Source organism: Cibotium barometz, chromosome 56 (assembly GCF_041138505.1).
Source record: "Cibotium barometz isolate CiBa-2024 chromosome 56, ASM4113850v1, whole genome shotgun sequence".
Lineage (NCBI taxonomy): Eukaryota > Viridiplantae > Streptophyta > Polypodiopsida > Cyatheales > Cibotiaceae > Cibotium > Cibotium barometz.
The window spans coordinates 10,131,309-10,269,003 of NC_141101.1; the positions used below are offsets into that span (position 1 = coordinate 10,131,309).

The 137,695-nt window shown below is 42.2% G+C and overlaps 2 protein-coding genes across 25 annotated transcripts; one reads left to right on the forward strand and one right to left on the reverse strand.

Annotated features, from left to right (window-relative positions):
- Positions 1-13,396: 13,396 nt before the first annotated feature.
- On the reverse strand, positions 13,397-29,525 carry LOC147606873 (uncharacterized). 23 transcript variants are annotated; one of them, XR_015264827.1, is made up of 20 exons: positions 29,398-29,447; positions 29,223-29,323; positions 28,935-29,037; positions 28,686-28,833; positions 28,450-28,567; positions 27,105-27,191; positions 26,900-27,027; positions 26,702-26,788; positions 25,848-26,042; positions 25,640-25,709; positions 25,357-25,520; positions 16,944-17,108; positions 16,787-16,858; positions 15,935-16,682; positions 15,771-15,850; positions 15,398-15,655; positions 14,451-15,311; positions 14,215-14,319; positions 13,848-14,096; positions 13,397-13,759 (listed from the first exon to the last, which is right to left on the reverse strand). XR_015264827.1 is itself a non-coding variant. In XM_086791048.1 (20 exons), the coding sequence occupies exons 4-20, from the start codon at positions 28,806-28,808 to the stop codon at positions 13,703-13,705; spliced, it is 3,480 nt and encodes a 1,159-aa protein (XP_086647174.1). In that variant the 5' UTR covers positions 28,809-28,833; positions 28,935-29,037; positions 29,223-29,323; positions 29,398-29,447; the 3' UTR covers positions 13,397-13,702. The 23 variants fall into 23 exon arrangements, 14 of the variants coding, with proteins under 14 accessions (XP_086647174.1, XP_086647171.1, XP_086647172.1 ...); XM_086791048.1 differs by having other exon boundaries at positions 13,848-14,015; positions 26,900-27,021; XM_086791045.1 differs by having other exon boundaries at positions 13,848-14,015.
- Positions 29,526-63,555: 34,030 nt separating this feature from the next.
- LOC147606874 (tocopherol cyclase, chloroplastic-like) lies at positions 63,556-121,466 on the forward strand. 2 transcript variants are annotated; one of them, XM_086791009.1, is made up of 10 exons: positions 63,556-63,710; positions 63,968-64,212; positions 70,316-70,395; positions 70,564-70,640; positions 75,957-76,126; positions 76,307-76,404; positions 77,417-77,521; positions 77,615-77,731; positions 77,879-78,025; positions 121,144-121,466. In XM_086791009.1, exons 1-10 carry the CDS (start codon positions 63,556-63,558, stop codon positions 121,318-121,320), a joined length of 1,371 nt encoding a protein of 456 aa, XP_086647135.1. In that variant the 3' UTR covers positions 121,321-121,466. The 2 variants fall into 2 exon arrangements, with proteins under 2 accessions (XP_086647135.1, XP_086647136.1); XM_086791010.1 differs by lacking the exon at positions 70,316-70,395 and having other exon boundaries at positions 70,559-70,640.
- Positions 121,467-137,695: the final 16,229 nt, after the last annotated feature.

A 137,695-nucleotide genomic window follows, 5' to 3' on the forward strand; every position in this document is an offset into this window, starting at 1 on the left:
TACATCGTGCCATCTCCATAAGTGACCTGTTTTTTCTCTCAACAACACCATTTTGCTGAGGGGTATACGGCACTGTACATTGGTGTTTTATCCCACTAGCCAGAAATGCATCAAACTCTTTAGACATGTACTCTCCCCCTCGATCAGAACGGAGGGTGCCCACATTACAATTGGATACATTTTCAACCATAAGCAAAAATTGTTTGAAGCACAAAAACACTTCGGACTTTGCCTTTAGTGGATATACCCATGCATGCCTTGAGTAATCATCAATGAAAGTCACGAAGTACAAGTGTTTACCAAATGATGGAGTTTGCATAGGCCCACATACATCACTATGTACAAGTTGCAATTTGCGAGTGGCCCGCACAGAACCATCCTTTGGAAACGCAGAACACTGCATTTTGCCCAAAATACAGCCTTCACAAACATGTTTCAATGGTGCCTCAAGAGGGGGCAATGAAGCAACCATATCAAATTTCTGCAAACGCAGCAAACTAGCAAAGTTTAGATGACCAAAACGAGCATGCCATAGTTTTGCATCTGAAACTGCCTTTTCATCAGAAACTGCATTTGCTGAATCTTCCACACACTTGTCATAAGAATTGAGCCTATACAGCCCACGAAACAAGGTGCCAGATACAATAATCATATCACCAGAAGTCAAATCATGAACAGTACATCTGTCATCCACAAATTTGACTACAAGTCCAAGTCTAGCAAGTGCAGAGACAGACAATAGATTCTTCTTTATCCCTGGCACATACAAAGCATCTGAAAGTGTGAAAGCGCTGCCATTTGCAGCAGTAAGCATAATTTTACCAATGCCCTTCACTGGGTAAGAAGCATTATTGGCACATGTGACAGTATTCCCATTAGGGACAACCTCAAGACAAGTGAACATATCACGATGCGAGGTAATGTGCTTTGTAGCACCACTGTCAAAATACCATACATGAGAGTCAACAGAAACTGCCAAACATGCATCATGTAGTACAGATGGGTCATACTGGCAATACACGCTAAACGCCCATTCTGTATCCTGCACAACATTTGCAGAATCTGCATTTGTAGAAGCATCCGCTATTGTGGCTGCATTTGACTCTTTCTTCTTTGCCTCTTTAGCCTTTAGCTTAGGGCAATTCTTAATGACATGATCATTTGCCTTACAATAGTTGCACCTGGTCTTTTTCTTGCCTTTATCAAGAGCCTTCTCAGACTTATTGTTGCTACCTGTGGAAGGAGAAGAAGTTGCGGACCTACTAATAGGAGAAGAAACAGTGGAAGGGGCTGCCTTACCACTTCTTCTCTGCTGCTGGGCAGCAATAAATGCTTGATCAACTACACGCTGCCTGGCCCTGTTTTGCCTGGACTGCGCTTCTTGCAAGAGCTTGTTGACTAAAGTATCATACTTGACAGCATCAGGTCTGTCCTCAGCAAGAAGTCTCCACGTGGAAGCAAAAGTCTGATATGTCTCAGGTAAAGCATCAAGAACAGTCTGCACAAGAGAATGATCAGGAATAATCTCACCTGCAGAAATCAACTGTTCTTTGAGATCTTTAATTTCAGCAAGAAAAACATTCATGTCATCATCTTCCTGCATAATCTTTAATTCTAGCTCTTTACGCAGGTAAGAGATTTTTGCCTCGTTACGACCTGCATACAAACCAGCTAGAATATCCCAAGCCTGTTTTGTTGTTTTAGCTGAACGAATATGTGGGGTGATGTTACGTTTGACAGAAAGTGCAATCAAGGCATGAGCCTGTGCATCTTTACCATCCCAACGCGCTTGTTCAACAGTGGGTAAAACAGCAGCAAACAGTAGAGCTGCTAGAACCTGCAACATCCTCAACAGATCCTACATCCACAGAACCTGGACGTACATCCATACCCTGCACAATGTTCCACACTCCTTTTGCAACCAAAACATGCTGCATCATGTATGCCCAAAATGGGTAGTTACTGTCTCCATCCAGTTTGTCTTCAGCAGACAACATGCGAAATACATCATTGCTGTTATCAGCCATGGCCCACTGACTGAAATTGATGCAAAAGCTACCTGTAATGAAGCAAAGACTGAACAGAAAACAACTTGTGCTATGTAGCACGGTCCACAATAGAATACGTATGCCTATTTTGCAGAAAACTGCACTGTCGAAATTTTTACAAAAAATGAAACACCTATGCAGAACTTGAAATGCAAAAACGGAGCCCGAAACGACCTCAGATGCAATTTCTGAGAACGCAAAGCCCTTCGGGCAGATTTGCAGAGTATAGGGACTTGCAAGCGCTCGTGAAAGCTCACCTCAATCGGAGAACGTGAGTCGGAGGGTACTGGCAGTGTAGCCCTCGAAGCCGATGCCTGCTCTGATACCAATTGTTGGAATTAGGGTTGCAGGAAAGCACACCAAGCTTGGAGAAAAAGAAGCAAGAATGCACACAACACGAAGTGTATTTGATTGTGTCAATGTACAAAAGATAAGTTAGCCCTAGTATGATGGGCGTATATACAAGCCGGGGAAAAAAATCCTCCTAAAGAGGGAAAAAGTGCCCCGACGGTCCTAAGTGTGTTTTCACACATCACTGTCTATGTATATGGCAACAAGCTGTCCTAGCACTTCACTCAGGGGACCTCTTTGTCAGCCCTCGCCCATTGTACTAGAAGCGCACCATTTTAACCATACCGAGGCTGGTCAAGACCTTGGCAGGCTTTGTCGACGGGAGACATTCTTCGATGACTCCCATGCAACATAACTCTCCTTAGATTAAACCATAAGCCAAATGCTTCCTCCAGCATTCAGGCATAAGACAATCCTTTTTCAAAAACAGAGTTTCTATGCAAGTAAGAATTTCTAGTTGAGTTTGATTCCACAAGACCTTTTTCTCAGAATCCTGACTTTCTTAATGAAAATCACAATTCTATTATCTCGGTAACCAACCCATCAATTATAATAAATTTCTTACTTATTTCTCGATGATTCCAGGTCTAAGGAAAACTTCTCTAAATCACCGGTAATCCATTTTTCATAGTACTGAAGAAATGGGAATGGTCACAAGGTTCTCCTTAATTTCTGATTCGAAAGATATTTTATAAAGATAATTCTTTGTTTTTTTTAATAAATTAACTGTGATTTTCATTCGTTAAGGGAAAATCCAAAATTATGAGAATTCATTCTTTCTTGGACATAATAGAATTATAAATAATTCTATTCGTGAATAATGGAATTTTATAAAGATAATTCTTTTTCCAATGATCCATTTGTGAATATGCATACATCATTTTATTAAATTATTCTAAATTATTCTTTTCTCCAATTGAAAATCGGCATCAACATGCCCTAAATTTCTATGTAGAATTATGGAGAAACCTTCTCTTTCAACACCGAAATTACTTTAGGCATTTTTCTAATTAAAGTACGATGAAAATTCCTCTAAAACAATATCCATGTATATGAATATACCTTTAATATTTAAAATGTTTGCACATAGAATATCGTGAAAATTCTTCTTTTTGTATCTAAATTTTTATGCATGTACAAATGTAAAGATAAATATAAAAAATTCCTCTTCTCTATATAAACAATTATGCATAAATACTATAAAAGTTATTTTTATAAATGTAACAAAAACCATTCTTTTAGCATAAAAATGTTTATGCCTAGAATATGATGGGAATTCCTCTTTTTGTATTAACAAAATTATGCATAAAATTAAATTCATTTTTCTAAAAATTTTGCCATAGTTTTGCTGCATTTTTTAAGAATTCTCAAAATTCTACTTTTAAATAAATACCCATAATTATGAAATGTGGTGGGAATTCCTCTTTTAATCTAAAAAGTTTTATTATGCATATATAGCATAATTATAAACATAATTATAAGCATCATTATAATTAAACCTCTTGATTAATCTTAAAAATATCCAACTATCATTTCTATATGAAAATACTTACAAAAATATTAGCATAACTCTTTTTCAATCTTAAAATGAATTAATATGATTTTTCTTAATCATAAACAAGTTTAAAAGAATTAATTATCATTTTTATATAGATTAAAATCATAAAAATACTTAATCTTCTTCTCTAGCCTGTCAAGCCTAGAGTTTTGATTAAGATGATGAGATTAGCACTAAGATCCATCCTTCTAACAAGGATCCATCCAAAAAGATGATTAATCTTTCAAAAAGATGATTAATCTTCTAAAAAGAGAGATTTACTAATCAAAAACATTAAAGTTAAGCATAAAAGATTAGCATTAATCCAATTAGATATTATGAATCACTAAAAAGCTTGATTTCAAGAAAAAATCATTGATTAAAAAGCTTCCCAAGCATTAGAGAGGTTGGGAAGAAGCTAACCATTGAGAAAGATAGAAAAAACACCATGGATTAAGGCTTACCCTTGGTTTTTGGCTTGATTCTTTTAAAAAGAAGTGAAGCCCACAAGGAAACTTGGCCACAAGATGGGGAGGGTAATCTCCCTGGGAGGGTAGATTTGTGAAGCTCCAAAGCTTCCCAAAGTAGAGGCAAAACAGAGGGATAATAAAATTACACTACTAAAATGAAGATAATATTGGCGTGTAAATATACAAAGATGAAAATACAAAGGAATGAGGGTCTATTTAAAGATGAGGGAGGCCACCAACCAAGTCCAATTGGGATCTAGGGGCTTCCAGCTTCAATTTGATCCATTTTGGACAAGTTTTGGACCAGTTTGGCTCACTTTTTGATCCAATTTGAAGGAGGAAAGAGGAGAGATAAAATATCCCAATTTTTTTGAATTAAAAATGAGAAGTAATCATTTAATTTAGTAACCTCCTTCATGAGCCCCCTCCCTCCTTACTGAGGTGTCAAAATTCATTTTTTTTACTAAATAAACCCAGTACTTGTTGGTCAACTCTTCATCTTATGTGAGCATTTACTCATTTTTGGGGGATTTTCTTTTATTCTTTGCATTTTTCTTATTGAAACACTTAGATTAATCCTATTGGCCCTTTAGAACCTTATTTGGACCTTAATCAAAAAAATTTGAAAATATGGACCCTCCTTAGGCTAAGGTCTCCAATACACATATTCAATTAATTTCTAATGTACATTAGAAAATTCTTTTTGAACTTCTGTTTGAGGGGAATTTATCTTAAATATAAGGAGAAACTTTGTATCCAAAAATATCTTAAAATTGAATTATCTCTCTCTAGAATATTTTCTCTCTCTAGGCCAAAAGCAAAGGAAAATACTATTTTCTTGCATTCTGAAATAGGGGATGATTACAGGGAACTGAGAGGAGAGCTTATACATCTTATAGGGCTGAGGAGGAACCTTACATCCTCTCCCATTTGAAAAATGTGAGATGTTCTCATCTCGCAAATACAAAGGGGCTACGGTAGTCATTGTGGCTCGAAGGATTTGGCATTGTTATTGAGAACGTGGGATAGAGGCAGTGTGGATCAAATGGGTGGTGGGGTCAAAGATGAGGCCATGAAAGGTTCCTTCTAATTTGGGGAAGGTCCAAAAAATGGGTTGTACCATGGGCTAGGCTTGCGCCCACCACCATGGTCCCCCTACCCAAAGATTACCTAGAGGATTGTCGGTGATGAGGCTCAATGTAAGTTTGTGAAAGAATAGTGCCTATGTGTCTATTATATACAAAGCCCATGTATATATTATTGCAAGTGACGTGCATGGACATTGGGAAAAAGATGGGCCCATGTAGAAACTTCTTTTGGTGAACCTACTTTCTTCAACACATTTCATTCTGCTTTCTTTGTCTCTTACACATGGTCTAAGATAGGGCATTGGTTGTTGCCATGTAATGAGGCTGGACGAAAAAGGGGTGTAAAAAAGAATTGGGTTGTCCATGAGAATGGAAGACTTTAGTCCGACAGGTACATTGGTTAAACCCTAAACTATGGGTGGCTTGCCAGACATGGTTTTAAGGATCAAGGTACTTTGTGAGCCTCTTTTTGAAACATTGGTGGCTATTTGACCCACTTGCTTGAAGCATGGCAATGTTGATGGAGGGAAGCATTATAGAGCTTCCAATGTTGTTTTGACCTTTTGGGCATATTTACCTTACTTGATTAGTACAGATGTAGCACAGATGTAGGCAAGTTTTGTGCCTTAGAGGGATATGTAGAGCGTGATTGATTGAAGCACTACTTTGTATTAAAGATCCAACATCTCCATAGACCATGCCCGTTTGATCGGGCAAGATGTGGGATTATTTGGTGGGTATCTTCATTAAGTCCAATCATGACATGCACGGATCAAAGGCTAGTAGCCCTTATGAGTGTGCACACATTGGAATTATAATTCATGGATATAAAGAGGGCTAGACCAAGCAAGGAGACTCAATAAAGAAGACAAGACAAGACAATTGGATCAAAGGATGGGTGTCCACCACCACAGATGGACCACAAGGTAGAAAGGAAGGTAGAAAGAACTATCTATGTATAAGCTCCTAAGTGCCAATGGGGCGAAAGGATGTAAGTGAACACCAAAAATGTGCAAGGGTCTCGTTATAAGTGGAAGATGATTTGGGTTTGGTCATGGGGTTTTTCTATGGGACTTTTATAGGTGGTTTAATAATTGGACTATTATAGAGGGTTTAATAATTAGATTATCCAAGCAATATACTTGCAACAAGTAAAACTTGTTGTACCCAACTCTACCCTCCATGGGGAGCCAAAATAAGCAATAAAAAGAGGGTGAGAAGTGTTTTACTTTCACTTACCGGTTGTTGGGAAGAACGTGGACATTTGTGATACATTGATCGTCACTTGTCAAAATGGAAATAGCGGTCGGATGCATTCTTCTTCTTGATGGTGGGGCCTTGTTACTGAGTTTGGTATACTTGTGGTTTCTTGCAATCTTACCAGCTTTGAAGTTGGTGTACCAGCATCATGGTCCAGAGGGCTTATAACTTTACTGTGGCTACAAATGATGTGCAATATGTTGAAAATGATGGCGAGAATGTATGCATAAATGCTAAGCATGCCAATGAAGGCAATGCACATGCCAATGTGGATAATGCTAAGCATGCAAATAAAGATAACATACATGCTAATGCAAGTGTATAAAATGCAAATGGTGGTCCTTCCATTACCAATAATATGCAAACGGTCATGTTGATGATGAGATCTATGATGGAGGCTCAACTTCCCTTATTGAGAAGTATATGCTCACATTGTGATGATGGATAAGCTTAAGAGGGAAGCTTTCTTTTGGGATGCTACAGCCCATAAGAGCTTTGAAGAGCTAAAACGTATACTTACCACCACCCCTATTTTGGTATCATGGACTTTTCCAAGCCTTTTACTATAAGGGAAGATGAATGTGGAAGAGTTATTGGTGTGGTGTAGTATCAAAATCATGGGTTTATTGCATTTAAAAGCCACAAACTTAATTGGAGATATGTGTGTATGATCAAGAGAGTATTGCTATCTTGCATGAAATCAATAAGTGTTATCATTATCTCTATGGAAACAAGCTTTATGTGAGAAGTGATCATAGGGTGCTCAAGTACTTCTTGTCTCAACCCAATCTCCCCCTCCATCGAATAAGATGGTTCGCAACCCTTCAAAATTATGACTTTAAGATCACTAACACAAAGAAAGGACATGGTAGGCCTATTCAATTTCAAGGATGTGAGCATATCCATTGGCACCTATTATGCAAGTTTATAATGATTTGTTTGTGGATATTCAAGAGGAGTACATGCTGGATGAAGAGGCATCACATATGATACATAAACTACAGCATGGTATGCACACCCACACACACACACCCATGTGTGTGTGTGTGTGTGTGTGTGCACGCGTGCGCACACGTACACACACACAAACATACATATGCTATGATAGGAAGAAAAAGAATGCATAAAGTTGTGGATTTTTTGTTTCTAGCTCATGGTGTGGGGGTATGTTGACCCACACATCTAGTTGAGGAATCCCAAGCTGGAGTCAAAGCATATCATTCCAAAAGGACACTAGAGCAACACACACCTTCTACAACCATCTCTATGGTAAGTTCTTTAATTTCAATCTCCAAACTTTCATGCAGAAAGGGGGTTTGTAAAAGAACGCATAACACTTGCCTTTGAAAATTAGCCAAGCCCTATAGTGTCCTTTTAATGACACCTTCAACAAGGATCGTGCTAATCTGAACAATGTATGTGCCATTGGTCTTCTTGAGTAGAACTTGTGATTAAAGAGAAGATTAGGCTTTGCCTTTCAAAGCACATGTGATTAAAAAGAAGCTTTGTCTCTTTGCACCAAGTTTACATGTTCATCACTAAAATATGTGGCTTTTTTGCAAGATTGATGGCCAGTATATGCATGAATGCACATAAATGATAACCTCTATGGAGATTACTATAAGCAAGAAACTTGTCAAGCAATGGCCAGATCAGAGCGGCCAGCACATTAACCCCTCTCATCAGGTCTATCGTGGTCCGTTGCAACATTCACATTCTCTGCTTCATTATTTCCTATTAAAATTAGAACATCCACATAAAGTATCCAAATTATAATGTTACCTCCTCCTATCTTTACGAAGAGTGAAGGATCTGCATAATTGTTGTTGATGAAGCTAATATTTCTCAAATAATTTGAGAATCGTACTCAAGGTGCTTACTTTAGTCCATATAAAGCTTTCTTTAACTTGTGCACATGTGTTGGATGATGTAGGTCTTCATACCCTTGAGGTTGTTCCATGTAAACTCCTTCCTTTAAGTAACCATCAAGAAAGGCATTTTTCACATCCATTTGATGAAATATCCAACCTTGATTTTCTCTTAAAGCGATGATGGTTCTCACCGTTGCCATGTTTGAAACGGGTGAGAAATTTTCTTCATAGTCTGCTCCACAAGTTTGTGTATATCCTTTGGCAATAAGTCTTGCCTTGAACCTGTTTATGCTTCCATCCGAGTTGTACTTGATTCTATAAACCCATTTACATCCAATGACCTTAGGTACATGTCATCTTTGTATGGTGTGAGATGCCAAGTTTGATTCTCTTGAAAAGCATAAATTTCTTCATCCATAGCGACTTTCCACTCATGGCTTGGTACAGCATCCTCAAACCTTTTGGTTCTGCCAATTCTATCACTTTTGTCATATAAGCATAATGTTTAACGATAAAAGAGACGGGTTAATTTTTGAACTAGATGTCTTACCCTTGTGGATCTTCGAGGTTAAATTTCTTCATCTTCACTTCATTGATTGAGTGGAGGAATCACGTACTCGTGCTCGGCTCACTAGTGATGGTGCGAAGGCATCCTTTCCATGGAGACATCTTCTCCTCTTTTGCTTCTTTGTGTAAAGGTTAAACTTCACTTGGCTCATATATGACGACGTTCTCTTCGTGCTTGTTATACCATCCATGCATCTCATCAAAGTCAACATTTCTAGTCAACATCTCTACTAACATACATCTTTTTGTTTGTAGAATCATAGCATTTGTAGACATCTTTTGTTAATCAATTCCAATGAACACACATCTCAAATCTTTTGGCTCGAGCTTTGTTCGTATCTCATCTGGCATATGTGGATAACATAAGCATCCAAAGATTTTCAAGTTTGCCACATTAGACTTTTGTCCTGTGAACTTCTCTTCTAGAGTTTGCCACATTAGACTTTTGTCCTAAGAACTTCTCTTCAAGGTGCTCGATCCCTCCCAGCCCATCAACACAGAAATATAGATATTCAATTCATAGACCGAGGCAAGGACGGCAGGCCAGCATCTCTCCTCCTCTTGCCATGTGGGCTCTCTTTGCCTACCATTTGGCATGTTCTCGGTAAGATATGTAAGAAAGAAGAAGATAAAGATGTAAGAGAGGAGGTAGGTGTGTTAATGGGTATGTAAGAAGAGTAGTGGACTTTTAATAAGGGAATGGGGGAAATTAAGGGGATGCAGAAGGGGTCCATTTCAAGTGTGTGAAGAAGGGGGGAAAAGCATGTGAATTAATACCTTGGGGAGGTGGGAGGGACGTGGCAGGGTGGCGGGGGGTCAAAGGTTAGGGTTTGAAAAATTAAAAGATAAGGCGGACATTTTTGTTTGCTCTACAGACTGCAGCGTTTCTCCCTCATCGCCTCCCCTTCATTTGCAGATGGAGGCCTTCTCCCTCGTTGATGCGTAGCAAACAACAGCCCCCATGCTTAGCATTGCCTGTGCTGTAGAGCCACCACACAACACCACCTCGATGCCACCGTCTGCTTGCTTGGTGCTGAGTCGCCTTTTTAGCATTGGTGCTATGGGAGACCGCTCTGCCTTGCTTAGTTAAGCCACAACCTGCTCTGCTGAGCTCTTCTCTTCTTGTAGCACTGACATGGACACCACTACCTTTGCTTGGCCATGACGACTGCTTGTGTACCCATCACACAGCTTCATCTTCACACTCCTCCTCTCCGTTGGGTTCCGTCATTTCTCTTGTGACTAAGTCCCTACACGCCACCACACCTGCCTTTCTTGTTGGTGCCGTCTTGCTTATTGTGCCCACCACCTTTCTTTAATGCTAAAGCCCACCTTTCTTTGATGCTACAAAGCTAGATGATGGCAATTTGAAATTTTGAATCACGTGATACGTTTTCTGTAAGATATTAAAGAAGACTAGTTGGGATTTTGAGGCTTCCAAAATCAAATTCTATCCAAACCTCCTCCTTTTCCCGAACCTCCAAATTCTTGCCATGTGGTAGCTTTGTGAAACTCTTCCTTAAGATAATATAGAGATGTTTGGATCAATTGATGTTAAAGATCGATTAATCAAAAAAATTGCATAATTCGTCTAGCATGTTCCATCTCTACAATGTGCCGATTCTTCCTTTCTACCACTCCATTCCTTAAAGGAGTGCATCTTGGCGTCGATTGTCTTTTGATATTTCATTTCTTTTAAGTATTTGTTAAATTTCCATGACATATACTCTCCTCCACTACTGTCACTTCTCGAGATTTTGATCTTGAGATCCCTTTACTTTTCTACTTCTTTGAATTGTTAAAACTTATCAAAAGCTTCGCTTTTAGCTTTCAAAACATATATCCAAACCTTTCTTGAATGACTAGTCATCAATGAAGATTATGTCAAATCTTACTCCTCCAATGCTTTCTGTTTGTGTTGGACCCCATAGATCCGTGTTTATAAGCTCCAAAAGCTTTTGATGAATATATCATTCTTTGTCGAAAGGCTTTCTTGATGACTTTACATTTTCACATAATCCAGATAATGATTGTCCTTTGAGAGTTGGCAATCCCTTTACCAAACCTTTGTGAGCTATCTCCTTCAATCGAGAGATACTTATGTGACCAAGTCTCTTGTGCCAAAGCTCAACCTCTAACATAGATGAGCATCTTGTATATGCACGTCTCTAACATAGGCATATTAACATCCTTCCAACTTTTTCCTCCTGCTAAGACCTTGAGTGTGTCATAATCTTGCACAACACACCCATCTGGATTCATTATTACTTGCATATACAATTTGTCCAACTAACACCAAGTTCTTTATAATGGTTGGAACATAAAGAACATTGCTTAAATGTTGAACTACTCCTTCCGGAATCTCCACAAAGGTATACTCCCAATGTGAGTAGCCGGAAGTGATGTATCATCTCCAATGAACACGCTCGTTAGATGTGTATCATCTCCAGTGGATACACTCATCTTCCTAGTGACTTCTTGTTTTGATGCAGTCATGTGATTTGTACATGCGAAATCTATGTACCATTTGTCTATACACTACCACTTACTGATGACGCATAGCAAACAAGTTATGTTTGTGTTCTTCTTTTTCTCCCTCCTGTTGAGGCATAATTCCCTTGTTTCAAAGTACCATTCCTAATGTTTCTTTGCTTCGAGACATTACAAAGAACTCGGTGTCAGTTGGATAGATTGTCGAGCAAAATATGCAAGTAATAATAAAACCTTGTGTGTGTTACAATATTGCACAACACACCCATCTGTATTCATTGTTGCTTGCATATTTTGCTCTACAATCTATCCAGCTGACACCAAGTTCTTTGTAATGCATGGAACATAAAGAACATTGCTTAAAACCACCAACACGAGACAACCAAAAGCACCGAGCATGGCGACCGAGACTCGAACTTGGGCTAGCAACGCAATCACCAACACCACCATGAGATAGCCAAGATCTCTTGCATAACTCGCGTGTCCACAAAAGCTTCACACAAGGCTAAGTCTTGCACAACGCACCCATTTGCATTCATTGTTGCTTGCATATTTCTATCCAACTAGCATCAAATTCTTTGTAATGCCTGGAACATAAAGAACAAGTGCTTAAAGCCACCAATACAAGGCAACCAAAAGCACCAAGCGTGGGAGCCGAAACTCGAACCTGACCTAACAACGCAATCACCCACAACACCATGAGACAGCCAAGATCTCTCCCGCAACTCGTGTGTCCACAAAAGCTTCACACAAGGCTATATTCGCCTTGTGGAAGATCACGAATACCCTTTTTGTATGGCATCGTTGTGGCCACGATTTGCTGATTATGCGCTTGCTTGCTAGTCGGCTCATTGCTCCCTCGACGCATCATGCCGCCGTTTTGATTGCTTCGAAGGACACATTTTCAATGCTTTATTTAAAGCTTTTACAAAAAAGCTTTAATGCTTTTAAAGCTTTTTCTTTGTCTGTGCCTCTTGATTGCTTTTTCCAGGTTTTTAAAAAGCTTTTGCTTTTTCCACACCTCCAAGTCAGCTCCCATGGCAGCAAATGGCTTGACCAAGCTCTAATACCAATGATAAAACTCGATAAGACTCTTGAAGCCAAAAGCCAAAAAAACTCTGACTTGTCTATTATGTTTGGGTCTATGCCCTTATATACAATCACATAAAAAACAACTTTCTTTTCCTCAAAAAAACACAGTGTGCTTTATATTAAACACAACTAACAAAAAACTAATTAACTTACGACTTTTATTCACATGCTATATACAATGTCTTCCACTTGAGCTTGTCTATTTTCAACAGAGTTTACACCATTCCATAATGCTCATCAAAAGAAAAACAAGTGCATAACTTACTAGGGGTGCATGTATCGCCATTTAGTTGCCCATCCAAAGAAAAACAAGTGCATAACTTACTAGGGGTGTGCATAACACCATTGAGTTGCCCCTTAGGAATTTAAAGATAAAGCTTATCTTGTTGATTGTTGTCGGACATATGAGATGCCAGCAGATGGGAAGACACTAACAGAGTAGCCAATTGGTGGGTGCTGAATGAAGCGAATTCATCTAGATGGAGCAGTCAGTCGAACTAGAGGCATGTATGTGAGCCATGTGTGGAGCAACAGCAACGGAAGATAGATTTGATGGGCCCACCCTGGGATGAGGGGGGCAGGGACACCACACACACACACACAAACCATTTGCACTCCAGTATAAGTTCATGGATATTTTATATAAAAAAATCTTGGTGCAACAGCACTCAGCCTCGGCCTAGAGTATATTCCCATCAAAGAACTGAAGCAGAGAATCAAGGTGGTTTGGAGAAACTATTGCCAGGAAATCATCAGTTCTACAGAGTTGAGACCCCAAGTTTAACAAATGAATATCTCATTTCTATCAACATAAAAGTGAGTATATGGCATGAAGCATATGTTTCTGTTTAGTCATAGACGCATGCCTCTGGACTACGTTGCAGCTACCAACAAGCCATTCAGATACCATCGAAGTGATGGCAAGGAATCAATAGTCTCCCGGATTCTGAGATGTAAGATCCCTTAATAACAGAGCCATATAATCCTGCAACAACACAATTGCCATCAGACACTGAATCATAATGATACATACTTGAAATACACGAAAGTTCCGACACATCTTAGAAGCTTACATCAACAAGACAACCATCCTGGCACAAATGATCTGCCAAGAAAGATGTGTTTGTTTCATGATTGTAATTGGATGCCATCAGCATGCTTGCTGTTTCCACTATGACTCTAAGAATCTCGTCAGGTGAGCTACCCTGCTCAAGCTTCACAACAGCCCTCTCCACATCAATCTGATCCAAACGACCAGAACAATTTCAGCCTTCCAGCATCTAGCACATCTTTGATTGTGATGCCCACCAATATCATTGTTTCTGGTCAGGCCAAAGAATATATTCATAACCATCAAATCTAGAAGTACATGCAATTGTCAATGGACTTAATAGCCCACTTGTGAAACTACATCATAGGGTAGCTTTCTAGCCTTGTTACCTTTTGACGCTTAGCAAAAGGTGCGCTTTCTGGCCTCTCGGAAGAAGTTGACTCCTGCTGCTCTTCTCTAAGTTGACTTGTTATCTGTGATAAGTCCTCCTGCAGCTGTTTTATACAGTCTTAAGCTCCCAAAAATAGATGTGGGGAGTATAATTTGGCATGCAGTGGGAAAGCCCACAAGATGATGTGATAAATAAGTTGCAAGCAGGAAAATCAGACACAGCCAGACACGTTACCTGATAAGCATTCACATCTGCAGTCCCTCTAGCTCCATCATTGACATCCGATCTTGCATTTGGGTTTAAGTCCAAAGAAGCCTGTTCAGGTCTACCACCAAGGGTTCCACCAAAGACTTGAGCAACCACAGGCATCATCTGCTGGAATATAGCAGAAAGGTTTAAGCCATTTGAAGGATCCAATCCATGAGGAGACTGCATGTCTTGGAGCTCATTCGTCTCTGTGCTACCCCTTACTACACCATTCTCCCTGTTTCTTGCACCAATGCCCTGCAATAGACTCGAAGCTTGCTCTGAGCTAGGCGTAGCACTCACTCTACCAAGTGCTTGACTAACTATGGGCATCATCTGCCGCAAAAGTCCTGAAAAATCAAGACTGCCTTGAGAGCTTGGACCTTGAACCATTGCGTCTTCATGATCAAGTGTTTCTTCACCCACATGTTCCACGACCTGCTGCACAGCATTCCTCATGAAAGGATTCTGCATGACTTGACCCATAAGGCTCCCCAATGCCCCTGCAGGGAAACCCAAACCTTGGTCGATCTCTCTTGCTCTTGCTGAAGAGTTCCCTCCTGAATGTGCCATGAACTGAGAAACCAAATTTCCAACGTCGAGATTGCTTCCACCACCACTTGGCAAGGGGCCTTGATTGAGTAGCTGAAGAACTGGTGAGATTTGATCGGGGACCGTTCCACTGGAATCTGGAATCCATGAAGATCCTTGTGCATCGCTCTGCCCTCCAGCTGGTGGAGGAACTAAACCTTCTCGCTCACGATCTGAAAGGACTTGGTGCTGAACAGCCAGTCCAGAGGTGCTTGCAGCCTGGGGACTTTGAAGTTGCCTAGCTGATCTTTTAGGGGTCTGCATACAGTTAACCAACTGTCACCATCACTTCTTGTAAGATGACAAAAAAGCACACTTGTAGAATCAAAAGAAACCATGCTTACCCGAGGTGGCAATGGCTGCAAGCCTCTGAGACCAAGGCCACCAGGGATATTTGCTATATTCCGGTCTTTAGGTTGTATTTTATCATCTGTGCTTCCCGCCTCTGCACTGTTTTCTCCATTGTGCAAATCTGTGACCTGATCTTTGCCCTTAATACTGTTGCTTTTGTCCACCTCTGCTTGATCCGATGCCTTCCTTTCAATCTCTTGTACCTGCTCCAGACTTGAGTCTATAGGTGACTCACCAGCATCATTCGGCACCTGAGACCATAACATTAAGAATGCAATTAGCAAAATGACACTTGGATTTGGACTTCCAATGAATCCACCGACATCACCAAAATTGGTACAATTCACATAAGACAGGCCTACCAACCTGCTGCCCATCTGCAGGACCATTAGCACTAGCATCAATGATCATATTGCTTGTTTCTCCCAGAAAGTTTGACTGAGACACTGCAGACCAGATTTCAATTGCTCGTAATAAAGAACAAAGATAGAACAAAAGGCGTACTTAAAGAAAACCAGATTTCAGTTTACCTGCCCTATTATTTAGTGATGGCTGCTGTTGTGGATTCAATGAGGCAGCTTCTTCAGTGGTTGGTGTGAATAAAGAACGTAGGGCTTCTTCATTGCTTACAAGTCTAGATCCACCCTGCCCACCATCAGGCACCCAAGCCTGCACCTGGACTTGTGCTCGTACTGTTGGTACAATAGAATTTAGCATGGCGGCAGATGGCAGCACAACAGAGGGGCCTGGTGGAATCCCATGTACCACAGCAGCTGGTGAACCACCTACCTGCTGTGAATTCAGCTGTTGAAATCTTGCAAGAAGTGGATAGAGGAGACCAGAGGGTGCTCCAGTAATATCAGCTGGAGGCCTGCTATGTAGAGATGATGGCACGGCTGCAACTACAGTTCTCATAGGCACTACTCTAATTCCAGGTTGCTCGCCCAAAGCTGATGAGCTGCTGGCTTGCATTGACATTGGTATGGCATGCGCCGAGGAGCCAATGTTTCCAGCAATAGAGGTGGATGCTAGTCCACTGCCCAAGCCCACTGTAGTGACAGCAGGGGAAACTTGAGAAAGAAAGTTACTGGATACACCACCTTGAACTGGTACTGGAACTTGGAATGGAGGTCCAGAAATTGTGCCTGCATCATTTGCATGAATGTGAATAGTGATGTTGCGGGGCACCTCACTGGGACCAGTTCCCACTGCTCCTACATTTTGGTGTGTCCCAGTACTCAAAGTACCAAAGCCAACACCTGGCTGGAAAGGAAGTGGCTGCAACAGCAGAGCAACCAACCAAAGGTTCACAGTTCATTCGTGATAAATGCAAGATGAAATCTTGAAACAGCAGTGTGTATTGACAGAACACATTCTCATACCTGAACCATCATAGGATTGGGTCCCGCAGGGGAGATGAACACCGCAGGACCAGCATTTACCACAGACTCCATCTGCAGCCCAATAGATTTCCAATGTTCTACAATAAAAAATCTACCAGCAATGCCCACCCATAAGCTTGACTCTTAGAATACGTACAGGAGATGTCCCCATCCTCAGAGTTAAAGTTGCTCGACCAAGCTCTAACAGTAAAGCACCCAAGTGTTGCAAGAGGACTCCATCCCGCAGTGCTGACGACTGAAGCTCTCCTCGCACAGCAGCATCAGCTAGATTTGTTTCATTCTCAAGTTGAGAAGATAACCTCTGTTATTCACAACATGAAGGATGTTAACATTGTTAGCATGTTATGCTGCATAACCCAAATCAACTAGGAGAGATTATTCACTGAGGTTAGCAACATACTCCATCAGCGCTAATTGATACAGAGTTCTACACCCACTATTGGGCACTGATGACGTTAGTGGGGATGTCGTAGTATCTAGTCCATACTATGCATAATGGAGTTGATAGTTATATAGTCTTGTGGGTTGACTACCATGAGTATATAACATGCACATTCCTAAAAGGTGAATTTGGGCATGTTCTTGGATTCATCTAGGTACATAATTCAGCCGTATTAGTGGACATGCAGATTTCACATTGTGAATTTTTCGTCCAAGTTGCGGCCAATTGATATTGTGCTTATTCTTTCTATCTTTAGCGGTGCATTTGCCCTATCAACTACTTATTTGCTGTACTAATTCTTTCTATTTGCTACTTCCCTTAGTGTTAGGCTTCATTATGGCTGAGTTTGCCCTGCATCTCTGGAGGTTTGACAGAAATTCAGTACGAAGGCCTGTGTGTGAATATACGCTCTTATGTGTGCGTGTGTGTGTGTGTGTGTGTGTGTGTGTGTGTGTGTGTGTGGAGTGCGTGTGTGAGAGCATATCTTGATATAGAGTTCTACACCCACTATTGGGCATTGATGACGTTAGTGGGGATGTTGTAGTATCTAGTCCATACTATGCATAATGGAGTTGATAGTTATATAGTCTTGTGGGTTGACTACCATGAGTATACAACATGCACGTTCCTAAAAGGTGAATTTGGGCATGTTCCTGGATTTATCTAGGTATATGTATTTAAATCTTAGGAAAGTTAAGAAAGGAAGTATCCCTGATTACGCAGGGAGTTTGCACGTATGCATTGTGTGTGCTCATTGTTTGCTAGCCGTGGGCAAAACCCAGAAATCTTGGCTGTCCCAACCGAGCCACGAGCTGAACTAACTAGCAAGACGTACCGACCGATCTCTACCCTATGACGTCCCATACCGTCACGGAGCTACTCTGGCGGCCCCGAGACTGCTGTCGGACTCAGCTGCAAGAAGCAGGTGCATGTCTGCACTAGATCCAGGCTCTTGACCATAGATCTCTCACAAGGACTCGCGAGACTCTATGAACAAATTACTAACCTTGGCCACCCTTTTATAGGCTCTTGGCCAATCACCGGGCGTTCACACTTGAGCGCATGCCTGTCCATATTTGGGTGCCTGTCCATCAATCTATCCCTAGCCCAGCTCGCCAATCAGCCTGCCTAGCTCTAAGCTTCCCCAAGCTTCGAAGCTAGTCTTGTGTGCGTGTAGCACATGGTAGATACACTCTGTGTTTCACCATTTGGCCACCCGAATGGTTCACTCTTGCTTTCACACTATGTACATATTGGATTGGTGTCCATGGCTTATGGAATGTGCCTATGCATGTGATTGACACGTGTCATGCTCTATAGTTGGATATGATATTCCGCTGGGACTTGACGTTATCATGCCCGAAATATCTGGAGGACTTGGCTTTCCGCTGGGACTTGTGCCTTTGTGTACATGCCCGGAAACGCCTGGAGGATTGGCTTTCCACTGGGTCTGGTATCGCATATACTTGCCTGGAAACACCTGGTCTTATATGGTTTCATGAACGGAAATTGCTCATGCCAATGCTGCATTGCATAGCATCTTTATGTGCTTGCCTGCAAATGAAATTGCATACTGTTTTCATGCCTGCATGACCTATGTGTAGTTCCGGGCTAGGAGACGCCTGCCCGTGAACCGTGCGTGTGAAACTGTCTGCTGACATGGTTGTGTGGCATGTGAACAGGTGGTAAGTATTACCCAATCTAGGCTCAAATAGCCCTTAGGACTTAGCCAATATTTATAAGTGAGTGCGTTCCCACTTCATTAAAGTTTGGGCGTCCAAAAGTCACTTATAAATTATGACCACTTTCAAGTTCACACTAACTGAAGTCCCGAGGCAAACAAGACTCAATGTCCAGGACCTGATCTTCCTTTTTACTCATAAATGGGCATCTCCCCATGTCCTCTCACCTGATTGGACCCCAATTCACTTACTTATTAAGAGAAAATTCGTGTTTTCTCTTCATGAGGATTTTTGGGGGCTGAAAACTCTGTTTTTCCACCATTTCTCTCCATTTCCAAGCTCTCCATAGCCATGCCCAACTTGCTAGGGTGTTTTCCAAGCTTCCAAGAGTGTTTTCAAGTGCTAATCACTCTCCTACTCACTCCCAATGGACTGAAATTCAGCAAAACAGCTCTCATTTTTGCTGTAATTTCTGGTCTTTTGGCTGAAAACCCTAATTTCAGCCTTCCTTTCTCAAGTTGAACCATAGGGGAAGCTTTCCCAGGGTTCCCTTCATCCTCTTGAAGACTTTTGTCGCGAAGGATTGCAGCAAATCGAAGATATCAACACTTCTAAAGCTTCCAACGCAAAGACTTCCGCTTGCAACAACTTCTATGAAGACTGGTAAGCTAATTGGACAATGTGTTGTCATTACTTATTCAGTAGAAGGGCAGGACTCCTTGTTTAGCCGCCCTGTGTAGTATTTCTCTTGTCCTATGTGCTCTTGAAGATGTTGCTACCTTGCTTGGTAGAACATAGAGCCAATGGTAGAGAATATGGGCACTGAAGTCGGGCCGGGCATCAAGGCAGCTCCTTGGTGATCTACATCGACATACCATTGTTTTCTAAATGCTGAATTTCATATACATTAGCATGGAGGATTTGGCAATGGATGCCCTTGAAGCTATGTATTGAATTTCTCCAATAGTAATACAATTTACTCAAGGGAGGGGTCGGCCGTTCCGGCTCATTGTGTGTCTCTTGTCAATTCAGCAATTTACTTCTTGTATATGAGCAAGTGTCCTTTAAATCTTAGTGTATTTAAGTGTATTGATTAGCATTGTGTTCAACCAAGTTAAATTGGTATCAGAGCATACGGTTCTCTTTCACTTCTATCGTGAGAGACGATCACCGTGAACGCTAGCTATCTCTACACTTAGAACATTATGGACAACCATACAATGAATGTTGGAGATGCTAATACAAGAGGCAGGGACAATGAAATGCATGCCTCCAATGCTTTCCAGGATGAGCAAACTCATGTGGTGCACAATAGGGAACATGAATATGTGGGACAGCCGTCCCGTGGCAAAGAGAAGATGCAAGAAGAAGAGTCCATAGTCTTGAGGGCTGAACTTACTTGTATGCAGGCTCTTCTCCATGCACAACAAGAAGAATTGAATCTCTATCGCCGCGAGGATCCATTGGTACATGACCGTTTGAACGCCAAGAAAGCTGAATCTTATATGGATCATGCAATGGCAATGATTGCTCAAGAGTTGCACATGCAACCGAGGGATGCAGCACGTGCATACTTGGCTCGTACCGAGGATGCCTATGCAGAAAAGGCAACCATCCCACATGTCTTGGAATCCCCACAAGTCATGCTATGGGAGAGGAACAATCAGTGACTTCACGCCATGCAGGAATATCTCATGTAGCCCGTGAAGGATACAATGTTTATGGCAGTGGTCAATGTGTATGTCAAATGCCATTGCCGGCTGAAAATGTACATGCACAACACATGCAACATGGGCTGCAATTTTCTGTTGGTGCAGGTATTCCGCGTATCTCTCATGCCACTCATGCCTTCGAGTGTGCTCGTGAGTGAGAAGCTATGGCTGAAAATGTATCAATGCATGTTGAGGGGCCAGCCATGCCTCATGCTTACAGGGCACATGTATCTATGCCTTATGCATCACCTTTTGGTCCAAAAATGATGCCAGTTCCAGGGGCTGTCCCAATGGACAAACATGGGGGAAAACATGTTGAGATGCACACACGTGCATCAAAGTCTCGTGACTTCAAAGCCGGAGACAAATCTGTGAAGTTTGACACATATCATGGGGAATATGATGCATCAAAGGCACTTGCTTTTATTGCCCAGTTTGATATTGCTTTCAGTGATGAGGATTTCACTCAGAAATCCATGATCCGGCATGTAAGCATGTTCATGAAAGGCACTGCGGCCCATTGGTGGCTCACGGAGAAGCTCTCACCGAATCCCGTTAGATCATGGGAAGAGTTCAAGGAGAGGTTTTATGCTCGATTCTTGCCTCCCAATGCACTGAATGAGATAACAATGAAGTGGATGAAACCGGTCTATGGACACATAAAGCGGTAATTCATTCACAAATAAGCTGGACTTACTCAGACACACAATCACAGAATCCTCGCTCCCTCGCTCAACAACACATTGGCCCCGAAGTCCAGCACCCCTTGCGGTATTTCTTTATTGTTAAAAAGTTGGAAAATACAAAGCACAAGTGCAACGGAGCACTCTACTTGCACCAGCTGAGTTTTACAAATTCTGGGAGAAATTTGCCAGCATAACTGCACTAAAACTGTTCCATAACATCTCAGAATGAGTCCCAACTGACAGGCTCACTTCCATAGGCATCAGGCTACCCAATGGAGTCCAAAACATCACAATTCAGCTTGCTGTAATTTTCTGCACAGACCTGTTTTCAGCTCTGTTTTTAGCCCAAATTAACCCTTGTACTGTCCTGGAGGACTTTAGCAAAGTCCTACTACATTCTGGCATCAACCGGGCAACATAACAGCCCAAAAACAGCACCTAAACAGTGCTGAAACAGAGTTATATTGAAGAGGTTATTACCCTCTTCCGTCCCTGCTTTGGTGTAGGAACTAACTACACCGGTTCCTGTTCAAGGAGGCAACTAGCCTCTGCATATAAGCATGAAATTCACACAACTGTACCTGATTTTATCTGATGAGAGCATTACCATAGTCTGCGAGAGAGAGAGAGAGAGACTGTGGGGAGCAAGCTCAACCCTCAATACATGAGTTGCAGGGCAAGGGAGTACACCACAATAGCTCTTAACCTGCAACAATCCACCATAATGGCTGCAAATGAGCCTCATTCAGCCCAAAATCCCATGCTTCCCTCTTCCCAGTGTGGAAAATGCACATAAATTTGACACTTGGCACATTTTTAAGCCTTTTCCACATGCAATCTTCCAAGCTAAAAATCTCCTGACTGGTTCACATTCTCACAACAGTCCTTTGCCAGCTTTTGGTCCCCTTTCTGCACAAACTGACGCGAACACTTTTCAATTCCGACACTGCCCAAAATAGCAGTTCCCTAAATTTTAGGGATGATGTCATCTGCATTCCTTCTGGTCTCCTGACCATCTTTGACCACTATGGTCACTTCAGAATTTGCTTAGAATTCAAAATACATTCACATTTCGATGGCGGCCACTTACTAGTGTAAACCGGCCTATGCCCTCATTCAGTGGCCATGTCCTGAACACTGTCATTCATCTTTCAGTGCAATTCTCAAGCTTAGCCAACCACTGGTCCAAAGTCCCACTAGCTGACTCATTCTGACATTGCAATGGCCCAAGCCCTTCCAAGAGATCCCGGGGGAAAACAACAGCAACCAAAGAGAAAGAAAAGAAAAATATATATTTATAAAGAAATGTAAATAAGGAAAACAACTGCAAAAAGTTTCACCTCCTGGTGACATACCCCCCTCTTGAAAGAAGCAAGCGACCTCGATTGCAAGTCCACATGCAAATGGATGACACAGGACGATCACAAGATTGCCCAGGTGATTAGTGTCATCGCATGTATCTCCTACCAACGGATGACACGGGGCGATAGGAATTCCCCACTACCATTTGTGCCATCGCAGGTTCAAGCCTTTCAAATACATGTTTCCGGATGCAACACAGGGCGATAGCATATATCTTGTACTATTAGTGTCACAACATGTAAATCATTCATTTGAAGCATAACAGATACAACTTCAAAGCACTGAAAGTTCATTCATTGATTAAGTCATTGACAACAAATGTGAAACCTGTGCATTGCCAAACATATGATACAAGTGTACAGGTCATTCAAAATTCAGGTTCAAAAAGCAGAAATAACTAGGACAGACTCTCCTTTCAGCTTCACATCCAGAACATGAGTCTTGTCCCTATGTAGAATCTTGTCAGCATCAATTGACATCCCCTCCTTGGATATGATGTGACCCAGTAGCTTTCCTTTTTGAACTGCAATAGCACATTTGTGCGGATTTAAAGCCATTCTAAACATCCTGCACCTCTCCAAACATTTCCTTAAAAGCTCCAAATGTTTAATCTTCTCCCCAAAAACTGAAAAATCATCCATGAAAATCCGCATAAATTCTGTCAAATATGGTTCAAAAGTTTTAAAAGCTGCTTTTGAAAATGAAGGTGACCCATTCTTCAACCCAAAGCTCATCACTGTATAAGCAAATGCTCCCCATTCTGTAAAAAAGTTGTCTTCTCAATGTCCTTCTCTGCCATTGGAATCTGATTATAGCCAGAAAATCCATCAAGAATGCTATACATCTCGGACACAACGAGGGCTGTGTTCGGGAAAAAGAGCCTCGGGGATCTCGTCGATGTAACTCAAGTAGGAGATGTGCATGTCGGGCTCCTCTGGAAAGTTGTCCATGAAGCATGCACGTAGATGGCGACAGCGCACAGACTATGTGGCGTGGGCAGAGGCTGACCGCCGGGAGGAAGATGGTCGCTGAATCGCCGGGGAGAGGGGGGCGAACATGAAGAAGGCGACATCCTGACAACCCGGGAGGGGGTGGGTGCCGAATCGCCAACGGAAAGGGGTGTCGGTTCACACTAGCACACGCCCGTTTTTTTTTTATTGATGACCCACGTGGCAATGTGATGTATTAAAATTTTGTGTTTTTAATGGTGTAAAGGTAACGGCCTGGATCGCGTAGCCGACCGGAGGAAAAAGGTGCGCCACTTCGAAGGGGCACCGCCAGCGACTAAGCGAAGAGGTGAAGGACACGAACTATTCGGCAGCGAGGGGCTCTAGGTCGGCAGCTGCATGAATCAAGCAAGGGGCTCACAGCCTGCAGCGCACAAAGCGAGGAGGGGGGAGCAGTCAATACTCAATAGCGAGGGCGCTCAGGGCCGACAGTTGCACATAGCGAGGAGGGGGCACAATAAATATTTTACATCACCATGGGCAAAGCTTTACACCAAGTCCACCATCGCTCCGCTGCTTCCATACAACACCGAGAAGAGGGGTGGACGAGGGAGTGCCGCGGAGAGGATGAGGGCTTCACAACCCACGGGTAGGAAAAAATTTTGCTCTGATACCACTGTGAGGATTATGTTGTTAATCCCTCATGTTGTGTACTAATTACTACTTAAGTAATTAACTTAGAGAACAAGAACCTTCAGGAGAACACTTGAGAGAAGATTGAATTGACTTGAATTGAATTGATTAAAACTGAGTACAATAGGTCTCTTATATAAGAGATGAAGAGACACAGTTGAAGAGGCATGTCCTTTGACGAAAGGACATGACCATAGACGAAAGGATACAACTTTAGGCTAAGGAATGTGTCTATTCGATGTAGAGGCACAACCATTCATTAAGGGATACAACCATTCATTAAGGGATACAACCATTCGTCGAAGGGATGTGGCTATTCAATGAAGAGGTACATCCTTTGGTGAAGAGTCGCAACCAATCGAGGGTAGGGGTTCCCTTGGCTGGTTACTCTTTGTATCTATAACAGGAATCAGCAATGAAGAGAGTATCTGATATATACATACGTCACAATCATGACATCAAGTTTGTGTACTAAAGGCTGCTTCACGAACATTGTGGAACTTCTTTAATTAAAGAACCTTTTTTATGTGTTTCACAGTATGGTAGGACCTAATCAAATAACAAAAATGAATTGGGTGAGTGGAAAGTGGGTGGATGGATGCCCTACGGCGCCATCCTATGGATCAGTAGAAAAAATAGGGCCCCAAACAAGTTCCGCTTTAGGGGACCAAGCCGCCTCGTAAAGAAAAAGGGAAAAAGGTGTTGACTTCTATGAACCGATCTAAGAAATAGATTCCTATTAAAATGACTACGTTTCCCCTATAAGATATAGTTAGGTCCCTCTGTTTGCTCGTATTCTCCTATTTCCGAGAGATCGAGGTGCCGTCAATCAAAGACCATGGGACTGAGCCGCCTATCAAAAGTATCCCCTCGGGGGGACCTTACACCACCTTGCTGACTCCGGCTTCGATAGAGCCCAGAAGCCTGCTAGGAAGTTCTTTTAAAAACACAAATCAACCTTAGCAAGTGCAAGAAAGCAAAGTTTAAGAAAAAAGCATGGGTAACACAAGGAGCTATTCACTCACATCAAGTTCCACTCCAGCCTGGCCATTTATGAATCCCATCGTACGTTGAATCATAGCACCCAAATTTGCCGGTGTAGGATGGCTTCTAACTGCTCCTGGCAAGCCCATGGGTTGGGAAGGGGCTGTGTTTACAGGACGGGCAACTGGCATGGGAGCTTGCTGGGCTGCAAAATATTTCTTGTTAAGCTACAACAATAAAAGATAAAGAAGCTGTTAAAGCAGTATGCACTCACACTTCTAAAATGCAATTATAAAGACAAACATAAGCAAGTACTTCTCCCACCATTGGTTGCAAGCAGCTGCTCCAAACGATCAAGATATTGAGAGATTGTTGTCAAAGCATCAGGTATAGCCTGAAGGAACTTTTACTTATGAAAACATGCTAACTGATTCAGTGTATTTTGATCATTCATATCAAACTATATTATGGAATTTCATTACAATGGTGCACTGCAAGTGTAATCAGAGATCTGAATAAGACCAATCATGACCTGCTGCAAAATCCGAAACTGTTGCCCCATGGCAGGTAAGGTGCCAGGACCAGCAGCAGGCTGTGCAGCCTGAGACCCGCCAGACTCTGAAGATGGTGGTTGATGTCTGGCATCAGCAACTGGTTGTGGTCTACCACCACCAGCTCCTGCCTCTTGTCCAGCCACAGCAGGCAATGGTGCTGCTGGGTTCATCATCTGTGCCAAAGAAATTAAAGGCACCCTTGTCCTCGTGAGCCAAAAAACCCATATATATCATTTATAACATATCCATTCTTTAAAGAAAGAAAGTGCAGAATGTGTGAGCAATCAAGTACAAAAGCACATCGCAAAATCAATGGAAAGAAAACACCCCCAACCTAGCCAAAACCCCATAACAGTATACCATGTGGCATGGACTGTATGCAACCTAGCTAACCCAGATGATAATATACTTGGTTGAGACGCTTGTCAATGAAGCGACCTCAATTTCCCCACCCGCCTTGGATTATTTGCATAAAGAGGAATGTTGTCAGCAGGCAGAAAAAAATAAAAATTGATGACGTCCTTACAAAAATGTCATTGTTTGCTCTACAATTTCATACCCTTGAGGGTGAGAGAGCTGGTGTTCCATTAGACGCACTTGAGTAGCGTTCCCTTCTTTGTGCGAGAGATGGACAAAGGGATCAAAACCTATGCTCAAGTTATGGGTTCATTGTTATCCGTTGTGGGAATGAGATCAATAAGATGATGTAAAGAAAACAGAAAATAGAGCTCGCAACAACAATCCTTAAATCCTCCCCTAAACCAAGAAGAAAAGAACCATAGTTGCACTCCATCCTTTGTGTTGTCAATAAAGCTCAAACCAAGAAACTCACTGCACCAGTGGGTCCACCAAAATTTGAACCACCATTTGTTGGAACAAGGTTTGCAATTCCTAGAGACGTAAGCACGGAAGAGATAATCTGTGTAACATGATTCCACACAGAAATTTATAAAAGTGAACAAAACTACTGTTGCAGCCAACAAAAAGTAGAAGTTTTAACATTTTAATCGGAAACTCTCATCACACCCACCCTGTTAACATCTGGTAATCCACCATCTCCATTATCTGGTACATTAAAAGTTCCCATGACAACACTATGTGAAATCTGTGCAGGTCTGTTGCGAGGTGCAGCTGGAGACGGATCTTCTCCCCCTGAAGCTTCAAGCATTCAACAGACAAGAACATTATTTAGAGTAAATGCAATTTTTCAATGAGCAAAAAGGCCTTGTACAAACCTTGTTCTTCTGCACCTGAAGAAGATGGAGCACCGGGTGGAGGCACCTGTCGAGTTACCAAGTGGAGTGTGTGGCCATCTTCAACATCTGTTTTCTTTTGTCAAGAGACCCAGTTACTAAATGGTACCATTACACGGTGTGTGTGTGTGTGTGTGTGTGTGTGTGTGTGTGTGTGTGTGTGTTTTGTTTAACGTGTAGAACAAAACAGAGTAGTGTAACTTGTCCTTAATCAATACTTTCAGTTCCTGTGCTAGATGCAACATAGAGAGAGAAAAGATACTAGATGTGTGTAGGGTAATGTCCAATTTAACAAACTTCAAGCTAAATTAATAGCTTAGAGATGGATGACCCTTATTTGGGAAGTACTTAGAAAATAGAACCCTTATAATTACCGGAACAAATGATTAAATAGTTTTAGAGAGATGAAGATTTCTCTAAAAATTGTCTCTCTCTAGAAAGGAGATTATGTTCAAAAGGTTAATCCTTGACATTAAATTCTCCTTTTGAAAACAATTTTTGGAGAATACCTGATCGAAGGAAGAAAATGATGAAGTGGATCTCAATCTTTCCAAATCAACCCCTGGGCATGGGGCATGTGGAACTAAGTGCCAACATGCAAAGCATGGCACTAGCCCAGAAAACCAGGTATGTCCAAGAGCACACTGCAATGGCAACACCTTGGGAACAACAAGATCAGCAATCCTCTTTAGCAAACAGCTTTTTAACCCATCCTAAGCAACAAGATCAGCAATCCTCTTCATGCCTAGTTCTAAGCAGCCCCTCAGCAGTACTCCGCGGCAAATTTTTAGTTAATCCACCAAGAGTTCACCAATGATTGGGTGCAGCAGTTTGGCTGCAATTTCCAATCTTGAGATTTTGTTCCAGCAATGGATTCTAATAAACACATTCATTTGAAGTAACCTAGTAGATAGTAAGCCATTGAGCAAGTTGGTCTCTCCTGCACATATCATTCCACTTACATGGAAGGGGGCACTGAATCCCACAACTTTAAAAGCAGTCTTTGGCATTTTACCATTTATCCAGCCCACAGTGTACGGAGTCAGCTCCAGCCTTATTGCAGAACCAGATCCCTCAGCCTTAAGTGCCCTCAAACTGTCCCTTTTTTTAATCTTAGCATTGCCCCTTCTTGACCCCAGGTGCTCTCGAGTTTTTGATGAGTGTTTATTTATGTATGCTTGAGAAGCCTAATCATGGGTCTCAAAGCCGATTTGTGTGTGTGTGTTTTGGTGGGGAGGGGGAGAACCTCAAATACCCTAATGCACGGAGTTACACTCGGCATCATGCACTACATTCCTGCAGAGCTTATCTTTGCAGTCAAGGATACTGTAGGCAGACAAATCATGATCATCTTTCAGCACCTTCCCTCTGCAAATCAGGCGCTGGCTTTCAGCAGGTACACCTGTCAATGTTGCAATAAGTTCCTTCAAGGCAGGGACCGTTATCTGGGGAAAAACAATACATTGGTGGTAGTGAGACACAGCCTTTACAATAGATATAACAAATTAAGCTAGAAGTAACAGTAAACATGTAGTACAATCGACACTGACACCATGAACATACATTTTGATCCACGTTACACGTGTACACTTGAGAGTCCAAAGTCTTAATCTTTATTTCCATGGCTTTAGTCAAGCTGTCACTTGTTTCTGCATGAAAATTGTCTCCATTGCTTACCCCCTCCATGAATCAAACCTTCGCAAATGCTTAACTGTTTGAAAGAAGTAATGAGATTAAAAATCTCTCTCTCTCTCTCTCTCTCTCTCTCTCTCTCTCTCTCAGGCACACACTGGTAAGCACACAGATACCCACTGATCTCGCACGCATAAAACTGCTCTATCTGTTGTCAAGAAGATGCCAGGAAAGGCCTGACGAATGTGGCAGACTGGCAGACGTGCTCGTACATGAATATGTCCTTTTACATAAGCCAAAGTCTATGTTAAAACTTTCGGCTAAGTTCTTTCTATGCATCAATCGGAGCTTTCCAAAAACCATATTATTTCTGCGTGTCTTAATAAAAGAAGCCAAGCGTGCCAAAGCCCTGTATTCACCTAATTACCTTCCAAAACACCAAATTTAACTATGGATTAAGCCAAGTACCTTCCAGAAACCCTAATTTAATCTGTGTATTAAGCTTTATACTTTCCAAAAATCGTAACTGATCGAACCTTGCCAGCAGCTCGGAGTTAAAACATTACGATCTGCAAAACGTAACGATTGCGAAGACAAAAAGCAGGAAAAAAACGGGAAGAAAGGAAAGGTCTTGCAAACACACCTTTAATGAATCCTTTGATGTTGCGGTAAAGTCGCGACAGGGACGAGTATGAAGAGGTTGGAGCTTGGGGCAATACTATATATACCTGCACACGGCGCCGTTAGTGCGCCGTCTTAGATGACGGGACGTTGTCTAAGCTAATGTTATCCTGTACACACGGCCAAGGTAAAGACCCCTTTCACATGGAGGCTGCTGGCCGGTGGCCTGGTCCTTCTTGTTTGCATGCCCTAGAGTTGCATTGGGCATCTCCTCCCTCGATCGCTCTACTAGGATGTCCAATCTGTGCTAGTCCCTCGTGTGATTCTTGGGCTTTGGCAATTTCGGGGATTTGTCGGGATGCAACTCCATCATTGTGGCTCTTTCAATAGAGGGAAGCTACAGAGACGGTGAGTGTTATCACTCAACCCATCTGCCCGAAATTAAAACAGGGCCTTGAAAATTGTGATATCACATGCCATATGGTCCTTGCAGAGATGGCTACTCATAACCAAGATTTTATGATGCATGTCCAACATCTTCTTCTCTCAGATTACGGCTAGGATGCCATGAGAACCTTCAGATTACGGCTAGGATGCCATGAGAACCTTCAATCCATGATGCCCCCTCCCTTAATTTTCGGGCTTTGGTGATTGCAACGTGCATAGTTTTCCCTCCAACTTCCCTTTGTTGAAAGAGCCGCAACGATGGAGTAGCATCCTGACAAATTCCCATCATTTTCCCTCCAGCTTCCCTCTGTTGTGAAAGAGCCACAACGATGAAGTAGCATATTCCAAATCAATCTGTATGTCAGATCTGACCTTACTTGCCTTGCTTCTTATTTTTTTGGGAGCGATGGTTGAGTGAGTCTTTTCCATATCTGCTCCAATGTTTGTGGGGTGTAAGGAATCCTAGCTAGCTACACTCTAGGTTATGGCTCAACTCATAAACTTCTCCAATGTTTCCGATCCTAGCTAGCTACACTCTAGGTTTGGCTCAACTCAATATAGTAGACTTATCCTTACTCTTGTGAAGCATTTCTTTGCATCCTTTTTTTTGGGCAGTGTCTTTGTTTTTAGTAAGAAGCATTTTGGGTCTCACACAATCTCACAATAGATCCTTTACTTCTTCTGATTTCATTACATTTTAGGTAACTCCCTTGTGACAATATAAGTCTCCCATGTGTTCTTCTCCAAATAAGAAAGTGCAAACTCTTCTACGTGGAGTTAAGGATTGAATGCTACATGGAGTCCAAGGACTGAAATTGGCGATGCTTCCAACCTTGAGGCCTCTTGTGAGGATAACATGCAACTTAACTCTTCTCCTAGCCAACCTTCGACCATCCAAGATGTGCTTATATTTTGGAGAGAGAGAGAGAGAGAGAGAGGGGGGGGGGAGGAGGGAGGGAGGGATATGGAGGTGCTAGAGAGGGATGCATACACACGTAGACATTTGTGTGTGTGGGAGGGAGGGAGGGAGAGAGGTATACAGTCACACATAGAAATGTGTGTGTGTTATAATTACCAACCTTAATAGTGTTAGATCATACATTGGGATTTGCTTACCCAACCACCTCCAAGGATGATTTCCTCCAAGATCACACCTATAGGGATTTGCTTACCAAACCTCCTCTAGCATGTACTTTGACAGTTCAGTTTTTGAGGTCATTGATAGCACCTTGCATATTGTTGCCATAGGTTTACAGGAAGGCAGTCTTTACAGGTTGAAGGACTTTGAATGAGTCACAATTTCATTTGCTACAACTTCTTCAAAGCTATTATGCCTTGGTAGCTCAAGAGGATACAGGGTTGTGGCATGCTCGCTCTACGGGCACTTGAACTATGCTTCTCTTTAGCAATTATCTTCTCACATGGTCAAGGGTCTTTTGGCAACTAAAACCCTCCCACTCCACTTGTGTGGTTTGTTTACATGGCAAGCAACATAGAGAGCCTTTCCCTCATGAGGCTACTCATTGGGCTTCTCACATCCTAGAGCAACTTATACATATGAACTTATGAGGTCCCATGCAAACTACTACCCAAGGTGGTGCCACGTACTTCATGCTTATTATTGATGATTTCTCATGTAAAGTTAAGGTGTATCTCTTGGCGAAAAAATCTCAGGCTTTCTTCTGCTTTCAAGAGTGGGTGGCTTTGGTCGAGAATGCGACCACATAGAAGGTTCGACAAGTCCATTTAGATAAGGGAGGATAATTCATCTCCAAAGCCTTCCACCACTTTTGTTATTAGAAAGGTATTGGCCTCCATCGCTTCTCCACACCTAGCACTACATAGCATAATGGTGTGGTTGAAGCAAAAACAGGATTGTTCAGGAGATGACCCATACCATGTTTTCTTCTTCTGATCTTCCTCGCTCTTTCTCGGGAGATCCCAATGGTATCTACATCATTAACCGTTGTCCCACAAAGGTAGTTACTAATATGACACCAAAGGAGGCTTGTACACGACAGAGACCTTCAGTTTTACATCTCATGATGCCTATGCTAATATCCCTAATTTTGCTACGTCCAAATTTGATCCCAAATCCAAGAAGTGCAAATTCATTGGTTATAGCTCCTCTATAGCTCTTAATCCAAAGCTTACAAATTATAAGAAGTCCTTAATAATTTCCCACAATGTTCACTTTGTTGAACCCCCATCCGATGATTCTCAATATCACCCCAAGCTTACCATAGAGGTTCCTCATCCTCATGCTTCTTCCACTTCTTCCCTAGCACCCCCATCCCCCTCAGTTTTATGCCCTTAACTTCTCCTACTCCTCTTACTTCTATGCGATAGAGAATTGCCCCCATGATTCCCCGATGTCTCAAAACCACTATTCATGACTCTCATCTCTCAAATGTTGATCTGCCTTAGCTTGTTAACTCCTCAGTAGCACCTTTCACATGGGAGCGGAGATTACAGCAATGTCATCATTCTTGTAACCTCGCCTTGATGAGTAAATTGGTCCAATCATATGAGCCTACTACACCTAAACAGGCTTTTGCTCTTCCTGAGTGGCGGCAACCATGGAGGCTGAGATTGATTCCATTGAAAGGAATGGTACATGGGAGCTTGTGGACCGGCCTTTGCACAAGCAGGTCATTGGAGTGAAGTGGGTCTTTAATACCAAGTTTCGTGCCAATGGCTCTCTAGACAAACACAAATCTAGATTGGTTGCAAAGGGGTATTCTCAGTTTAAGGGTATTGACCATGTGGAAACTTTTGTCCCTACAACCAAATATACCACAATCCGGATAGTTCTTGCTCTCTCTGCTCATCCTCATTAGTCAGTTTATCAGATGGATGTGAAGTTTGCCTTTCTCAATGACAACTTGCACGAGGAGATCTATACCTCTAGGTTTTCAAGTTCTTGGACATGAGGGTAAGGTGTATAGATTGCACAAAGCCCTTTATGTTTGAAACAGACACCCAAGGCATGGTATGATAATATTGATGCATTCTTTCTTTCCCTTGGTTTTCAGAGATATGTTGCAGATAGCAATCTCTATGTCTTTGCTTAGGATGCTTTGATCTATTTGTTTGTCTTATATGTTGATGATTTGTTGATTCTAGGGCTCTCATCTTGCCAAGATTGAATAGCTATGGTCAGATTTAGCTCTCACTTTTGAGATGACTGATTTAGGACTTCTCCACTACTTTCTTAGTATGGAGGTCTCTCATAATCCTGATGGAGTTTTCCTCAGCCCTAGTATAGATATCTATAGTAGCAACTCGTTGAGACATTTGGGATGATAGAGTGTCATCCTTTTTCATGTCTTATGGATCCTACCTCTAGCTTTCTCGAGAAGACTCTACTTCCATCTTTGAGGACAATACACAGTGCTGCCAGAGGCTTGTGGCTTCTCTTATTCACTTGATTTATAGCAAGCCTGACATTTCTTTGAGGACAGCACACAATACCAAAGGCTTCTTATTCACTTGACTTATATCAAGCCTAACATTTCTTACAATGCTAATGTTCTCAATAAATTCTCTTCAAGTCCTCTACATTCTCGTAAGTAGGCCGTTCTCAAGGTTCTTCGGTACTTGGTACCTTGGACTATGGTCTCTCTTTCAGAGGACACACTAAGCTTGTTGGATACTCTAATGCATTGGGCAAGTGAGACCAAGACAAATAGTCCACTTTTGGTTATTGCTTCACTTTAGGTTCCGGCCTCATATTTTGGCAATCCAAGAAGGAGGATATAGTCTAAATTTCTTATACTGAGGCTGAGTATCGTGCCTATTTGGATACTTGTTGTTGTGAACTGTTATGGTTAATGCAGATTGTGAGTAATCTTGATGTTCTTTGGGCTCCTTTGTTCGCAGTCTTATAGATAGCTAGAGTGCCTTGGCATTGGCTCAAACTTTATCTCTTTTCATGACAGGACCAAAAAAATTAAGGTCCATTTTCACTTTATTCGTGAGCTGATCACTAGCAGCATCAGTTCTCTGGAGTATTTTCCCTCTCTCAGGATAATCCAGTTGACCTTTCCACTAAACCTATTCCTCAAGATTCTATTGATCAGCTCCTGACCCATATGGGATTGGTCCACTGTGTTGGAGCTAAGAGGAGGTGGTAGACTACGTTCATCTCCAGCATTTATCCCATTTACTTCACCATTTATGCACCATATTTATATGATGTATTTTACTCAATCGTGGTGTGGGTATTCTTTCCCACATTTTTTGGAATTTTTCCCTAGTCTTGTAAGTATTTTTCACCAATTGTGGGTTTCTTCTACTAGCCGACTTGGCTATTTGTGTTGTATATAAGAACATGCTTTTTGCCATTTAATTCATTCATCATTTTGCTCAAGTGTTGGATCATTGTTGGATGTTCTCACTCTCTCCTCTGCTTCCGCTTGCTACTTTCAACCATTCTCTCATTGTGCCTTTTTCTATCCTTTTTTGCCAAAAAAAAACTACCTCTACAACCTAGGTTAGACAATATATGTTTTTGGATAAATGGCAAAACGTTAAATACTTTTATTTGTTCACTATCTATATTAAATAGTTAATAAAATGTGGCTTAGCCCACTATGTATACAATCGGTTCCTCTTCTCTATCGTCCATGCTCCACTAAAATTTAACTTCCAACCACCCCTAGCTTGTATAAATTCACCTATCCTTCATCAAAATTCCTACTTCTCCTTATGATTGACCGCATGCCCATGCCCAACCATCTTTGATTCACTTAAATCTCACCTAGCGTACCCTTTAGTAGCTCAAGAGCCCCTATTTCCAAGCCACAATAAACCTACAATTCTAAAGAAAGGTACTAGACCATAGAGATCATATATGGAAACTGAAAACATGTGACATGGAAGAGGTCCTTCAATGTAGTATAGACATGTTATAACTATAAAACACAAGAAAAATAAGACAACTTCTATATTTTCCAATATTTAGGAACTAACAAATGAGAGATACAATGGGGCTCTACTCTCCATTGAGCTTCACCCCACTAACCTCCTCTCATGGGAAACCCTAGAAACAAACATATAGCATCAAGATATTAGCCCCTTTTGATCTTGTTTAGGAATGAACAATGAGCGAGATACAAGAGGTTATAGGCAGAGGCAAGGTAGGTAGTACATGGGAGGCATGTAGGAGGTCTACTCTCCATTGAGTCTTACCCCATCAACCTCCTCTCATGGAAAACCCTAGAAATAAACATGTAGCATCAATGAGAGATATAAGAGGTTGAAGGTAGAGGCAAACCAGGCAGTACATGGGAGGCATCCATTGAGCTTCACCCCATCAATCTCCTCTCATGGAAAACCCTAGAAATAAACATATAGCATCAAGGATATTGGCTCTACATGGCTAAGGTTCTCCTCCTTACTCGTAATGGGATGGATTTTGCCTTTGCAAATACATCTAAAATGATGGCTAAGGTTATCCTCCTTAATTAATGGGATGGATTTTTCCTTCTACAAATACATCGACTAAGGTATTCCTCCTTGATTATTGGATTTTTCCTTCTACAAATACCTCTAAAATTATATATTACTTTCATCAATTCTTTGCAAACAGTTTCAAACGAGGCAAGGAAGGAAGAGGTCATACTTATTGATCCTTTGAATGCAAGTTAATTTATGATGATCCTTTTTTTTGTATTTAGGTGATTTGTTATATTTTTGCATGGCTATCTAGGTCCATGGTGTTGTTTCCATGTTTCTAACTCTCCATTAACTAAAATTTGGTTTTTTTTCACATCTGGTCTCTAATTTAGGTACTCATTGTGACATGAGCGGTGGCTAATTAAATATAAGACTTACTTTTCTTACTTTAGTCCTATATTAAAGAAGGCATATGTTCATCACTGATTTGGGAACACTTGAGCCTTGCATTATAGAGAGAAGATGAGGAAGAATGTAAGGGTCTTACCAGCTCACACCTCTACCCACTTCTAGTATAGCAAACCTCTCTTGTGGTGGAGAGCTAAGGTCCTTAACCTTGCCTTCCCCATTGTCACTCCAAGGAAGCTTTGCAAATGGATGAGAGAGAGAGAGAGAGAGAGAGAGAGAGAGAGAGAGAGAGATGGAAAGCTCAACCTCTACCTCAATGCCTTGGTGAGTGAAAGCATGGGAAGGGGAGAGAAGGAGAGAGGGAGACGAGAACTAGCATCATCACATTACCACTCACCCACACAATGCTCAAGCAGGCATGCAACAAGGAGAAGAAAGCATACAAGCATCATAAGAGCAAGAAAGACTCAAACTCAATTGTTGTGAGAATGGGATTATGTGTTTTCTCATTCGTCACAAAATGTCTTATGTACAAAACTCATATTTACACTGCCCGCCGACTGCCTTAGTAACGTGCAAGGGCCCAAAAGCTAGTCTAGGCTAATTGTTGGATGAGGGAGAAGATGCTCTACACACATTGACACAAACATACACACGCACACAGTTGAATTGAGCTCAAAGAACAAGAGAGACCAAAAGCAAAGCTGGTCGATGATAATGCTAAGAAATAAGAAAACTAATAAAAGCCCTAGCCCTAGGGTTGATGTGGCTAACACATAAGAGTGTGTTCACATGAGGGAAAAATGCCAAGCATAGGGTTGTTCACACGAGGGACTTCTAGGCTAACCAAGTTAATAGACCCCCCTGAAGTGAATGGTGTGAACGTCTAGGTTTGGAAAGCTCATTTTGAACCTCTTTCTTCCTCTTCTAAGCTCTCCATTGCTGCAGAAACTCCATATTGCTAAGCCCATTTGCTACATTGGCATGTGCAAGCACATAGGTCAAGGCAATCTCTCCTGCTTGGAGCCTCCTAACATAACGATAATGCACTTGAATGTGGTGTCCGCACGATTGAATATGCGCTCTGACTCTCAATGAAAAAGTGGTGGTAGAAGATAGCTGTCCAATACCAAGATCTGTCGAAAGATGGTGGAGCCATACACATTCCACAATATACGCTTTGACTATCAGTGAAAAAGTGGTGGTAGAAGATATATGTCCAATACCAAGACATGTCGATAGATGGTGGAGCCATTTGTGTTCTAGAAATAGCTGTGAATGCTGCGCTGTACTTCATAACCCAAAATGGCTACTATCGAAAATAGTTACCGATGTTGGACACACCTTAGTGTTAGAACATTATGCCCAATAGCTGTATAAGTGTAGGTGGCAAGCATAGAGAAAACACATTTCTACTTCAATGCATGCCAATGCCAAAGGTGGGGCAATGCTGAAATCCGCTCAACTATGATAATGCCTATTGAGTTTTAAGATGGGTACTACATATATAATAAGGCATCCAATAGTTCGTTGGATAAAGGCAACGTCAAAAGCTTCATTGGAGGAAGCAGGACACCTCTCTTGATTGCTATGAATGGGATAGTTAAATAGTGCAAAAGCCTAATGTCTCAACATCAAATGTATGCTGTAATGTCACGAGCAAATTGTCAAGGCCAATTTTATCATGGGAGTGAGATTTTTCAGAATATTTTATCATGGGAGTGAATCCAATTAATTATGTGTGATGCATGGTTCATGTGTGAAGCATGGTAGTGAATGATTTCCATTTGTTAGAATTATTTTTATGAGTGATTCCAAAGTAATTGTGAACTGACATTATGGACTATATTGAGTATAGATCATGAGTTCGGGACAACCAAGGTGGACATTGGATGGGATTATCTAGCCAAGAACATATGTGCTAAATATTTAATTTTGTATGGTTTGGCCCATTGTACATATGTTGGGCAAGGTTTATTTTTTATGAGATGCTTTAAAAGCATTAGATTAAGGCTCAATTTTATAAAAGCCTAATTTTGGAAAAGCTATGCTATTTATGGCTCTAAGGGCTAAATTTATTAATATGATTTAAACGTCGCATGTGGGAGTGGAGCCACACAATTAGGGGGGAGATTGCATCCAATCTTGTCTTCTGTGTGGTATTCTATATCCTTTACTCTTTCACTCTTGATAGTGATGTTATTTTATTTCTCTTGCCTTGTATTATGCTATGTTATTTAGTTTTTAATTTAATTCAAGTCTTTGTTTCAATTTTGATGTAATTTGTGAGATTTTAAATTATTTCTTCAAGAGGTACAAAAGGGTCCTGTAACAATGGTATCAGAGCATGGCAAATTTAAGAATTGAATTTGGGTCATGGAGAGTTGAAGAAAAATCAAGAAATTGATTTTTACTCAAAGGTTATTGGCTTGGAGCAAATTTGAAGGCTTTTCAACAAATTCAAAATACTTACACGGGAAGAGGAGAGGAAGACCCATGGGCAAAAGAAGGCATGTTTATGTGAATTTTGTGCACCCTTGGATGTGATTAAAGATCAAGGGCAAAGAAAGAAGGTGGAAAACCACAAGTGGATTTGCAGAAACTACCCTCTTCATCAAAAAGTGGTTTTCATGGATTCTCAACTTCTATGGATGGAATCAGCACAGTGAGACGAGATCAACGGCCTATTCTCAGAATTGCTAAGCTCATCTCACATAGAATTTCTATAATGGAGGGCTTCTATTAATTGAGAAGCTTCAACACAAAGATAAAGCAGAGAAGCACAATGGTCCACAAGTGAATGGGAAGAAAACTGAAGCTACAAAGAAAACAAACAATGGAGATAAAAAATCTCGTGTGATTACATGCTACAAGTGCAACAAAGAAGGGCATTATGCATATGAATACCCAGAAAAGAGAGAGAATCAAGTTGCGGTCGTGAACATGGTTAAAGATGAAGACAAAAGCGACCAACCTAAACAAGAGGGTACTCCCAATCATGATTTCTACCACTACAAAGGTAAGCCGAAAACTCATACTTACGTATTGTTTAATTTTATTAGTATTATTAAAAAAACTATAGTTAAATTTAAATATAATGGTCAAGATAGTTCAAAGATTGATATGTGCTTTCTATACGTGGAAGATACATTAGACCATTCACTATCAGGACTTGAGTGAACTAACAATGATGCACATATGTTTTTCGACTGATCACCGAAGAATGTATGTAACTTATTGTTATTTCACATTCAACCTTTAAAATTCAACACCTCATTTAATACACTTCTTCAAATTATTCTCTTTTCTATTTCAAATAAGATTAACCAGGTGTCTGTGAGAGATAGTTGTGTTAGTGTCTGTGAAAGATACCTGTATTGGTGTATGTGAAGGATACTCTTTTGATGTTCGTGACGAATAATCTAAGTGATTTATCTGTGATGGATAACTTATTACAATCTAGTGTTGAGAGGGATTCTATCTATGATGGATATTATATTCTGACTCTCTTCACTTGCTAATTAAAAATGCAACCCAAGGTCAGTTGCAACCCAAACAAGAGGGAATGTTACGGTTGGGTAATCCAATAAGTAAAAAGAATATCTTGGGTGACCCAAGTGTGATTAATTTGGTTGTGAGTGAATCCAACCAACTATGACATGTGACGCATGTAAGAAATGTGTGAGTTTGATTGTGAGTGAATCCAATCAACTCTTCTAAATTAATTCTTGATGAGGGTGACCCTAGTTGGTTGTGAGTGAATCCAACCAGCTGTGACACATGTGAGACGTGTGGTGTACTCTGTGAATACGTGTGATGCATATGAAAACATTGTGAGTGAATCCAATGTAGGAGTTTGTTTGTGAGTGAATCCGATCAACTCTAAGACACGTGTGATGCGTGTAAAGGTTCTGTGAATTTGATCGTGAGTGAATCCGATCAACTTTAAGACACGTGTGATACGTGTGAGGACATGTGGGAGTGAATCCACTTAAATACATAATTACATTGTGAGTGAATCTAATGTGGGAACAATTAATGTGTTTGATCACTCGTGTGTGCTGATAGTTACAATCGAGGATGGTTGTTTTCTCAAACGGGAGGACTATCACGGGAGTAAGATTTTTCAGAATATTTTATCATGGGAGTGAATCTAATTAATTATGTGTGATGCATGGTTCATGTGTGAAGCATGGTAGTGAATGATTTCCATTTGTTAGAATTATTTTTGTGAGTGATTCCAAAGTAATTGTGAACTAACATTGTGGAGTATGTTGAGTATAGATCATGAGTTTGGGACAACCAAGGTGGACATTGGACGAGATTATCTAGCCAAGAACATGTGTGCTAAATATTTAATTTTGTATGGTTTAGCCCATTGTACATATGTTGGGCAAGGTTTATTTTTTATGAGATGCTTTAAAAGCATTGGACTAAGGTTCAATTTTGTAAAAAGCCCAATTTTGGAAAAGCTATGCTATTTATAGCTCCAAGGGTTAAATTTATTAGTATGATTTAAATACTATGTGTGGGAGTGGAGCCACACACGTCGGGAGGAGATTGCACCTAATCTTATGTTCTTTGATTTTTATGTTTTTGTTTTATTCTATGGTGATGATGGTTTATTTCTTCTATTATTCAATTTGTGAAATATTCTAATTTCCATGTACCATGGTCCTGTAGCAAATTTCTTTTAAATATGCTTAATAACAGCAATAGGAGGAGTAGAAGACTCAATGCATGACTATAACAGTAGTAGGAGGAGCAGAAGGCTCAATGCATGACTATAACCCAATGATCATCCTCCAATGCAAAAAGAAGAGAAAGTGGCTCTTTATGTAATGCGAAAGCAACAAGGGTAGAATCAATAAAATAAGATGCATGACAAGAGGCAGCATGTGTCCAATTGTTGTCAGCGGCGGCGGGAGATCATAATGGTTGCATTCTCTTCAAGTAACGCATCACCCATATCATTAAAGCAATATGGAAAAGTTGGACTACTGAATCTGACTAAATGGAAACAGCATCACAAGACTTATTCAGAGCTAAAACATGCTCAGCAGAGCTGAGTCAGAACTAGATAATGTGAGGAGTGTGAACAATAGTAAGGGATAAATTATTAGTGACCACAGACATCACCATCAGCAATACACATCATGTGTCCCCCCTCGAATGCAAAAGGCATATAGACAATTCTGCTAACAACTGCTATAATGTATAATCACTTGAGATAGATCATCATCAAGATCAATGTCAGGGGTCTCCAAATGCATAACAAAGTCCCCTAAGCTTGCACAAAGAAAAAAGCCTCAACACCAAGCACATCGGCCACCAAATTACAGTATTTGTTAAAGATGGGTGCCTGTGCATGTACTTCAATAACAAGGATACTATGATGGTAATTCCATCATGTGGTTGTGAAAATCGAACAATGTGAAGAAAACCTCACCACCAACTTCAACTCCAACAACTTTAGACAAGAATGGCGGCCCAAGAAACAGCAAGCAAATCACTCACTCTCGTGCAATCAGCACCCACATAAGAGCTTGTTTGTTCAAGCAAATAATCAGCAGTCTTCCCTACTGCCTCGACATCATTTCAGCAAAAAATTCAAGAATCAATACGGAGACTTAGGAGCACATCAAGAATAGAATAACAATGCTCGTCACCCCTCTGGAAGTGAGAAATGAGCGCACAAGGAGCTGTTCCTTGTAAATTATGACTAGATGACCCATTTAAATAAATAAATAAATAAACCTTGGTCAAAACCTACAAATTCATATCTCACGGAATTACAATTCACGGAGTTCCATCTCACGGAATTACAATTCACGGAGTTCCATCTCACGTCTTAAGAACCAGCACTATCACGATTTAAGCCCCATCAGCACTATCACGGATTAAGCCATATCATGCAATAGCCACTATATATTTGTTAAGCTTATTGCTTACTATTCTTTTGGCTGAATTAATGTAGCAAGCTGCTCCATTAGTATATATCCATACTCATGCACTGAAGAACATTTGAACTAAAGCCTCACCATCGACGACTTCCAGGTACATCTCTGGATGGGGGGGCCATGGTGGGCAAAAGCCTGGTCAATGGTACAACCCATCGCTTGGAATTTTCCTTCACATTACAAACCTCTCCAAACGACGCCATAATCTTCACAACTCAATGATTTTCAATCCCTATTAAAGATCTCTATATTAGCCTCGCAAGTCGATGTAATTCTTTCAATCCTCACCAACAAGTGGCTACTTCAACACAGAGCAGTTCAATAAGAGTCTATATGACTCAATTCTTGTATTTCATGTAAATCTACTTCATTAGAGCAGTTAAATATTTAACTGCTTCATTAGAGCAATTAAATATGCATGAAAATATAAAAAGCACATGGACAGAAGAAGACAGGATCAGATCCTACTCAACAACATTTGACAAGAATCCTGCCACACAAAGGGACATTATCACAAGCCAATTACTTCAAAGGATGAATGCCGTTTTTAATGAATCAAATGAGGAACTGAGAATCACCATCTCGTTCTAATGATTAAGTCTATGTCCCTTCGGATCCTTCTATCTCTTCTCTCCCATTATTAACATTTCTTAGTGTTCCCACTAACAAAAATCATATGTAACCTTGCCGATGATTGCCAGAAACAAATTGAGCCCAAATAAAAAGGGGGACACACAAATGTAAAAATGCAATCATTCGCAACAAAAAAAGAAAAACCACCCCCCACCCCATTAAAAATTCCTAATAAACCACTAACTTCTTTATTCATTAACTAGCTTTTCTTATTTCCTCCAGAGGAACAAAGACCATTGAACATCATTTAACATCAAAGCCATCGACAAAGCTTTTTCATTCTCCCCGCGCAAAGGTCTTCAATGTGATCACATGAGGACGCGATAGCCATCAAGAAGGGGGGGATGTTAATCCAGTTCTAGGATTAATAAGAGCTACCACCATTATCTTACATCAAGGAGTCACGGTACACCAAGTATCATACATTCAAGATATGGAGCAATAGTATCCAAAGCTACAACTTGGACGGGCGCTCGTAATGGTATGACACGGAGTATTTATGGCGATTCCCATTCAAGAGCATGTGGTAACAAGTTAGGATGAAGTCCTAAGTGATGTACTTCATGGATATATTATGAGAGTAGTCATTGTAATAGCATTAGGTCTCTTATGAGCCTAAAGTTCCCAGTCGGTCATAGTTTAAGTGAGTGTGAATACTTATGGCCATGTATATAAGTGAATTTCTCCCATAATACAACATACTCTCTCATTGTGCAATTGAGTCTTACTCTTGCTAATCCTCTTGCTAATCTCTCTCCCTAATACATGCTAGTGAGTGTGTGTGAGTGAAGTGAGGTGAGAGGAGGGACGAGACTCGTAATGCAATGCGGCGGTGTGACAACGCTCATGGGAGATGCAGTGGAATTGCTTCTCAAGGAGTTGTAGAGCTTGGAGACCTCAAGAATTATGAGCTCGGCCATTGGAAAGATTCTCACGATAGTTGCAGTTCACCAGGTAATCTCTTTTTGGATGTGTTTCAAGGAGGGTTAGGGTGAGCCATAACAATGTCCTTATCTATTTAGATGTTATGCTAAAGAAGGTTGAACTAGACGCTATAGTGTTGTAGCTCCAGGAGACCACATGGCGGTTGTGAAGGGATGGCGAGGTCCGTGGTGTTGGTGGTGGTTGCATCCATTAGGATATCAACCTTCTTTTTGGCTTTGGGCGGGAGACGTGGGCAAGACATGCTCCTATTGTGGCTTGGCTTTTGCCTCTGTTAGTTGCTCCACCCAGGCAATGGTAATATCTTTGGCTTCCATGGCTCTCTTGAAATCCCTGAACCAAGTTTGTTTTTGAACTTATCTATAAACTTGAGCCTATTATGCACCAAATTTTTTACCTATTATCCATAATCTTAAGCCTATTATGCACCAAGACTTTTGCCTCTTGTTGCGGTGCTGTTTAGCGGTTTCCCTTATAAGCTCTTCTTTGGACTTCCATTGCTGCTTTCTCTCCCTCGACCTCTCTATGCATAAGGTCTAGCTCTCACTCTAGGTGGCGAATATCCTATGGAGAGCTTATACATGCAGCTGGTCATGAAGCAATACCAAAGTTCCTATGTGTCTCCAGTTGGTTTGGGAAACAATAAGGAGTGCTTTTTGGGCCGCATCAATTTGCTCTTTTTATCTGGCCATGAACTCTGCCATGTGACCACAAGGTTGTGGAACATAAAAATGAAATTTGATGGGAAATGTGGGAGGCGGATCTGAGAGTTGAGGATTTCTCGTGAGAGAAGCTATTTGTTGTTGCAAAGGTGAGGTGGCCTTTGTGAATCCACCTATGTGTCTTTGTGACGTTTTTTGCGGCTTCATAAGAACTTAGAACTCAAGAATCCGGTGCTGGGAAAGTGGAATGTGCACCGGATCCTTCAGGCATCTCCTCAAAAATGGGAAAAGTCCAAGTCAGGGGTCCTCCTGTGATGGGGCATGCTCCTCGTCTCGAGGGCATGGCTTCCACTTGCCTCCCACCGAATTTCATGTCCATATCAAGATAAAGATTGTTGGAAAAAGCTAACCCATGATAATATAGCTTGCAGCATGGATAGTAGTATAGCACCTATACACATACTAAAAATCTGACTAAAAATAAAAATAAAAAATATGATGAGAAAGAGCACATACCAAAATAAGAAAATGAAAGTATGACTCTGTTTATTATAGGCCTTGATAATGGATTTTTTTGTGAAATGATATTAGTGACCCTTTCCTAGACTTGAATTGCCTGGATTGATACTATTAAGTGCAGCTAAGTATTCCTCCTTTTTAAACCCACTCACGATAGTTTTATGTACCATTAGGGGACCAATGTTTTGGACACCTTTAAGGACCTGTTCTACCTACGATTTCATCCCCTTGCACCATGTTTTAGCTATGAGCGGCGCATGTTATCCGTAACCTCCTACTTATGCTAGCACTGTGTGTAACTTATTTTAGGTGCTATGGGACAAGACTCTTATAGTCCATGGGGTAGAAGAGACACCACAATGACATGATGACATGAGTGTACTTTACCCAGTGGGAGGTCCCTATCAAGTAAGGAATGCATAGGAAGAGCTTGTAGAGCAAGGGAGGAGGGCAAGAGCTTATGCACTTACACCGTCATTCTATGAAATGATGTTACCGACTCCTTGTCCCTTTTGGAACATGTGTTAGTATACACTCAATGCCTACCTCTCAGCATGTATCTCAGCTTAATGTATACTGCACATTTGTTAGGCCCCCATTATGAGGAGTAGCCATGGTGCATATGTCTTTAGTGGGAACCTCGGCTTAGATGCCGATGGGGTCATTATTGTGACCATTGATGATGGTTAGGAGATGGTTAGGGTACGAGCCGAGGTGATGGTATAAGGAATATTTCCTTAGATACCAGGTCCATCATTAGTGGGCGATGGTCATTCGGAAGGCTATGTTCTTAATACGCAGGCCGTGACCGTGTCTATGCAGTGTAGCTGCCCTCATTGTATACACGTCTATCACACCGCCTACTTTACTATATATGGACATGGTTGCCCTAAGCTAAGGTATCCAATGCTTGTGAGTATCCACCCCCTTCTACACTTTGTACATACTCCATCTAGAGTCTGTCTGGATCGTCATCTAAGCTCTACTTGAGAGTGCACGGGTGGACAACACCATCACTTGTACCACTTTGGTATAATCAGAATTTTAAATTCTCTCCATTGTGTATCTATTGTGCTTTGTCTTGCTATCTCTTTCTGCTGTGCCCTATTCTTATAACATGGTGGGTCATTCTTTTGACAACTTAGCTAGCAGTAGCTACTTAGCTCACTTGCTTGTAGTACCCATGCCATATTATAGTGAGAATGCACTCAAACCATTTCCTAGTGTTGGAATATATGATCAATGTCATGGTCTAAGGTTAAGGCACACAATAAAATGTAAAAGGACCATGTAATATGAAGAGAATCCAGGTGAATGAAAGGGTCAAACCCCACTTGAAGTAGGCGAGTTTCAGAAGATTCCCTGGAGGCTATATTCTAGGGAGCCATGTGGGGGGAGATGGCCTTGGATGCTCTTGATGAGATGTAAGCAATGATGTCATTCAATCATGTACACTTTGGCTATAAAATGGTGGCCCTCCTAATGAGAAAAACACGAATTTATATGCTATGTGATGCTCCTTATTGTGCTGTCATTATGTTCTCTTAATCTTTGATTAAGTACTAGTTAATTACACTATTGCTCATGTGACCATCATGGCTTATCTTGAACCACCATAGCTCTTTCATCACTCCATGCTCTCATTAAGCTTGCATTATCACTTATTATACTTTTCCCAACATGGTATCAGAGCCATGATTATCCCTAGGCATAGTAATTAACCACATTGATTAGTTTTTCATTTTTTCAAGCTTTCCATTAAAGCTTCAATGCACCCCCTGCTGGTCTTTTGCTTCATATGAGCTCTATACTCCATCAAATCTCAAGCTTTTTGATTCAAAAGAGAGCTAACAGCCGGCGCAATCTACGCCTAGCTCCATTTGAGCTCCCACGAAGTACACGCGGCGAATTTAGCTCTACAACAGCACGCTTCTGCGCAGCGAAATTCATCAAATTGGCGCCGTACGAAGAATGGTTTGCTAATTCCTCTTGTGAGCATAACATTGATGCTATGAAGCTCCCACGTGTTGATTTTCATGAGCAATGGTCCACTGTAGTTGCTGTTTGAACTAATTTATCAGTGACAGTACATGCTGTGTTGCAGAGAAGATTTACAGAGATTGAAGCAACATCTTGACATGTTTGAGTGCTGAGCTTAAAGCCAATACCCTGGTTTTTACTTGGTTTAAAGCATTTTATGTTTTTCATTTGGGAAGAGCTTCATTCAATTGCTCAAAGCTCACTCTATTTTTGGGGGCAGTTTTTTCTCTTTGAATTAATCATCTCCACTAATCATCATATAATTAATAGTAATTATCTATTGAGATGACATTCTAATATGCATATTGAGTTGAATATCTCTTTGTAGTCATGCATTCGGATGCTGAATCATCTAATGAAGATTATATCAAGAAATCATTGAAACCCAAAAGCAAAACTAGAAAACCTAGGATGAAAATCAAGTCTAGGCCCAGTTATTATCACTATGCAAAGGCTTATGGGTTTGGGGAATTCTTGAGTAATTTCATGCATCTATATGGTGAAGGGGGATTCTAGCTTTTAATCTATTGCATTGTTCAGTTCCAATCATGGAGTCAACTTACATATCATCCTCTTTCATCAAGAAATTCAACGGTCATGACTTCCACACTTGGCAAGTCAAAATGAGATTTTTACTAATGAAAGAAGGAGTTTGGGGCATAGTCAATGGTACTATACCTAAACCTGCCACACGAGAAGGAGAAATCTCTTGGCAAACCAAGGATGAGAAAGCATTAGCTCTCATTGCCCTTGGAGTTGAAGATAGCTATATACATTACATTGGTAATGGAACATCTTCACAAATTGCTTGGAATTCACTGGATAAATCCTTTGGTGCTCAAGGCCTCCACAGCAAAATCAGTCTCAAAGTAGACTTTTACAGTCTAGAGTACAAGATTGATGAGACACTTGCATCTCACATCAACACCATGAAGAGCTTGATGGCCCAGCTCGAAGCCATTAATGAACCAGTCAAGGAGAGTGATGCCATAGCCATCCTCCTAAAGTCAATGCCATCCGAGTATGATACACTCATGCCGACCTTAAAGTACATGCAGGATCCCACTTTGGAGGGAATAGAGAGTGTTCTCTTGGAAGAAGAGAAGAAGTTGAAAGGTAGAGCCATTGATCTTGTCTCAAACCAGGCATACCTTGTTCAAAAGCAAACCGGCAAACCACTCCAATGTACACATTGTGGAAGGACAGGACATCTTGCCAAGAATTGCTACTACAAAGACAAGCCAAAGCGAATATGCACCAAATGTGGAAAGCCAGGTCACCTCGCCGACAAATGTTACACCAACCAGGCAAATATGGCAAGCATTTCGAATGATTCCGAAGAAGCAATTCAAGCATGCAACAATGTTACTACCTCTTTTGATGAAGCGGTAGATGCAGAATGGGCTTTCTAAAGCCAACAATGTTTATGCCCTCTCTTACCCAAATGTTTATGTATGGACACCTCTAACCACCGATGATGTAGGTTATGTGTTATTATGATGCCCACAATATCTCTCAGTAGGCCATGTAGCCCTCAAGGGGGGATTGATGGGGAGTTGGGTCTCCATGACCAACAAATGATGATGATGATGCCCATGGATATGATGATGATGATGCTATGATGATGATGGGGTATGGGAGAGGAATGTTTTCATGTAGGAATGTTTTTATGACATGCTATTTTCTTTTCGCAATGTAGAAGCTATGCTCCCTATGAGCAATGCTAATTTCCTTTATGTACTGTAGAGCTATACTCCTTATGAGTTAAGCTTTTTCTTTCATGTAATGTTTGGATCAAGGGAGGGCAATATACCATGCCATGATCATGGGAGGGTGTTGGAATATATGATCAATGTCATGGTCTAAGGTTAAGGCACACAATAAAATGTAAAAGGACCATGTAATATGAAGAGAATCCAGGTGAATGAAAGGGTCAAACCCCACTTGAAGTAGGCGAGTTTCAGAAGATTCCCTGGAGGCTATATTCTAGGGAGCCATGTGGGGGGATATGGCCTTGGATGCTCTTGATGAGATGTAAGCAATGATGTCATTCAATCATGTACACTTTGGCTATAAAATGGTGGCCCTCCTAATGAGAAAAACACGAATTTATATGCTATGTGATGCTCCTTATTGTGCTGTCATTATGTTCTATTAATCTTTGATTAAGTACTAGTTAATTACACTATTGCTCATGTGACCATCATGGCTTATCTTGAACCACCATAGCTCTTTCATCACTCCATGCTCTCATTAAGCTTGCATTATCACTTATTATACTTTTCCCAACACCTAGTACACCAGAAGAGGCATATCAAACCATGAGGATTATGAGCTTAGTGACATCGAGTCTGACCCAGCATATGAGTTCTAGTTATTTGGTGATGACCTACTATGATGATTTTAAAGATTTTTTTTGAGGTTCACAGAAGCAATGATGGAGGTTGTCAACATTACAAGTATAACTCTACAAGACTTGCTTCCCAACCATACAACTAACTAGGTGTATTCTAAATCCATCCTCAAATAATGCTATTATTTTTAATTTCAATCTTTTTTATAATTCTCCATTCAAGTTTGTTTGAGTGCTTACTTGTATCGTTCTATTGATTGGTCTATCATTTTTCTAGTTATTACTTGGATAACCATTAAGATTTGGTCCTAGTTCATTTTTTACTTTGACCTTAAAGTATGTCAAAAGAGTATGCCAAGTACTCCATCTTCCTTTTAGTGTGCCCTCTTTAATTAGAGTAGAGCCTTCTAGGTGAATTGTGAAAGTGGAAATAGTTTTTTTTTTAAAACAAAGGCCCAAGAAGATAACCATCGGCATGTGGCTCTTGGTAGGACTTTTGGCTCTTAGTGATAGTGCCTTGGGACCGTAGCCTTAATCTTCATGGGATGGGACCTTATGGCAAAAAACTTACCAATAAAGGGCTTAAAAAACCATCGCTGTCAAGGTACTTAATGGTTCTTACATACTCTTGTATGGGGTCTCTACAAGGTGGTGCCGTAATCTTACATTTTTATCTTAGAATTAAAAGTTATAATTTCTTATTTTTTAAAAATATTGTTAAAGGCACAAGCTTGTAATAAATCACTTAGCAGTTTTATTTATAAGGCAAGGAAATAGCTAGAGATGGTTTCACAGAAGTGATAGTTTGTAGAGACTAGGGTCATAACCCAAGGCATGTTCTTTTCTCTATCTTAGTTTAGAACAAATTTGGACCAACCTTAATATTATCCTTGTCGTAGCTATAAAAATTAATATTTCCTCACTGCTTAATTAGGTGTTTGAATTATGCTTAAATTTTAATTATGTTCGACACCTTAGTGGTTATACTATGTTGCCTTGTACACCTTACAAGCCTTCCAACATTTCCAACGCCAACATGCATCCAGCATATAACCACAATATATCTTCATCGACATATTCCACAAGGACATAATCTACATCGGGAAGGGGGGGTATGTTAATCCTTATCGAAGACCTTTATGGCATTGATGCTGGCCCCACCGTATCATTTCTAGCTCTTTTTGGGCCACAGGCGCCAGAATGGCTAGAATTCAGTTGAAAGCCATGTATTGTATATTTTACATGTGTGCTCACCGCTTGTCTATTCACACCACGGGATCTTAGGTAGACAGTACTATTTGTGGATTAGGTGTTTTCATAAGCTAGAGTGGTTGAGTGAGCCCTAGGATCTCATTTTTAGCTTTGGACGCCCAAGAGTGTAAACTCTAGTAGCCACACGTAAGGGAAAAATGGTAACTCTCATCATGGATTCTTTAATGCATAAGCTAATAGAGTGCTCTTCTTCTCTACTCTCCTATACTATTACTTGCCTGCCATGTGCTTGTTTAAGCTCTTTATGTGTTCTTGCTTGCATGTGTGTAAGAGTGTGAGTGTATAAGATTGAGTGGTGTGAGGAGCATCAAGCTTCCATTGGAATGTGACAGCGGTGGCAGCACCGAAGTGGAGCTTTCGAGTGTGGCGGCGAATGGAGTGGAGCTTTCAGATGTAGCTATGCATCAACATCATCTCCTATGAGAATCCTAGGCAACTTGCTTTCATGAGGTGAGTGATACACCCCAACTATGCATTTGTGTGCTAGGCCATAATAATTTGGTTTCTCGTCTGAGCTGTTTGTGTCCCAAGTATGGTTGGGCAAAACCCCATGACATTGGGTTGTTCCTTGCATTCTTTCTATGGCACTAGGGCTTCCCACCCATGTAAGATTGTGCAGTTCATCAATAATGAGCTAGGCTTAGATTTATGTGGCATTTCAAAGGTTCTCTCCCATTAGGGATTCTCCAAGGGCATATTGCCTCTCTTGGTCTCTTGGTCGTTTCTTTTATGTTGTGCATATGGAGTAACCTCGTATTCTCTATTTCTACAAGTTCCTTGAGCTCTTCAAATGTTTTTGTCTCATTTTCAAGCTCTTTATGAGGCTAAGGTATTGCTGTGGTTGGCAATTTTGGTTCCACCTTTACCGGTGTTTTTGGTTTTTCACACTCCTTGTGATTTTCTGTCTAAGTGGCTCTAACGGTATTGTACCAGGGGTTCTTTGTGGAAACATGAAAATTGGTCCCGTCAGACCTTCTATTTCTAATTGGTTCTATTGTACCCATCATGTCGTTAAAGCTTGATATTTTCTCTCTTGAGTTAGGGTAAGCTTATACCCTCTTGGGAAGAGGTTCTTGTAGTCTTTTAAATTTGTACTTCCCTTCTACAGCTTTCTCGGACATTTCAAGAAGCTCCGGTCCAATATGATAGATTCGTCTTCAATTTCCTCACCTTGTTCTCATAAAAAATGATTTGAATTGATGGTTTTGGGATAATTTCTATTTCTAGATTGAATCATCAATTGGGCTTAACAAGGGGGTTGTTTGTTTCTCCCTATGAGTGAAATATGACATTTTTGTAGTTCAATTTAAGGGTTAACAAAGTATATGCTAAAAGCTTTGCTTTAGGCTTTGGGAAGGAGATAAAGAAGGTAACCAACACAAGAAATGACCAAAATTACACACAACTAAGATATCTTCATTAACTTGCTTGATTTCACTTTAAATCATCACTAAATGGAGACATGGTTGCACAAGATAGAGCAAGAATAAGAACAAGAAGAGAAAGAGTAAGAGTTTGAAATAAGTACACTCTTCCCTTTTTGAAATAGATAATTAGCCCTGCAACTCCCTCAACCAACTTTCAACCTTTTGTTGCCATATTTTAAAAAGCATACGTCTTTCTTTATCTTAAGGTTCAAATTTGAGGCTTTATTCTTCTAGTTAACTAAGGTTCCCATGCTACCAAACGAAAGGAGAAAATGTTAAAATGTGCATTGCCTTTTACATATTTGCGGACTTGCTAATAAGCCAATCACTTACAAAGTGGTAAAAAAATATTATAATAGAATTTTAAGAAAAGCGTAAATATCAACAAAGGTTGACTAAGGTTCCCATGCTACTAAAGAAAGGAGCAAATGTTTAAATGTGCATTACCTTTTACATATTTGCATACTCGCTAATAAGACAATCACTTATTACAAAGTGGTAAAAAGATATTACAATAAGGTTTTCACAAAGGCATATATGCCAACAAAGTTGATAAAATAAATAATTTTGCCAATGTAGATATTACAATAAGGTTTTCACAAAGGCATATATGCCAACAAAGGTTGATAAAATAAATAATTTTGCTGATGTAGAACACTTTGTTGATACTATTTTGGTACAAAAAAATAGCGGTTATCATTCCTTCTATGGATAGTTGTGATGGGTCCCTAAAAACACAAAGAGAAACTCCTTTGCCATTGTGAAACCACACCACATCACTTCTCAACCTTCAATGTTATTTAGACATCCTCTCCTTCTTACAAACATACTCTTCTTCTCAAACTCCACACCAACATAAAATCCTTCTCACACAATGATAAGGTAAAGAAAACAACTCCCAATCACAAGCAAGAAAATAACTCCATCAACATTGAAAGCACATTGCTCGAGTGTCACTTTGAAAGGCCCAAAGTGCATCTGGAAAGAACCCCACAAAAGATATGCCTTTTAAAAAAACTCCCTCATAAAATATTGAACTTTGGAGCTCTCTACCCATTTTGCTCCCACTTCTTTGGTTTTTAATTCAAAAAGAAGAGCTAATTACAACCTCAAATTTTATTGAGCTTACTATGCACTGTGCATTTTTTTGAACCATTGTCAGCATATTCTACATGTGAACCACCCCTTGTAGAGGATATCCACACCATTTTTATAAAAACCTTAATTCATAAAGGTCTTTAATCAAAGCTTATCTTCTTGTTGCAAAATGGGTGGCCGTTAAAAATCTATTGCGCAATGTGGAGGTCACGATATTCTGCACAATGTAGATGTGGCTATTGGTGAATTCACATAATGCAAGTGACATTATATTTTTCTTCTTCTTCATTGGAGACGTTAATTCACTGCTCTTTACATTCTTGATGCACAAGTCCCATGCTGTGCAAGTAGCATCACATTTGTTTTCTTCTTCATCCTAGCTGGCCCTAAGCAACTATCATCTTATCGAGTTCTTCCATACCCAAAATGGCTATAATATCTTGAAGATTCCTATAGCTTTACAAAACCTTTTGCACTCCACAAGCATAATCATAATGTTCTCCACCCAGAATACAAGAAGGCATGCTTTTGGGTGGCCGTTGACGAATTCAGCAGTGTAAAAGAGGTTATGGTCAAAATCTCTTGCACTGACAAGTTTTTTGATTATTTAATGCCTCTAGAATTCTACCCCAATAAGGATTGATGAACAATTCACCTATGAAGAAATGATTCTAGCCGAAATGATTCCAAATGGAGTGATCCTTGTTAGAACGATCCCACTGAAAATGATCCTTATTGGAACAATCCCACTAAAAACGATCCTTGTTAGAATGATCCCACTACGATCCTTGTTAGAATGATTCCACTGAAAATGATTTTGCTAAAAAAGATCCTTGGAACGATTTGAGCCAAACAGTTCTAGTCAGAATGATTTGTGATTTGATGATCTTTCTTTTGGGATTACAAAAACAATTAAACTTGGATGATTCAACTATTGAACAATTCCATAATTGGACAATTCTACTTTTGGGATCAAATTGATTGTACTTCTTAGGATCGGTTGATTCAACCTATCTACAAAAACTATAAGTGTAAGGTAGTGCCTTGACTCTTATACATTAATTGCATATCCCCACCAAATATTCCTTGCTAATTTTGCAGGTACTAAGGTATTAGTACCCATATTCAATGATGATTATTGTCAATTTAAAGCTGATTACAACATCTACACACGATTCTACTTAGTTGTTTAAACGACTATACTTAACTTGTAAAAAAGATTCGACTCTAGGGGTTGGATAAAGTGAGTCTACCCCAAATGATCTCACTTCTAAGATTAAAACAATCCTACCAGATCCACAATTCCAAAAAATAAAGAGTTGTTTTGACTATTATTGCTCTGGTTTTTTGCAATTGACTTACCAGTGATGCCAATTTGATTATTCTACCCCTTAAACAACAAAATCAATCATTAGTGGGACTACTTGAGTGAATGGGCCAAATTTACCCTTTTGGAGATAGTAGGAAATTAATAAATTGAGCCTGGTTAGCCTAATTAACCTAATCTAATGCTCATGATGTCAATGGAAAAGCCTAACAAGAGAGATTACTAACCTCAACCTTGTAAGGAGGAGCTCAACACAACCATCCATCTTCACTAACGAAAACACAAGAAAGGGGGAGCTCAACTCAACCATCCACCTTCACCAATGAGGCAAAATCAACAAAAGCACAAGAATCGGGTTATGGGTTAGGAAAAGCTTAATCTACTCACACAAAACACCCCATCATAAGTTTTGCAACTCATGGGCATGAAAAAAACAAACAATGGATCATTGTAATGTCTCAATTCCACTTTAGCACTAGCTTTACTCCTCCCGACAGCGGCACCTCTTATATGTAGAGAAGAAGTCAACACCAACAAGTATGTCAACACCAACAAGGAGTACAAACCCGTCTAGAGTTGTGGCAATGCATTGCTCGAAAATGGAGACCTCAAGGGTTGCCAAGCCCTCAAGCTCTACTAATCTAATGCTTGGACCTCTTATGTAGAGAAGTTATAGTCTCTCAACAAGCATGTCAGCACCAAGGAGTACTAACCTGTCTAGAGTCGTGGTGGCAGTGCATTGCACGAGAATGGAGACCTCAAGGGTTGTCAATCCCTCAAGCTCTACTAATCTAATTCTTGGACCTCTTCCTCTCTCTCTCTCTCTCTCAATCTCTTACACTCCACACCTAGCTATTCTCAAAGCAAGAATCAAGCAAGAAAGTTCACCTCATGCACACACACACACACACTCAAGCACTCACACATACAAGCAAACTCTATAAAACTCCATAGCCAAGAAAATACGTAGACATGGAAGCATGCAAGAAACAAGAAGATAACAAGATAGAAGTCATTGTTTTCTTAGGAAAATCATTTTTCTTTTCACAATTCAAGGCTAAATAAATCGAAACATATTTACCTCAGATTGAATTGTAGGTTTCATACCTACTATGAACTTTCTTCTTTGATCCTTGGTGCAAACCTTTTTGATTACCTGCATTTGTAATAAATTTTGCCAAAACCTATCCACATAAGTTGATATATTTTGTCTGTTAAGCTGTCTGAATGTAAATCATTGTTGTTGAGCCTTAGCTTTGTATTGTGAAGGTAGGAAATGTTTCTTTAAGAGTTTTTGGAACTTTTTCCATGTTGGTCTATGTTCACCTTGTTTGATCACATTCCACCATAAGGCAGCACTTTCGATCAAGTGATTACAAAGCATATTTAATTTTATCCTTTTTTGAGAACTTTTTGCCAGAGAAATAGTCATCTAATTGGCTAATCCATATGTAATAAGAACTTGTGCATCCTTCTTGCCATCATAATTTTGGAAAGCAAACGCCTTTCGGCTGATTCGTGAGTCTTTCCAAGCATTTTGAGAACGCAAGGTAGCTTTAACAGTGCGTCAATAGAGGAGCCCTTAAACTTGAGCTTAGTTATAGATTGTATTGCAAAAAGTAACTTTCCACACCCTCATAAGTCACTTACATACATGTGGGCTTTATTCGACTACCCACACTTATCAGGTGCCCAAAACATGTTCTCTTCATATGTACAAGACTTATGTGGCCAGCTTCCATTTTACAAAGGTGGTCCCCTAGCCATAGGCAATGTGAAATACCTAAGCTAGGGTGGGGATTACAAAATGTGTACATAAAAGGACTAATAAGAACAAATAATGACCACGTAAGCTTTAATCTTTAAATCATTCTCTGCGTTGTTAGTAAAAAGTACCTCTATTAATAAGGTAATTAGCACTAATTACAATAAATTTTATGAGCCATTTTATGGATTCTACTATACCATTGGGTTGTTTTGCTAAAGACTTTTTATCATCAAATTCATTTTGCCTCTTGGTTTAGTACTCCAATTTGCTCTCCTGAAACATGATATTCTCTAGTTTCACGGTTCTTGAAATTGGGAAGAGTTAATTATATGAATGCCATTCATAAGACCTCATCCCCCCACAAGGAAACATGACAACTCCACTCATAGTTGATAAATTTAAAATTTAAAGGTGACCATTTCCATACATGGGCTTGGGGAGGATTATGAGTGGAAGGAAGAAGTGTCCTAGATTAGAAGCAGAAGATAAAATATTTTACTCATGGGCTTGGCAAGTAAAGCTTAAACTTTTACTCATGGGCTTGGGGAGGATTATGAGTGGAAGGAAGAAGTGTCCTAGATTAGAAGCAGAAGATAAAATATTTTAGCTTGGAAGAGATGAGAGATCGCTAACCATCATTACTTTAGATAGTTTCATCCATTGGAAGAAAATTCTAAAAGATCATGTGATGAACTAGAGAAGTTGTTTGGTGCCAAGAAAAAGTTTAAGTTTCCATGTATGGCAAGTAAATCTTAAGTGCTCTTGGGCTTTTAGTAGGGAGGATTATGAGTGAAAGGAAGAAGTGTCCTAGCTTAAGAGAAGAAGAGAAAACATTTTAGCTTGGAAGAGATAAGAGATCCCTAGCCATCATTGCATTAGGACTAGGAGGTAGTTTTACCCACATCATATTGTATCGGAAGAAAACTTCTAAAGGACCATGTGATGAACTAGAGAAGTTATTTGGTGCCAAACAAAAGAACACTAAAATTAGTCTAAAATTATTATTATTTTTGGATTGGATATCAAAGAAAGTGAGTCTTCCAAGGCCACTTAAACAAAATGAAAAGTGGTTATACAAAAACTTACATGGATCTCCAGTGGATAAGGAGGATGCCATAGCAATCCTTCTCAAGAGCATAACCTTGGAAGCATTTATCCCATTGGTGGCTACCTTAAATAATCTACCATAACTAACCTTCACCAAAATTGAAGTAGCCGTGATCAAAGAGGAGAAAAGACTCAAAGTTAAAATGGGGGGACTTTCATCACACTATGAGGAGAAAGCATTCTTCACCAAAGGACCAAGACCCAAAGTTAAGTGCAACTTTGGTGGCAAACTAGGACACATAAAGAGAGATTGTTGGAGCAAAAAAAAGACTCCAAATAACACTTAAGAAAACATAATGTTCAAAGAAGAGACAAATAAAGGGTCTTCCCGAGATTATCAAAACATCTCTTCTAGTTGATGGAAGAGGGCACCTCTCCCACCTTCTGTATAACCACTCATTCTATTTCTACGTTGTGTAAAACTTTAAGCCCTAAGCCAAAATTGTAGCCTATGAGATACCTGTGATAGATCACTCTAGAAAATGACTAAGAGAATAGACCTAGTGTATGTATGGTGGTAGTAGTTCATTACTGAGGGGAGGGTTGAAATAGCAAGTGATTTTGGATAAATGTTAGGAGAAAAAGGGGAGTACTATGTGACCCTCAATTAATTGAATGAGTTTCATGAGTCATAGACTATGGTTCAAGGCTTGGGAGGAGGAGGGGAGAAGAGAGAGAGGACAGAGGTAATAAAGGGTATATAGAGAGAGTGGTTGTCAAAATAATCTCACTCCAAAGCTAGCTCCAAAAAGATCACTTTGTGCCCATACCCCAAGAACTGGAAGCTATAAAGAATATGATGGATAACCATGGCACACTAAAACCACAAAGACCAACTCCTAGAAGAGCTTAAGGAAGTTGAAAGCAGAAGAAGCCCAAGATTTGCATGCTACTAACCAATTTACAAGAGTGTGAAAACACCCTCGCATGGCAAAAAAAGCAGTAAACAAATTCCATGAGGAGCATAACCAAGCCAAGTCCAAGTGGACAGCTGAAGAAACCAAGGTACACACATAAATTCAGAAGCTGAAAGGAACCATTACCTTAGATGATACCCTTTGGAAGGGCATGATTCTTTAGTTGGCAACCTCGACATCTTTACCAACCAATAGTCAGTCCCTCTTTGATACCCTCGCGCTTATCAACCACACCCTTTTCCTTTACTTGCTACAATTCAATATCTTTTTATCTAACCATCCTCAAGCACGTCAACACCTTATGAACACCTAACCCTTGCTACACTATTCTTCTACGACCAATCCATTTTCTCCTTGGACACCACCCTTTTGAACTCCATTAAATCTCACATGGTGTGTCCAACCTTGCCATGTGGTGCCACTTGTTCATTAACTCTATATTTTTTATCGAGGAGGACCACCTCCTTGAACTCTTGGCACCCCTCGAACTCAACTACCTCATCAATGAAGATCTGCTTCACTCTACCATGGCCCCCAAGGAGTGAAGTCGACCTACTGCTATGATATGGCTGACAGCCAACATAACCGAGAGGGAATCCTCCGACTATATCAAATGGTCTACACATATCTTGAGAAAGCCCTTGAACTCATGGCACCCTGGGCTCAACTACCTTATTAATGAAGATTCGCTTTGCTTTGCCATGGTAGTAGCCATGGAGACCCTTAATTGCCGAGGAGTTATGTCAACCTACTGCCAGCTTTGACATATGCCCAATAAGTAATAAAACCCAAAGCACGTCCTTTGACTATATCAAATAGTCTACACATACCTCGAGCAAGCCCTTACAAAAAGAGGCACCATTCAAACCATTCATATGGCCTACTTATAGCAAGAACTCTCCATCTACGAGGCACATGAGGCCAACGCCTTTTTTTTAAGCCACAAGCCTTAATATGAAGAGGTGACCTTAAAGACTCCTTAAAAGGCAAACGGGTGGGGTAAGAAAGCAAAAAGCTTCATAACCTTGATTCCCCAAAACCGGCCTAAAATGTAAATATCAAAGAAAGTAGAAATAAGAGTTGAAAAGTAGCGACTTGGAGTCATCTCACACATGGAGGACAACACACATGGGAACACCTTTAGCCCAATTATCGTGCATCGGTTGCAATGCCCTTATGAGTAATGCAAGTATCATGCATTGGCTATGATTCGATACTCATAGCCCATGTAGGTATCATGCGTGGGCTATAAGGACTAAAGGTGTGCCCGTGTGTGTTGTCGTCCATGTGTGATATCTCCGACTCACTGATGGGTGGCCATGGTAGGAGAAACCCTATAGGGTTCATGGTATGGACCCATTGCACAAGGATCCTCTTCAAGTGTGCAAGAACCTCCCAACATCTTCAATGAGAATGATTCCATGAAGTCTTCATGGGACCATTTCTCTCTTCTTCGACTACCCTTCAGCATCACAACAAGAACCTCAACACCCAAATAGAAACAAACAATAACGAAGCTTCCCAATCTCTAATTTGACCATGAGATTTGGGAATTATACCTTGCTGAACCAAACCATTCATGACCACCATCAACCATTTCCAATAAAAGGAAGGTAGTCTTAGCACATGCATCCGCAATCAAGCTATGGGCCCTCTTTCCTTGTACATGCCCAACCAACTCATAAACCCGAAGAGGAGGCCTTGCGTCAAGCAAATTTCCACCCACAATAGTACAGCCTTGACATGCTTCCTAACTCAATGGCGTACCCAACCCTATCTTCAATAGGCCCCCCAACACAGAATGGTCTCTACTCACACTGAGGCCTCTTCACCAAGTATATCATTTAACCATATCTTTGAAACTAGTAGCATCATCTGTACCACTCGAGATTGGTAACATGAGGATGCGATCACCATTAGGAAGGGAAAAATGTGGCATAGATTAGGATGGAAAGAAGTTTAGATTTAAGCATGAGATTAAGCTAATGATAATGATTAACATAAGTGAGAAGAGTTTGATGCACACAAGAAATTAGCGCAATAGCCAAAAGAGTTGTTCTCTCCATTAATTGTTGAAGCCTTTTAGAAGCACCAAAATACATTAAAATAAACTCCCTATATGCAATATTCATTACCTTTAAAACCTATGAACTCTGGCTCACTACATTGTTGACATATGATTATTTTCTATTTCTAACACTTCCCCTCAAATGATTATCCATCACTTATGATATGTGTGGATTTACAAAGCTCCTTTTTGGCTTTAATTTCACCACCTTAGTCTAGACATGTTTGGATTTACCAAGCTCTCTTTGCTTTTGTTTCACCAACTTAGTCTAGTGAAGATTTACAAAATAGTAGATATATTAGTGAGTGGCTTTAGTTCAAGGAAGCCTTTTAGAAGGCCTAGTCATAATCTTTTGATCAGGTTGACCTTTTCTTTGAAGGTCAAATTTTCTTTGTCATTCTTCTTGTCTATATCTGTTGAAGTAGATTTATTCTGACCTTGGACTCAATGGCCAAGGTCATGATGTCTCTACTTTGAATGTTCATGGTATCCTACTCTCCTTTTTTTGGCTTGTGCTCTTGCACTCATGCACACATGCACACCTTTTCTTTTATTGTTTCTCTCTCTTTCTCTCTATACACACTCACTCACTCTCTCTATGGGCCCTTTCTCCCCTCAATATGCACCCAAAACCTTTTTTTGGGAGGATTAATTAATTTATTCTCGCATTTTTGAAATTCTTCTTTCGAACCTCACCATTAAACGCTATTTTCGTGGGTTGTGGAAATTCTATTTTTGGCGCTCCTTCACACGTGTCATTTGAACGCTATTTCATTGGGTTCACTTTGGCTGGATCTAACATGTGTGCCTCAAACCTCGTGCATGGTTGTAGATGTGGCTTATTTACATGGCTTGCCATCATTTGTTATCGTTATGGTTGCTGGCATTGGCATTTGTGCCCTAGCATCATTTGCAGTCGTTTTGCTTGCTGCAATCGCTATTTGTGTCAATCGACCAACGATCAGTAAGCCGTCCACTCTGGTCGTGCGGGCCGATGTTGCGCTCTTTGGATGCTCTGTCTAGCTTGTGCTCCTGAGGCTGGCACCTTGTGCCTCTTGTTTTCTCATTGGCTTCCCTTCTCAGGGACTATCAACCTCCGCACCAGCGTGTTTTTGGAGTTGTTCTATACAACCTTCGGCAAGTTGCATCTAGACTTCTTCCATGTCGTCCTTCTTGATGGTTTTTGATTTGTGCCTCTGCTGTGATGTATCCTTCTTTTGCATGGGAGGCATACTGTTTGTCTTCGCCATACTGTGATGCGCCTTTTTCTCGTTGGTTCATATGCTTCCTTAAGATGCCATGTTCTACATACGCATGCATGTTTGTTTATGATTGGTATCTCTTTATTTTCGCCATATTGTGGTGTGGCCTTCTTTTCTTGGATGTTTTGATGCTTATTTAATGAGCTTCACTACTTGTTTGTTGCTCACCCCTATTGCTTGTCTATTATTGGCATGCATGTTTGCTTTACAATTAGTGTCTCTTCGTTTTCACCATACTCTCGTGTGCCCTTCTTTTCCTAGACGTTCTGTTGCTTATTTATTAAGCTTAACTCCTTGTCTGTTGCTTGCTTGATGACTTGTACTACACCTCTGTTGTCCTCATCTTGCCTCCTAGAAGGAAACCATTTTATGACATTAGCAATGTCATGGAAGTCGATCGTCGTTCTTGTTATGTTGTGATGCAAATCGTCATCCTTCTTCTACGTCCTTGCTCTGTCATGAGGGGGAACCGTCAACATCATTGTACAGAGGGCTCATAATGATCGGTTGTCATCCAGAATCACGATGCCTCCATAAGGCCCGTTTACTGTTCGAAATCTTCATGCAGTGAAGCAGAAAGCTCGTTCCTCTAGTCTGTATGTCTTCCTTCAAGCTTTTCGTCAAATTTTTTTCATTCGTCTCTTTGTTCACTTCATTTGTGACCTTTATTTGGCATGCTCGTTTGGAACCTACCATCAACAGAGATAAAAAAACCAGCATCGAATTTAGCAAACGAGGAAAACACCAAGTTAGAGCCATCTGTGCACAATATTCCACGTTTTTTGCTAGAGAAAAGACCAAACTCTTTGACGTGTCCGTCATTGTCACTATCAGAAACGGAGATATGTCTGTGTTGTTGGGAACCACTTGAAGAGTTCATGAGAATGGAGTGCTCGAAGGATTTGTTTGGGCCTGAGAAAGAAGGAACTCCAAATCATTTGCACTTTCAGATGGTGGTCACCCTTATGGCTCCATTGCTCTCATAAGCATTGGCAAGGTCATCAAATGGTACATGGGTTGGGTCCATGGGTTTGTCAGAAGATTGGATCCTCCCTTGGATAGATTGGTTAAGAATGTGAAACTGTCTTTGTTAGCGGTTTATGCCAAATAAGAATGTGAAAGACTTATACAAACTGCATTTCAAGTGCTTCTCACATAACATCTCCGTTAAAGAGATAACAAGAGGGTGACAACTTTATGCTCTCTATAGATAGGCTGATTTGAAAAACAAGGTTTGCTTGTCGCTCGTCAATCTTTTTGAACGAGCTTATGTTTTTATGGATAACTACATTGCTAACAAGCTTGGTGCCTCACTCCAAAGCACACTTCTAAGAATGGTTTGCACTAGCAAGTATTATCTAGCTACATCCTGGATAATACCGAAGATAGGAAACAAGATGAGTAGAAGAAGGTCTTCTGCAATTTGGAAAGTGATGAAACTCCCTCACCTTACATAGTGCATAGACATTGATGAAATTTTCTTCATAGACACAGTATTAACAATCACAGATCGACAAAGACGACAATGGGAGAAATGAAGAGGCACATTATGATGACTGCACTGAGTTATACACTGCCAGGAAGTCATAGCAATCCTATCATTATTGATGATGATGATGATGATGAGAGCTGTCATGCTCGGCAAGACTACAACGCATCATAGCTGTCTGTTTGGCAAAGAAATAGAGAAGTTCAAAAAAGCCATCGTTAGACAGTGACGTCTCCGTGCATCTATCACCATTTGTCTATACATACGCTGGCCTTACAGAGGAAGAAGCATGCTTTTTGTAGTTTGCTTACTGTAATTTGCTCAGAGAAAGTGTATGCTGTACTTTGGGTTTGCTACCTGTTTATCTTCAACTTTGTTAAGGCGACACCTATCAGGCAATTGAATTATGAAGTAGAGGGGCAAAATTACATATGCATGCCGCGTGGACACTGCACGTGGACACTGCACGTGGCCTTACATATGCATGCCGCGTGGAAATTAAGGGCCCTCCCCTTGCTGAATGCTTGATCTTAACATGCATCAGATTCTGGAACAACCAATCACAAGCCCTATTCAAGCTAGAGAAGAGGATTAAAATACAAAAGAGGAAATCAGATTACACAATGATTCAACTTGAAAGTATCAGAGACAAGATTCTTTTATTCCTCTCAAAAGACAGAGCCTTAATAGAAGCTATCAGAAGGATGAAGTAAATCAACCCTCCCCTCACAGAAGAAGAGGGTTAAGGCGACACCTATAAAAATGTGCTGTTCTTAAATTCTTAATGTCTGTTAAATTATGGCTAACCTTATTGCTTTATTAATTTGCTGCAATCGTGCAAGCAAATTATTGCAAGCAAATTAATGGACACGGTCAACACTTTCTTCGAAGTTCGTGTAATCTTTTTTGAGCCAATAAATTAATTTTTATGGGGGGATTCGTGCTCTTGGAATGTGCACCTTCTTTCATGCGATCACATGCAGCACTGCATCATTTCGTACATCGTCACCACTTACAACTGCAACATATCGAGTAGAAGCTGCGCTCTACCCTTGCTAGTTTTCACTGTGGGATATCCTCCATGGCTCTAGCCAGCCAGGTCTCCTCTGTCCTTCGTTTGCAGAGCAGAAGCTACTCTCCTCGCCCAGCCGTAGCAACAGCAACAGCAACACCTGCCGAACAGCCCATGGTTTCCTGCACCACCTTTCAACGAGCCTTGAGGACTCCTCACAGCGGGTAAGACCAGAAGCCCTTCAACCCATCTTTTGTACTTCGAATGTAAATGCACTCATCCTTTGATTAAGGACCTAACAAACCCTTTCCATCAAGGAATTCATATGACAAGCAGCCTTGAATAAGGAACTAATCCACCTTTTGATTAAGACATCAATATACCCTTTGATTAAGCCATCCCTAGTTTAGGGCAAGCTTTCCACCTCTTGATCATGGAAAGCTTTTGCTGCATGTATTAAGGAGATCTGTATTTTCCCCAGGTACCACTTTGACGGTAGCAAACGCCGTTTCTTTGAGGGCTGGTACTTCAGAGTGTCCATCCCTGAGGAGAAGATGAACTTTGCCTTCATGTATACAGTGGAAGACCCTGCATTCACTGGCAATTTAAGTGAACATGAAAAGCTTAAACATGGGCCGAGGTTTCCTGGAGTTGGAGCTCAAGTTATGGGAGGTGACGATGGGTATCTTTGCCAATACACTCAGGATACGGGTTCCTTCTGGGCCAGTGAGTAGCTTGTGAACTTTAACCCCAAGTTCTTTTTCTGTGTTTGAAGGCATGGGCTTTACTCAGCGACGACTTTGCTAGACATAGATGGGCGAGAATGCCTTCAAACATCTTTGCATATTTGGCATTGTGCAATACCTCCAAAGGCTGTTTTGTCTATTGTTGGTTCCTTGGTAAATCCTCATTAAAGGAGGATACAATTTTTCAGGCTGCCCAAAGTAGCTTCTCTTCATAAAGGAGTTATTAAACCACTTGAAGGGAAATTTACCATTGAGGCTGAATGCAGAGATGATGTAGATGTCTCCATATGAAGAGCCTTGGCATATTTATTAGTGCAGTTGTCTGTTGTTAAAGAATGAATGAGAAAATAAAGGCTTTGGGGATGGAGGTTGGATTGGAGGGCCATTTGTAGCTCCCCCCCCCCCCCCCTCTCTCTCTCCGTACTGCTGGTTAGGGCTTCCCATGTGGCGCTGAAACCGTCCAAGCTTCTCACACTTGGCAAACAACTTGTCCATTGCTTAGTTTGCTTCATACCATGCTGTCCATACTTGCCTCTCTTGTTCCCAGCTTGCCATTCTATTAGGCTATGAGCCTTATGAACTTCGAAACCCTTCACAAGTGCACTGGACTTGGAAATCCCAACATAGTACAAAGGTAGGAGCCTGTAATAAGCAGACATTTTGTTATTTTCTTACTTAAAAGCATGGGCTGAACTGAGTTGTCAACAAATACAACATCACTCCACGATGCTTATAGCGGGAAGGCAAGTCATTGTAGATAGCCCAGCTGCTTGTCGTAGCACTGTTGCATCATCGTCTAGAGCTGTGGGAACATGGAAGGTGTCTAGGTTTAAGGTGCTGGAGAAGGTGCTGCTATTGAGAGTTCTTGGTCTGGGCTTCTGCATGAGGAATCGTCCTGAGTGGACAAAATTTTGAATCTACTCTCCTCTAAGTTGCGGGAACTGCGGAGTGTGATAGCACTGGGAGTGTGCTATTTTCTGTTGAGTTTTAGGGCTGATATGGACACTTTTTTGGCTGCTGGGCTATACTTCAATTATGGAGTTAAAGTTATTATGACTAGAAATGTGAGAAACTACGACGAGAGGCCCTGGGACTGCTAGTGTCTTGATATTGCTGGATTACCCTCAACCTTTGGCATCTAGATCCTATGGCTGAGTCGTGGGGTACCAAGGATCTCCTTGTCATTTGAATTATGTTATGTTCACTCCTCGAGGTCCCACTTGAGGCGTGTGAGAGGACGGCTCTCCGATATTCACTAACGCCAAAGTCTCTCTAGCCACCTTGGCCGATGGATGACCTAGGGTTAATGTGCCACTCATGCGCATGGAAGGTGAGTAAGGTGGAGCTCTCATTTGCGCCATGGATTGCCAAGTGTATATCATGCCTGGTGTACACTCCTAGCCATTGCGGGGGAGGAGGGTTCGGGATCGGGGTCAACCACTTTGAAGGGAGGGAAGAATTGATGTTGAGGCTGAGTCTGTCCCTACTACGAATTTGAGTGAGGCTCCTCTCCTGGGCCTTTGGAGGAGTTGCCTTAACGTAACCTAATCTCCAAGTGACCTAGCGAGACCCATGCTCAAAGCTCCCCACGATACATTTGGACTAGTCTCTAGCATGTGACCATTGGACGGATAGACAAGGGGGTTCGAGATGAGAGGCTAGCGGAGATGCTCTTCGAGGCAATAGGAGCAGACTGTTGATGAGATGATCCCAACCACATAAGAGACTTGTTGCAGATTTGTCCTCAAATGTAGGGCTAAAGCCACGAGCCCACATCTTCGTGAACATCCATTTTGTGCTTAGGGGCCAAGGGTCTCCTAGAATCGAGATGTGGGTGGAGATCCTAGCCAGGAGGAAGTCCTTCTAGGACTCGTTGCTTGAAAGGCGGCCACGAACGATCAACTTGCTTGAAAGGGCATGGCGTTGAATGAAGGAGCTGATGATGCCTAGGCTCCCTTTGCGTCCCAGGTGGAATGATCACTCTCTAGGCCACCTTGGCTCAGGTAGGTCTCTCGTTGCCAGTCCACAGAAAGTTTTGGATCAGCTGTTGAACTTGACCAATGCAAGCTTGAGAAAAGGCACAACAGGAGGTGTTGTACCACATGGTGGTGAGAAGAACTTGGTTTGCCACGACCCAGCCAACCAAGCAAAGCCTGGTTGAACTCCAAGATAAGAGGAGCTTGCGAATGCTTAGAAGAGGAGTCTAGCTGTTGCATTGGGGAGATTGATGTCCACTTGGTATCCAAGATAACGAACTCGAGTGTCCCTATTCTTGCCCTGCAGGACCTTCCTTGTAGAGTGGCAGGTATGCCCCTCTAAAAGATGACGCTCCTTGGTGAAGAGAATGTCAATGGGGCCATTGATTGCTGTTTGTGACGCTCTTCTCTAAGGACTCCACGGCTTTGAAAGCATTGCGGTACCCTCCAAACTGTGAATGTTCCATGAGACAATACGCAGAACTAAGATCTGTGGGAGGTGGAACCATCGGAACTACCCTCCACTCCAAGAGTCTTGGGCGTGGGTTTTGACGGAGAGTAGTCACTGTAAAAATAAGAGCTGTTTTGCTGAATTTCAGTTGGTGGGAGTGTGTATGAGAGTGTACAGAACATGAAAACACTCTTGGAAGTTGGAAAAACACCCTAGCAAGCTTGGATATGGAGTTGAGAAGGAGAAAGTGCAAAAAATACAGCCCCAGAGGCCTCATGAAGGAGGTGCCTACTTCTAGAGAGAGGGAAGAGTGAGGTGGTGAGTTGTCCACTCTAGGTGGTAGGTAGGTTCTTTGTGGTGCAGGCTAGAACGGACACATGGCTGGTTACTCCCTTTGTACAAAGGGGATAAGGTCTGGGCGGTGGGCATTGGGTTTTGTCCACCTCTGGACATCAGTGTGTGTGAACACCTGGTTGGTCATAATTTATAAGTGAGTTTTGGTCGCCCAAAACTTAATGAAGTGTGTACACACTCACTTGTAAATTAGTGCTAATTCCTAAGGCCAGGTTTATGACCAATACTTACTACTTGTCACATGCTACATAACCATACTAGTATACAGTTTCACACGCACGGTTCACGGGCGGGTGTCCCCTTACACAAAATTACACATTGGTCAAGCGAGCATGAAAACAACATGCAATTTCAATTTCAATTGCAAGCACATAAAGATGCTATGCAATGCAGCACTGGTATGGACAATCACCGTTCATCAAAAAATAGACGTGCATCCAGGCAAGTACACGAGGTACGAGACCCAATGGAACAACAATCCACCAGGCATTTCCAGGCATGTACACAAAGACACAAGTCCCAATGGAAAATCAATTCCAGAGTATCACATACTATATAACCATGCCAGTCGTATTAGCGGACATGCAGATTTCACATTGTGAAGTTTTCGTCCGAGTTGCGGCCAGTTGATATTGGCTTATTCTTTTTATCTTTAGCGGTGCATTTGCCCTAACAACTACATATTTACTGAACTAATTCTTTCTATTTGCTAGTTCCCTTAGTGCTAGGCTTCATTATGGCTGAGTCTGCCCTGCATCTCCGGAGGTTTGACAGAAACTCAGTACGAAGGGCTATGTGTGAATATATGCTCTTATGTGTGTGTGTTTGTGTGGAGTGCGTGTGTGAGAGCATATCTTGATACAGAGTTCTACACCCACTATTGGGCATTGATGACGTTAGTGGGGATGTTGTAGTATCTAGTCCATACTATGCATAATGGAGTTGATAGTTATATAGTCTTATGGCTTGACTGCCATGAGTATATAGCATGCATGTTCCTAAAAGGTGAATTTGGGCATGTTCCTGGATTCATCTAGGTATATATATATATCACATGAGTGGCATCAATCCTTGGCATATACAACTGCCATGGATGCCAGTCCAATGTGCATACATGATGAGAAAGCACGGGTGGACCAATTGGGTGGTCAAATGGTGACATCGGCCCGGAGGGATTCTATCACCCTTGCAATAACGCCACGTATCTATCCCTGGGAGGAGAGGAGGGTGTTCCTTCTTGAGACCACGAAAGAAGATTGTCGTGTCAGAAAGCCGAAGAGGCCGACTAGACGGTCGGACGCTTGGTCAAGCCGTCCTTCTTGAGACCTTGAAGGCGGACTGTCATGAGAGCCTAAGACGCCAGCTAGAGGGTGAAGCCATGCTGCCACCTTGCAAAGAAGGCTTGGGCCATATGCAGTGCGACGGGGCTTAGTTGCATGACCATGCTTGAAGTCGTAGGCAAATCAAACTCAACTTGGTAGTAGCCACGTCCCAAGGGATGAATATCAATGATCTTTCCGGGCTCGCCAAGAAGGCTTGCTTGTAACACATCCCTGAGTTGTTCATGTGCCGGACGGCGACCCACAATCTTGTAGACCAAGATGGAGGCCTCCAAAGATGCAACTGTTAAAGCAAGGAGGTGGAGGCTCGCTCCTGAGAAAGAAAGGTAAGGGACAGCGGCCTCGGTTGGGGATGATGGATCGATTGCCATGGAGCCCTCCTAGAGGTTCGAAGAGCAAAAGTTGCTGTAAATGGAGACTGCTCGAAAGCTGAAGCGATGGCGATGGCAGGTGTATGAACGGGGGGGGGGGGGGGGGGGGGGGGGAGCTGCAGCTCTTGATTTTTTTTTTCTTGCTAGTAATCTGTGGCTACTATGATGTAGCAGGCTTGGGTTCGAAACCACTGCAGATTTCCTTTCGGTTCTGTCCATCACTTTCTGTTCAAATCGGTTTGTCACTTTTCTTCCATAGTTGTTTGTCTGCGATGAAGGAGTGGGTTGTTGCCTTCTGAATTTTTGGCATCTAGGCTGCTCACAATCCTCCTGTGGGCTGTGTTTTCCCAAGGGCTAGCTGGGGACTGATGGTCCACATATGAGGGCTGAGGGAAGCCTTTTATGTGCCATTTGTCCTTTTGCTGCTCATCCTGCTCTACCGAGGGCCGTGGTCATTAAACAGGGCCTTTTGGCCTACGCTCCTTCAAGGGGTTTTCCCCCCACAGCCTGGCCCTCCCGACATGGGATGGTTGGGCCGATTGTTTTGGGTAGCCCAACGCTCTTCCACACCAACACAATCAGGGGGCCTTGGCCCTTCATTGGTTGGTTTGTTTTCTGTCACTTTCCCAACTTGGTCATGGGGTTTCTTTATTGAAGTTCTCTATTGCCCATGCCTGTATGCAGCAAACACTTACACAGGAATCCAGTGGTTGTCCCATACCATCTTTTACTTCTTATTTTGGTCCCTAGCTTGTACATTCTTATGGGCCTTCAGGTGGCAATAACCCAGTGCACTTACATTTCGAGTGTGTGCAAACCCCAACATACACTCAATCACTCTTCCACCTTGCCCTTCACGAGGGCTCACAAAGGTGTGACCCTAACTGTCACGATGACAGGGTGTTAAGCCCGGTTTTTGTTTTCATTTTTTGATGTTTTCCAAATGTTTTGGGGGTTCATGAGTAGACATCACGAGGAGGATCACGGTGAGATATGCAAGGTAGGACCGTTGGGGTCAGTGTTGCTAGGAGCAGGACAGTGAGCAGCCCATAGGTAGGTGTGGCAAGTGCATGCACCTGATCATACTCAAGTATAGGGGCTATATGTGGCCAATTGCTAGGGTTGCTCCCATTTGGAAGGGGGACCTAGTTGATTAACAGGTTTGAATTTATGTTTATTTTTTCATTAGTTCTGAATCTTTGCATAGTATTTTTTTGACATTATATGAGGGTGGATTGTAGTAACAGGAAACAAGAAACGGCTGTTTTGTAGCCAAAAATGTGCAAACGCTTCTTTTATAGTTGCTGTTTCTGTTTCCATTTCCCATTCCTAATCTCCTCTCAAGATTCCCTCCACAAATGTATTCGTCAAGTTTCAAATTCTCCTAAATTTCCTTGCTATCTACTCCAAATTATGTTTCTCCTCTTAACTTTCAAATTTTTCCTATTCTTATTTAATCTAACATTTTTACCTCTCATGTATACTATATAATGTTTAAGACTCGCCGTTTCTGTTTCCTAGTTTGAGTCTTTTGTTGTGTTTTTTAATTTCTATTCCATGCAACTATGGGTACACATACCACTGGTTGCAGGTAGGCATGAGTTGGCCTTAGGGAATACTTTCATACCCAGGCCTGGACAAACATCTCTAAATGCAGAGACTTCAGATCAGGTGCATTCTTAACTTAATTTGTAGGCATGAGTTGGCCTTGGGGAATACTTTCATACCCAGGCTTGGGCAAACATCTCTAAATGCAGAGACTTCAGATCAGAATGGAAGCTGGATTTTTAAAGGAGGTTATTTAATTTGTAGGCATTCTTTGATTGTGATGTAGAGCAGGAATTCTCAGCAAAAGTTGAGCAGGGGTTTCAAGTCACACCATTTTGGCACCAAGGCTTTCTATGTGATGATGGAAGGTAATAAAACTCATTTGATATACTCATTGCTACATTCCTTTGATTTCAAACTTCAAAGTGTTTATTTCTATAAGGGTCGAAAAGAAAACATTCAAAGGAGGTAGACAAATGTGTACATTGGTCAAGAGATTGTTGTTTTTATTTGGACACACAAGAGCCCCCAAGAAGAGGGTTACTTATGATTACAATTCATATTTCATTTAGATTTGTGTATGTGTAACACGCTAACTAACAGTAGAAGACTTATGACAAGATTAACGCAAGTAATCACATATTGACACAAAGATGCTCGATAGACACAGTGGACAAGAGAGATTTGACCTAATCTACTATGCATTGATATGCATGTATATTAAGAATGGGTGCCCGGTGCTTTCTTGATGACGATGCTAATGATGTTGGTGCTCATGGTTGTTGGGGAGCCCTTTAAGTTTGCTCGTTGTGTCCACTATCTCCGAGCACGTGCCTAAACTCTACATGCATGACATTCAGCTCCTTTCCTCTATTTATAATGTCTGCACTTGAATTGGCCCCTTTGCCTCTAGACGCTTTACTTGCATGTTAGAAACGGAAACCTCGAGAACTGATGAAGCACTCAACTCCTACTCCTCCTCCTCCTCCTCCTCCTCCATGGATTCGGAGAGAAATGCCTAAACCTTAAGTGTTGCCACCTCCTCGATGAATGTGATGACCTTGGAGACCGGTGTTGAGATTTTTTGGGAGTGTTGTTAGCTGGAGCAACAAGAAGCAACCAATAGCAAAAAGCAACCAACGGTTGCTTTGTCAAGCACAGAGGCGGAGAACAGGGACGCTAATATGGCAGGCTGTGAGGTAGCTTGTTTGTGTAGACATTTATGTTATAGGCAGTGATGTGTGAACACACTTAGTTGGCCGTGGTACTTTTTCCCTCATTAGGAGGTTTTTTCCCTGAGCAAGTGCACACCCTCTTATCCACTTATGAGGTGTACTTTATCTTTTGTACTTGGGACATTTCCCTATCATTCAATCTATATAGAGTTGTGTGCCTCTCTCTCCCAAGACTACAATCTACCATTGTGCACGCGTGTGCTTTGCTGTTGTAAACCCTAACTCGAAATCTGTACAGTGTAGGTCATCCAACATTTGGTATCAGAGCAAAGTCCTCCTCCATTTGGACTCGGCACTTGGCTGCTTGCTTGCATTAGGGTTTCAGTTTTAGGGTTTCTTGCTATTATCGGGTTTTTGATTTTGCCTCGATTTGTCCTCATTGCATCTTTAGCTGGTTGCTCTTTCCATTTTCAGCTCATTTGCTGCACACAGGTGCACTACAGGTTGCAACCCGCTTTTGCATTTTGAGCCTATTGTGTCACCTTCCCTGGCTTCAAAGGAAGCCTACTAGGCTTCCTATAGGCCCCAGCAAGGGTTTCCATTGGAAAACCCTTTCTTGGTGCAGCCCGGGGCTGATTTTCAGCCCACGCATCACTAGTGGCATCAGTCAATTTTTGGAAGAAGTTTTTGACTTGTTTTTGGGATTGCTCCACAAAGCCACATACACATAGTAGCTTGCCAAGCATCTAATTTGAGAACCCCCAAATCAATTTTTTGATTTGGTGATTTTTGCCACCGGTACCCAAATTTTGGGGGCTCGTCCAAATTCAGCCACCATCGCCCGGTAGTCTAGGTAAGGGTAACACACAATGTTTGACTATTGTTGATAGATTTAGTAAATTTGTTATGCTTATTCTATGTAGGGCCAAAGTGACCGCCGAGGACGTTGCCCACTTGTTCATTCGGCATTGGTATCCGATTGGTGGGATTTCTAGGACCATAGTATCAAACTGTGATGCCAAGTTTACTAGTCATTTCTGGAGGGTGTTGTTTGACAAATTTGGTACTAAATGGAACTTCTCTAGTATGTTTCATCCACAGACGAACGGCCAAATAGAGATTTATAACCAGTTGGCCTTTGACGTGATAAAATATTATGTCCACGATCAACAAGGTAAGTGGGAATCTTTTTGAATTTAGTTCAAGTAGTTTTGAATGATTTGTTTTCTTTAGCTATTGGCAGGACTCCTTATGAAGCAACATTTGGAAGACCATTCTAGTCGCTATTGACTAGAACCTTGTCTTCAGTCCCTAAAGCGAACAGATTAATAGTTTTACTGGGAGATCTTGGAATCCGTCAATGATAGGCTGGCTAAAGCTCAAGAGGCCTACACTCGACAAGCCAATAAAGATAGAAGGGATGTGATTCTCTCAGAAAAAGATTGGGTATACCTTCGGATTATGAAACAACGGCTGAAACAAGTGGGCAAGCGATGCCCAAAGTTATCTTAGAGAAGCTTCACACCATTTTCTATGAGGTGTCGATGAAGTTGAAGTTACCTCCGAGTTGGACCATGCATGATGTGTTCCATGTTAGTTGGCTCAAATCATATGCAGGTCCAATCTTTTCAAAGATTAAAGACGAAGCGGAACCAGATATTATTGACAAAACTAAAGTGATGGTTCTCGAGCACATCCTTTTGCACCGCTTCAAGCACAGTTCCAGTCGAAGACAAGACATCTTAGACAGAGGGACACGAAGCGGTTTGGCTTGACATAATTTTTTGATGACTATCTGGCTTTATTGACGGACTATTTGGAGGCTACGCCCCTTCCTTCAAGTAGCCCCATACATGGTCTTGGTCAGGTGTGCAAGTTCCGCACATGGTCTTGGTCAGGTGTACGAGTCCTGTACAAGGTCTTGGTCAGGTGTGCAAGTTCCGCACGTGAAGTAGCGCCGCTCTGGAACGATTACAGGTGTTCTAGTTGTTGCCTTGTAGCCAGATACCAGGCATGTGAGTAGGAATCATGTAGTTGCATGTAGGAGAAGGGGGCAACTCTTTGGGCTACCCCAGAAAAGGGCTTGTAACCCTTGCCTATCAAGGGGGTATTCCTTGTGGGCCAATCTAGGGGCCATGGAGGTCCATGGCCGATGCCCTACAGCCAGCATGGCTGGGCATGCTGTCGGCCAGCTCTAGGGGAGCTTGGACAGCAAGGCAGCCAGCCTGTCAGCCCAGCACCTATGGCATGGGCAGCCCAGTTGGCCAGCCTTATGGCTTGGCCAGACTGCTGGCTAGCCCATGGGCAGCCATCTGCAGGCTGGACAGCCGAGCATGAGGCGGCCAGATCATGGCCAGCAGCAAAGTGTGAAAGAAGTGTTTAGTTAAAGCATATGAACGGGTCGTGGAGAGCTCGTAAACAGGCCGACCCGTATTTTGCATCCACAGCTAAGGGGGCCCTAGGCTATGTGAACATACGCTCAAGGGATGGCTGTAGGGCTCACCACTTGGTAGAAGGCCTCTGACGATCAACTTGCCCTTCTGCACTACATCGTTGGTCAATGATTCCCAATCCTCCACGAGTCCGCGGCTAAATTATCACCCTCCAAGCCACCTTGGCCCTAGCCGTCCGGCCGTTGGTCCTGGCCAACGGAAAATTCCGGATCAGTCGTTGGACTTGACCTAGGCAGGCCTTGGAAAATGCCCAGCAACATGTGATGTACCGCACGGTGGCAAGGAGCACATGGTTGGCCATGATCACGTGGCTGGCGAGGGAGAGGCGGGCGGTGCTCCAAAACAAAAAAGCTTCTTCTGAATGCTAAGAAGAAGGGGGGCTAGTTGCTGCTCGACTGAAATGCCAATCCCAACCAGGCACCCAAGGTATCTGATCAAGGGGCCCCTAGGGAGCCATTGGAATGAGTCAACTGGGCGCCAAGCTGGGGTGGGTGATGATCCTACCCCAAAACTACACGACTTGTGCCAGTTGATCTGAGTTCCAGAGGCTAAGCAGAAAGTCTCCATGGTGAGGGCAAAACTCTGAAGGTTCCCCTCCTCTTGTGAGAGGCAGGCGGCTGTGCCATCTGTGAACTTCGAGTCAAGTAGCTCCTCATGGGATCTGATGGGGAGACGTAGATCCTGGCGTCCTGGCAATTGTATGGAGAGAAAAATACTCTTATCGCCTCAGCTATGCGGGCAAAGAGGAAAGGGGAGAGGGGGCATCCCTATGACTGATCTGGAAATCGGAAACCTGTTCCCCTTGGCCCCTTGGATGGGGACCTGGCTATGAGCTGCCAAATAAAGGGCGGAGACACCTCTAATCCATTCCGCCGGAAAGCTTATCCATGGTTCCCTCAAGAAAGCCCAATCGACTTTGTCATAGGCTTTCTCAAAGTCCAGAAGTAGAACTGCCATGTCCTCCCTATGAAGCTATCGCCTCCCAAAAGGTGAAGATATTATCCAAGATGCTCCTATCCTGGATGAAGCCGGTTTGGGTGCCATGAAAAACTGCAAAAACTGGCTGCAACAGTAAAACCTGGCTGTACTTGCCCTAGGTGACCTGCAAAAACTGCCTGGAACAGCAAAAAATACAAACCTAATTGCAAACCCTAAGTGTGCACGACCTTCAGATGCTCTGATACTAGTGTAACATGCAACTAACAATGGAAGACTTAAGATGAGATTAACGCAAATAATCACAGATTATTCGCAAAGATCCTTGAGATACATAGACAAGAGATTTCACATAATCTACTGTGCATTGATATGAATGTAAATACAATGAATCGAAAAGAAAAACCCTAGAATGGGGTGTTTTCTCGATGATGCTGCTCGTGCTCACGGTATGTCAGGGAGTCCTTAAGTCTGCTCACTGCCCGTTGTCTCCGAACACATGCCTTAACTTTACAGGCATGACTCAGTCCCTTTCTCTCGATTTATAAGGGCAAATTGCTAGAAAAGAGTTGTTGGAAAGAGAGCTTGGTCGTTCACAACATGCTGGTTTATGTCTGCCAAATGTGGCTCACTTGCAAAGTCTGAGAAGTGATATCTGCAATGAGGGCTCTGTGGATGGTCAGTGTCTTCTTACTGAAGCTCATTTTCTGAATATGTAGTCGTAAAAAAACAAGCCACAGAATATTTGAGTCACTTTGAGACGATGACAAGAGTTGCATGCATGCTCTCCCAAGCTCAAAATTGTGAGAGATCACTGTTGGTGGTTTGATTGGCTTAAGCACAGAGCACTTTTTACTGAAATGGATGCATGCAACCTGTAACTACTTTGATTCAGGGAAGGAAAAGTCGTGATGTGTGAAATGGGTGAATAAGTCTTGGTGTCTATAAAGGGCCAAGCACAGGATGAGGAATTGATCATGTTGTCCTATCCTCTACCAGTGAGCTTACCTGTTTAGAAGTCAGAGGCAATGTCATGCACCATGCTTCTTAAACATGACTTCTGGGTTCTCAGCCAAGCACATCGAGCTACGTTCATTGTTTTAAAATGTGAACTGTGCAGGTCACCTGATATGAAGACAGTAAAGACAATCAAGTGGGCATACACTACTCGTCCTGTTTATGGCTGGGGAGACACAGTTTCAAATCAGAAGGCAACAGCGGGTTGGTTGGCTGCACTTCCTGTCTTTGAGCCCCATTGGCAAATTTGTATGGCTGGTGGACTCTCCTCAGGTAACTGCCTTCTATCTCGTGCAGTCCTTTGAATCTAATGGGCATGCCTGTATCATCCCATCCTTGGCGCAGAGAAACCAATGGGTGAAAGGATACTGTATTCTTTAGAAGTTTTGGCTGTGTAGTCTGAGAGACTTGATTTATTGGAAGCTGCTGAACCACAAATGGTTTTTGATGCAGGTTGGATTGAATGGGGTGATCACAAATTCGAGTTTCAGGATGTGCCATCATACTCGGAAAAGAATTGGGGCGGGTCCTTTCCACAGAAATGGTTTTGGGTTTGTTTTCCCCTCAGTATGGTGCTTTACTGTTACACACTTGTGTGCTCCCCCTTAAAATGTGTCCGTTTTAGTTTTTCTCTGGTTATCACATTCAAACTGTGAACAGAAGGTTTGATACAGTACGCAGATTTTGATATCATGGCTAACAAATTTTTTTTCTAGACTGCACACATGCTGCTTGCTATCTCGCTTGACCAAGAATTTTAAAGAAAGTTTGTTGATCGAAAGAAAGAAATGAAGATGCATAGTGCTTGAAATTTTCTTCTTGAGAGTTGCATAGTCCCATATTGGGTTTTGGGGCTTGAACTGTTGCCCCCCTGCGGGAGAGAGTGACATGATAGCTCCTGAACAACAGCAAAACCGAAAAACATATGGTGCAGGTGGAGCAGACTTACTAGTTGTGTTGAGAGGTGCTGCCTCAAGTCATTCACATGTTTGCGGTAATGTGGTCGATGACAATGCTCTCTGGAACTGCCAGCTTTTGGATGATGATGCCATTGAGGGTTGTGCTAGCAGGATTCAGCTCTTGCTTGGGGTGAGCCTGGGAGGAGTATTACCAAATGGTAGTGAAGATCTAGACAAATCCAGTTGCAATTTGCAAGCTAGCAAGTCATAGACACATCAACCTATCATGTTTTATTGCCGGCACAATTGGCACAGTGCCCCTCCCATTCACGTAAACACAATATTATGGACAGAATTATACGACTTCCAGGGTGTTGCATAAAATGGACAAGGCTTAGTGGGCTTGTATATAGGAGGGGATAAAGGCACATACATGCCAACTGAGCTTTTCCAGAGGATCTTTCAGTTCTGTCAGAGCTCAGTAGTACCATATAAGTTGGCAGATGTTGCATTTATGCACATCATATTCATTTTGATATTGGTGCTGCCGTCGCTTGATGTTTGAGCTTTGTTATCTGGATCCAAATGAAGAGTTTTTTACCTAATTAATCTGTTGGTGCCTTGTTTTTGACTTTTACGAATGGATTTCAACATATTGGATCAGGTACAATGCAATGTTTTTGAGGGTGACGTTGGCAACATAGCCTTGACAGCAGGTGGAGGACGGAGATATCTTCCCCTGACTGGCTCCCATGAAGAAGTAGCCTTGGTGAGCAATATTGTGAACTGTAGATACATCTGACAGTAGAAAATAATGCCCTAAGGCAAAGGCTCAAGATCCCATGTTTTCTCTGTTTTGCAGGTTGGTGTTCATTATGGAGGGAAGTTTTATGAGTTTGTACCATGGAATGGTCCTGTAGAATGGGAGGTAAGCCCGTGGGGGTTCTGGCACATCAAGGCTCATACCGCACTGTACGAGGTTTGTATACATACTCTCTAATCAATTGAATTAATGCGTCTCAAAAAAGTTCGATTCTTATCTGTTGATGCACTTCATTGTGAGTGGTGTGTGTCTGTTTGAAGGCTTGTGCATTTAGAACCATAATCGTTCTCCTTGAATTTATAGGTTGAGCTGGAGGCTACAGCCAAGGAAGGAGGGACAACTCTGAAAGCTCCAACAGAAGTGGGATTGGCTCCTCTCTGCAAAGACACGTTCTCTGGTAATCTCAAGCTTGAGATTTGGGAACGCACTTCCAGTGGATCGAGAGGCAAGGTGAGGCATCTTTGCTTTTTGAACAGTTTTTGAAATAATTAGGACTTATATTGTAGATTTGGGGTCTGCAACGTAATCAGGCCTACGACAGTGTCATTAATCAGGCCTACCATAGTGTCATTAATCAGGATCACCAGATAGTGTGGTGTAGAGGACCCATCTTACAAGAAAGAATGTCAAAACACAGAGTCTCCCTGTCTTGCACCTGCAGGGGTATAGAGGAGCTATCTTGCAGTGGGAAACTTCCTATGCGAGGCCTCATTGTAAAAGGGTAACTAAGAGAGGAACTCAACAGCTGTATTTTTTAGGAGGTTCAGTGCGAGGAAAACCCATGAAGAAATATGCATTGGACAATGATGAGTCCGAAAAGGACCCATACTAGAGTTCCTCAGAAACAATCAAAGAAAAGAGAGAAAGTTAGCAAATCAACATCTTGGCTCGCATAACGACAATGCAGTGTCTGTCGCAAGGAGAGCCTGAAGAAGGAGAAGGTGTCTTGACATATGTTGTCCGAACATGAATTGGTTCCGGCTGGTCCAAATTGTCCACAGAGCCCAGAATCGTACCCAGAGAAGAACACAACATAAGGCTGAAGCGCAGGCTGGAGCGCAACTGTCAACATTCCAAATATCCAAAACTGTTTTCCAAAAAAGTGTGCGGGAAATCTAATGCGCAAGCAAGCTGAAACCCTGTCCAGGAGCAGTCTGGAATGTGGACAGGACCAAAGAAGGTGCAACACTGTCTCAGTCTGTGCACCACAGTGGCGGCATGACGAGGCATAGATCCGCCATGAGTGCAGAAGCACACCCACTGGGAGAACTCCAAGCATGTATCTCCAAAGGAACATGCGTTCTTTCAATGGCAAATCGCTCTTCCAGATCCCTCTTAAACATTTCCACCACTATAGTAATGGTTTTTGTAAGTGCCACGGATCATTACATACATACGTAATCCATGGCGGTGGTTGCAGTCTCACATATAAATTCTTAGCCGATATAATATCCAAAGACACCCCTAGAACTTTCCAGTCAGCCAGACGGTCATGCATACAAAGTGGTGGTATTGGTGCAAAGGGGGTCAACAACTTATATATCTCACCCACAAAGGTCTATAATGCATACCCAATCCAAGACTACGTCGAGCCATAGGGAAGGACTTAATGTTTCCAACTTGGTCCACCACATCATGGATCTCAATTATGCCCTGTTTTGCCAAGAAGAAAGCTTTCCTTGGTTGTGTGAAAGCCAATGGGCAGGCAAGAGCCGTAGTCCAATGTATGCTTTCAGCCCTCAACGAATTCCCTTGCACCATGTCACGGCCATTCCATTTTACATGCTGTAAAACTTTCTTCCAATCTTGAATAAGGTGTGTGGTATGTATGGGCAGCGAGGTATCTTTTTAACAAAATGACCAAACACAACCTCCCAATGTGTAGTAGTCCAGTCACCAAAGCCCGAGGATGTCATTCATTCTAACACACATGGCCGCCAGCATCAATGACTAAGGTTGCCGCTGTGCTGCAAAAGCTGACAACAAAGTAGCTTTCCGTGCAAGGACATGTATACGTATGTTGAGAATGTTCAATCCACCATGCATACGGGAGTACATAGCTTTGCCATTGACAATAGTCTGAGTGCTTTCTACCATGCATACGGGAGTACATAGCTTTGCCATTGACAATAGTCTGAGTGCTTTCTACCATGCATACGGGAGTACATAGCTTTGCCATTGACAATAGTCTGAGTGCTTTCTTATGGTGTTTTGATTTCCAAAAGAACTCTAATATTTTGGACATAAAGGCATCAATCTGATCCTTTGGCCAAAACAGAAGAGGTAAAAAGAACTGAATATATGCAATGAGTATGGATTGCACTATTCTCGGGTGCACATGCAGAGGCCAAGTGGAAAGCTTCTAGTAGTACAATTTCCTATTTGTGGCCTGTAATATCCAGTCTAAATGTGCATTAGGAGCACTATTCCATGCCAACAGATATTCCAAATGACACAATTTGTGAAGGCTCAATTATTTACCCTGGCCATATATGAGCATGTCAAGCTTCAATTTTTAGTGTTAAGAGTTTGGATTTCCTAAAATTGACTTTGAGGCTTGCCGCACATGCGAAGAGGTCAAGTGCTTCCACTACCATGCAACATCTAGATTTTGAACTTCTGAGCGGCTAGCAGATGTATGATATCCTTCACCATTTGTTGGAAGCGGTCATGTAAGAGATAGCTATTGTTTATTTGCAACAGGCGTTTGTTATACAAGGGCATATCATCTATTGGCAGTCCAAAATAGAGGCCCATCCATAGTGGAGCATGATGTGATAGTTGCAATGCATGGTCAATCCACATTTTGCAAACAAAATCATCATACTGATTTGCATTTAACAAGTACCATCTGTCCAATCTAGCATGGTAAGAAAATATTGCCGAATGCCAGAAAGTGTAACCAAGCATCCTTCGTCTGACATGTGGCCTTAAATCTAGTGCATGTATTTCACCAACCATGTTTGCCCAAGCAACTTTTTCCAAAGCCAACATATGTGAGTGCCCCGAGGAATTATCTCCCAATGAGGGTGCATTATTGAAATCACCACAGATAAAGACATTGTGCAACCGTGGATAAGCTCTAATTTCAGCTCATAAGACAGCCCGCTTGGCTAATGTTGTGTGTGCATAGACTGTAGCAAACTCAAAAATTTCCCCGTGTAACAAACATTGTACAACCAACCAACGTCCATAGCTAGATCATTGAATGCAAAAGTTGGGTGTAATTCATTTCGGACCATGATAAGCCCACCAGAGTAATCCCCTGTACTTGCATAAAATATACTATATCCGGCAAAGTAACCCAATTGACCAGTAAATTCATGTTGATTGTGCTCTTGCAAAGATATCACATCTGGCTTCATGATAGCACTATAAGACCATAAAAGTTACCATTTTTCAAGTTTGCACAACCCACAGACATTATATGTCATGCATTTGATTGGTGCAGTCATGTATATACAATGCAGTGTATGTACAAGGCCATGAAATTGTCATTATAGGACATCAGGCGGTCTTCATGGGAACATCACCTGGATCCAAAACATCATTACCAAGATCGTCTTGAAAGTAAGCATCAGAATGCTCCCCAAGATAGGACTTGTCGTGACCCTGTGAATTTGTGCAATGTGGGTGTGAGCATGGTGGACAGTGTGCAGGACACAAGTGTGTACGACAATGGTTACATGTTCACACTTGGGGACACTTATTAAGGGTTCTTTTTATTACCCATGTGGGGGGGGGGGGGGGGGGGGGGGGTAGAGGACAAAGTTTTTTAAAGCCTTTAAAACAAAAGAAAACCCTTTGAAGGGAATCGTGGCCCTTTTTTAGGGGAGCCCACGCTGTTTTTGAAGGACACCTTTTGGACATGCGTGGGCCTTTTTCGCTCTTGGGAAAACTGGCGGTTGGATTGCAGTTGCACGTGGGCTCTCTCTCAACTGGCGGGCTGGTCGGGCAGCAACAGAGGAGTCAGGCTGCTGCATACATCATAGGTGGATGAGGCTGGTCGTGGGGAGAGTGCTGACACACAAGCGGCTGTAGGAAAAGGTGCTTTTTGACTGGGAAGGGCTGCTCCGCTGGGTACACAGGAGGGCGCGCTGATCCCTTTCTCTCCCATGTTTTTGTGTGAAGGGCGGAGCAGGAGACACAAAGGCATATAGGCTGCTCGACTGGTTTTCTCCATAAGAGGCTGAAACCGGCCTCTGGTAGAAACCAAAGTGCGGTAGACTAGCAGTCACCCAATCCAATTGTAGTCCAGACAATTAATCAAATAAACAGGAGCTAGAGTGCTCCAAAACAAAAAGGAGAATGACACCTGTTGGCCCCAAAGCTTGGCGCCCCTTTTGGTATTTCTTTATTCAATTTCAATGGAAAGATTTAGATGATTACAACATGGCCATCCATGGCTCGTATGTCTGCAAGTCCAATATGCCAATCCTCAGGACCTCTTAGCATAGAGGTTACACAGCCTTGTGTCCCAAGAACACCACACTGTTATCACCTCTAATTTGCTAAGTCTGTACATCCATGAGGCCTTGAATAAGCATCTGACTGAACCATGCACATAGCCATAAACTCAGCCATGAAAACCAGTCCGCAAACTCGTCCAAAACAGCCCACAATCTTGTCCTGTTTCCACCCTCTGAACTGCCAAACCCTTCCTCTCACAAAGGGCTAGAGAGAACCACTCTAGAGCAGTCTTGAGCCAGTGAAAAGAGAGACTTCATATGACATCACCTGCAGTCCCACTTGCTCACAAAGAAAGAGAAACTTACAGTCTTGATGTCGGTTTCCACAAGGAAGAAAAGACTCGAGGAAAAGCCCCGAACTGTCCTGTCCTCTTGTCTTGCAGCCGGATGAGGGAGAGGGAGAAAGAAAGAGAGCAATAGACCTGTGTTTCTGCCTTGTAGCGCTGCACAGCAGCTCTGTTCTCGGTATCTCTACCCTGTAGCGCCGCACAGCAGCTCTGTTCTCTGCAGCACAGCCCGACAGTACCTCCTTCTAAGAGCAACTCATGACCAGCAGCGTGGAGCTTCTCCAGACTGTTTTTCCAGGCCTCAAATCAGTGCTGCCTGCCCACCCTCTCTCCATAAGCAAGCATAAGAAAGGCGCAGCCCTGCAGCCCTGCAGCCCTGTCAGTTATACGCCTTGTTTTCAGAAAGGCTCTCCACGCCTACAGCCTGTATGCGCTCTGATTTCATCAGATCTCTCTTCCACCTGCGCTGCCTGCCAGCCTTCTCTTCCAAAAGCAAGAGAGAGAATAGAGAGAGGCGTGTACTCTCTAAAAGTGGAGTAGCCCCCTCCCCATACTTATCTTAGGGCCCATAAAGTTTATTAAAACTTATGCCTAGGGGCCACCCAAGGTTATAAACATTAAAATACTTAAATCCCTTGGTCCCCCTTCACACTTGGGGATGTCCACACATGGTATTTTAAATCCCTTGGTCCCCCTTCACACTTGGGGATGTCCAGACATGTTACCATTTGTCCGGGCACCCAATTATGAACAATTAAATGTTTATCTTGCTCACCGATCACCATGCCCACACTTAAACTGAAAAAAAAAAACAGGGTCATGACAGAGGCACAGTTGGGTTGTAGAATTAGCAAGGCTTCTTCTTTTCGCAAGGAACTCACGCCTCCTCTCTCTTGGAAGGAGGTACAGGGCTGAAGCCTTTCTTCTCTCACAGGTGGTTTTGGGCCGTTACGCAGGGTCATGGAGTTTGAGGATCAGAGATGCTTGGGATTTTTTCTACTTGAGCTCAAGAGACACAGAGAGACCCTCTTGGTAGACAGGAGACCGAGCCACGATGTACCTAGACAAAGGACCTTGACAAATTTCTTCGGCATCAGCACCAGCAACCTAGCCCTCACACCTCCTGATACCTCCTCCATTGGGCCATCAGGGCACTGAGGAGTCACCACTGATAGAGCAATCATCTTATGTCGTGCTCGTCGGCCACGTCCACCAGGATCCCGACCATGGCATCCTCACCATCGCCAGATCAGAGCCATTATTGCTCGGCATCGGAGGCGCCTACCTCGCTTCTACGACCTCTCCATTCGACAGCCCCATGGCGGAGATATTTGATCTAAGGAGAGGGCAACACTTCAACTGATCAGCATACATGGATCTACCTGATATACATTTTTCAGTATTTTTCAGTATTTTCTACTCAGTATCATCTCGGAGTCTTACAATTCTGCTCTTACAACTGTAAAACAATCAGTTTATTGTACTTTTTAGTCTCATTTAATTGTTCTCTTTGATGAGACACCAACTTCAGATGTACTCTCAGTTTTGGTCTCATAGTCCATTATTGCCTCTTAGAGACGTTAATATATCATTTCATTTCTCTCTCTCGATTGGTCTTGGTGAAGATAAGAGATTGAGGCAAGGATGATGGCTCCTCGAGCCTAAGGAGTACATAGCTTCTCTTTCTTCCAGTCAGAGGGCTGTTCGGGGGTTCTTCTCTCGGTTCCCTGTGAGAGGAGGAATTTGCAGCCCAAGAGGACAGAAACAGGAGCAACAATTAAATGTTTCAGGAAGGGTTCGTGGACTGTTTCATGGTTGTGTCTTTGGCTACATGCATGGGCAAATTGACTGTGTTTACAAGGCCTCATGAATGTACTATCTTGGCTGATTAGAGGTGAATAACAGTGTGGTGTTTTGGGTCACAGGGCTATGTGAAACCTCTATGCTAAGAGGTCCAGAGGACTGGCAGTTTGGACATGCATATGTATAAGCCATGAATGGCTATGATGTATTCAGTTAAACTCTTCTATTGAATGTGAATAAAGAAATACCGAAAGGGACACCAAGCTTTGGGGCCAACAGGTGTCGTTCTTTTTGTGTAGGAGCACTCGTGTCGTTCTTCTTTTTGTGTAGGAGCACTCTAGCTTCATTTTTATTTGTCTTATTTGTTGGATGGCAACTGTGTTTGGGTGATTGCTAGTCTACTGCACTTTGGTTTCCACCAGAGGCCGGTGTCAAGGTTCCGTTGCCGGGACCATCAGCAACTTTCTTGAGGGGGTAAGCTCGTGGGCGTCTTGAGGAAAGTGGTCGTTGAAAATTTCAGCAAGATGTCAGACTATGAGGATGACTATGACTATGATGATGAGGAAGAGCAGGAGACCACTCCTGAGAGGACTGAATCTGTGGATGTACTTGCAAGAGAACAGGCTGCAGAAGATGCACATTATGAGGATGTAACACAGCCAGAAGATATGCCAAGTAAAGAGGAAGATGATGCCCAATTCAAAGCTTGTTTGGCAGGGGCAGTGGATGTGCTCATGAAGCTCACACAAAGTGAGAAGTTTGCTGAATTTATGAGGGTCCCTTTTGAGCCTAAGAAGAAGAAGAAGGTGCGTTCTAGGAACCCACCTCAGAGCAATAGTGGTGCCTTCCACATGATCTTGCTTTTGGACAGTTTTCCAACACACAACACTTATGATGCAACCCACAGAGTTCCTTTTTCGGGCAGCCGCCTATTCCGCAGCAAACGATGCATCCAGGCTATTTTGGCGGTGGTTCTGTGTTCCAATCTATGAATGGGGGTCACCCTCAAGGAGGCATGGGAATGCAAGGGAATTTTGGAGCTAGTTTTCAGCCTGGCATGCAAGGCAACATGTATGGTGGTATGTAGCTCAGAATGCAAGGGAATATGTATGGGGACATGCAGCCCGGAATGCAAGGAAACATGTATGGGGGCATGCAGCCCGGTATGCATAGTGGTATGTTTGGAAACATGGGAGGATCAGCAGGATTGCATGGTATGCAAGGTGTGGGAACTGGCAATGTTGACCCTCGTATGGGCATGAATGCAGGGGGTAGCAATCTTGTGAAGCCACTTCCTTACGATAATCTAACGCCTATGGGTAAGGCGAAGGATTATAAGGAAGGGGGAGCTGTGGTGAAATTTGACACATTCAGTGGGGCCAAAGACAGGCTCAAGGCTCTTATCTTTTTACAGCAGTTTGATGTTGCTTTTTTTGGTGAAAATTACACGGAATCCTCGAAAGTGAGAAAAGCTGCGACTTTTCTTAAGGGCAATGCATTGCAGTGGCAGTCCACTCTTCTTTTGCAAGGCATAGCACCATCTACTTGGGTACAGTAAACAAGTGTTCTCTTTCGTGTGGCTCACATCTACATTCGAGGTGGTTGTAATGACAGCATGGCATAAGTTGGATGCATCGAAATGTGAGAATCTTGAGGATTACAACAAGAAGTTTTGGGAAGCTCTACTCCCAGTTACTTCGTATCGTGCAGTGCCACTGTTTGAGCAGGTTGAGAAGTATTGTTGTGGGTTGTCCAAGGAAGTGCGTGACTATTGCATTAAGACCCGAGTAATAAATATGTCGCAGATGATAGAGAATGCCATGACGGCAAATGCGTTACTCACTGGGGTTTCAACTGGATTTAAGGGCAGCAAAAGCACTGGCAAGAAAACTGAGAAGTTAGGGCATGCACCTCGTGATGCAACAATGCTTGTAGAGAAGCGGCGTAAGATGTTACCAATGCCCAAGAGAACTCCTGAGGAGAAGCAAGCTTTGTTGGATGCCAAGAAATGTTTTTTCTGTACCGAAGAGGAACATATGTCTTTCAATTGTTCCAAGCGTAAGTCCAATAAGGGCTCTGACACTAAAGGAGAGTCCAAGTCTAAGAAAGCAAAGCCTTATGTAGGGTTAGTTCCTGATCTTGTTGGGGAACAGCCAGGTGGTGAGGAGACTGAGTTATGCAGAGCATGGGGCAAAATTAGAGATCAGAATGCTTTGATTTTCTTTGACACAAGTGGTAGAGCCGACTTTATCTCACCAGATTTGGCTGGCAGATTGGGTATCCGTGCAGAGGAGATGGAGCCTTTGTATGAGGCTAGTTATTGGGAAGCTAAGGCTTCATGTGCAGGGTTATGTGGACGGTGAGGAATTCTATATCATGCCACTTGATGGGTGTAATGTTTTGTTGGGTATGCCATGGTGCCATAGAGTACATGCGGTGGTGGATACGTACAATAGGAAGATTACTTTGACTCATAGAGAAAAAGAGCACATTTTGGATTTAAAGCTTAAAGGGGAATCTATTCCTATTGTATTGGCTTCGGCCATTTCATCAATAATGAAAAAGCATCTTTTTGCGTACTTGGTTTTTGTAAAGGATGCAAAAGATGATGAATCTTAATCTAATTTGTCTATGTTAGATAAAGACAGGACTGATTTCCTACGGGAGTACCAAGATCGCTTTTTCGAGTCATTGCTAGGAGAACTTTCTCCGGAAAGGCCAGAAGATCATGCTATTGATCTTATTCCGGGGAGTACCCCACCAAATAGACCGCCATACCGTGTTAGTGGAGCCCAACAAGAGGAAATTATGAGCCAAGTATAGGAGTTGTTGAAATAGGGGTTGATTTAACCTAGCTCATCACCCTTTTGCTCACTTGTGCTCTTAGTGCAAAAGAAAGATGGTTCTTGGCGCATGTGTATAGATTATAGGGCGCTCAACAAGAACACCATCAAGAATCCATTTTCTATTCCAAGGATTGATGACATATTGGACCGTTTACAAGGCTCCACAGTCTGTAGTTGAATAGACTTGAAAAGCGGGTATCATCAGATACGCATTAGACCCGAGGATGTGCATAAGACATCATTTCGGACCACCGTTGGACTATATGAGTTCTTGGTCATGCCCTTTGGCTTGACAAATTCTCTCGCCACCTTTAACAGGATGATGGACAAGATTTTCCGGCCTTAGAGAGCGTTTGTGGGCACATTCTTTGATGACATGATTGTGCATTCACGCTCAGAGGAGCATAGGGAGCATTTGGCCACAGTTTTTTTGAAGAACTCCGGAAGTATAGGTTGGTCATAAATGGCAAGAAGAGTGAGTTCTTCTTGGAAGAAATACACTTCTTGGGGCACGTCGTGTCTAAAGATGGAATCCGTATGGATTCTTCGAAAGTAGAAGCAATTCTCAATTGGCCAGATTTGAGGACCGTGCATGATGTATGCAGCTTTTTGGGATTGTTTTTCTATTACAGGCGGTACATACGGTATTTTGCTGACATTGCTTTGCTCCTTCATGCTTTAACAAAGAAGGGAATTCCGTTTTGATGGGTTGATTGAGAAATTGCAGCCTTTAAAAAGCTTACTTCGGATCTCGTATTGGTACTACCGGATCTCCGAAAGGCTTTTGTTGTCCAGTGTGATGCATGTGGGAACAGCATTGGGACAGTTCTCATGCAGGAAGGACATGTGATAGCCTATGAGAGTCGTATATTACAGAATGCCGAGAAGCATTTACAGGTCTATGAGAAAGAGATGTTGACTGTAATTCATGCTCTTTCTACATGGAAACACTATTTGCTTGGAGCTGATTTCAGTGTGCAGACAGATCATCAGACCTTGCGTTATTTCCTCACGCAAACTAAACTTTCTGAGAAGCATATGAGATGGGCCAACTTTTTGTCTATGTTCCGCATTCAGATTGTACATGTGGAAGGCAAAAAGAATGTTGTGGCAGATGCTTTGTTACGCAAGCCACATGTCTCAGCAGTTTCACTTGCTTATCATCATGAGCTTGATGAGATGAAAGAGCAGTATGTTCAGGATGAGGATTTTGGTAGGATCTATGATCAGATGTTTGAGGGTGAGCGGCATGATCATTATACTCTCAGGGATGTCTTCTTATTGATGCATGGTAGACTGTGTTACTAGGCAGTTACGACTCAAAGTTATGATTGAAAGTCATGCTCCACCGTATGCAGGTCATAAGGGCATTGAGGCCACGGTAAAAGTAGTTGAGGCTTTCTTTTATTGGCTGACCTTGAGAAGAGATGTTGGTGCTTTTGTTAGGCAATGCATTGTCTGTCGGAAGGTGAAGTTTGACCGTCAGAAGACACCAGGGTTACTTCAGCCTTTACCTATTCCAGATAGACCATGGGAAAGCATTGCCATGGATTTTATATTTGATCTTTTGAGGACACAAACGGGGAATGATGGCATTTGGACTATCATATGAAGGTTCAGTAATAAGCAGGCTCATTTCATTCCCGTGCGTAAGAAGATCAAAGTTGATCACATGGTGAAGTTGTTTATGGCGAACATCCTCAAGTATCATGGCATGCCTTCGTCTATCATTAGTGACCATGATCCATGGATGACGAGTTTATTTTCGAGAGGGTTGTTTGACAACATGGATACAACTCTCAAGTTTTCATCATCGTTTCATCCACAGACAGATGGTCAGTCGGAAGAGGCTAATTCCACAGTGTTGATCTTCTCAAGTGCTATGTGTCAGAGCACAAGTAGCAATGGGAAAAGTATCTTCCTTTGGTGGAGTTCGCTTATAATAGCACCATCCATACCTCGACGGGCAAGGTGCCTTTTGAGATTGTGGAAGGAGGGAAGAAGGTACCACTCATTTTGCACACAAAGGATAAGATCTTTGAGGTTGACCAGTATGTGGAGAACATGGATGAAGCTTACAGGAGAGTTAAGTTGGTACTCCAAAAAACTCAACAAAAGCAAAAGAAGGCAGTAGACCGTCACAGGCGTGCATTAGAGTTTGTATTGGGTGACTGGGTTCTTTTGCGATTTGAGAAAGCTAGGCTCAAGAAGATGAAGGGTAAAGAGCGCTTATTCCCTAAGTTGAGCATGCGCTATTATGGACCTTTTCAGATATTGGAAAAGATCGGTGAGGTGGCCTATTGTTTGAAGCTACCAGATCACTAGAGGATTCACAATGCATTTCATGTGAGTCTCCTTAGACCTTTCTGAGGGGATGTGCCTGAGGATGTATCAGATGAGGCTCAACCGAAAGTGGAGGAACTTGATGAGGTTCTTATTCTCGAGCAGATACTGGCACATAAGGAAAGAAAGGTATGAGGTAAAGTTTCCCGTCGCTATCTTGTGAAGTTCCAGAACTATTCACTGATGGATGTGAAGTGGATGGAGGAGGGTGACTTAGCAGATTCACGTTAGGTATTGTAGCTTTATCTTGATGCGTTTGAGTTGGAGCCGACTCTTGCTACGGCTCATTCAGGTTCAGCATAGCATAGGTTTGGAGCATTACCTGATGCTCAAGAGGGGGGTAGCACCTCTGCTCCCTTGATAGAGACAGGCTTAGATGTCATCTAGAGGTCGCTTGGTGTAGCTTTTGTCTCACCTGAAGGTACTGACAGCTGACAATACATCTGCTTATGGGACTTCTTGTATGATATATGTGTACTAGTCACATTGGATGTTGTGGTTATGTATGGTTCACAGTGGTATACAATTGGACTATTACTACACCATTGGCTTGCAGTGAATGTTTTGCTACATATGCATGGCTCAGAGAGATTGGGATGCTGATCTTGCCATATTGTACTTTTCAGTTTTAGTCGGATCAAATGGCTGATATCAGTGTGGTTCCGCTTTGGATGTCTTGCTGTATCACTAGAATGCAATCGAGGACGCTTGCCATTTTTCAAGAGGGGGGTATGCCATGACCTTGTGAATTTGTGTACCGTAGGTGTGAGCATGGTGGATAGTGTGAAGACACAAGTGTGTAGGAAAATGGTTATATGCTCACACTTGGGGACACTTATTAAGGGTTCTTTTTACTACCCCATGTTGGGGGGGGGGGGGGATAAATGTTTTAAGAGGACAAAGGTTTTTAAAACTTTTAAAACAAAAGAAAATCCTTTGAAGGGAATCGTGGCCCTTTTTTAGGGGAGCCCACACTATTTTTGAAGGAGGACACCTTTTGGAGAAAATCGGGCTACAACTGCATGCGTGGGGCTTTTCGCTCTTGGGAAAACAGGCGCCTGGTTTGCAGTTGCACGTGGGGGCTCTCTCCAAGCAACTGGCGGGCTGTTCGGGCAGCAGCAGAGGAGTCAGGCCGCATACGTCATAGGTGGATGAGGCTGGTCGTGGGGACAGTGCTGACACACAGGCGGCTGCAGGAAAAGGTGCTTTTCGACTGGGAAGGGCTGCTCGGCTGGGTACACAGGAGGGCGTGCTGATCCCTTTCTCTCCCACGTTTCTGTGAAGGGCGGAGCAGGAGACACAAAGGCATACAGGCTGCTCGACTGGTTTTCTCCATAGAGGCACAATCGGGTTGCAGAATCAGCAAGGCTTCTTCTTTTCGCAAGGTACGAGCTGCAGGGTCCTTTCGTTGTGCAGGCACACACAGAGCTGCAGGAGGCGGAACCTGGCGCAGGACTTTCTCATGCCTTATCTCTCTTGGAAGGAGGCACAGGGCTGAAGCCTTTCTTCTCTCTCTCACAGCACCTGAGGCATGGCATGAATATGCAAGAACTTTATATGAAGTACCAGGGCAGCCCCCCATCCCTCATCCGTCAGCGACTCGCCTGGATCATAGTACTTTTGTCACGATTCGGATGGTTTTGGATGCTATTGATAGACTACGTAATGGAAGAGCCCAAGACCAGGATGGTCTGGTGGCAGAACATTTTTCACATGCCAGTGATTTATTGGCACCACTGCTAGTACACATGTTTAACAGGGCCATTTGCGAAGGTTTCCCAGAGTTGGTTAGCACATACTATTGTACCTCTATTTAAGAGTGGTGACCCCATGATACCCAGGTAACTACAGGACCATCATGATTGGCCATTGCGTGGCCAAGATGTTCGCATCTATTTTGGATCGAGAGCTGAGTAGATGGGCTGAGACACATGGACTCAGAGCACTTGGGCAGGCAGGTTTTCAGACGAAGTTTCACAACTTTGGATCACATATTTACCCTCAGGGCTCTCATTGAGGAGGGACGAGCATGGGGGAAGAAGATATATTGCTGCTTTGTGGACTTCCGCAAAGCCTTTGACGCGGTGCCACGTGCCAAACTCATGAGGAAATTGCATGACATTGGTGTTCCCGAGGAGATGCAGTGGGGCATTTATGCATTATATGAGGCAGTGATAGGCAGAGTACGAACTCCCGGAGGCATGTCCAGAACAGTGACTAGCACCATTGGGGTGAAGCAGGGATGCCCACTATCACCCACCCTTTTTGGACTTTACATTGATGAGATATCCGACTACATTGACAGGATGGGGGGCCAGGGGGCGAGTCTGGTAGGGGTTTGGATACTCATACTGCTATATGCCGATGACATTGTACTTCTTGTAGACTCCCCTGAGGGTTTGCAACAGCATTTGGATGCTTTGCAGTCGTTTTGTGTAGATAGGGACCTCACAGTGAACCTTGGAAAGACTAAGATTATGGTCTTCAATACCGCACAGGCCTGGGTGACTACATCCGACCATCAGTTCACTTTTAGAGGTGAATGAGTGGAGTACACCAGATCATGTGTGTACCTAGGAGTCACATTCAGCGGACCACAGTTCTCTATGAGGCAGGCAACAGAGGCTAGATTGGCATGTGGATATGCAGCCCCTAGGTGGATATGCAGCCCTAGGGGCACTAGAGAGAGAATGTGCCTACATTCAGTTTCAGGAGCCGCTCACCAAACTCTGGTTGTTTGACACATTGGTCACACCTACACACTTATATGGCTCACCCATATGGGAGCCCAGCCTCTTACCACACGAAGAGGGAGCCGCTTGTCGACCAGGTTGGACCAGAGAGAGATTTCTATGATGGATGGCATGTACTAGAGAAACCACTAGTGACTATAATCGCACGCATGATTCGGAGCAAACCATCGGTACCTCGTGAGATTGTTAGAGCAGAGATAGGAGCCGCACCAGTGGTTACCGAAGCCTTGTTCCAGTTAGTGACATTTTTGCAGAGGATATGGGAGCTCACCAGATAGAGATACCCACACCTAGCACTTATCTCTTGCAGGCAGTAAGCAGCAGCAGATGGTTATACACGATGTTGGTACACCCAGATGTGTACCTGGCTGAGATTACATGGCATGACGATCGATGCACTCCCTCCATTTGATTACAGCCTGGATTGCCCCTTCTTGCACCTTAGTCGCTTTGAGCAAAATAGGGTGATCAGGATGGACATCGTGAGGCTAGATGCAAAAAGGACATGGTCCAGCCCCCCCCTACCACTAGGCACGAAGATGGCCCACTATCGGGACCATTTTCTACATCTCTCCCCAGATGGCTTTGTGACACGGTCTACATACATGGACAACCATCTCTCACATGGCATTCGTAGTGCCATCGGACAGATCCGCACTTCATCACATCAGCTGAGGGTAGAGATTGGCATATACGAGGGGATGAAACCAGAAGACCGCATTTGTCAGCTATGTTACTAGGAAGTGGAGTCAGAGGAGCACTACATATGCCGATGTATTGTGTACTATGAGATACGAGGGAGATACTGGTCTCTCTTCCGAGAGGGTTTTGGACCATTACAACATGTGATGGAGTTTGAGGATCAAAGGTGTTTGGGGCTTTTCTTATTAGAGCTCAGATGCCATCGAGAGGCTCTCCTACGAGCGAGGACAGCACACCAGGATCCACCCCGCCAGCGAGCCAGGACAGATTTTTTCAGGGCTAGGACCACCCCGGCAAATTTGACCAGGACTTCCACTACCCTTCGACGAGCCAGACGTCCCATAGACGTCGTTCAGGAGGAGTCACCCTTGACAGAGCCATAGCACTTTGTCGAGCGAGACGCCCACGCTTACCAAGACCTCGTCCACGGCCGTTTCATCACCGGTGGCCCCGCCACTTTAGTTTCTCTATCTTACAGCACCTCATGAGAGAGAGATTGAGATGAGCAGATTACACCAGTCTTATGCTAGTTGTAGATATTATACACTTTTGTTGTACCTGAGTAGGAGTATTTTCCTTTCATAGCTGTTTAGGACTTTTTTAGTCCTTTTTGTCTTACTTTTGATGAGACACCATGAGCTGTGTACTATGTTTTGGTCTCGTAGGCCACTTTGGCCTTTCGCAGATGTTAATCTCTCTCTCTCTCTCTCTCTCTCTCTCTCTCTCTCTCACTCAGGGAGTCACCACTCTGATAGAGCAGTTATCTTATGTCATGCTTGTCAGCCACGTCCACCAGGATCCCGACCACGGCATCCTCACCATTGCCAGATCAGAGCCATTATTGCTCGGCATCATCGGAGGCGCCTACCTCGCTTCTATGACCTCTCCATTCTAGACAGCCCCATGGCGGAGATACTTGATCTAAGGGAGAGGTCAACACTTCAACTGAACAGCATACATGGATCTACCTGATATACATTTTTCAGTATTTTCCAGTATATTCTACTCAGTATCATCTCGGAGTCTTACAGTTTTGTTCTTATAACTGTAGGACAATCAGTTTATTGTACTTTTTAGTCTCATTTTGTTGTTCTCTTTGATGAGACACCAACTTCAGATGTACTCTCAGTTTTGGTCTCATAGGCCATTATATCATTTCATTTTATTTCATTTCATTTCTCACCCACAAGTGGGGCAGATTGGCTAGTGTGAGGGCCCTTATAAAGGCCATGATCCACCCGAGTTCAAGTCCCACCGTTGGTCGTATATGCCCTCGTGTTGCATTCTATCGACGTTAATACCTCTCTCTCTCTCTCTCTCTCTCATAACCTTTCTATCACCCAAGTGTGGTAGATTGGTTAGCTCATTTCCCTCTTGAATCAAAGGTCTTGAGTTCAATCTTGTCGGATAGATCAATTTGGTCTCTTGGGATAGTTTCCTACGACGTTAAAAAGTTCTCTTCTCTCTCTCTTCTCTCTTCTCGATCGGTCTTGGTGAAGATAGAGATTGAGGCAAGGATGATGGTTGCATCGGTCACACGCTTGCGAGCCTGAGGAGTACATACCTTCTCTTTATTCCAGTTAGAGGGCTCTTCGGGGGTTCTTCTCTCGGTTCCTTGTGAGAGGAGGAATTTGCAGCCCAAGAGGGCAGAAACAGGAGCAACAATTGAATGTTTCAGGAAGGTTTCATGGACTGTTTCATGGCTGTGTCTTTGGCTACGTGCATGGGCAAATTGACTGTGTTTACAGGGCCTCATGAATGTACTATCTTGGCTGATTAGAGGTGAATAACAGTGTGGTGTTTTGGGGCACATGGCTGTGTGAAACCTCTATGCTAAGAGGTCTAGAGGACTGGCAGTTTGGACATGCATATGTATAAGCCGTGAATGGCTATGATGTATTCAGTTAAACTCTTCTATTGAATGTGAATAAAGAAATACCAAAAGGGGCGCCAAGCTTTGGGGCCAACAAGTGTCGTCGTTCTTTTTGTGTAGGAGCACTCTAGCTCCCTTTTTATCTGTCTTATTTGTTGGATTACAACTGTGTTTGGGTGATTGTTACCATCATCTCCCTTATTCACATAGACATTTGGCTGCTTGCCATTAGACATAGGAACCATATGTTTCTTTCAATTATTGGGCGCTTTGCTTTAAGAGGCTTTTTTGGCTAGGTCCAGTCGTCCGAAGCCTCTGAGACTTGCATTTTTCCCTTTTGTTTCGAGGTAGATGCCAGAGTTACTGGCTAAGAAATTGAGACTTGCTTTCCTTTGCCTTTTTCATTCACATTGTTTTGAGTTTGTGTAACATCTAGTGATTTAGCCTTCTGTTGGATATTGTGCCTTGTTGTAACAAGATCCGGCTCTTTAGGGATAGTCGAGGGAGGTAGCTGCAATCGTGGTTCGGGACATTCTCACTGCATATGTCCAAATTTTCCACATTGGAAACATGCGCTTGCAATTTTTTCCCGTTTTAATTTGAAAGGCCTTTCTCCTATCAGAGGGTCCCCTGAGTCAATGACAATACCTGGAAGGGTGGGTTTGTCAGTATCCCACAAGATGCAAAATCGATTCATGTTTCCATTCATTCCAGGGGGACAAACTACTTTCCCCAATCTTGCCGCAATTTCAGGAAGCAAGTGTCTCCACGTGCGGGGAAAGTCAATAACCTCGACCCATACCAGGCATTTGTCTTATCAAACTTTGAAAATCCCTCGTGAGCGACCAAGGCAACACATGCACCATCTGTGTCTTGAACATAGGAGGAGACATTTCCAACAACTGATTTTTTGCATCAGTCTCCGAAAGCAAGACCTCATAAAATCCGCGAGCACCAAACAAAACTCCTTGCACAACATGTTTTTTCACGACGGAGACTATCCATTGAGCCACATCTTGGGTTGAAAGCATCTTGCCAGGGAAAAACAAAATGATTGCATTTTGCACATACTGCTTCATTGGGTCCATGAGATCCTATGCTGGAATCTAAAATTTTAGGCTTGGCAAGGAACCCTCCCATGTCTTCCTTGCTTGAGCAAATGCTTCTAACAAACTCTCATGCAAACATTGGCCATCTTCATCTACCCGATTCCCCATGTCTTTCCTGCCTTTGTAGAGAAAATCCGCTCCGAAGAAGAAGCAGACATAAAAGGGAAATTTGTGATTGCTTCTTGAAGCGGACTTCGATTGGGTTGCTAATGATATTGGGATGAGAACACAAGACGGTTGATCGAAGACAAAAAAACAAACGAACGCGCGCGCGCGCACGCAGAGAGAGAGAGAGAGAGAGAGAGAGAGAGAGAGAGAGAGAGAGAGAGACTTTCGGATGGTATTTCTCTCACCCGTTCTCTCCGGCAGGGCTGTCCTCTTAGTCCTCTTTTCTTTGCCATTGCCACTCATGCTATGTTATCTCGCCTAGATGCTATGGCATCGCATGGTGAAGTGGTTGGTTTGCATCTCCCTCATGGCAAGCAATTGGTTGCTCAAGTCCTTGCGGATGACACTTTTGTGTTTCTCAGGGCCGAAAAAGCCAATATAGATCGAGCGATGGAAGCTTGCAATAATTTTGCATTGGCTTCTGGGCTGAAAATAAATTCAACAAAATCAGCCCTCATTGTATGCACGGAATTTGATCTTGAGACATTAGGGTGGCAAGGCCGTGTGGTGCATACAGGAGACATTGTTCGTCATCTTGGGTATCCGGTGGGTGTGGATGTGGACCCCCAAGCGCTTCTTGCTTGGATTTCTGCTCGGATCTCGGATAAATTTGTGTATTGGAAAGCTCAAGGGTGGCCTATGCACGTGAGGGTTAAGGTAGCTCAGGTTATTATGCTTAGCATGATTTCCTATTTTTTGCCTTTGCTACCTTGGACGCACAAATCTCTTCTCTGTTTGGTTGCTCCCACTCAGTTTATGCTGTGGAAGAGGCAAGGAAATATTATGGGTCAAACATGGATAGCTTGGAATCACATTACGACGTCCAAAAGAATGGGTGGGGATGCTTTACTGGATGTCCACTTGCATATGGTGGCGCGTAGGTGGGCGCTTTTTCAGGATATGTGTTTGCAGGAGCAGCCTTGGGTATTCATGGCTCGTGACTTGATTGAGTTGGAGGGATTGTCACATGGACGGACACGTGTGCAAGCTTCATGGTGGGACATTGTGAATGCGGCTCATCCTGTCCGTATTCGCTTATCTCACATTTTATCGCATATTCTCCTATCTTGGCATGAAGTTCTACTATTGGCTCGGTGGGATCCTGGTCATGAAAGACTACTTTTGAACTCTTTGCAGTTCGAAACATTTGTGGAGTCGCGTGTCATTGTTTGGCCAGACAGAGATGCTTCACACATACGACTCAACCGCATGGTCAGGTTAGGCTTGTTTAGAATCCGAGATGTTCCTCTCACTATGAGAGAGACGGATATGTGGTGCATCCCTGTCATACTGGAATGGTGGTAGATGATCCATGTCTAGGCCATGCTGTGAGAACCAATGTGTGACCTGTGCATACCATGATCCTCTGTCTCCTGCCTCGGCCAGCTGTCTTGATGCCTCAAAAGCTCTGTATGACAATCTGTCCTGTGGCATCTCTCTGATTCTGTCTAGCAGGCATATAGTCTGAAATATGGCCTCTACCATCATAGGAGGCGCAGCAAACTCTGCTCGGATTATGTCATGAGGTATTGACGGTTTGCTGCGTATCATGCGTGCCATCATGAGGGCCTGTGGTCTCTCTATCTGTGTCCACCAATGGGTAGCAAGGCCTGGCGCCCATACCGCTGCTCCATACATCAATGCCGGTGTGACTAATGTGTCAAATAGCCACCCCTTCGTCCGGGGCTCCTGAAAATGCGCTTGGTGGCACTGTCTCTCTAGCATAGCCAATGCTGCATATTCCCGTGTCAATCTAGCTCTGGCTGCTGAACCCATGGTGAAGCGTGTGGCTGCTGCAAAGAAGGTAACCCCTAGGTACACGTATGATGTCACCACCTCCACCTGGCGTCCTGCGAGAGTGAATGTCAGCTGACTCCTGCCTTGTCTCGATGTATGAAAGACCATAACCTTGGTTTTCCCAAGGTTCACAGTAAGACCCCTCTGTGTGCAGAAATCATCGAGTGCATGTAGATGCTGCTGTAGACCACCTGGAGACTCAGACACTAATACAATATCATCAGCATAAAGCATAATATGTACTGAGGTACCTGCTAAATCAACTCCATCTCCGCCTCCCCGTCAGCCACCTCATCAATGTATAACCCAAATAGTGTGGGGGAAAGTGGGCATCCTTGCTTCACACCAATGGTGCTAGCAATAGTCTCGGACATACCTCCTGGACATCTGACTCGCCCAAAAACCTGCTCATATAATGCATAGATGCCCCATGTCATATCTGCTGGTATGCCAAGAGACTGCAGGCGCTGAAAGAGCCTCTCTCGTGGTACTGTGTCAAATGCCTTGTGGAAATCCACAAAGCAGCAATAGAGCTTTCTCTTCCTCACTCTGGCCTGATCAATCATACATGTCAAAGTGAATACATGGTCAGTGGTAGAGAAAGCTCTCCTGAAGCTTGCCTGCCCTGATGAGCGTAAACCTGCTCGCTCAGGATATAAGCTAAGCTCTTGCTCCAACACTGCACCATAGAGTTTGGCCAGCACGTGGCCAACCATAACCGTCCTGTAGTTGCTCGGATCGAGCATATCCCCTGTTTTGTGAATCGGCACAATGGTGTGCATCGTCCACTCCGCAGGCAAACCCTCTGCTAGTGCCCTGTTAAACAGGTGTGCAAGAAAAGGAGCCAAAGAATCTACTGCATATATGAGATGCTCACCCTGCAGGCCCATATGGTCGGCGGCCCGTCCATGCTGTAGGCGGCGGATAGCTTCCTGTACCATCGAGTGGGTAAAGAAGCTAGCTGTGGTAGGTCGAGGCTCCTGTGGCTGAGGTATAGGTGGCTGCTCTGGGGCGTGGTATAGGCCCTCTGCATATGTGTGCCATGTCTGTGGGTCTGCAATAGGTGTTGGTGTCGAGGGCTCTCTGAAGTGCCGCCATGAGACACGGCTATCTCTACTCATGAAGAAATGAAAGATCTCTAGCTCGTGTATCTCCATGTCATCATAGTCATACACCTCACACTGTTTGCTCTGTGTGTGGGCATCGACGTCGCCCGTAAGAAATACTTCCCCTAGTGTAGAATAATGCATAATCTCCTCTGACAGACAAGTGTATGGCGAGGCTCCTGTCTCCTCTTCCTGTGGCATGTCCTGTGTAATGACATAGGAGGATCCTGATGGAGAAAAGTAACATAGAGCTATGTATATAACCCTGTCCTGTGAGAGCTGTAAGCTGATCCACATGTATCTGGCCTCTGGATCCTGTGCTACCACTCTCAGTCTCCCCTGTAGCTCTCGTCTGAATAAAACTGCTACTCTCCCCGATCCTCTCGAGGTACCCTGGCGTGTGGTCCTCCTGTATGCTGACTCCCACTGGAATCCCTCTACTCGAGGTAGCCCTCTCTCTGGGCTCTGATGTCTCTGTCAGAAGTATGATGTCTCTCCCCACCATAACATGCTCCAGTCGTCCAGGCTGCACCCATAGTGAACCATTACAGTTCCATATTGCCATGAGTATCTCTGTCAGTGGCCTGGTCTATGTCCCATAGGCCCCAAACCGCTAATCCATGGGCCGGCCATCAATGATGACCCGACCATCTCGGTAGAAGGCCTTCTTGCCTTCTCTCCTCGCGTGTAAGACTCGTGGCATGCAAGCTCTCCTATGCTCAAGCTGCATCCTCGTGAGATGATCATCCAAGAAAATAGGAGCTCCCTCTAAACCTCGTAGTATGACCCTCTTCCTCATGAAGGTGAGTCTCTCCGTCTCTCCTGCAAACTGTAGGATGAGGGCTCGCTTGCGTGTTGAGTCTTTCCCGACTCTATGCCCAAGCTATATGTCCAAGTTCATATCCAAGTTCAAGTAGTCCAAGTTTCCATGAGTAATCACCACAACTCCTACAACCTTGTCGATGAAGAAAACCATGGAAAACATATTTCTGGCAAGAAAACTAATATAAAACGTGTTTTAATGATTTTTGGGCGACAAAAACCTCCAAAAAACAGTTTTTAGGGTTTTTGGAGTAGTTTTAGGGTTTCTGAAATTTTCAGGGTTTTTGAAATTTTTGTTCGTATAGAGCTTTGTACACGCGTCCGTATCGTCCATGCATATGCCCTTACAAGTCTAGGGCTAACCCGTACATCTAAAAAGCAAGTTGGAGAAGGTGTTGATGGCGAAGGAGAAGCTCTCCGTGATCATACTGATGCCCACACACACTCCACGATCTCCTTCACGATGCTACAATAGAGGTTCAAGCCTTTTTATACTTGAAAAAGGCTCTGCTTTTTGCCAAAAGCTTGTCCATGCTTTTGCTTTGCCTTTTTATGCTTTACTTTTTTTACTTTAATTAATAAAATATTATTCAACTTTTGTAGCTTTGCTTTTTTGGCTTTAAGGCCTTGTTTTTTGGCCTTAGAGCTGCTTTTTGAGAAAGCGTCTTTTAGCTTTTTGGTTCAGCTCAGTCTCTTCTTTCCAATGGTGCCCTTGGTTCGCGGTCAACCCTCAAAAGGTGGAGTTGTGGCTGTGTTTTCTGCACCGGCATCTGTTTTTTGGTGAGTTCTTTGCATTTGGTGCTGCCAAACAAGTGGCCCTACATTGTCTTCTTCCTCCACGAGTCCCTGCCCTTTCGGTAGGTGGTTCCCGGTGGATCTTGGACTGTTTTGCTGCTGTCCCGCCTCTTTCTCTCTACGGTTTGAGAGGGGGCTGATTGTTCCTGTTGCCTGTGCCTCGCTTCGTTGGTAAGCACATGAGAGAAGTGTTTGAGAGCTGAGATTTGTTCTTTGCTGCTGTGGATATGGCTCCCCCCCTGTAAATACAAAGATGACAAGTTGAAAGGACCCAATTACGCTCATTGGAAGCTTCAAATGCAGGTCTGGTTCATCCGCAAGGGTTTGTGGGACACTGTTCAGGGCACTGAAAGGAAGCCCGAGTGTCCTCAAAACTCTAGGAGGTGGACTCAGGATCAGGAGGATAAATGTGCTGTGGAATTACAAGACTGGGAGAATCGGGACTCGAAGGCGCATTTTGTGCTTGTGTGGACCATCACCGAGAAGGTCTCACCGGGAGTGCAAACTCACCAGTGCTCATTAGGTATGGTCAAAATTGGAGGATCTCTTTGCGCGAGATTCGTCGATGAGGGCAGTTACCTTGGAAGGGTAGCTCTACAGCTTGTTATTTCCTGAAGGCAATTCAATGCAGTCTCTTCTCATGAAGGCCAAAGTTATCCATGACAGTTACTGGCTATGGGTGCTACTTTGTCCTCTTCTCAACTGGCTGCTCTTATCCTGACCAAGCTTCCTCTGGACTATGATGTTATTTCTCGATCTTTGCGGTGCTAGGTCACATGCACTCAGTTGGATTTTGATGATCTTAGCTTTCTACTTTTGGAGGACGACTCCGTTCTCATCTCACAGGGTAAGTTGAAGGTGTAAGTCAACAGTTCTGGCGAGGCACTTTTCTCAGTTCAGAAGAAAGGTCGGAGTCGTTGTTTCTCTTGCGGGAAAAGAGGGTATCTATCCAAGGATTGTTTGTCCAAGAAGAAGGACAAGACCAAGGGCAAGGCTTCATCTCAGAGAAAAGGCAAAGACACGACACAGGATAATGATACAGATTGTAGTACCACTTCTAGGGCTCCTAGGGAACTTCCGGCTCAGGAGACCCCAGACGGTGTGCTTCTCTAGTACACATGCAAATTTCCTCCATGTGCTTCCAGCTAGAAGAGGCTTGTTGGCGGGAGAGGGGGCTGATTACAGCTCCACTTACTGGTGCATGGGGACCGTGATTCGGAGATCCAAGCATTAGACATATGGCAGGACATGGTTATCTTTGGTATAACAAAGATTATGAAGATGCGGAATGGACTTTGCATGTCGTTTGCATCTACAAGATCTATCATTATAGATATGTTGTTTTGCTAGAAAAGTGGAAACTGGAAGTATTCCCACACGGCATCTCCTTAAGAATAGGCGTTTGAGAGGCAGCTTACAACCCCAGATCAGTCGAACCCTCTGTTTTAAACATTTAGTATTCATATGCCTTTTCCATAAAGTATCGGTATGAGCTTGGATCCACAGGGAAGAAAGCAACAATTTGTACACATTACTTGCTGAAAGCGCATATGATCGAAGAGAATTGGTATGACCAACAAGTTGCCAATCATGAAGTGTGTCTTGATCATCCCGGGGTGGGATGGGTTCAAAAGGCCACAACAATGTAGTAATGGTTTTTCACACTCGCCTGTGATGTAGACCCAAGTTATATTTCAGACATGCTTGTGGGAAGTTAAACACAAATCCCTCATCTTTTATGGCATTTGCCACAGTGTTAACCCCAATGGAGGTCAAAAAGCACTCCTTTCGTGGTTCCTGTATTGTAAGTGGTTGAAGAAACACTAAAAGACCAATGAATGCTTTTCAATTAGAGAGAGTTCCCAATCAGTGCACCTCCACCAACCATGTCATTGAATAGAAGACAAGGCTAATTTCCAATCACGAAGAAGGAAAAATGCATAAGGCATCTCGAAATTTTTCCTTCAAATTTAGTAAGCATTGCTTCCCAGTGAGAAACGTGTCAATTGCTATAAGCTCTAGTCTTGATAGAAGCACACATGTCTGCAAGCATTATGGCCCATGGTTGCCGAAGTTGAAAAAAAGTGGGAATCATGGTGGCCTATCTTGCCAAGAGATGATAATGCAGATCAAGTATATTTAGTCCACCATGCATTTTAGGTGTGCAGACTAAAGATCATCTCAAAAGACGTAGCGTTCTCGTCTGATGCTTGGTTTTCCACAACAATTCCAAGGCATAAGACACATAAAAGTATCAAATATCAGTTTTATGCCAAATCAACAATGGCAAGTAAAATTGCACATAGGTCATAATGATCGATTGAACAATTCTGAGATGCATGTGTAAAGGCCATGTAGAAAGCTTCCAATATGCTAGCTTGCCCTTCAATTTGTTCAATACCCAATGAATGGCATCCTGCATAGACATATACCATGCCAGTGGATATCCCAAATGTCTAACCAGGTGGTCTGGTGAAATTATTTGTCCTGGCCATAGCAGTGCATGCCAGTCACAAGAAGTCAACATGAAAGCATTTTAAACTTAGAAAAGTCGATATAAAGTCCAGCTGCTTTACCAAATAATTCCAAAGTTCTCATGATGCACTTGAGATCATTTGGATAATTTTTGGGCATGAATGAAGAATCATTTGCGTAGGCTTGGGCCACAAAATGTGAACCATTGGGTAACTGGGGCCATGTAATTGGCCGCGTTCAATCCAGACATCCATATACATGAAAAGGGGATGTGTGGCAATTGCGTAAAGTAATGCACTAAGAAGGCATCTTTGACACACAGATTTTTAAAATGTCCACTTTGGTGAGAGATATCACGACCCAAAACACACTGGGCAATACTATCTTGATATAACAAAAAAATAGCTTGTTGCATTTTACGACGAAAGCCCACTGTAGCCATGACCTCAGCTATGTAGTCCCATTGAACTGTATCAAAGGCTTTTGCTACATCCATTTGCATAACAAGGACGTCATGATAAGTATTTTTGGCATATTCCATCGCCAGATATGCATTAGCAATGTTATCCATAGCTTGTTTTCTGAGGACAAAACCATATTGTTGTGGATACAAACCATGGAAAAGTAGTCCGCCAATACGATTTGCAAGCAGGTTAGTTGCCAATTTGTAGATAAGTGGCATCAACGTGATTGATTGCCAATGTAGGCATACAATGAGGACAAGTAGGTTAGTTGCCAATTTGTAGATAAGTGGCATCAACGTGATTGATTGCCAATGTAGGCATACATCTTGTCTCCCATGCAACATTAATTGTCGGAACCTCTCTGTCTATGTAAGCAGGACTTGTAATGTGTGTGTGAGTGCCTTGCAAAGCATGTGAGGGCAAGCAGGTTAGTTGCCAATTTGTAGATAAGTGGCATCAACGTGATTGATTGCCAATGTAGGCGTACATCTTGTCTCCCATGCAACATTAATTGTCGGAACCTCTCTGTCTATGTAAGCAGGACTTTGTAATGTGTGTGTGAGTGCCTTGCAAAGCATGTGAGGGCAAGCAATGTAATGCGTGAGTGTGTTCCAAGTTCATTGTTCGAGGCTTTTGGGATGTGATGTGTTCCGTCCACTGTTGGGGATTATGGGCGTGGTGTGTCCAGCAGCTCATCATCTATTCTTGGAGTTCACTGTACACTTGTGTAGGAATTCATGGCCAAGCAAAGTTCCTTGCTGTGCATGGTGGCATCTTGTTTCGAGAAAACAGGTTGGTGTGTGCTCTTTCCGAGGTGATTCCATTATTCGCGATGTTGGAGGGTCCATGGTTGTATCTTCATCGACTTATCTTCTTCCGACTCTTGCATACTATGAGCTGCAGAGGGGGTGTTAGAATTGTGCATCTTAGTGTTCTGGGTCTTTACCGTTTATCTGGCATTTTATTGTATTTCTCCTATTTATTTGTCTTGTGAGCAGTCGGCCAGCTCACTCATGCACTATATAAGGAGTTCCCCATTATTCACTCCTAAATCCATTTCCCGCGCACATAGTTCGACATCCAGTTGCTAGCCTTTGCCATTGTAAAGCTTTACTGCTGTTACCATTTGGTGAGCTTGTGCATCTGGCCTTTTCTATATTTGTGGTGTCATTTGCTCATCTGGCAACATCTCAATGCCTTTTCTTTTACCGATGCCCTTGTTCTTGATGGTACATCTTCATGGCCTGTCACATGTGTTAGATAAAATAAATGCATACTCACCTTCTGCAAAAACTAGACACAAGCTAGTCAACAAACAAGTATGCATTATTCACTTCTACTGGGTACTCCAGGTACTGGCCAGGTAGTCTGGAGCCCAGGAGACTATCACATGCCATAAATCCAAGCATTGTCCATACATCAGACACAGCACACAAAGTCAAAGAAATTCAAACATACATCAGTATGATGTGCACAAGTATTGATTCTTCTGTTCATGGATTGTCGTGTCTAGTTTCATCGAAACCGTGCTGAGCCATGTGGCCACTAGGACCACTCAGACTATCCTCAAGGCCATCTGGTCACTAGGACCGCTCGAGAGTTCATCAATAGTCATCTGGGCCACCTGGTCGCATTGATTGCGTGACTATGAAATTCAATACAGTCATTTGGGCCATTTGGTTGCAACGATCGCCCGATTGGAAAATCCAATACAAGCATTTGGGCCATCTGGTCGCAATGATCGCCTGATTGCAAAGTCCAAGATATCTGGCATCGTTGCTGTCCAATGGGTCATCTGGCACCGTTGCCTCCCATATGTCCAATCGGTCATCTGGCACCGTTGCCTCCCATATACAACCTCGTTTTGGCATCGTTGCCGTCCAATGGGTCATTTGGCATCGTTGCCTCCCATATACAAATCTTGCTCCTTGGGCTATCCGACATCGTTGTCCCCCAAACTAGAGCATGTCCAAGTAACCATTATATAAGCAGAATAATGGTCAATCCCAGTCCAATATATATATATATATATATATATATATATATATATATATATATACAATGAAGAGAGGTAGAGGTAGAATCCCTCCCTCTTGAATCTGTCTTGATCGCAAGACATCCATATATGTACTTTAAATATATATGGACCAACCACTTTCTCATAAGCTCGAAGTATATCTGGATAGTCCTAGAAGTACTCCTTTGGCATCCATTTCGTGTCCAATGGCAAATAATTCTCGACTTCCAAGAGGAACTTTTTGACCACCGTCTTTTCTCTTTTTCTCATAGAATGAAACACAATCTCTTCTGGCTCTTCCATCCTTGGTAGATCCTTCAAAACAAGTTTCTCTGGGGGGTAACCTGTACATGGTTTCGATAAACTGTCATGGAAAACATTATATATCCTCCAATGATTTGAAAGGTCCAACCAATGGCATACATGGTTGATCTTCTTGGTAATCTGAAAAGTCCATATATCATCATTCCCTGACTTTGGCAATCCAAAGATAAAATCCATTTGATACTCTCCATAGAACATTCGATGGGTGCAATAATCGTGCTAGCGTTTGTTGGTCAAACTTGTCCTTCTAACAAACCAAACATTCTCGAACATATAACTCAATGTTCTATACAAGGTCAATAAAAGTAGCTTTCCAAAGCTTGAGGTGTAATCAGTATGCTTCTTTGCCTTGCGTAAGGTGGAGCATGGCTTTTCTATGTTCACTTTTGGCCTCGAATCCTTTGTGTCACATAAACGGGTTTGCATCATAAGAAAAACCCTTTTTGATGACATAGAAAGTCACCAAATCTTTATTCAGTAATCTGTTCCAAAACATCTTTGAAGTCTTTTGTGGTAGTATAAAGATCCTTCATCAAAGTGAAATCCATAGAGTAACCCATAGAAACCGCATGGCTCAAGGTTTTCCGAGATAATGCATCTGCTACCTTGTTGTCTTTGACGTTCATAGGCCACAACATGGCCTTTTTGGTTCAAGATTGCTCCAATGCAAGCTCATCATGTTCAACCACAAAAAGGTCTAGAATATCCAACACTGGTCCTTTGCTAGCATAAAGTCTCAATGCTTCAAAAGGGTTTTGTTTTAGCTATGGTCCACAAAGATCCCATGGCTTTATTTGTCGAAACATGCAATGGGCTAAGCACCACTACAAACCATTTGTCGAACTTCTTGGCATGATGTCAATCTGATGATCTTTTGATCTCTCTGGCGTCTTTGCCTTCCTTTTCCTTACCTGTCCTGAGGAAACTACATATGAAAGAGTAGGCCTAGGAGTAGCTTCCTTGTCTCCTCCATGATAAATAGAGCTGGTAGCTCTAGATTCTCCTGCAATGGTGACTCCTTTGGCCCGAAGATAGGCTTTAGCAGCTTCAACTCCTTTGGCTTCAGTGGCTCGATCCTTGACAAGAGAGGTTCAAGTCTTTTTATACTTGAAAAGGGCTTTGCTTTTTACCAAAGGCTTGTCCATGCTTTTGCTTTGCCTTTTTACGCTTTACTTTTTATGCTTTTATTAATAAAATATTACTCAACTTTTGGTGCTTTGCTTTTTTGGCTTTAAGGCCTTGCTTTTTGGCCTTAGAGCTACTTTTTGAGAAAACGCCTTTTAGCTTTTTGGTCTGGCTCAGTCTCCTCTTTCCAATGGTGCCCTTGGCTCGTAGTCAACCTTGTTTGACTTTTTGCTTTTTCTTGCTTTTTGACCAAGAAATGTGCTTTTTCTTGATCAAACCTTATGGACCCTGTCCCCATGTCTTCTTCCACTTGTCTGGTGTCCGGGCATGGGTTTATCATGTGAAATAGAGCTAGGAGGACCAAATAGTTACAGGAGGAAGACGTAAATGAAGGAAGAGGCACTAACGAAAAGAGGAATTAGCGGGCAGAAACATCAATGTGTGAGTGACTGCAGGCAACACACACACAACCAAAGCTAAACAAAAGCACCGGACAGGGCACCTGGATAGGGCCGCTTGGACAGAGAGTATGTCGACAGAAGCGTTGCACAGGGTTGGGCGACAGGGTCGCTGGACAGCTCCACACACACACACACACACACACACACACACACACACACACAGAAATGGTTTTTAAAGTCAGTACACACTTTGAGTGAAACCACTGCTTCATTAATAAAAGTAACCGTATATGCATGCGCGCGCGCACACACTTTTTTTCTTTTTAAGTAAAAAACAAGTGTTCTATTACCAAGGAGCAATGCACATGGGGAGGATGTACTTCAAAGAGAAGTCATGCAATGAAGAAAGCTAGAAAGAGTGGAAGAAGACCTCAAACTGTTGGGTATCAATAGCCTCCAACTGTGGATAGTCATGTAGGGATTGGCGAAGATTGGCACGAAAGAAAGCATAAGCATCTAGAGAAGATTGTCGAAACATAATATGGTTCCTAGTCTTCCAAATAGTCTAGAGTGCAGTATCTCATCTAGATCATGAGAGTGTCAAATCCAGCCATGCAAGATGGCAAAACACCAAAAATCGAATATAGTTTTCCTTCTTTGAAAAATGGAAAACGTCCTTGGAGATTGCGAGTCACTGCTTGCAAGAAAGTCCAATCCATTGACAAACAATTATTGGTTACAGATGTCATAACTCGAAATTTCCATTCAATACTTGTTTCTCACAAAACAGTATCACTCTGGACTCTCCGTTGAGACCAACTGGTCAGCAACAAGATCCTCCGTACAATGTGGAGTTGGATACGGCTCTCTCTCTCTCTCTCTCTCTCTCTCTCTCTCTCTCTCTATCGTCTAAGAATTGCTGCTCAACACACACTCATGCAAGCTCTAGGGTTTGCCTCCTTCCTCTGCCTTTTTGGAGTTATCAACATGGTATCTAGAGCTGGGGCAGGAGGTCCAAGGTAAAATCCTATCAAGGGAGCTCGTGAGTGCAAGACGATTCAAAAACTCCCTTGTGTCAGTGCAAGCCTATACCAAATGATAAGTACTCTCCATTTGATGATGGCACCACAATTTTCCGCTTTGCCAAATACTTTCCTATTGGGAGCGTTCCCTTGAGGCATCTCCATAGAAAAACCTTTTGTTTTAAAGAAAATTTTCTTTGCTATATCTTTCGCAAATTACCTTTTCTCCAGCCTAAGGACTATTCATATGCCACACTTGATCCGCATGTGCCTTTATCAAATGTCACCCCAAGGAATCTTATTTGCATATCCGAAGATAGATGATTCAAAAACTACCTTGTGTTAGTGCAATCCCATAGCAAATGATAAGTACTCTCCATTTGATGATGGCACCACAATTTACAAACAGTGGGGAGCCGCAATTTTTCGTTTTTCCAAATACTCTCCTGTCGGTAGCGTTCCTATGAGGCATCTCCATAGAAAAACCTTTGTTTTAAAGGCAATTTGCTTTGCCATATCTTTACCAAATTACCTTTCCTCTAGCCTAAGGACTTATTCATATGCCACACTTGATTCGCATGTCCCTTTATCCATGGTTCTGGAAGCAGTAATCTATATGCCCTTGCCGTTGTCTTTGTCGGGTGTTTCTTAGTACCCAATTATCTTGTCTTCGCCCAACGGATATATAGGACATATCCCTATGTCTTGCAAGCTAAGCAACAACAAGTCTCCATACAGGGCTCCTAATTGTCATCGTTGTTGTGCTTGTGGAAACGACAATGGTTTGCCTTTAGTTGTATTGTTGTAATGAAATCCTTAATGGTGCAAATTCCTTTTTGTGCTAAAAAATAAGCTTTTCTTGGCTCATCCAGATCATGAAAATGTCAAATCCAGCCATGCAAGAACTCAAAACACCAAAAATCCAAAAGAGTTTTCATTTGAATGATGGAAAACGTCCTTAGAGGTTGTGAGTTAGTGCTTGCGAGAAATTCCTGGACTCCATGTAATGGCAAAGTGCTTGCAATAAACTCTTGAACTCCGTGTAATGCCAAAGAAGATGGGGAATGGACTATGCATGTCATCCACATCTACAACATCCATCACTGGAGATCTGTCGTTTTGCCAGAAAAGTGGAAACTGGAAGTTTTCCCACAAGGCATCTTCATAAGAATAGACGCTGTTTGAGAGGTAGCTTACAACCCCAAATTATTCGAAGCCTGTGTTTCCACCATTAAGTATTCTCATGCAATCCCATAAAGTATCGGCGTGAGGCTAAATCCATGGGGAAGGAAGCAACAATTTGTACACATTACTTGCTGAAAGTGCATCCAATCGAAGAGAATTGGTATGACCAACAAGTTGCCAATCATGAAGTCTGTCTTGATCATCCAAGGGTGTGATGGGTTCAAAAGGCCGCAATAGCATAGTAATAGTTTTCCACTCGCCTCTCATGCAGACCCAAGTTATGTTTCAAACAGGCTTGTGGGAAAGTCAACCAATATCCCTCATCTATTACGACATCTGCCACAGTGGTAACTCCAATAGAGGCCAAAAAGCGGGCCTTTCATGGTTCTTGTACTGCAAGTGGTTGAGGAAACCCAGAAGACCAATGAATACCTTCCAATTGAAAAGAATTCTGAGTCAGTGCATCTCTACCATGCTAGTGAATAGAAGACAATGCTAATTTCCAATCACGAAGAAGGGAGGATGCATAAGGGCAACTTGGAATTTTTCCTTCAAATTTACTAAGCATTGCTTCCCAGTGACAAATGTGCCAATTGCCATAAGCTCTAGTCTTGATGGAAGCATAGATGCCTACAAGTATTATGGCCCGTGGTTGTCAAAGTTGAAAAAAAGTGGGAATCATGGTGGCCTTTCCTGCCAAGAAGTCAAGTATATTCAATGCACCATGCATTTTAGGAGTGCATACCAAAGATCGTCTCAGAAGACGCAGCGCTCTTGTATGATACTTGGTTTTCCACAACAATTCCAAGGCATTAGACATAAAAGTATCAATATCGATTTTACGCCAAATCAACAACGGCAAGTAAAATTGAAATAATTTGTCCTAGCCATAGCAGTGCTTGCCAGTCAACAAGAAGTCACGGAAGAAATTTAGACTTAGAAAAGTTGATAGAAAGTCCATCGGCTTTACCAAATAATTCCAAAGTTCTCATGATACATTTGAGAGATCATTTGGATCATTTTTGGGCATGAACAAAGAATCATTTGCATAGGCTTGCGTCGCAAAATGCGAACCATTGGGGGTAATTGCAAACCATGTAATTGCCCTTCCATGAGTAAACTGGATGGCAAGACAATACGAAAAATGAAAAACTAGCAGTCCAAAGAAAAAAAAAACAGAGCCAACGTATTACGTAGTTTATGTAGGCCCTGAAGTACAATATGGTGGGCAGCAAAAGAGCCTCTTGTGTCCGAATTCAGAATGTGTCATTGTCCTCATGGGGAAAAAGAAAGAAGAAAGATATATTAAGCGTCTACTAAAGACCCAATGGGCCTATGAGACCAAAGTGATACAATAATGTCCATGGCATATCTCATCATGGAATGGAAAATAATCTCACTGGGGTGATACAAAACTGTCCATGGAAACTCATCATGGAATACTAAGAACATAGAAACATGAGAGCAACCTCAGCTCCGAGTAGATGGTATACTACCCTCCAAAATATCAAGCACGGGGCTAATGAGTATGGCCGAGAGGTCTCCCTCAGCTATGTCACGTGGAAAGGTAGCTTGATGGCGGTGGATCATGTCCTGGATCTGGAGCTGATGAGGTGATCGTGGCCGTCGAGGGGTCGGGGGCGTCGGGCACGTTGGAGTGTGGAGGCTTGGTCCGAGGTAACTCCTCTCGGGCAAGGTAGGTCCATAGCAGTTCGTAGAGGGTCCACAAGATCCACTATATCAGTGTCCTCCACCTCGTGGGTCCGGAAGAAACTGGTGATGGTTGGCTGGCGAGGGAGGGGGCGGGGTGGCTGGGGCTGAAGCTCTCTCAAGAAGGTGTCCTTGTGTCTGCGGAGCTCAAGTAGGAAGAGACCTAGGCAATGATGGTCTTGGAAGTCAATGATCTTGGAGAGTGGATCAAATCCTTCACGAAATAGACAGTGAAACCTCCCTCGGATCTCATAGTATATTGGAGAGCGACATATGTAATGCTCCTCCGTGTCAACCTCTGTGTGGCATAATCGGCAGATCCTCTCCTCTTTGGGTCTCTGTATGAGCTTCCTGGCTCTGAAGATGTGCTTAGCTCTACCAATCTCCACTCTGAGGCGGTGGGATGAAACCCATATCTGACCAATCGCAATCCGCATGGCATGGGACATGTGAACACTCAAGTAGTCTGGTTGCTGGATGAATCCATCCTCAGTGAGTGTGAGGAAGTGATCTCTATAGAAGTGCAACTTCGTGGGGAGCCCGTAGGTGTGATCCATGTGCAATGGGTGTAGAGGCTGAGAAGATCTAACCGGATAACCCGGTTGGTATCCTCGTGAGACAGTCGGAGAAAAGTGGAGTCCAACTGTACTGAAGGGGGGGGGTAGGTGGTCCATGCGGAGCCCATATATTGAGAACCAAGTGGAAACTAGTGCATACCATACTCCAGAGAGTGCTATTTGTCTTGAGGACTCCAAGGCAAGCTTTCGGGTACCTGTGGGGATCCATGTGACTGATGCGATGGAGGTATGTGATTGTCTGGAAGAGTGGATCCACTACCATCGGGACTGTAGCAAACTCTATGTGGATAATATGGTGTGGGACTGATGGTTTGCTACGGATCATACGGGAGAACATCATGACGTGGGGCCTCTCAACTCGCTGCCAATCCTCATCGGATAAATCTGGCCCCTAGAAGGCTGCTCCATACATTAAGGCTGGTGTGACGAGGGTGTCAAAAAGCTAGCCCTTTGTCCTGGGCTCCTGGAAATGTGCCTAGAGCATTGCCGCTCAAGTAAGCTCAAGGTTATCCCTGTGTCACTCTGGCATGTGCTGCGGGAACCATGGTAAAGTGTGGGCCACTGAAAGTGACACCAAGGTAGACATAGGATGAGATGATCTCCAGAGGATCCCCTCTATATGTGAAGCTCAATCTGGATGTGAAGGGGGGAGAGGTATTGAAGACCATTTACCAAGTGTTGGGGTAAAGGCGTTATGCCCACCCTTATAGTGTGTACAAGCCCATAAGTTATAGTACATAGTACACTTAGTACTTTTAATGTACTAAGTGCACTATGTGTACTAGTGCAATATACATGTGTGATAGGGGAGTCACACACTCATGCCTCATGAGTTGACTTATCCCCACAACTCTCTCTCTCTCTCTCCCTTGTTGTTTCTCTGTGTATGTCTCCCACACAAGTGAAACCCTAACAGTTTCTCCCCTTCAACTGGTATCAGAGCCTGCAGGTCGACTAGGGGTTGATGCTGAGTCTCTTCAGAAACGCATAGCTGAAGCTGAAGCTGGAGCAGGCCCGTCCTCTCTGTTTGATCGAGCAAAGAAAGCCTGTGTAAGCTGAGTGCTGGGCGTGAAAGAAGGCAGCAAAGCGAGCGTTAGCCATTGAAGGAGGCGCAGCCAATCAGGCGGCGAAGGCTTTAGTCGACCGCTGGTCACCGAGCGAAAGCCTGTGTAGGCTGAGTGTTGGGCGTGAACGAAGGCAGCAAAGCGAGCGAATACACGGCGCCATCGACAGGTATCTGCTGATGCGTTGTACGCGTACATACGCTAGGCGAAAGCAGCGTGTGAGCGTGGACTGGCGACGGTGTAACACACCTAGGCGTCGGTTGACAGCATAGGATAGCTGGCAACGAAAGTACACCTCGTGGCTTTACGCCTGCAGCAGCCAGGCGGAACAGGCGAATGCGTTGGTGAACCCGACGTGAAGATTCCACACCTTGTGGCTTTACGCCTGCAGGCAGCCAGTCGGAACAGGCCTTCAGCGCTGGGCTTCGTGGAAGGTGAAAGTTCTACATCTTGTGCACCTTGTGCCTGCGAGCGACTGCCCTCTTGAGGTCTTCCGTGCTGCTGTCCACAGAGCTCTGCAGCGTCTGCAGCGTTTGGATCAGCCTGAGCGTGTAGCAACATCAGCAAGAAGCCTCCCTCCCTTTTCTGCAACAGCATCAAATTTTCTGCAGCAGCATCACCACCCCCCTTTCCTGCAACAAAAAATCAGAAATTACAAGGTATTTTCCTCAATTTTTTTTGGGATTTGCAATTGAGCAAGTACAATCAACAATTGAGCAGATACAGGTGTCGAATTGCTCAATTTTGAGCAAAATTGGCAAAATTGGGTGACATTGGTCACAATCAGGATCAATTTGCAGGAAATTGGTCACAATCAGGATCAATTTGCAGGAAATTGAATGTCGAAATTTGGGGCTTTTAATGTAATTGTGCAATTAAGCACTCATACATGCTGTATGATGTGAGAAATCGCACATTTGGGCAAAATTGCAGCAAATTGCAGTGCAAATCAAGGGGCTTTTGTGCCGATTTGGTTGATTTGCATGCAGGCAATCGCATTTGATGCTGTGGATAATGTGTTGATGCCTTACAAGCACTCAATGTGCCTGTAAATCAAGGGGCTTTCATGTATTTGATGTATATGTGGCCAGGGGGAAGCATCGTGAACACTCTGGATGCCTTCATGTGCGTCAATGTACCATGTATGATCAGAAATTGATCTTAAATCAAGGGGCTTTTCAAGTTTGTATGCTTGTTGAGCTTGGCAAAGCAGCAGGCAAGACATTTATGCCTTGAATCCTCAAAAATCAGCTTGCAGTCAAGGGGCCTTTGCCCAATTTCTGTTCGGGACTGTTTTATGCAGTGTTCGGGACTGTAAAAGTCTGATTTTCACTCATTTGGACAGCCAGGAGAGCATTTATTGCTATTGTACCTACTGGTACAGATTTGGCACAGCTTTGTGCATGTTTTGGCATGGCTGTACACTGTTTTGAGTGACCAAAAGATTCAATTTCAGCTGCTGTACTTGCCGGTACAGGTTTGGTACATTACAGGTGAGCACTTAGTACTGCTGTACAGTACTTTGGAAGGGCAATAGAGCACATTTAAGGTGCTGTCCAAAATCTGCAGCAACCAGATTTTGCTGATTTCATCACATAAAGTGGGAGAAAAGTTGCATTCTTGCTTCCGCAGTGGGAGATAAAGCTTGGGAGAAAAATTGTGAGCACTTTGTGTGCTTTTGGTGCAGTGTTTGCACATTTTGCAGGGAGTCAGGCATTGACAGGTTGCATATTGCTATGGCAACCACAGGTGAGAGCTCTTCATTGCTTCACATCAAGAAGCTTGAAGGTTCGCATAATTATGATATTTGGCAAACCCAGTGCTACAATGTGTTGCTTCAGAAAAAGCAGCACAAGCCTATCAAAGAAAGGGGTGTAATGCCCGCTTCTCTTACGGCTGAAGAGTGGGAAGATATGGATGAGCTGGCAAGATCTACTATCATGTTGTCTGTGTCAGACTCATTACTTTTCAGCATACGTGAAGAGAAGACAGCTTGGGGAATGTGGCAGAGATTGCAGGACTTGTATGCCCAACAAAGTGCCTCAAGCAAAGTGTATTGGTTGAAGAAACTCATAGGTCTTCAGATGAAGGAAGGGGCGTCTATGACAGCCCATTTAAATGAGTTTAATGGTATTGTCAGCCAGGTCATTAATCAAAAGTTGGCAATGGACGATGAGTTCAAAGCCACTTTTTTGTTATGCACTTTGCCAGAGAGTTGGGACACATTCAGGACAGCCACTAGCAATTCGAATGCTATGCTGTCATATGCAGATGTTGAGGGTGCTCTTCTTCAAGAAGAGATGAACAGGAAAAACAACTCTGTTGGAAAGTCCAATGCAATGAATGCACGTGGGAGATCCCAGCAAAGGGGGGAAAGCCAAGAAAGGGGAAGGAGCAAGTCTCGCTCCAAAAAGGATTTGGAATGCCATTATTGTGGCAAGAAGGGACACATTAAAAAGCAATGCTACAAATGGAAAAATGATCAAAAAGAAAAGGGAAAAGGCAAAGACAAAGAGAAAGATGAAGCCAAAGATGTAAAGCCAAAGGGCAAAAGTGGAGTCAAGATTGAAGAAATCAATGTGTCACATGCAGGTGGCAGTGAGGATGAGGTCCTCTTTACTTCTTCACTTGATGCCCATTCACTTCTTACAGGTGGTCATGGTATGCACTCATGGATCATTGATTCAGGTGCCTCCTTTCATGTCACAGGTTGCAGAGACTTGTTTGTCAGGTATACTGCTGGCAATGAAGGAGTGGTTTATTTGGGTGATAACCATGCATGCAAGATTCTTGGCAGAGGTGATGTGAGGCTTGTGTTTTCAGATGGCTCACAGCTTATGCTCCATGATGTCAGGCATGTGCCTGAGATCAAGAAGAATCTGCTTTCTACTGGACAGCTTGATGATGCTGATTATGTTACTACATTTGGTAGTGGAAAGTGGAAAATTAGTAAGGGCTCACTGGTTGTTGCCAGAGGCTCTAAGGTGGACACTCTTTACTTTATGCATGCAGGTGTTTGTCACCATGCTAATGTAAATACAACCGAGCTGCCGGAAATTTCTATGTGGCATAGCCGGTTGGGACACATGAGTGTCAAGGGAATGGAGCAATTGTCTCGTTTGGGTTACTTGCCTTCTCTAAAGTTTTCAAGTTTTCAGTTTTGTGAGCATTGTATATATGGTAGGCAACTACAGTGCCCCCACAAGAAAGCTCTTGGACAGAAAGATGCTCAGTTAGAGCTTGTGCATACAGATGTATGTGAGATGCCTTAGCTTTCTTTGGGAGGGGCAAAATATTTTGTGTCTTTTATTGATGATGCCACACGCAAGGTGTGGGTTTATCCTCTTCGTTTGAAGAGTGATACATTCTCAGTGTTTGAGAAGTTTGTTGCTCTTGTTGAGAATCAAACTGGCAAAACACTGAAGGCTTTGCGTTCCGACAATGGGGGAGAGTATATGTCCAAACAGTTTCAGGACTTTTGTGATGCTAAAGGCATCAAGAGGGAGCTCTCTACTCCTTATGATCCTCCACAAAACGGGACAGCAGAGAGGATGAACAGGACCATTCAGGAGAAGGTCCGTTCTATGTTGTCACATGCTGCATTACCTCATGGTTTTTGGGCTGAAGCTGTTATGACAGCCGTTCACCTTATAAACAGGTCACCTAACACGAGGCTTGGTGGGAAAGTGCCAGAGGAAGTATGGACAGGGAAGCCTCCGTCATACAAGCACTTGAGAGTGTTTGGTTGCGTTGCGTACGTGCACATACGCAGGGAAATGCGCACCAAACTTGATCCTAAGTCTCACAAATGCATATTCCCAGGATATGGTGACAGGTGTGAAATGGGGTATAGACTTTGGGATCCCATGAATAGAAAGATCATACGCAGCAATGATGTCATTTTTGATGAAACATGCATGTATAAGGAGCCTGCAAGGCAACAGGAGCCTGGCAGAGTCATCTTTGAAGATGATGGACATCATGGACAACAACAAAGGGCTGTAAATCAGCCATTACAGCAGGAAAACCAGCCCTTAAATGGTGCTGAAAATGGTCCAAATGGACAGCCAGATATGGCAGAAGATATCCCTATGGATATACCACAGTTAGAGGAGATACCGGGCATGATTTTTCAGCCTTATGGCATGGAACAGGAGCCACCAATGGGTGATATGCAGGCTGGACAGCAACCTGCAAATGATGGTCATTGGGTACGGAGGTCCACTAGACCCTCCAGAGCCCGTGACAGGTTTGTTCCAGGGGTTGACTACTTGATGCTCACTGACTGTGGGGAGCCCTCATGTTATAAGGAGGCTTTACAGAGGGCAGACAAAGTTCTATGGGAGCGTGCCATGAAGTCAGAGATGGATTCTCTGCACAAAAATGGAACTTGGAAGTTGGTGCCTTTGCCTGCAGGCAAGAAGGTGTTGCCATGCAAGTGGGTATACAGGCTCAAAGTTGCATCAGATGCAAAGCCAAGATACAAAGCCAGGTTAGTGGCTAAGGGCTTCAAGCAAGAATATGGTGTGGACTTTGATGAGATCTTCTCTCCAGTGGTCAAAATGACCACACTTAGAGCTATGTTGGCTTTGGTTGCGCATGATGATCTGGACTTGATTCAGATGGATGTGAAGACTGCTTTTCTTCACGGTGATCTCCATGAGGAGATATATATGCAGCAGCCAGAGGGTTATGGAGTAAGTGGAAAGGAGAAGCTTGTATGCAAGCTGAAAAAGAGTCTTTATGGGCTCAAACAGGCACCAAGAGAATGGTATCATAAATTTGATACATTCATGAAATCTCAGAAATTCAGGAGAAGTGACATAGATCACTGCTTGTACACCAAGAAAGCTTTGGATGGCAGTCTATTGATCCTCATCTTGTATGTTGATGATATGTTGATTGCCGGGAAATCTCGTAAGGAGATGGATGCCTTGAAGCAGAGGCTGCATCAAACCTTTGATATGAAGGATTTGGGTGATGCAAATCACATCTTGGGTATGCGGATACTTCGGGACAGAAATCAGCATGTGTTGTATTTGTCTCAGAAGGAATACATTGGCAAAGTCTTGCAGAGGTTCAATATGGACGGGGGGAAGAAGACTAGTACTCCTTTGCCTCCATATGTGAAACTCAGTGCTATGGACAGCCCACAGTCAGATAGAGACAGGGCTGATATGGCCAAGATTTCGTATGCTTCAGCTTGTGGCAGTCTCATGTATGCCATGGTTGCTACTAGGCCGGACATTGCATTTGCAGTGGGAGTGGTTTCTAGATACATGGCCAACCCTGGCAAGAAGCATTGGGAAGCAGTGAAAGGTGTCATGAGATACCTGAAGGGCACACAGGATATGTGCATTTGCTTTGGCAAACAGGATGCATTAGTGCATGGTTACACGGATTCGGATTATGCCGGTCATCCAGATAACCGGAAGTCTACTACCGGTTATGTGTTTACATTCACAGGAGGTGCTGTGTCATGGATATCCAGGATGCAGAAGTGCACTGCCTTATCTACTACAGAGGCCGAGTATATTGCAGCCACAGAGGCTTGCAAGGAGGCATTATGGCTATCTCGGTTAGTGGTTGATTTGGGTTATACAGGGGATATTCCATTGTTGCATTGTGACAGTCAGAGTGCCATTCAGTTGGCAAAGAACCCTGTCTTTCATGCAAAGACGAAGCATGTGGATGTGAAGTATCACTTCATCAGAGAGGTGATAGAGAACAAGCAAATTCAGCTTGTTAAGATTCACACGGATGACAACCCGGCTGATCTGTTGACGAAGAGTTTGCCTCCGGAGCGGTTTGCTCATTGCAGACACTTGATGGGCATTGGATGAGGCCAGTTTCAGCCTTGATATGGCCTTGTATATTATCATGTACATGCTGATTTTTCTTTTCCTTCATTTAAGGGCACTTTGCCTTTAAGTGGGAGGTTGTTGGGGTAAAGGCGTTATGCCCACCCTTATAGTGTGTACAAGCCCATAAGTTATAGTACATAGTACACTTAGTACTTTTAATGTACTAAGTGCACTATGTGTACTAGTGCAATATACATGTGTGATAGGGGAGTCACACACTCATGCCTCATGAGTTGACTTATCCCCACAACTCTCTCTCTCTCTCTCCCCCTTGTTGTTTCTCTGTGTATGTCTCCCACACAAGTGAAACCCTAACAGTTCTCCCCTTCACCAAGGTTAACAGAGAGGTCTTGCTGAGTGCAAAAGTCATGTAAGGCATCCAACTGTCTCTGAAGCCCCTCGGTTGAGTCTGAGAGAAGGACGATGTCATCTACATAAAGTAGTATGGGGATCTAATCCGTCAATGAAGCTCGAGATCTCATGAATTTAGAGGCCGAAAAGAGTGGGTGATAGAGGGCAGCCCTGTTTCACCCCAATAGTGCTGGAAATCTCCTGTGATTTACCTCCTGGGTCTCTCACTCGTCCGGTGACGGACTCATAGAGGGCAATGATGCTCCAAACCATGTCAGATGGGACTCCGATCTCTTGTAGACGGTGTAGGAGACGGGCTCGGGGTACAGTATCAAAAGCTTTGCAGAAATCCACAAAGCAGCAGTAAATCCTCTGATGTCGTGCTCTATCCTCCTCGATGATGGCACGGAGGGTGAAGATGTGGTCAAGGGTAGAGTAGCTCCTCCGAAAGCCAGCATGTCTTGAGGCTCTGCATCCTTGGGCTCTTTGCAAATGAAATGAGCTCCGCCTCTAGCACTGATCCATAGAGTTTGGCCAATGTGTGGCCAATCATGATCGTCTTGTAATTATTAGGATCAAGTGGATCTCCGGCTTTGAGGATGGGGGTGATGGTGTTGGTGGACCAAGAGGGTGGAGATCCTTAACAAAGGGTTCTATTGAACATGTAGGCTAGTAGGGATGCTAGGGTATCATCGGCATACGAGATGTACTTGGCAGTGAGTCCTTCATGATCTTGGGCTTGCTCATTGCGCAGTGTACGAATGGCCTTGAGGACCATGCCCTTTGTGAAGAAGGTGGAGATGGTGGGACGGCGATCTGGTGTTGGGGGGTAGGGGTGGCTGATGGGGGATATGATAGAGGGAGCGTGCATAGGAGTGCCATGTGTACGGGCGAGTGAGGTGTGTGGGAGGGTGATGTTCTTGGAGTTTTCTCTTGGCCTCTTCGCAGCTCGGCCCTAAGAAAAGTCAGTATAACTCATCCTCTTTCCGAGCGTAGAACTCCCGTTTCTTGCGTTGGGTGAGCCGTTGAGAAATCTGTTGCGCTTTGCGCTTCGTGATTTTCCCAATCCGTACCTCATGCTTAAGACAGGAGCGTGTGGCCTAGCATTTGTCATCATACCAACAGTTGTGGGGCATGGAACCGCAAGGTGGCTTGGCAGGAGACTGCCACGTGCAGATGAAAGAAGCGGTGGCGGATGTGTGGAGTATGGTGGGGAACTGTGATGTGAGGGTGGATAGGGGGACAGTAGGTTCCACATCGTGTAGTTATGGGTGGGTGAGTAATTGTCTGGTTCTACCGATTCCAGTGGTTGGGTGGTGGCTAACCCATGGGCCGGATGGGGTTAGGCTGAGTCTCATGTATGATGCTCTGTGGGGGTTTGTGCTTCTTCACCACCTCCACCCAATCTTTCTTAGTGGTTTGCAGTTCTTCCCGCAGCTTATCACTCGCAGCTTTCAAGTCAGTCCTTAGACCCTCCTGAATATTCAGTTCCCCTTCCTCCATTGTATGGTCCTTGACCGTAGCCTTTAGGGCTTCCATTTTTGCTTGGAGTTCCCCTATCATTGGGGCAGCCACTCGCATTCCTTGTTGTTGCAGCATTCCTTCTTTCAACATCTGAATCACCTCCTCCTGGTGGCTCACCTGTGCTGCCAATTCTTCAATCTTGTTGTTCTTTCCCTGTATCTCCTTGCGGAGGCCTTCCAAGAGTGAGAGTGAGAGTGAGAGTGAGAGTGAGAGATTTATCAACATCTACTAAAAGCCTTGAGGGTTTACGAGACCAAAAGGTATACATGTGATCCATGTTTAGAATGAATGTCAACAAAACATGAAAGTAAAAAAGCTAAGCACCCCAAAAACAGGGCTCTCGTTGTATAATGAACAAAGAAAGTAACTATGAGAGATTTATGCTGATTGGCATGCAACAAATCCTATCCACGTGTAACATTAAACCACAAAGTTCCACGCAATGCACCGTATTTGTAAGCCACATGCAAAATCTACAGCGAAGAAAGAAAGATAGGTATGTACAGTGTCAAATGAATCGAAAACTGGGGGCTTTGAGTGCTGCTAGAGTTATGGAGGTGTACTAACTTTTAGACCTCTTGTCATTGTCAGGTAATTTTGAGTGTAACAAGTGATATGGCAGCATTAGAGGTTGGTGGAGGGCCTTGGCACAGCAGTTGGAAGAGAAGAAGTGAAACAGCAGGTGCCATCAAGCCACTTCTAGGACTCCCTATTGATGTGGAATCACTATTTACTCGAGCTCCATCCTTTAAGCCACCTGGACTATAAATGAAGCCAACTGTCAAGCTGTTGTGAGAAGTGTCTGATGTTGTGTACAAAGGTCAGTCCTAGGAAAGCAAGCCAAGAGCCTAAGGCACATGAGTCTTAAGAGTTAATATTCAAACAGGCTATCTAATTGCTTGCAGGCACCGATCTCTCTCTCTCTCTCTCTCTCTCTTTGACCGAGTTCAAGTCCTACCGTTGGTCGTATATGCCCTCGTGTTGCATTCTACTGACGTTAATCTCTCTCTCTCTCTCTCTCTCTCTCTCTCTCTCTAAGCTCATAGGTCATTTTGGCCTTTTGAAGATGTTAATACAACTTTCTTTTTTCCTTGTTTCTCACTCTCTCTCGTCCCCCCTCTTATTGCTTACATTCTGGAGGTATTCATCTGAAGTTCTCTTGCATTACTCCTTGCCTTTTAAAACAGCTCAAACTAAATTATTTTGCACTTATGTTGTATGACAAATGCAGTTCAGGCATAAAATAAGCAATTCTGTGCCCCAAGAGCTCATATACATAGGCGAGCTCTCAATATTTATGTAGAGAGGTGGTCAGTGGCGAAGATTTCATTTCTATCTAAGGTCTCAGTCAATGTTAACTCAATTTTGATAGTTTATGGTTGAGAACTGCAAGAAAACTGAAGAACATTTGAAACCATCCAAAACTTATGTTCTTTTGAATCACATCTACCCCTCTTCATATATCCTAGTGCTAAGAGTCTATATGGTTTAGGAGAACTGCAAGAAAACTTTAGGACATTTGAAACTATTCAAAACTTACGTTCTCTTATATCACATCTACCCCTCTTCATATATCCTAGTGCTAAGAGTCTGTGGTTTAGGAGAACTGCAAGAAAACTTTAGGACATTTGAAACTATACAAACTTACGTTCTCTTATATCACATCTACTCCTCTTCATATATTCTAGTGCTAAGAGTCTATGTGGTTTAGGAGAACTGCAAGAGAACTTTAGGACATTTGAAACTATCCAAAACTTATGTTCTCTTATAGTGTTAAGAGTCTTATGTGATGAGAGCCTCAGTTACCCAATTGATCTCATGCAACACGTGAGTAACATGTAGGTCGTGATATGACATTGCATCTTAACAAGTTTTGTGCTGATACGAGGAAACTGTTATGCTAGAGGGCCATCATAGCAGTGAGTGCCTCCAATTCCATCTGACACTACTTGGCTAAATGCTTGCTCAATGGAAGAGGGAGGGGGGAGGGGGGTTGTGTTGAGAGTGATTTGAGTCCATGACATTATCCTTGTGATGGGATCATATCAGTAATTCCCTACAAGGCTATTTGCTTAAAAGATGTGAATGTGAGTAGAGAGAATGGCTGTGTACTCTCTTGCATGTCTCCTAGGTGTCATCCTTAACATGTAAATGACAAATTGAGATGAGGTTTGTGTGTTTAAGGGTGAAGCTTGTAAACTTAACTATCATGAAGTAGAATGGGATATGGACCTCCACGACTCACGTTCAGAGTCCAATGACTTAAATGTGAGTTATGGAGGTCTATATCCCCATATTGTATCATGATAGTCGACGACTCAAGTGAGTCATGGAGGTCTATATCCCATATTGCATCATGATATTATAGACTGAAGTGTGAGTCATGGAGGGCTATAATCTACAACTCAAGTGTGAGTCATGGAGGTCATGCACGACAATGTTATCCTCTATAAGGTGAAATTAGATAGTTACAATCTTATGAGCTTGTTCTATCTTAATCTTCATTGCTAGAGTGGACCTTTGAGACTTTTCAACATAGATAGGTGAGTTGAGACCTTGAAAGTCTTTATGCACATGTGTTGGACAATGAAGTCACCCATTCTTGTCACCACTATTGCAGTTTCAATGATGCTACTATTGGGGATGGTGATGGTGTCAGCATCATCATTGTGCACTTGCATCATTCTCACACTACTTCAAAAGTGGGCCAACTTACATGTATTATGAAAGTAGCACAAATCCACAATTACCATTGATGACTGTTATACAATGTCCATGTATCTCGCTCTTCTTTTGCCCTTTAAAAAACTAGTAGCACCTTCACAATTACTAGTGATGATTGTTATACAAAGTCCATGTATCTCACTCTTCTTTTGCCCTTTAAAAAACTAGTATCACCTTTGATGCATGAAAAAAGAGACAAAATAAAGTTTGACTAAACAAGTTTCTCTGAAGGGCCATGTTGACAAATATATTAAGGGGAGTAGCACTCCACATTGAGATTATTTATGCCTTGTATCTTTACTGTCTGACCTCACAAGGAAAAAAAGGTGTTACTTCCCAAGTCAAAGTTAGGCTCATACTACATTTGCTTCTTTTGCTTGACACTCTCTACCAATGACACTCAAGATCATAATAAGGACCATATGTTTGTGATCTATCCATTTCCTATCTTTGACGCTTGTAAGGACGAAAATGTTTAGCTTTCCTTGATTTGTGGCGCTTTGAATTATTAAGATGGAAGTCAAATTTCTCAACAAAATTGATCATCAAAACATTTGTTTTCGTTATCTTATCTAACTTGTTACATGTATTCTTGTCTTGAAGTGAGGATTTCACATTTTGGCAAATCTTGGAAGGGTACTTATGGTAATACTTCCTTGCCTTTTTGGCCATGGTTAGGCAGGCCTAGAATTAGAAAGTTCCAAGGGGGATTTATTGTTCAAAAGATATTCAAAAAAAGGGTGGAGAAAGTAAAGGCACAATTTTGGAAAAAATAGTTACACCCTTGATCTTGCACCCTTTCAATATTGTCAAGATCAAGGGTCACAAGAATTTAAATTCGAGTCGTTGATCATTCTTTTAAAAAAGGGAATCTTTGTTGGCACCATAAACCAACCTCAAAAATTGAGGTGTCACCATTAAGGGACCCTTTTTGCTTGGAATTCGAAGTGTCAGGCCATAATTACCTCTCCTATCATTGTCAACGCTAAAGTTTGACTTGCTCCCCCCAACCTTGATGTAAGGGAATGTTCCCTAGTTGCATTCCTTGGTGAGTTGGTTGGAATGCTCTAGTATGCCACTCCCAACCTTCATCCACCGTGGTTGTGGTATTTCAAGACAATTCCTCCTCAAAAATACTCCTTAGGACCATTCCCTCTCTTTTCTTACAAATAAATGAAGGTTTAACAAGAATGTTGCCATACAACAAAAAATTCTTTACCAAGCGTGAGCCCAAGGTTGAAGAATTATACATTCATTTCGAATTTGAAAATCTTCCTTTGTCCTTGGCCTCTTTGTTCCCTTTGGTTTGGCCACGTGGAGAGGGAGTAAGTCGTTTTAAATAAAGAGTAGATGAGCTCTACAAATAAAAAATTGGGGGTGGTTTGTCAACTCTTGTTTCATGATGACATTTTTTGAAAAAAATTTAGTATACATAGGATTTTTAACACGTTAGCATTAAGAATTAGAAAAAAAACACACATGAGCATCGAGAATGCCCCCCCTCCCTCCCCCAAAAAAAACAACGTAAAAAGAGAAGAATATCAAAAAAAATGATTTAAAAAAAATCATCGGGTAGTATTAAGGTGTTTGGTTGATATGCCCAAGGTTATGCAAACCCTACTCAAGGTTATGTGTTCAAACCCTACTGGCTATGTGGTGTAAAGTTGCCTCTGCGGGGACGATGGGTGTGCAGTGTTTATAAAGAGTGTAGTGTGTTTGTAAAAGGGAATGCGGGGCCGTAGGAGAAGTCCGCGAGAGGAGTCACCTTATCAACTAGGAATTAGTTGCGCAAATTTTTAAAAATGGAAGGAAATTAGCGTCAGCAGTCAGATGAGGAATCAACCTAAGATCGTAACCAAAGCTCTCCGTCGACGGCTTAGCACTTCCACGGACGCCGAAAGTCTCCGACACGTTCGTTTCCTTGAGAAAGCTTGGCAGCAGCGACATAGGCCGCAGCGTGGCCAGCATGCTTTGTTGCATGTGAACGAGTGCTGGGTTGCCCAGGCAATAAACGTCTGAGCGCCCACCTCTTGAATCCTTGATGGGCACGCCTTTCTTGGCCAGAATCTCCGAGGCAGTGATGCTGGGAGTGCCCAACGCGCGTGAATCACCTCCAGCGCGCTCCCGGTTGTCTGCAAAGCTCTGTGGATCTACAGAGAAGGCCCATTGCTTATTCCATGAGATTAATACACCTATCAACCTTACCCCTCACCGTCCTACTTCCCTTGCCCTCGCCGTCGCCCACCTCCCTCAGCATCTCAGAGCCTCCTCCCCGCCAACTTCCCGCCAACTTCCCTCCCCACACCCCGCTTCTCTCCCACCTGCCTAGCATCGAAGAGATAGGAGAAGGCAAACCACAGAGCTCCAGCTCAAACAAGAGAGGGGGTTGCCCAAGGGGATCTCTCTTTACCTTTGAACCTTACCATTTACAAGCTTAAAATAATTCAAAAGTTTATTTATTAATAACCACTCAAAAAAAACGTTTTGGGTGCTTATTGGGTGGGAGAGATGTAATGCTCAAATTTGAAGTCTTCATGAGGAAACAGCACATCAAAGCCCTTTTAAAACCCTCTAGAGAAGGCCTCTTAAAAAATAGGGTTGCAAAACCTTCTACCTAAGGCCTCTTAGAAAATAGGGCTGCAAAAGAAGGCCACGGTCTTTCTCTTAAGCTTAGTTTATTTCTCTTAAGCTTAGTTTATGCCTTCAAATCGAAGGTTAAGATAGGCCTTCAAATTTCATCCCTAGAGAGATTGCTCCCCACCCTCCCACTGGATTCTCGTCCTTTTGCTTTCATTTGCAGGAGTGTGTAAAGAAATACACATTAGAATTTGGAACATGCATCACATTAACTCCTCGCATGCTTGATGCATGTCCTCCTTGCATGCTCCTTTGCTGTGACACATAATGTTTAATCATATCCTTTTGAGACTTTTTCAATCGGAACGTGTGTTGATGTGGCATCATATAACCAATAGTTCCTCCAAAAGAGACCGTGTTTCCTTTCTCTACACATTGCGGTGGATTTCCATCATTGCTTTGGTGATGCAATGTGTTACAAGATTTTCCCACATCATAATCAATTGGGCCCGAGAGCATTAAATGCAACTTGGCCATGCATCTCTCAATTGTGTCAAAATCAACACACTCGTGTTTCTCCTCTAGAACCTTGTGTTATATGCATAGATAGTCAAGCATCATGTTTATTTTACTTGCATTGTCTATATGAATGATAAAAAGATGTATCTCATGGCGAGCTTTGAACTCAACATCTCCCTCCCCCAACCCTTGTGGTCTATGCACCACATCAATTTGATTTCATTGATACACTTGTTTCACATTAAAATATCTAGCATTATTCTCCTCTCCCTTTTTGGCCAATTGACAAAAAAAATGCATTGCGGAGGAGGGGGGGGGGGGGGGGGGCATGCTTCCACTACACAACAAGCCTCCTTCCCCCGCCAACTCTCCATCTTTTGAAATCTCTTTCAAAAAAGTGAAATGACCAAAGCTAGAGATTTTATTAAAGGACAATAGATCAGGGGAATGAAGTAAAATGTTGGTCTGCCCAAGTCTATGTTTAATCTTTAAGACCTAACTAAATGTAGATTGATTGAAATTTACTAAGTTTAAATATTTTTCTCAAAAAATTTTATTAGTGATAATTTAAAAACTATTTTAGTTTTATTTTTGAGAAAAGTAGAAACATACAATGAAGGTTATTGTGTTCGAGAGAAAGGTGCTAAATTTTGAGGATAACAGACATTTGTTATGTATATCTTGTAATTTCTTAACATATTCTTTGACTTCACGTATTTTGTTTAATAAGATGACAATTTCTTTATTGGATTTTACTTGTATGTTGAAGGTTCTTGGTACAAGAAAAAATCTCTTACCACTTATTAACCTTTCAAACTAGAATTGAATGACACGTGTAAATAAATCAACCGTGGAAAAATCATATGGAAGTATATAAAAACATGAAGAAAATTAACACTAGACAAATCTTCTATAGGATGGTTCTTAAAGGTCAAAAGATACTTGATGCTAATTTATGGTTCGGCATAGTTGCAGCAAAAAATTGGTTCTAGAAAAGTATGTGCAGAGAATCTGATATTTGTAGGTTGTTGGTGGATGTATGTTTATATGATTAGTTCACATATAGTAGGTATAACAGGTTTAGCATACCTTACCGTATCACAGGAGATGATTGTGTGGAGCTTACATGTTTGTTATATGTAGAAGTTTTTAGCAAGCAATGTTTGGTAAGTTACTGTAGGTAATCATGTCTAATAGTCTATCCTAGATTACGAGTGAGAAGTTAGACAAGAACTTCCAAGCATGGAAGTTTAGGATGATAAATTGCCTCATGGGAAAAATATATTAGAAATTTGTTTCACCACACACACACACACACACACACACACACACACACACACACATGTATATATACATGTGTGTGTGTGTGAATATGAATACTACCAAAACAATACCTTTGAATGCTTATATAAAGACTTTCGATCTTGAAGGTGCGTAAGAGGCAGCTTGCCAATTACAAGCAAGAACATGTTTGAGCTTGAAGGATTTGGTATAAGATGTCACCAGAAGTTGCTAGCCTTGCATGCAAGAAGAAAGCCTAGATGGGAGGGTCTCTTCAAAGCGGTGGAGGAGGCGCATCCTTGTTGCTTTAAACCCATTGTTTCTAGAAGGTGGTCATGCTTAGGAGATTGAAAGTGGTCTAGATCCATGTAAATACTGCCACAACATATGAATGACAAATGTAGCTGAAGCATAGAATTTAAGCGTAAAATTGGTTTTACCATGAGAATGTAGCTCTCATGTATGCATATATAAATAGGCATAAAGTAGAAAGCCAAAATGCTTGAAAGCTAGGCATCATTCCTCAAAGGTCACAAGGTCCATAGAGGTGGCAGCCAAAAACAGTACTTAAGGCTACCCAAGCTCAAGACTATTAGTCCTTTAAATCTCAAGTCATAAGGAATATATACCTTAATGAGGGATTCATATAAAATAATTATTTGAAAAAATCCCAACACTCTAACCTTCTCAAGCTTGATTATCTCATGCTTGCTTTTACAGTTATGTAGATGCCCATGAAAGAGGTCATAATAGCATAAATATAGGCAAAGCTTTGAGTTAGGATATGCAATCACTAAATCATGCACCCAAGTCTAACCTTTGATAGTTTAAAGATTGGCATATGATGAGAAAGGTAGTTAATGAAAGCTTTAAAAAAACCTTTAGCTTATTAATTGGGTTTTAAATTCCTATTTTCAAGAAAAAAAATGCTACTATAAGTGGGCTAGTTTTTCACACTTTAAAGTGATGATTTTAGAGTACATTAAATTTTCATTTCTATTGTTATGGAGTTTTAATAGATTATCTTGGGTAGACTTTACACTATTTAGAAGTGTGTGCATGTGTGTGTGTGTGTGTGTGTGTGTGTGTATCCAAATCTTTCTAATCAATGTTTAGAGTATTGGAGTGTACTTCAAGTCTAATAAAGAATAGCAAGGGATATATGTGTGTGTGTGTGTGTGTGTGTGTGTGTGTGTGTGTGTGTGTGTATCCAAAGCTTGCTAATCAAGATTTGGAGTATCAAAGTGTACCTCAAGTCTAATAAAGAGTAGCAAGGGCTATTATAAATGAAGCCATAAACTTATTTATATAACCTAATTTTGTTAGGTCTTTAAGCTATGGTGTTATCATCTCTAAAAACAATTAGACTAGCCTTTTTTGTATGACCTATTAAAAAGAATCTAGGTGACCAAACCTGGATGGCAGTAATAGTGTGTGTTAAGACTTGAAACCCCCCCAAACAAAATTGATACAATATTGATGGATTATACTAGAAGAACCACTTAATATAGCATAATGGAGGAATGAACATCCTTTGAAGTAATGTAGATGTTCCTTCTCAAAAATGCTAATCTTTTAAGCCAAACATCGCCACTCTTACGTACCACTATCCAAGTAAGTAAGGACTTATTAATCCCATGGGAAGACATGCTTCACCACCATGGTGATGGACTTGTTATTGTGTCCGAAGTAAAAAGGAGAAATTAGCAAGGAAGAACAACCACCAACCACACAAAACTAACACACAAAAAAATGAATTAATGAAGATCTCTATGTAAAGATATAAATGAATCACACATAACATCACATATGGTACTATGTATTCCAAGAAAGACATATGAGACATTTATAAGAATCCATAATGGCCATAATGATGATGGATTTCTTGTTGTTGTTATCCAAACTAAAAAAAGAGAAATTAACAAGGAATAACAACCACACAAAAACTAACACACACAACATATTTTGATAAAGCTCTCTATGTAAATATATAAATGAATCACACATAACAACACATAAGGCACTATGTATTCCAAGAAAGATTTATGGAACATATATAAGAACACAATAAGGGATCAGTTATTCTTTGACTTTATTGTGAACTAGGTAGAGTATGGTTTGGAATGTGGAACCTTAGTATAACTAAGGACTTCCCTTACAAAATATTTTCTTGATGTGGGCATGATGGTCCTTAGTATGATTAAGGTAGCACTAGAACAAGGCAACATATGGAGAGGAATAGTAAGATGGGGATAGTATCATGCACATCCAATTATGTAAGGACAACCTCAAAACCTATATTATATGAAACATCAGTATGACTAAGGTATTACTTTGGTAATAATATGACTTATGGTCACATAATTATGTTCAATTTTACATTGTTAAAAATTTCACGGTACCTTATTATTGACTTCCATTATTAGGCACTAAAATTAGGTCCGAAATTCCCCAAGGCTTAATACATTCTCGATCTTGATTGTGAGAAAGTATGTCTCCTCATAATCAAGTGTGTAGCTTTCATAAGCAAAATCTTCAAGATTATGGCCCTTGGAAGAGCGGTATAAGTGAGGAATGCATAGACTATAAGCTTAAAGGTATTTATTTTGTTATCTATAACTTAATTGGTATCATAACTAAGGTAAGACATATCAAAGTATATGAGATAAAAGTTATGTGCTGAAGTTTGTAAGGGAAGAGAGAGAAGTTGACAAATAAAAAAGAACCTTAGTTTAACTAAGGAGTGAAGAGAATGAACTACGATGCATCAGCCTCCCCACATGGGCCATAGAGGGGTATCCTCTACATTACATGTTGTGGGTGTCTAGAGAGTTTTATTGGCCTACAATGAAAAAGAATATAGCTAGATTTACTACTGATAGATGACTTGTCAAAAAAAATCAAGAGCTACAAAGACAAGACTCAAGGCCTATTGATGCTATTACCTATTCCCAACAATGAACCATGGAAGCAGATATCAATGAACTTCATTATAGGCTTTCCTAGTACTGTGAGTCATAATGACATGATTTGGACTATAGTGGATTGATTTCTTAAATAAGCCTATTTTATTCCATGTAAACTTTGTAGTCTTTTTTTACTACATTCTTTGAGAATTTAGGCACTAAGTTGGATTTCACAATCGTATTTCATCCAGAGTATAATGGACAAATGGAAGTGACTAATAGTACGATTCTCAACTTACTTAGAGCGTATGTTTCATCCAACCTAGACTTTGGGATAAATACATTCACCTTCTTCAGTTTGCTTGCAAACAATACACCTCATTCAATCGCCATCATGCACCATTTGAGATAATGTATAGCAAGGATTTATCCATTCATACCTCTCACCTTTCTCATAAAGTAGAGTTTTACTCGTAATTTGAGAATAGATTTCACGAAGTACAACGTAAATCTCAAGAAGCGTATGCTAAATAAGTAAACAAGAAACCTAAACCCATAACTTTTAAAGAAGATGATTATGTTCTCTTAAGAATTGAAAAGAGTTGTCTTCAAGCATGTTGAGAAGAATCCAGTAGTGAAATTGTCACCAAGGTTGTGTGGACCATTTAGGGTCACCAAAAAGATTTACAACCTTGCATATCGATTAGGTCTTCTACCACACTAGCACATTCACAATTCTTTCCACATTAGTTTGTCAAAACCATTTACAGGACCACTTCCTTCACATCCTACTTATGAAGGGCTTACCACAACTAATTTTTGATAAAGAGAAAATACTTGAGCCTAACATCATTGATCATCAACACACTACCACACCAAAATTGACACTTTCATAGAGTGCATGTGCGAAAAACTTATAGAGCCAAACTAAGACCCAAAATGGCCTCAAATCCAAATTTTAAAGTCAATAAGACCTTATGGACCTTATCCAAATTCTAAAGCCAGTAAGTTCTTATGGACCTTTCCCACACAGTAGAATGTCCCTCTGATTCATCACATGAATCGAAGCAGTTCGAACATTTGTGTCTGGCAAGAATGCCTTGATCCATGGGATGACTCTTTTAGGTTTGACTGGTTTCCTTTGCGTATATAAATGTGATTGATTTCCTAATCATAAACTAGCCTTGCCTTTCTCATGTAAGGCCTTTTGAGGATCATTATGTATGACCCTCTTCTTTGAAAATCCATCACCACAAGTGTGTGGTGGAAGCTTAATCTAAAGGTCTTGATTTTTGTATTTGGCTATGTTTTTATCTCAGCAATCTTCACTATGAGGCTTGTGTGCCCGGCTTCCCCAGGCCTCCTAGATATCCTTAGTGATTATGTTGACACTAGCACCCCACCATTTAAGATCACGGAGACCGCAAGTCCCTACACGATGTTCATTTTGTCACTTTCAAAATATCATCTTGGTTGTTAATGGGCACTTTTGGTTGTCCTTTGGTTTTGGTTGTGGAAGGAGGATGCTCAATGGGACATGGCTCATCCTCCTCCACCTCAGGTTCATGTTTAGTTCTATGGGCTCTTAAATTCCCATTCATCCAGTCAAATAAGTCTCTCCAAAGTTATGAATTTCCTTGTCAAAGGGAACGTATTAGAACTCGGACCTTTGAGGGCAAGGGGGTTATCAACAGTTTGAGCTTTGATCTTCGAGCTTTTGAGCAAGTGATGTCAATTTGTGTAGATTTTAACACAGTGGCATTGCATAAGAGAGCAAGACAATATGGTTTTGCCACAAAACTACCCAACCACACCACTTATAAAAGATAATAAGTGGATGATATGATGACATGTATGTATAAGCACTTAAAAGTATTGTATCATCCATCATGTGCCTCATCATATAAATTAATTACATTACAGAACAAAAGTAGTTACATCACTAAATGCACCATATCCAAAGTAGTAACATTGTAGAATATTGCAGAACCGGTAACATTTTTAGCTTAACACACCAAAATCCTAAATCAGTCCCACCATTGATGATGGCACAATCTCCTTTTGATAAACAAGAGCACAATGCACCATCTTTTTTTAATTCATCATCTTCTCAATCACCCCTTTTTCAAGAAATGCAAAGGTATATTGGTGGCATGCATGGATTTGTTTTTAGGAAGGAAGATGCAAAAACAAATGAAGAAAGAGGATCTAATGTTAAGGATCCAATTGAAGAGCAACCTCAAACCACATCTGACACTATATCAAGGGAACGGAGGTTAAGAATGACAAGGTCTCTAACATTGCAGGTTGTAATTGAGAGTGTGGAGGTGGGGGATAACGAAAAGAGCATTGATTACAAGCTACAAATGAAAGGATTAATGGAGAAGAATAATATTTATGTGGTGAAGATTGCATGCTTCCCTAACTGCACCTATGATGATTTTGTTCTTTGTTTATCTCGACGTGCCAAATATATGCCTTGTAAGAATATCTACTACATTTTCAGAGTGCTTCATCAATTCGAAGACTTCTTCCATAGTCAAACTAGTACCTAGCACGACAGTCCATTTCCTCGGTGCAACTCTTGGTGCAGCGATAATATACGGCATAGGGGACCATGTGTGTCATACATTATCTCCACAAAACCATTAGGCAAAATATGGACTCTCATTTTTTCCCCGTAAGGATTTCCACACCTCCTCTCTCTAGAAAAATGGGCTCAATGTGAAATTTTTGCAAATCAAATAAAAAGTTGGCGGCGATTGCACATTTGGAATCTACACTCATCGAGACCTTTCCAATGATATATATCAAAATTTCCCATCATGCTATATATCATTGGAAAGGTCTTGATGAGTAGATTCAAAATGTGCAATCTCCGCCAACTTTTGATTTGATTTGCAAAAATTTCACCATGAGCCCTTTTTTCTAGAGAGAGGAGGGGTGGAAATCCTTAAGGGGCAAAATTGTTGTTCTTTCACACCTTGCATAGTACTACACTTTCCTAAAAAACATGGTGCTAGAATCCCCAAATTTTTAGTAATGGGAATAGCTCTAAAAATAGGTTTGTTGCATTTTGAATTTGTTCCTAGAATACGTCCATTGCACCTTGCCTTATTGAATGGCTTGCATCGTGATATTTCCCATATCGCATCATTTGTCTCCACCTCTACCACTGCTGGCTCCTTATTTTTAGCCTCCGGTGTAGTCAAACCTAAAATACCTTTCTTTCTTGAATTTGTTGTCACATGAATGTATTCAGGCTTGTGGCTATCCAAATCATCAATCCCTTCTACCACTGTCTTGCCCCTTTTCTTTGTCATTGTCTCAAGCTCTGCATGCATGGGAAGTCTATCTAATGCAATCCCCAACTCTACTAGTGATTTATTGATTTGATTTGATAATTTTCTTGAACCTTTTATTCTTCACATTTTAATCACTTTCTCTTCTTTTTAGTTCTTCCAACAAGGGTCCTCCACCAATATGTTATCCACTCAAGAACGCAGTGTACTTTGATGACTGTAGAAGAGCCGTTGACATATCACCTAGCACATGCCTCATACAATCCTATTTTCTTTTTCTGGCTTACTACTACCAACCAACTCCCATACTGATAATCCATTCCCTAATCAAGAAAATAAGAAATAATTTATTAGAACCCTCAGTATTTCTTTTATATTCACACATATGTGCAACAATTCCATACATACCATTCTCATAAACTTCCCCCATGTGAGACATACGTACATGCCACCATCTCAACCAGGTTTGCATTTTTGGAATATCATCATTACAAGCATGCCACCCTCCCTCCTACCATTTTTGAAGAACCTTGTATTGTATTTCAGTTGTTTCTTAGAGGGCGCATTTTTCCATAGTCTACACTTCATCTTGTGTTCCTCTTGAAAGGGTGGCTTAATACAATCCTCATACAATCACGAGTGTGTTGGAGCATGCTTTGCTCCCACCAATGATCTCTCTTGATCTGGTCGGGTGTATTGTATACACAATCCTTACTGCATTCCAATGTAAAGATGCCTCATTTGCCATCATGAACCCTCTAAAATTTGGTCTCCCAAATCCGTGCTTTTCCATGAGACTATTCAACATGTTCCAAAATGTAATATGAGCATTAGCATATTCTACCTTAAAGTCACAGATTGCTATTATTAGTGATTCTTGAATATATGGGTAATATACATGTGCTCCCATTGTTGCCCAACCACTGATTCTATGACAATGATCAAAGAAAACCCAAAATTTTTCTAAGTCACCTCCTAGTTGCATCCTATTGAGTAGGTCCACCCCTAACCCTGCCCCCTTTGTTGTTGACATCTTAAACACATGGCACCTTGTGGATCTTCATCTTCTAACATAACAGGGAAAAGAACACTGTGGATATATTCATATGAGCACCTTCTTTTTAGTTCCACAATACTAAAATGGCAGTTTGGTCCTAACTTATGTAGATCATGTTCCTTTTCCACCCATCATCCAACCATGCATATGCACACGAATTGTGAAAACATCATACAATATTAATATTATTCTATAAACAAAATGCATACTTAAGAGATCACTTAACCCACCTTCTTTTGTCCACTGGTGGTGGGGTTGGATCTTTGCAAGCATTGTTTGCAGGCATCATCCATGAAATTACTATCCAAGGACTCCCTTGTAAGCATGTCTTCAAGGATATCATCATGGACTTTCTGTTTAACCTTCATCTCTATCTCCTTTATCTGTTCAGTTGACTGTTTTAAGGCCAAGGGATGATTATGATTCTCCACATGAATGAAATAACAACTAGATAATTTTCCCTCTATCTTTGAAATGCAAAGTAAAATGTAGCAAAGCATGCATGCAACAATTTTCTCTTAAGTTTGCAACAATGAAGACACTGAAGAAAAATCCCATTTGCAAACCTTCCTTCCCATTTACTTTTATTTTTCTCTTTTGTTCTAATGAAATATGGACACAGTTTATTTGCACAAACTATATGTCATCCCACTCATGAAGACCTTCTAAACCACTCCTAGGTAGGAAGGTTGTACATGTCATCACATATTGTTGCCAGTAATGTTGACCACATGATGTTTCCATTCCATGCATCATTTTTCCTTTATTTTGAGGAGGAAACTCAAACAAAATGTTTCCATCAAAAGCTGGAGGTAGTACACTCACATGAGTGAAAGTAGTCACACTATTAAAAGCCTCTTTAAGCTTACTTCTATAAGGGAGACTCCTCAAGGTCTCTAAAACACTGCTCCATGACTATGTTGATGTTTTGAAGTTGAATGTTTTTTTGGAGAGTCTACATAACTGTCTGATATCTCAATATCTGAGTCAATGTCCACTATTCCTTCTTGACTCTCGTTAACAGTTTTTCTTTGCCATATGCCATTATGTACTTCCCTGTTTGCAAGCTTATCATCAAACCCCCAGATACCCTCAATGTTTGTTTTAGGAATAATACAGAAACCATGTCACCCTCATTATTGTCAAAAACATCCACTAATGATACACTCCCCTCCTCATAGTCAAACTTGTCACATAGGCTGTTCTTAGATAGAAAGGACAACTCTTCTCTCCCACCCAAACAATGAGCTCCTTCCTTGTAGGACTCATCACTTACACCTTGTGTGTCAAACTCTTAGAAGAAGAAGCCGTTACTTCTCAAATAAAGAAGCTCCTTCCCTGCAGGACTCATCACTTACACCTTGTGTGTCAAACTCTTAGAAGAAGAAGCCATTACTTCTCAGATAAAGAGGCTCTCACAATCAGAATGACTAGCAACAAATAGTCAGCAGGTACGTGTCTAAAAGAATAATTGTAAAGACCACCAAAACCGTTTTTGATTGATATAGGACCTACAACTCTATGGAGTGGAAGGCTCCTTTAATGACAACATCTTCCTATGATTATCATTTATGAAAAAATATCATTTCACAAAACATCTTTATGAATAAAGTCATCTCCCACAACATTTAAAGGCCATAACTTAATAGGTCCACAACTCGAATTTGGGACCACAGTTTAAATTAAAAGAATAGTATTTGAAATTTTTTTCCCAACATGTGAATACTAAAGTACAATAGTATATATATAGTTTATTATATTAATTTACTCTTTTACACACACACACACACACACACACACACACACACACACACACACAGAGTTTACTTTTTATATAGTTATATATATATATATATATATATATATATATATATATATATATATAGAGTTTACTTTTATACTATATAGCTATAGTAAAGATGAGTAAATGCATGTATAACAACTATATATGCATTTAAAAGTAAGAACTATAAATACATTTAGAACTACACATAAAAACTATACCATATTTATATACATAAGAACTATATACTCTATATGTACTATACATATATAGAAAAACTATATATACTCTATATTTAGGAACTATATATGCCATACACTATACTTACACATGTAGACCTAAATAAAACAACTATATATACTATATATGTACTTTATATATATAATACTAAATATTTATATATAAGAAGTAAGAGCTATATATATACCACATATATATAAAAAATTTACAAGAACGAGATTTTTGTTTGTTTGAAAAAAAAAATGAAGGGTGGGGTCAGTTTCATTGGTGGAACTATCCCCACCATCGTACTCTTCAAAATTTTTAAATTCAAAGTTATCTATAACAATTATATTATCTATGAAATTTTTTTAACTTATATATATAGTTATATATATATATATATATATATAACTTATATATTATATAGTTTACTATATAGTTGACTATTAAATTATGTATAAAATTTTGTTATATATATATATATATATATATATATCTTATAAATTACATAGTTTATGAATACGAAATATGTTATATAGTTTACTATCATATGCATACATGTGTGTACACAGACATATGCACCTAAACACACATTCACATACATGCAGGAAACACACCATGTGTGTTACTTTTACATACATTCAAGAAACACACACACATACACACCTATATGCAAGCAACAAACATACCCACCTACATGCAAGAAATACCACATGGAGTAACACACACAAATATGTGTGTTTCACTACACATACTAATGCCATTATTTACA

Bases quoted from the DNA above. Each gene is read 5' to 3' on its own strand.
- LOC147606874 (XM_086791009.1), top strand. From the start codon at position 63,556: ATGGCTCTAGCCAGCCAGGTCTCCTCTGTCCTTCGTTTGCAGAGCAGA. The intron at 70,641-75,956 runs GTAATAAAACTC...TGAACTGTGCAG, and splicing joins TTTCTATGTGATGATGGAAG to GTCACCTGATATGAAGACAG. The intron at 76,405-77,416 runs GTTTGTTTTCCC...ATATTGGATCAG, and splicing joins TTCCACAGAAATGGTTTTGG to GTACAATGCAATGTTTTTGA.
- LOC147606873 (XM_086791043.1), bottom strand. From the start codon at position 28,808: ATGGAGGGGGTAAGCAATGGAGACAATTTTCATGCAGAAACAAGTGAC. The intron at 28,568-28,685 runs GTATGTTCATGG...GTTTTTCCCCAG, and splicing joins CGTGTAACGTGGATCAAAAT to ATAACGGTCCCTGCCTTGAA. The intron at 14,320-14,450 runs GTAACGTGTCTG...TGTATAAAACAG, and splicing joins CAGATGTGAATGCTTATCAG to CTGCAGGAGGACTTATCACA.